The following is a 142,029-nucleotide window of genomic DNA, read 5'->3' as shown; positions in this document are numbered from 1 at the left end:
TAACCCCATCCATTTTTTAAAAAAAAAACTAAATCCAATATCATTTATAATCCGTTTTGATTAGTTCTATTCGTTTGGTTAGATTTAATTTGATGCAATCAATTTGAATTAGTTTTAAATACCTTCAACTGTAATGGTCCTTTTTCGAAAGTCATAGTTATTTTTTAAACGCTGTCCTCACAAAAGGGTTTTACTAGTCAAAATATGTGTATACTTAGCTTCCAAATTCTAAACTAACGAGTAAATATATTATGAATGCAAGTGTAAAGGAGAGTCCCATTTAAAATATTTAAGCTAACAACTAACATATTTTTCGTGTATTATCGAGATTGAAGTAATATTAATTACTATGCGTTAAAAAAAATCAAATTTTTTAGGAACCAAAAATTTAATAGCCCATTCTATATTATAAGACATTTTTAATTAAATTATAACTTTCAATAAGTTAATTAATTGTCTTTCAAAGTACACACTTTTTTTATTTACCTTTATTTTAATGTGGTGCCTCAATTAGAAAATCTTATTATGGACACTTAATTAAGAGTATTTTTAAAAAAACTTCATTAACTATATTTTTGAAAGATCTAAAATCATATCTTATATTTTTAACATCTTATTTGCAAAAAATGCCTTTAGTTTTGAGAGGGGAAAGTATTAATTTTGGAATAATGATACTTCCAATCAAATGCATAATGGCATCAGACAACTCTAAAATTTCCCTTTAACCACTATGCGAATCACTAAGGGAGAGGGGGGTGAAAAGTGTATGAGAAATTATAATTGACATTATTCGTGCGATTGACTAATTAATTAGTGTGCTTGGAAATTTGTGCAAATAAAGTTTTGAGGAGAATTAAAAATGAAATTCTGCGAAGCTAACATGAGCAAAACTTGGCATATCCATGTAGACAAGATCAGATATGGAAAAATAAACGGGAGTGGAAAAATAAACAAACGAGAGTGGAAAAATAAACACACACATAAAGCACATAGTCTTGCTTTGACGCGTAAATGAAAGGAAAATAGTGGGAAATGGGGATGCATTACTGTCTACTTTAATTAGGCACATATCACATCAATATCAAGGTCATAATCAGATGATTAAATGGATTCGTGAGATTCAAAGTTTCGCACTGTACGAGATTCCAGTCAATCGAATGTAAGCGCGCTGGAAATGTTGCTCCTCCTGGATGACCAATCAGCGATCTGGACACACTGTCATCCGTGAAGCTTGTATTAGTTCCGGCTTCACACTGCTTACTGTAGACAGATCAGATATGGAAAAATAAACGGGAGTGGAAAAATAAACAAACGAGAGTGGAAAAATAAACACACACATAAAGCACATAGTCTTGCTTTGACGCGTAAAATGAAAGGAAAAAATAAGTGGGAAATGGGGGATGCATTACTGTCTACTTTAATTTAGGCACATATCACATCAATATCAAGGTCATAATCAGATGATTAATGGATTCGTTGATTCAAAGTTTCGCACTGTACGAGATTCCAGTCAATCGAATGTAAGCGCGCTGGAAATGTTGCTCCTCCTGGATGACCAATCAGCGATCTGGACACACTGTCATCCGTGAAGCTTGTATTAGTTCCGGCTTCACACTGCTTACTTAAGACCAATGATATTAATGCACATGATCTGCATTTCCTAAATACATACGATTTTTCATTGACTTTTTTTTTTAACTGACTTTTCCAAATCTAAGCCGCGAAGTGTAAACTTCCGAAATTCACAATCAGCCCCTCCCACTTCAATACCCTCTTAATTCCTCTCTTCCCCTCTTTGGGGAAAACAAGAAAAAGAAACCGATAGTTCTGTTTGAGCCAGAAAAATGGAACAATGTTAGCTATCGTTCTTGCTTGTTATTAATTAATTACTATTAAATATTACAAATTATAAAGATTAAATTAAATAAATAAATAAGAAAGAACTTATTTACTTAACTTTATATATTTTAAAGTACTTATTTTTAATTAAATTATAACACGTGGATTTTTTTGTATATTACTTAGAAAAAACAAATATGTAGGTTTCACAGTTTACTCAATTTTAAATTAGGTCTTTGTAGTTTATTTTATTTTAATTGAGCCCTTATAATTTAATTAATTAATTTTTTTAATCCCTCAAAATTAAAATCCTTATATTTTTCCTTTAAAAAACAAAATTAAGAACTTTTATATTTTTATCAAATGATTATATGACTTTAAAGTTAATTACATAATTTTTATAACTCAAAATTTATATAATTAAACTGTCTTTTAAATATTTTTACATGTAGAATTTTCATAAAAAAATTATAATAAGAATATAAAAAGTGGATTAAATCAATTTTTCCTCTCAATTTTGCCTAAAAGTATTAAATTAATTTTTTTACAAACTCAAAAAATTTTTGTTTTGTAAAATTTAATAATTTATTATTAAGTTTAACCTTTAGGGCTCAATATATATAATAAATAAAAACTGTAAAGGCTTGAACAAAATAAAATAAACTACAAGGACGTACTTTAAAATTAAGTAAAACTGTAAGGACCTGCAAGTATATTTTTTCTATTACTTATTCTATAACAAACTCTTTTTATTAATATTATTAAAAAGTTAAAATTCTCTTGATTTGATTTGATTAGATAAAAATATATTAATTATAAGGTTAAATACAAAAGTCTTGTCCAATAATAGCAATTGATATTTGCATCACTTGAATAATATTAGAATTTTAAATGTAAATTTATGAATTGCTATTAAATTCTCATGAATTTTGAAAAAAATTTTGTTAATCTTAAAACAAAACTTGCAAATCAGGAAACAAATTATATGTTTTGAGGCTTTGGATTTTTATTTCAATCAAGGATAATTTAGTCTTTTATAGTAACTTCTTAATAATAGAACAAGGACTTCAGAAGAATTATCGCATTTTGATGATATTTACATAATTTAAAATAATTTTATTATAATTTTCCCTAAAACAAAATACTCCACATCATTTAAAAAAAAATAGCTCCAAGATACATACATACACGCATGCATTCTAGATTTGCTTCATGTTAAGTTGAGAGGATTTTAACGGGGACTTATTCGAGGCCATCACAGTAAGAGATCAAGACAACATTAAAGCAATAGTGACTTTGGCCAACAAAGCAATTCAACATTTTTCAGAAGTTTTGTATATGTTACATGTTAGTGGTTCAGCAGCATTATCAGAGCTTATTCTTTTGTTAGTACTTGAATATTGTATTTAAGGCAGATACAAGGTTGAGATCTTATTGTATATATGTTGATACTGTCAACATTAATATTAGAATTATGCAATTATTAGATCAAACTTCCATTCATTCGAACAATATTTTTATTTCATCTTTAGGAGAAATAATAAAATTCCGATTATTGTAAATCATATTACTTGTGCCAAATCCTTATGTAATATTGTTTTAATTAACAACAACAACAGTAATAATAAGCAATATGATAATATAGGCAACATGTACAAGCTGTAATTGAAAAGACAACACCTAGTGGATTGTCGCATGTAATATGTTAGGCAACAGGTGTAAATTGTTGCCAGTTTGTGGCAACAATTAGAAATCGTTACTTTAAATACTTTTATTTGATGTTGTCAAAAAGTGTTGCCACATAAGTTAAAGGCGAGATGAGAAAATTGATGCCATAGAATAGCAACAAGTAATATATGTTTCCTATTTCCAAACCCAAAGCCTGTTGCTTATAGACTAATATTAGGCAACAATTTTCCCGTTTATTGTCTAAAATTATAACAAAAACTACTGTTTTAGACTTTAGTTTACAATCACTTAGAGTGTGATCAAAAATTGGTACTTATATTTATAGGCAATGATTTTTCCACTATGGCAATAGTTTTTGCTTGTTGTCATAAGCTTAAAATGTTGTAGTATGGACAAATTGTAATAGAACTATAACAAAATTCTTTCGAGTAGAAGCTCTACTTTCAACATTGTTATATTTTCAAAGTTTAAATTCAAGACTTTTGATTAAAAAGGTATAACTTTCTTATCAATTGAATCATATATTTGGTAGTAAATACTTGACACTATTAATACTACACCCCTGGGTGGAGAGTACAGTAATAACCAACACTATATCATATGGTCAAGGAAATTCTATTTTTATTTTAAAAAGAGTGAAATTTTATATTGATCTTTTTGACTAAAAGGAGTAAAATCATAGTTTGAATTGTCTTAAAAAAATACTGTCTTTAAAAACTATTTTACTACATCAGGTTGATTAGCAATAATTTCACAAGGTTAAACAGACTATTCTTATAAAAATCAGTGACGCAAAACAACAAAAATTTTTAGAATAAATTTAGGTTATACCAATACTAATGAAAAAATGTGATAGAAGAAAAGGGAAAGCACATCTCAAAAGCTCATACTAAACATGTGACAAACGCTTCCTTTTATAGACATATATCTAAAAAATTAGACAATAAAAACACATTAAATATAATTAAAAAAACAGTTTCATATAATAATGGGGGTTTAATATAAAGGTTATAACGTAAACTGATTTAAATAGTAATTAATATTATTAATTTGCAATAATTTCTTTTAAAATACTCATAAATATTTTATAATATTCAACAGATTTGACGACGTTTATGTCATAATTCATTGTATTCAGCTAAACACACAAGTAACACAGACAAGTTACGCACGTCTCAACTTTTATTTGCGTGTGTCTATCATTCTTGGTCATAGTTTTATATATATATATATATATATATATATATATTCTCATGTCACTAGCCAGCTCGTTCAAGGAAGCCCCCCCACTTTTTTCCAGACATAGACACGGAGACGCCAGGCATTGACTACAGTATTATGCAATAAGATTTTATTGTATAACTTTTTTTGGATTGTGTTAATTAACATTTCTAAATTAATTGCCAAAACATGTATATGCTCGGCTGCTGATGATTGACTTGACAATTTTAATTATATATTTTCTTTAAGCCAATATTCCTTCTTTGTACATGCATGATTATTAATTAACTTTATGTGTACAAGACAATACAAATCTTTTATTTATTATTACATTATCAGCTTAGGCCTAATGCATTCATTTTCTATCCTTTTAATTCTGACTCTAGAATGGATTATTTATTTTCTTTTCTCAGATAAGAGGGGCCTTATAAAAGAATGCCGAAGCAATGGATAAACATTTAAATAAGATTTCGGATTGTTTAAACATGGTTTATATCATCTTCTTGTCAAGGACACTCAATATTGATTATTGAGCACACGCTTTTTATTCACGTGCATGGATATATATACTTGAATGATTTTTTTAATGCATCAATTGTACGCCGGCTTAAAAAAAATCAGTTGAAATTTTATTAGAAAATGAATAGGAGATATGTGGTGGGAATATATATATATATATATATAGGGAGAATTACACTTAAGTCTTACATAAAAAAAATAATTATTGTAAGGTTCATTGACAATTAAATTAAACTCAATTTAATTCATTTGTCAACAAATCTTATAACAATTAATTTCCTTATATAGGACTTCAATATAATTCTTCCTTATATATATACACATACTCAGCTTCTTTTGTATTTTTCTGGCAAAAATATAATCAGCTTTTGTATTTTCGTTCATTTTGTGATGGCTAAATATTTAATTTATTTAACTTGGCTTCACTCTACTGGGGGCTGAACTGAGAGGCGATCTATCACTAATTAAAGATAAAACTATTCAACTAAAACGGCGTTTCTGTTCAATTATTTGGGTCTTATTAATTAGCACAGCTAATAAATACTCCCTTTGCTCCAAATTATTAAACATTTTTTTTAACTCATCTTGGTTCAAAACATAAGACATTTGGTAGGTTTTAATTTTTTTTTATATTTTACCCTTGTATTTGTTAACTTGGTTTGTTATATAATATTTATTATATTTTTCTCACTCTTCGTGATAGTTAAAACTTTATTGGTCTGCAAGAAGGATCATGCTTTCTCATATTATAATATTTTATTAAAAAAATATTATCTGTCTCATTTAATTTATTATTAACAGATGGAGAAAAGGGTGAAAAGAAAAACTTCTGATATTTTTTAACTGAAAATAAAAATATAACTAAATTTTATTGGTATTCGAATTATAATTAAAAATGTTTTATATTTTAAATTGTAAGGAGTATTAAATAACTCTTCTTTAGAGGTTATGTTTAAAGTGTGAACCAGAACTGAAAATACATAATTTTTCATGCCAGAAGAAAATGAATGAACCAAGAGTTAAGTAGATGTGATTATTTTAAAGCTTTGAGATGTGATGCGATAATAAAAAATAATTTAAAATTATAGATTAATAAAAAAGATTTATATATTTTTGTTATTTATTAACAGGATTGTCCTTAAAATCATTAAAAGCCCTAAATATTTAAATAAACAATACTCTAAATATTTTAACAAGATAATTTTTTTACACGAAATTTGTTTTAAAAGGAGAACTTATTCATGTTAAAAGTTAAAATCGCAAATATTTCTTTTAATTTTAGAATCTCAGGTTTGATCATCGTCATAGGAGTGATTGAACAAATCATTTTCTACTTGTTACAAATATTAAAAATTAAATCTAGGTAGTTGAACTAGTAACTCAATTAAATTAATATATTGATCAGTTTAATAAAATATTTTATTTATGATTAATCTGATTATGATTCAACCACAATTGTGATCATTGCTGTTGAATCAATAACTTAATTGATTTAATGATGAGCCCACTTTTCCAGTACCTTGATCACAGATGTCGTGGAGTGTTTTCCATTCTAACTCCGATTCAGATTTCTTTTTATCTTTTTTGTTCTGACCAACGAAAGAGCAATGCCTACTTTGAATCATATTGAAATGATTTAATTTATTGGTTTGAGTTGAAGAAACGAAGTATCTCAATCGTTGTCAAACTAACTTCAGTAGTCCATGAAGATCCTCCTAAGGTGGCTTAACATAACAATGTGGCTGCAAGTTTGAAAATCTTTCTAACTGCTGTATTGAATGCATTAATCTTAGGAAGAACATTTGCTATTGTTTAAGACTTCAACCATCATTTTGGCCAAAAAAAAATAATAAAGACTATAATCATCAATAATTTAATTAATTCAAAGGTACTGATGAAAAAGGGCCAATTGAACAAAACTACTGCTCGCTCGTGTTCAAATCAGGACTGGCTTTAGCTGTCGCAACTTGACATCCAAGTTGATTAATTTGACTATCATCAATCTAGAAACATTTTTCTTTTAAATTGTCCAGAGAATATACATGACGATGCTCTTAATTTTTTTAGTCGAGCAACTTTAATCTCATTATTTATTGTTAACACAATTTAAAAGAAAGACTATACTTTTAGTATTATTTATCAATCAAAACAGTTTTGAATATTAAACAAATGAAAGGAACAATATTTCATTATTGATGAGAATTATATAAATAAAAATTATTCTTTAATACAGAAAAACTATGCACTATTGACAACAACAAAAATGGATAAAACTAATACAAAAAAAATATTTATTATTTGCTTACATAAAATGTCACGTAAGATTTTATATGGCTTTTCTTAATTTAATATAGTACTCTATCAATAACATAACAGCGTTAGTTAATAGTAGGCGGCTGTGAAAAACAAAAATTAAATGTTATGCAAATTAGTTTTAAATATTTAAAAGTGAGGAGTGTCCTATACAATTGTTTTAAATTTAAAAGAGTTTTATGCATTCTAACATTTAATCTAGAATCCTAAAAAATAATGTTGAGTTAAATATATATGTTGCAATATATAGATATATATATATATATATATATATACTCTCTCCATTCATTAAAGCATTTTTAATCAAATTTTACCCCCAATAAAGCAGTTACATATTTTTAAACTAATCCTATTTATTTATATTTACCTCTATTAAATATTTTATAATAAATATAAAGTCATTATTAATAGGAGCACTTTTGAAAAAAAAGGGCAATGATTACACCTCAAAAGACTAAAAATGTTTTACATTTTTTAACATCAAACTCTTCAAAAAATATCTTATATTTTTAAACGGAGGGAGTATATATTAGTGCGAACCGTATGTTAATTAATAAAAGATGAGTCATTGACACTAAATTAATAAGAAAAAGTATATCAATGTACAAGAAATTCTTAAATAGACAAAGAATATCATGTCATTTATAATCTATCTAACAAAAATATGACACTCAAATAACATTAAATATAAATTATTAATAATATTAACAAGAGAGAGAAAATTAAGAAATTAATAAGCATTCTATTATAAAAATAAGGACATTAAAAATAATAAAATGTTAAATTTTATTTGATTGAATTAATAATAAATATTATGTTTTTATGGAATGGATTATGAATAAGGTGTTTAACTGGATCCACACAAGAATTTTTCATCGCAACACACACACACACACATCAACTTAAATTGGCCTGAGTTTTAATCAAGTGGGTTAATGATTTTTGAATCAAAAGCTTATACATGTAATAGTTGGAAGGAATCTATTATTTATAGTCCTCAATTTTTAGAGACTTATTTGCTATTCACAAAGAATATATTAGAGCTATTAATTAGGGTCACGGCTTAAACAAATTGGCCCTGATAAGTTCAATTATATCTCAAGGTTTAATCTTATAAGGTTTGGTTGAAGGGCCAATCCACACTCCAGCCCTATTTTTGTTTCTTTTTTAATTTTAAAACATAAAAAATATATTTATAATTTTAAAAAAATGAGGAAAAATATAATTTTAAATTTCTATACTTTATTAACGTTTTGTTATTGATCCTTGTACTTTTATTTTTTATTATTTTAAGTTCATCCATAAACAAAGTATAGAAATTTTGGAGAGATCTAAGACAATAAAAAATAAAAGTAGAGAACCAAAAATATTTAAAAAAAGTATAAAGACTAATAGTAAAATACAAGTAAAGTACAGAACCTAAAGTTATATTTTTTTAAAAAATTATTATACATAAGATTAAATTTAAAAAATAAATTTAAGTCAATCTATAGCATAACAAATATGTAAAATTTAAATATCTAAGTCTAATATGAAATACTAATATCAAACTTAACACCAATAAACATTAAATTTTGCTAGAATTATTAACTAAATCTTGATGAAAGAATGAAGGAGGGATGAATGAGTTTAGGATTTTCATTTTTTTAATTAAATATTTATTCTTTTATTTTTTTTTCACGATGAATTTAAAAAAAAATAATAAAATAACTTAAAAAGACTAGATTTAGCCTTATAGGGTTAGATCTTTCATTTTCAAGCTTAAAAAGCTAACCTTTTTAAGGGCCAACTATAATTTTTTACTTTAAATTAGCACCTCAACTCTAATTATATACTCATTGCGCATCACGAGTCACCGATCAACAATGCAATGGTAACACAAAATTTTGACGCTGAACTTAATGTTTAATATATCCCCATTCATTTCGCATTTGTTATCAAATCATCGTTACTAAAGCGGTTTCAGATTAAATTCTTATTTTTTTTGACATTTTATTCCGAGAAATCTGTGTCTTTAATTAATTAATTCTTCTAATAACAGTTTTACAAGAAAAACTTGCCTGTCTACAGTGACTAGAGGGCTTAGATGGGCGGAACTGAGACAGTTCCATTCCATTTACTCCAAAAGGCAAAGGCCACGCAACCGGCGGCGAAGGTAATTGTTAAATGGACATTATTATCATTATTATTATTTTGGCCAAAGTTAAACGGACATTAATTAATGTGTGGAGTCTAACACAATTGACTAAGACGGTAGGAGACAGCTATCGACCATCCACAGTGTCCAGCTAATTAGGCACTGTTTGAAATTATTTTTATTTTATTATTTTAAAAATTATGTTTTGTAAAATATATTTTGAGAATAAAAAAATAATAAAAATAAATATTTTTTTCATTCTTCCTTATTTTTCAGAATAATAATCTCAGAACATTTGAAAGTTATTTTAATTTTTTTATTTTTTAAAATAATATTTTATTTTTTTATTCTCTGAAACACATTTTAAAAACACGTTATCAAATAAATTTTTTATTCTTTTATTTTAAAAAATAAAAAATTATTTTTAAAATAAATTGCGAAACATGTTCTTAATTTTTAAATCAATAGAGGCTCATTCTCTATGGCCCATCCACCATCATTATTTTCAGTTTTCGGCTTTTGAATGCTTCGGTGTTGGCCCTCAACTCTAACCAACAGCGAGTCAAAATCTGTGTACGTACTTCACTTTTATGCCCCGTTTCGAATAGGAAATTGTTTTTTTTTTTTATGAAAATAGAGGTGAATAAGAAAGTAAAAGCGGAGGTACACTGGTAAAGTTTAAAAGTATATTTAGTATAAAAATAAAAGTGAGATAAAAATTTTATTTTATATTATATTTATATTTTAAAAAGATCAAAATAGCCCTAAAATTTAACCAAAAAAAAAAAGCCCAAGGGAGAAAAAAAAAACCTATCATCCATTTCCAATTTCCCGAGTCACCGGAAAAGCACCATTTCCAGAGTAAAAAAGCAACTCTACCCAATTTGAGAAAAAGAGGAGTAAAAACTATGCAAGACATTTGGTTAAAATCTCCTGCAGAGTAGTGCAGCGGCAACTCTATGCACATTTGATTAAAAAAAAAAAAACTATGCACATTTGTTGAAGATTCTGTGCAGCAACTCTACCCATTTCCAGAGCAAATTAAAGTTGCGTTTAGCGACAACGGAAATGAGAAGAGGAGTAAAATCGGTCCAAACGCTGTTTGACTTTTTCCAAATGTGATAATGTTGAAGAAATAATTAGAACAAGAGGAAGGAGATGAAGCATTGAAGGTGGAGATAGCGACGATCCACAACAACAAACAGACTTCAAGCAAGAGCAGATGTGAAGACGATGGAGGTTGAGCGACAGGCAAAGTTCTAGATCTGATAATATTTTTTTGTTTAATGTGATGTTTTGTTTTTTATTTTTATAATTTAGTTTTTAATATAATAATATTGAGTTTTATTAATTTTCCTATGAATTACTCCCTTCGTTTTTATTTGTAGAAAAGACTATTATTTTTTACTTATTTTTTATATAAGCAAAGTCATTAATTTCAATAAGCATTTATTACATATTTTATAAATTACCTCTCATATTTTGCATTAATGAAAAATGATTAATGCATGTTTATGTTGGTTAACATAGAGCATTTTAGTTTATTTTTTTATTTTTAGACATGATTATTATGATTAACCAACTTTTTTAAATTGTGTTATACTCCCTCCAATAAAAAATGTAATGCATTTTTTGAGGAGATTAATGTTAAAAAATATAAGACATTTTTAATCTTTCAAGGTGTAATCATTGCTTTTTTTAAAAAAAAGTGCCCGTATTGATAATGACTTGATATTTATTATAGATTGTTTAATAAGGATAAATATAAAAAGATAGGGTTAGTTTAAAAGTAGGTAACTACTTTATTGAGGGATGAGATTCGGTTAAAAATACCTTACATTTTTTAACGAAATAAGTATAATTTTTTCTCTTATATATAGAAACAGAAAGAGTATGACATAAGATTGTTATTTTTTTGTTAGCCCTTCAACATCAAGAAAAAAATAAATATATAAAATATATAAATAATTAAATTTCATAAACACAAATCAAAACTCATAAATTGAATAGATCGATCGAATTAAACCCTTATAATTCAATTTAATTTTAATTTAATTTGATCAAGTATTTTAATTTGATTTAATTTAAATTTTATATGTAATTTGATTGATTGATTTTGAAAAAATTAAAAACGAATTGATTGGATGCTTACCCCCAACAAGAAACTCAATTCCATCGAGTTCCGCATAAAATTGAGTTCCGATGTGTCAAATATTTTAATTTTATAATTTTTCTATCACTTCTACCGTCCAAATTTCAATTCCTTTATACCAAACAAGCCATTAATTTCTTTTCTTGTTTTAAAAGAAATTTAATTAATATATGGGATGTTCTCTTTTACAATCTAATGTGGATTTTGATTCGTCCAGGTCCCATCAAAACGACCCTGTCGAGCTGAATGACTCCCCTCCAGCTTGGATCTTTAAGCTGAATATTGATAATTATACATCTCTTGTAACTATTATCTCAACATTGTCAGTAAACTTTTAAGTATTTTTAAAAGTTGAACAACAACAACAACAACAAGCCTTTATCCCACTAGGTGGGGTCGGCTACATGGATTGCAAGACGCCATTGTGCTCTATCATTTATCAAGCTTTTAGGAATATTATTAATTAAGAGATCACGTTCAACAACTTTCAAGAGTGTTCTCTTAGGCTTTCCTCTACTTCTGTTAATCGGACTCAAAGTTATATGTTCCACTCTTCTCACTGGTGCCTCCCTTGGTCTTCTTTGTACATGCCCAAACCATCTCAACTGATTTTCTACCATTTTTTCTCAATAGGTGCCACCCTTACTTTTCCGCGTACATGCTCATTTCGAATTTTATCTTTACGTGTATGTCCGCACATCCATCGTAACATTTTCATCTCTGCTACTCTAACTTTATGCTCTTGCTGTCCCATTAGAGCCCAGCATTCACTATTATATAACATTGCCGGTCTGATAGCAGTGCGATAAAACTTTCCTTTAAGTTTATTAGGCACCTTACGGTCACAAATAACTCCTTTAACTTTTCTCCAATTAAATCACCCAGCTTGAATTCTATGTGAAATATCTCCACTGATTTTACCATCATTTTGAATAATGGCTCCCAAATATCTAAACTTTTCCACTTGAGGTATAATTTGATCTCCCAATTTCACTTCCAAATTATTGTCGAATATTCCTTTACCAAATTTACAATATAAATATTCCGTCTTACTTCTACTCAAACGAAAACCTTTCGACTTCAATGTCCTCCTCCATAACTCAAGTTTACAATTAACCTCTTCTCTTGTCTCTGCTATAAGAACTATATCATCCGCGAAGAGCATACATTTTAGGATTTCCTCTTGAATATGCTCCGTCAAAACATTTAAAATCAAGTTGAACAAATAAGGACTCAGAGATGATCCCTGATGTAGTCCAATCTTTATAGGAAAATCCTTTGTTTGACCACTAGGTGTTCTTATACTAGTTTTTACCCCCTCATACATATCTTGTATGGCTTTAATATAAGTAATCCGTACTTCCTTTTTTCCAACGCTTTCCAAAGCACTTCTTTTAGTATACGGTCATAAGCTTTTTTCAAATCAATAAAAACCATGTGTAGATCTTTATCTTTACAATGATACTTTTCCATTAATCCCCTTAGTAGATAAATCGCCTCTGTAGTTGATCTACCTGGCATAAAACCAAATTGATTCTCAGAAATACTTATCTCCAATCTCAACCTGTGCTCAATTACTTTCTCCCACAATTTCATTGTGTGGCTCATGAGTTTAATCCCTCTATAGTTAGTACAATTCTGAATATCTCTTTTATTTTTATAAATAGGAATTAATGTACTTCTCCTCCACTCGTCAGGCATTTTCTTAGATCGTAAAATCATATTAAATAACTTAGTTAACCATCTCACCCCTTCTTCACCTAAACATTTCCACGCTTTGATAGATACACAATCAGTTCCGTTGGCTCTACCATTTGCCATTTTCTTAAGAGCTTCCTTTACCTCCTTATCACGTATTATTTGATAGAATGACAAATTTTGTTCTCCTTCACCAATTACTAAATCCTCCAAGTTACTAGATGAATCCTCTCCATCATTGAAAAGTTTAGAAAAGTAAGTCTCCCATCTATTTTTAATTTCATCATTTATAACTAAAATTCTTCCCTCTTCATCCTTAATACACCTTATCTGTTCTAGATCTCTTGATTTTCTTTCCCTACTCTTGGCAATCTTATAAATATTTTGCTCTTCTTCCTTCATCTCAAGATTCTTATAAAATTCTTCAAAAGTTTTAGAACGAGCTTCACCCACAGCTCTCTTAGTTTCCTTCTTAGCCATACGGTACCTCTCCCAATTTTCCTCATTGTTACACAAATGTATGGCTTTAAAACAGTTCTTCTTATACTTGATTTTGTCCTGTACACTATTATTCCACCACCAAGACTCCTTATCTCTAGGACCAGAACCTTTCGATTCTCCCAAAACTACTTTTGCAACCTCCCGTATCTTTTTAGCTATATCTTCCCATATGATGTTAGCACTTCCCTGAGATTCCCAAATTCCTTTATCCAAAAGATTTCGCTTGAAAATATCTTGCTTATCACTTTTTAATTGCCACCACCTAATCCTTGGTGTTACTACTTGTCGACGTTTTTGAATTTTACTCATAATACACACATCAAGGACTAGGACCCTATGTTGTGTCGTTACAGTTTACAAAGTCTTCTATCTGTGTTCCTAACCAAAAGAAAATCAATCTGTGACCTTGAGGCTCCACTTTTGTAAGTGATGAGATGCTCATCTCTCTTCTTGAAACAAGTGTTGGCAATCTTAAAATCATACGCCAATGAAAAATCAAGAAGAGTTTGTCCTTCATTGTTTAGCTCTCCAAAACCAAAACCACCATGCACCCTCGCATACTGACCAGCTTTCCTTCCAACATGCCCATTAAAGTCTCCTCCAATAAAAATCTTTTCACTCTGTGGTATATGTCGAATCAACCCCTCCAGATCCTCCTAAAATAATTCCTTAAGATTGGCTTCTGTCCCGACTTGCGGCGCATAAGTGCTAACAATATTAACAGTCTCATGTCCAATTATCATTTTTAAGGAAATAATTCTGTCTCCAATTCTACTAACTTCTACAACGTTCTTCTTCCACTCCTTATCTATAATGATGCCTACTCCATTACGTGCACTTATTTTTCCTGTATGCCAAAGTTTGAAACCTTGAATATCTTTAGCTTCTTCTCCATGCCATTTTGTTTCTTGCAGGCAAAGGATATTGATTTTTCTTTGAATCATAACCCCTACAACCTCGACAGATTTACAATTTAATGTCCCAACATTCCAAGTACCAAATCTAATTTTGCTCTTATGGACTAACTTCTTTAGCCGCGTGCGTCCAGAATGACGCGGTAGCCCTTGCTCATTTAACACTACATTCGGGTGCCGATGCATCGGCTCTAACTCACTTATCACTGTACTCGAGCCATGCAGCGCGTTACTTACGGGCAACGACCTAGCATTAACATTATAACGTCTATTGTCCATGTTCATGATAGATTCAATAAAGTTTTACATTGGCTATTGATGGCCTAACACAACCCTCCTCTTTTACCCGGGCTTGGGACCGGCTATGAATATAGGTGGAGTTTAAAAATAAAAGTTGAACCTTTATTGAAAAAATAAAAATATCCACTCTGATTTTTTTAAAACTTTTTCATTCCTTCATCGTAATTACTATCTCTTTCTTTAAAAATTATCATGAAAATTAAAAATTTTATTATAAAAGATTGAATAATTATTTTTTATCATATTTTAAAAAAACCCAATAATTACATGGATTGGATTGACTCGCATATCAAGTTCTTAATGATTTAAATATTAAAATTTTAGATTTAAAATACTGATATGACTTAATTGTTGTTATTCTTTTCTGGGGCCGAACGGAGCGACCACTTTTTGGGTAAACTTGGGATACATACAAGCAACGTATAAACGTGCATATTGATGAAGTAGTGCCTGACTACCCATATCACTCTCAAGTTTCAACGAGGGGATGTATTCATGATGGACCCACATATATTAAACTGGGCACCTTACCCGCAAACTTTTTCTTTTTAATATAAAAGATATATGTAGTAAATTTTTCATTATTTTTTTTAAATTAATCATTTAAATGTTATAATTTTGACTCAATTATAACTCAATTTTTTAATTCTGATTCATTATAACTCAATCCTTTAAATTTTAACTCAACTATAAATCAGTCTCTGAACTTTATCTCTTATAATTTAATTCAAGAAATTTCAATATCTTAAATATTAATATTTATATTTTTAAAAATAAAATTATAAAGATTAGAAATATTTTAAACTTTTTTATAAAGATCAAAAGGGTTTAATAATTTAAAATATTAGTAATAAATTTTAAAATATTTTTAATTTTTATAATTTTATTTTTAAAATATAAGGACTAAATTGTAAAAGGTAAAGTTCAATGATTGATTTATAACTAATTGAAAAATTCAATGATTTAGTTATAAAGAGTTAAAGTTGGGGAATTGAATTATAATTAAATCAAAACTATAAAAATTAAATAATTAATTTTTTGTTTTACCAATGTAGTAAATTTTTCATTGAATCGTCTTTTCCCCTCTCTTATTTTTTCAGCTTCTTACAATACAGTTTTGAGGCTAACGGTATCGTCATAATAAGTTAAACCTTTTATCTTATTTATAAGATAAAAAATATTTATTTGAATTCTATTTACAAAATATTTTAATAATTATTTATTCATATTTATTATTTTGTCTTTATTAAATGCAGGAAAATTTATTAAATATTAAAATATTTTATCTTAAAGTAAATATATTTAATAATCATAAAGTTAAAAATTTACCGTTTAAAAATTTCCTTAACTCCAGTAAAAATATTAAAAATAATTTATAAATAAAATAAAAAAATATATTTTAAAAGTTACGTTATTTCAAGTTAGAAACAGTATTTAATTGTTATATATAAATATATATATATAAAAGATGAAAGCACGTGATTGTACAAACATGGCTGGCAACACGCAAGTGGTCAGGCCAAGTCGCCTGTTCATTGGTCTTTGGTCCCCAAGCAACAGCACCGGCGATAATAAAAGTTAGACCACTATTTTAAAAGTGGGATCCAACATTCTTGATTTTACGCGAGACCAACAATAGTAATTAAATGAAAATAATATATATATATATATATATATATTTATATATATATATATAAATGTGTGAAACAATTTATAATATGTTTAGTTGTTAATAAAATGGCATAACATGTAAATTAATAGTATTATAAATTATAATTTTATAACTTATTAAATATATATAAATTTTGATTAAATTAAATAAAAGTAGCTGTATCTATACCTATAACTATCAACATCTTTATAAAAAATAATTTTAAATTATATTTTATATAAATAAATTATTCAAAAATAAAGTGCTAGCTTTTAGCAGAGATTTAATTTTTAAATTTTTCATAGCTTTTAAATTTTTTTAATATTATATTTTAAACCTTCAGTTTTTTAAAAATGTCTTCAATTCTTGATTCAACTTTAATTTTTAACTTAATTATGATTTACTGTCTAACTCCTTTCTAACCCAACACAATCATAAAAATAATTTTTTAACTTAAATTAAACCGTTAACAATTTCGGTCGATAGTTCAATGCAGATTGAGTATTAAAACAATGAGTTAGACCTGCATCAATATGATATGATTTCACAAATATCCAACTCAAATTATTCCACCCACTTGCCCTACTTTATTAAATTATTACTTCAAAAAGAAGAAAAAAAACTTGACTTTCATCCAACAGTCCCCGTGCAGATTCACTGTGCCTGTCACTTTACTTTCGTGTACGTGTATATATCAATCCACCTTTTTTTTTTTTTGGTGCTCCCTTGCCCGTCAATTAAAATTATTATTGGATTTGAATTCGCTTCTGTCGTTTTAACTCATCCAATCAACTGTAGTTCCACGCTTCAAAATATTTTTTCCTTCGTCATTATAAGAGAGAGAGATATATATATATATATATTGAATATTTTATGCTTTAATTTATAAGATATTTTACGAAATGTTATGAGTAATTGATGTGTTTATTCTAAGAATACCAACGAGACAAACTCGGATCACATTTTTTATTTTATCACAAATTGTTGTCAATGTGTTTTGTATAGTAATTAAATATACATCATTTTTTTAACCAGAATATTGTATATACACTCAATTAACAGAATTATTTTTAATGGAATAAAATGTAAACGAGATAGAATTTACATCATATTGACATAATAAGGAAATGAATTTAAAGTTTAAACGTCATTTCTCTTTCTGATGTGCTTCTACCAATGGTCTCAAGTGTTTGAGAACACTGAAATATTGGCTTTGAAATATGATGCTTTGTAATGCCTGTATGTTTGATTGAAGGGGTAACATATTATCACAGTAAACCGACATTTGCACAAATGGGTCAATATAATGCAGAATGTGTATATATATATATATATATATATATTAATGAATTAAAGAATGTGATTGAGAGATAAAATGATTCGATATATTAATTTTAATTTTTTTAAAAATAAAATTAACTCATTTAAAGTTGAACGGCTGTAGATGGGAAGAACCAAAGAAGTTTAATTCAAGACTTATTTCTATTTTCATATAAAAATTTATCCTCGAATATGTGTAGTAAACATGCTCATATAACTGTTCACAGATAAATCGCATTTAAATATTAAATACTGATAAATACCCTTTTATTTAAAATATCTCACACAACTACAAGTTGTGCCCATGATCGACTAATGGGATATATTATATGTATTCTTGTCCTCCTTTAATGTAGAACAATGACTGCTTCGATAGCACACCACTTCGTTTTTTTTTTTTAAATATTTATCGACGTGCCATGCACGCATTAGAGTTAAAAAATATTATTTGTTCGAATAAATCATTGAAAAATATTCATGGATCTGATCATGACTGGGGGCTTAAATAATAAGATCCCAATCTAATGACCAGCCCGATGTATGGTGGAATTATAAATATGTTCATATATGGACAATATTTTACGAACAGAAATGAACAATTTGTGATAAAATAATTGATTAAGCATAACTTCATAGTTCATGCCCACCAGGACTTGAATAATATGATGAGCAAAAGCACAAGTCGGTAGTTTATATGCTGTGGAAATAAATTTTCATCCACTTGCTAGAATTTTAGAGGAAAAAATATAATAAATATATGGCAAAAAATAAATAGCACAAATTTGATTAAAGACATCAGAAATTATTAATGTGAAAAACCTCTCAATGCAGGGGTAAAAATTATGGGTCATCCAAATTAATAAAGAAGAACTCTACTAAAATCAAAATAGGATACAAGAGAATCTCAATCAAATGCACAAACAAGTGCAAACAACTAGCCAAAACAATAAATCAATGGTCTTATAAAAGAGGATGAAGAAGATCATGAAAAACATCAACTTAGAAGCTGTAATGCGAACAGAATATTTCTCACACCAGGCAATGAATCAACAATCTCACTGTTGAAAATAATGCATTGGATGTTGTGAAGAAGCTCATTAAATTTTAGCTTAATCCAATGGTGAAATAATGCAACATCAATTCACTGTGCTTTATATTGAGATCGTTATGTGAATATGCAAAAATGACTTTTTCTCTTCTTTTCTTGCAAATGACTGCACATAAAATTGAATATGACCTCTCTCACATTACCTAATTGACCCCTCTCCACTTTACTTGGTGAGACTCACAATAAGTTTCATTATTGGGTCTTTCTCCTTATAGGAAAGGAGCCCAAACCCAACATATCTCCCCCTCATGACTATGTGGAGATGCCGCCAATCTGGCGATCTTACAACAACTTTCAAACTTATCATTGCCTTACTCAACATATCAGTAATATTTTCATCAATATGAATTTTCACCAAATCGAGCAACTTAGCATCCCAAACATCACATATCCAATGATACCTTACATTAATTTGTTTGGACTTAGAATGGAAAATTGAATTTTTAATAGGATGAATAACACTCTGACTATCACAAAACAATGAGTATTTTTCTTGAGTAAAATCAAGCTCTTTCAAGAATTGTTTCACCCTTAACAACTCCTTACATGCTTCAGTAATAGAAATATATTCAACCTCTATTGTATACAAAGCTATGCACTTTTGCAATTTACATTACAAGGTCACAGCTTCCCCTGTAAATTTAATCACAAAGCCCGAAGTAGACTTTCTAAAGTCAACATCACCAGCCATATCTAAGTGTGTGCACCTCTTAAGGATAGGCTTATCACCTCCCAAACAAAGTCTCATACTAGTAGTACTATGAAGATACCTCAAAATTCATTTTATAGCTTTCTAGTTCTCTCTACTTGGGTTAGACAGAAATCTACTAATTGTATCAACAACATGCGCTATATCTGGTTTAGTGCATACCATTACATACATCAAATTACCCACTGCAGACACAAAAGAAATCTTTTGCATATTTAACTTTTCTGCTTCATTTGAAGGACTTCATTCAACACTCAATTTAAAATGAGTAACAAAAGGAGTATTTGCCAACTTAGCATTGTTCATTTTGAACCTTGGCTACACATTTTCAATGTAGTGTTCTCGAGACAGCTAAAGGTTTTTCTCCTTTCTATCACACAAAATTCTTATACCAAGAATTTGCTTAGTAGCTCCCATGTCTTTCATGGCAAATGACTCATCCAATTGCTTTTTTAACCTGTCAATCCTAGAAACATCTTTCCCAACAATAAGCATGTCATCAATATATAATAACAGGATAATTAAATCATCATCAGAAAAATATTTAACAAATACACAATGATTAGAAGTAGTCTTCTTATAACCTTGCTCGCATATAATAGACTCAAACTTGTTATACCACTCCTTTGGAGCCTGCTTCAATCTATATAGCCTCTTTCTTAACCTACACACATAGTCTTCTTTGCCTTTAATAAGGAAACCTTCAAGTTGCTTCATGTAAATCTCTTCTTCTAAATTACCATAGAGAAAAGCAGTCTTCACATCCATTTGCTCTACCTTTAAATTAAGAATAGTAGCTAACCTTAACATGATTATAATAGATGACATCTTCATTACAGGCGAGAAAATTTCATTAAAATCAACATCCTTTCTTTGTTTGAAACCTTTAACCACCAATCTAGCTTTATACCTTAGAGACGTATGATTACTTTCATGTTTCTTCTTATAAATCCACCTTTAATACAGTGCCCTTTTTCTCTTAGGCAACTTTACCAAATCAAATGTGTAATTATCATGCAAGGATTTCATTTCATCTTGCATTGTATCCAACCACTTTTGTTTTTCTTTACTCTCCATTACCTCTTTAAAATACTCAAGTTCTCCCCCATTAGTCAACATCACATACTTATGAGGAGCGTATCTTTTAGATTGTTGTTTTTCTCAATTAGACCTCTTGAGTTGAATTTGAGGTGGTTCAGGTGCATTATTTGAAGAAACATCATGTGATTCATGTTGCTTATCAACATCATTTGTTGAATCATCAAACAAATCACTAAGATGCTAATCATTAACATTATCATGTTGCACACCATTCTCAGTGTTAGCAACTAGATTGTAATAGGCAAGCTCACTGGGTTAACATCAACTAGATTATCACCTTTTTTAGGTGTAGTCTTCCCTACCTTATCAATGTAATCAATGGTCTTCTCTTCCATAAACTCCACATCATAGCTTTTGACAAGCTTTTTCTCAATAGGATCATACAACTTGTAGCCAAATTCATCCTGATCATACACTATAAAGATACATTGCCTTGTCTTTACATCCAATTTGGATCTTTCATCCTTTGGAACATGCACAAATGCCCACCAAAAACTCATAGATGATCATAACTAACATTTTTATCAAACCAAACTTTGTCTAGCACTTCACTATTCAAAGCAACTGTGGGACTCAAATTGATAACATGCACAACTATGTGTAATGCCTCACTCCAAAATTGTTTAGGCAACTTTGCTTCAAAAAGCATACACCTAACTCTTTCCATGAATATCATATTCATCATCTATGCTAAACCATTAAGTTAAGGAGTCTTTGGAGGAGTCTTCTCATGTTTAATACCATGTTGCTTATAATAAGCATCAAATGATCCACAATACCCACCACCATTATTAGCAAGAATGCACTTAAGCTTCTTACTTAATCGCCTTTTAATCAAAGCCTAAAATTCTTTGAACTTTTCAAGCACTTGGTCTTTTATTTTCAAAGTATAGACCCAAAGCTTTCTAGAACAATTATCAATAAAGGTAACAAAATAGAAAGAACCATTTAAAGGTTTTTACCTTCAAAAGACCACAAATATCAAAATCCTCTAATTCAAACAACTTTGATGAAATATTCTCACTCCACTAAACATAATTAACTAATATAACACCTGACAGTCAGAGACTTCACTCAAAAAAATGATTACCAAGGATTAATTTAAAAGCAAGGGATCCCAAGTTCTCCAAATAAAAATAAGTTTAAATTAATCCAAACCCTTTATATCAGAGTAAAATAAGTTTTAGAAGCATGAGATACCTTAGAAGAGTGAAAGAAGTCGAAAATGATTGAAAAACAAAATATGTGCTATAATAAAGGGCAATGCGTCACGGCTTATGCGTGCTGCGCCGTGACATGTTGCTCTCTATGCCACGTGCCATGGCTCAAGCGGCGTACGCCGCAGCGTGTTGTATGAAATTTTAACTGATTTTACTGTTATTTGATAGCAAAATTGAGAAACTTCCGACTTGCCTTGATTCTCTGTCTGATCTTCAAATGACGTGATCTAGATGTCTATGAAAAGCTTTCTACATGAACTAGCTAATGGTATAGGTTTTACTTTCAAAATACCCAAAGACTCAACAAGTGCCAAAACACTACAAAGTTAGACACCCAAACACATTTCAACCATTTTTCACAACTTCCACACAAAATGGGTGTCTAAAACCCTTAACAAGTGCTAAAAGCTTTTCCTAATACTTGAACCATATCTAATAGACCTAGGACCACCAGTACAACACATCACAAGCACTAAAATAATAGTATAATAAAAATTTACTTCTTAACCCTATTTTACTAAAAACAGAGGGGGAGGTAAACCATCATTGCATTGTGCCCAAATTATTCAAAACATGTTCAAATCATTATTTCTACACTTACATTAGTATTTTAGCCCTATTAACAAATATATATTAACATACCTAAAGACTCAGGGCCTAAAATACAAATCTAACATTCTCGAAAACAAAATAGTGCAAGTGTGATAGCATGCATCCTAAAATTGGCAAATATATGCTATTACACAAAATAAACTAAGCTAGAGGTATATAGTAAGAGCCTAAAAAGTATTAAATGAAAGGGGTGAGTCTAGCCATTCAGTAATCAAGGTTAAACCTACTATAATAAGTTATATATCAATTATAAACCGAGTACATGCATAAGAAACCACGTATGCAAATAAGTTCACATATATCATAATTTATCATTTATCATTAAATAACTTCTTTATCTATCATAAACTAGGTATATTGTTACTATATTCTTATATATGTGACATGACCCATACTCATGTGACTTGCCATCACTTAACACGTGTGACATATCATATATTTACTTAGGCAATAATCAACCAACCTTATTTCTTCTTATTTTCTTAGACCAAAATCGTGGGCTATAATACTGATTAGGACTCCATTCGTATGACTGGATTACCCAAGCTTATTAATCGTAAGATGTGACCCGACTAGAGATCACAAGACTTACTCTCGAACCACAGCCTCCCTCATTCTCAAATCCTTGGAATGTCTCATATCCTAGGCTATTCTCCTCATTGAATCAGTGGAGATAGCTAGGTTCTAGTTCCTTGACAAATTATGAAACAGTCCCTCAGTAAACTGTGAGACAAGACTATACTCTCGTGTATTGGAAGGTCGCTTAAATACCATATGAATTTTCTCTACTCCCAATCCCTAGGCGAACTCCTACCACTAATCATGCCATAATCAATACTCACTTATTTTGACATTTTTATTTTTGTTTACTCATTATCACAACAATCATGTTGGGCTCACGACCATGCGCTACCTAAATTTGTATTCTCATCATTTTCTCCAAATTCATTTCTCATTAACACACATCTATCTCACATAATCATCACATTCATTTTTTTCTAAAGACATAGGCATATTTATATTCAAAAACATCCTAATTAGGCATTTGCATTTCAATTTAAAATAACTTTATGCACATTCAGTTTTTCATATGCTTATCAAAACTAGCACATGCTTTTCATATTGAAAATTAACCCATGAATGCCACACTCACAATTGAAATCAATTTACAATCAATTAATATATAACTACTCAAAGTAAAGTTTTCCTGGTTACCTCAAACCTTTGAGAGGTCAAAGGTTTACCCTTTAATCTACTACCTTCCAATCTTAAATTTCCAATTCAATGGGTGACCAAGAGTCAAAATTACAATCAACTAAGTTGAATTTCATCAACATTACCAACTCAAGCATTTAAATCCTCAATCTCTGCTTCTAAATTGCCCAACATTCACTCTACATGAGTTGGAACCTATCTATTGGGTTGAATAGTTACTTTTAATCTCCAATAATATTAATGAGCTATTAAATCTCCATTAATGGTATCACAATCTTCCAACTACCCATAATAAATGGGATTTTTGGATATTAATGGTGCCCAACAACCTAAGATACCAAAACTTATTATACCTAAGTTTAGATACTCTAACATACTCTCATTAACTCCATTTGAATCAATAAATCTAGACCCATAACTTATATGGACCAAAATTTTACTTTTATTATCAAACCCTAACCACAAACTCATAAATGTGAAAAAAATGGGGATAGTAATGAGTGTGATACTTACCTTAGATATTTGTAGCGTTTAAAATATTCTCTATGTCGTCCATAAGTAAACCCTAGCAGAGCTATGCCTCTCTATTTTCTCTTTTCTTTCTCTCTATTTCTGTCTCATTTCACATTTGATAAACTGCAGAAAATGGCTATGCGCCGCGATAGACGCACAATGTGCTGTAGCACATGGCACAGAGAGATCCTCCCTCATTCAGAAACGTTTGTGCACCACGGTGGATGATCTCCATGCCTTAATGTGTGGCACAACAACATCAACTCTTCCTTTTCTTCTCATTTTAATACCCGGATGGCCCGTCTTGATATCGGACCCACAACTAGGGCTGAAAAATTATTAAATATGATTATTAGATCTCCTTGACTACACACCATCTTAACTTACTTAATTAACCTAATTAGGTTTAGTTAATTAGGAAATTAAAACTTGGAATGTTACATTTAACTTTCTTGAAGGAGGATGCTTCTTAAACGACACTATAGTCTATTTACCTACCATGCAATAAGAACATCTCTCCAATTTTGCACTCTTCAACCCATAAAGTACATCCTTTTGGCTAAGCAGTTCAATCCTTTTTTGCTAATATGAATAAGCCTTCGGTGCCACAAATTCGATGCCTCTATATTAATAGCATTCACATTGTCTTTAGCAATATAAGGTTTTGTCTAATACAATTTAGAGAATTTTTCTCCTCTAGTCACAACCAAGTTACCTTATGTGAGTTTCCACTTTTCAGAGCCAAAATAGTTATCAAAACCATCATTATCAAGTGCATGAATAGAGATCAAATTAAAACGAACATCTAGAGCATGTTTGACTCTTCTAAGAAGTAGCTTCATACCCATATTAGTTTCTAAACAAACATCACCAATACCAATCACCTTAGACAGGCCATCCTTACCCATCTTTGACACCCCAAAGTTATCAGGAGTATAAGATGTAAAGAGCTCCTTCTTCGATGTAACATATAGTGTAGCACCACTATCTATTATGCATATACTCTCATTTGATACAAGATTAACTATGTCATAATCATATAGAAGAACAAGATCATCATTAGTAGTAGTAGTAATGTGCTCATCATCATCTTGGCCTTTGTCATTTTGCTTACTCTTTTTATCCTCATTCTCCTTTTTCCACTGAAAGCAATTCTTTTTAATATACCCTATCTTCTGATAGTAATGACGCTCTATATTCTTGTATCTAGATTTAGATTTACTCCTGCTTTTCTCTCTACCACCCTTCAGTTTTCTTTTCTGATTTCTCTCCTATTTTCTGTGACAAGCACCTCAGGTTGAGATGAAGAACCCTGTGCCTTCCTTCCTATCTCTTCATTAAGAGCATCGTTCTTTACAATTTGCAAGGAGATAACAAAATTAAGAGTTAAATTAGCTATAGAAACCTACAATGTCTCCCGAGACTCAAGCAAAGTATTTAGAAGCTATGGTCCTAAAATCTTATCTTCAAACTTGATAGCCATTCTTGACAATTGATCTAGGAGCCCTTGAAATTCATTCAAGTGATCAGAAATAGAAGTCCCTTCTTTATATCTCAAATTCATCAAACAATTTATCAAATACAATTTGTTATTTCTTGACTTAAAGGCATACGAGGACCCAATCTTATCCCACAAGGTTCTTGCATGTGCCTCATTAGCAATGTGGTCATACCTATTGATGCTCAAAATCCCATTCTTCACTAGATTTGAAATCTGGCTTTTAAGTAGCAAATATAGGAAGATGCATATTTAGCAAATACTTCATCTTGCCCTCCCATAAATGATAATTAGTGCCATTTAAAGAGATCATCTTATTTGTATTCGACTCCATCATTCGAGCAATTCAAACAAATATATGAAAAAAAAATAAATAGCACAAATTTGACTAGAGACAATAGAAATTATTAATATGAAAAACCCCTCAATATAAGGGTAAAAACCACGAGTTGTCTAGACCAATAAAGAACAGCTCCACTATGATTAAAATAGGATACAAGAGAGTCTCACTCATATGCACAAATAAGCACAAACAACTAGCCAAAATACTAAATCAACGGGCTTATAAAAGAGGATAAAGAAGATGAAAAAACACCAAACTAGAGGCTGTAGTGCGAATAGAATATCTCTCACATTAGGCAACGAATCAACGATCCCATCTTTGAAAATTATGCATTGGATGTTGTGAACTAGCTCACCGAATTTAGCTTGATCTAATGGTGAAATAATCCATAAAGACCAATTTACCGAGACTATTTTGTAAATATGTAAAAATGATTCTCTCTCTTGTTCTCTCTCAAACGACTGCACATAAGACTAAATATGACCTCTCTCACATTACCTAATTTGACCCCTCGCTATTTTACTTAGTAAAACTCACAATGGGTTTCAATATTAAGCATTTTTCTACATAGAAAGGGAACCCAAACCCAACATAATAGACTTGAAATGAAAAACAAATTAGACACACTTAGACACGCGCGCACGCACAACATGAGAGGGACTGAAGGAGGATATGCTTGCTAAATTGTGTTTTCATTACGCATTCAGCAGTAAGATTGGACATGTTCGAATCTCTCATTGCTAAGCCTCACTTAATAATCTAATAATTTAAATCCACAAGTTTTCTAAAGCACATAAATTAAATAAAGAGATGAGAGAGAGATAGGATGGTTTTTTTCAAAGGAAAATAGCAATGAAGGACGGTTAAAAAAATTTATATCAATCAAGAGTTAATTATTGTTAAAATTTAAATGAAAAGAAGCTTGAATGGATTGTTGTTAATTTATAACAAGTTGTTGTTAAAACTTAAATAGATAATTATTGATAAAAGATTAACTTAAATTAATAAATAATCATTCTTGTTTTGATAACTATTGACTCTTGATTGACATAAATTTTTTTCAATAATCCTTGATTGATATTTTTCATTTTTTTTTTTCAATTTCCAGGAAGCTGCTAAACAGTTTGAACGATGAAATAGGATATTCTTTGGTTTGACTAGTCAAGCCCCAATTGGCGTGCGGTGATTATCCGAGCATAAATAGCTACCATGGCCGTAAGAAACGAAGTTGAACTCGAACTGCTTCTTCCATATTCGCGCACAAAGCCTGTATATGCTAGCTTCTTCAGTGAGCCTTTTACACTAGGCCTCTAGCTGTATATATATTATCTGTACTCTGAAGTCTCTGCTTCGTTCTGTGAAAGCCGAGTAAAGGCAGAACAGAAACAATGGTGAGAGCTCCTTGCTGCGAGAAGATGGGACTGAAGAGGGGTCCTTGGACTCCTGAAGAAGACCATCTCTTGGTCTCCTACATCCAAAAACATGGCCATGGCAATTGGCGTGCCCTCCCAAAGCAAGCAGGTACTTCAATCATATGCTAGATTTTGCACTCAGAAGAGTGACGGAAACACAGGAAATGAAATACTCCCGAGTTTTACATGTCCTTCTTGAATATGTTCATGTTCTTTGTAATTTTATCACTGTTTTGCAAGTTTAGTTTCTCTGTGTGGTGATGGTTGTCCGGTGAATTCCTCAGGTCTTTTAAGATGTGGGAAGAGTTGCAGATTACGGTGGATCAACTATTTGAGGCCAGATATAAAGAGAGGAAACTTCACGGCTGAAGAAGAAGAAACTATTATTAAGCTGCACGAGATGCTTGGCAACAGGTATACATTATTCCCTACTGATCTATATGCCTTCTGATTGACCGATGACAACATAAACGTTGATATATTCATCCTACAACTCCACTTCTCCAAGATGAAAAAGGATATGCTGCTTAGTGATTCTTCTTCAATCTTTAGTTGAAGGAAATTGTCATTGGAGATTCAGTTTCAGAAACTTGATTTGTTTTTTTTTTTTTGTCTTAAATAACAATATATAGCAAAAGAAAGGATATAGTGGCGGGGACTACGTACTGGCCTCCATTAGTTGTCAACTTCCAGAAAAATATTAATTAAAAAGAAAGGGACCGTTCTCATAAAGTTTTTCTATAATGGCGACTAGACCCATTTTAACTGTGAGGAAAACTAGGCGAGCTCTCTGCTGCCACTTGATACTTCGATATAAACAAGTAACCAGGCTGCGAGATTCTCTGATTCATAGATCTGATTTTCACCACACTCAGCGAGGCATTGTGTGTGTATATATGTAGGTCACATGCAGCTAGCAGCTATATACCAATGTGCACAAGATAATATTAGTAAATTCCTAGAAATACGACAACCCTGTTTGTCTTTCACTGATATGTCTTAAAAACTCTTGTCCTTGTTATCTAGGTGGTCAGCCATTGCAGCGAAGCTACCAGGAAGAACAGACAACGAGATAAAAAATGTTTGGCATACCCACTTGAAGAAGAGGCTTCAAAAAACAAAGCAAGCTGATCAGCTCATTAACTCAGAAACCAAAACCAGAGGCTCCAAACCTCATTTAATTAAACGATCTGTTTCCAGTTCCAGCACTGTGACCACTCAATCAGTTTCATCATCGTCTACTTCTTCCAGTGATCTGTTATCCTCAGTATTCACACTAAGAGAAAGCAATGGCATGAATATGTGCATCAAGAGTGAAGACATGGACTCTCTGGAGCCTATATTGCCTCAAATTGAAGAAAGCTTTTGGTCAGAAGCTGCAATGGATGACAATAGCATCGCCATGAACAATGAATTACCAGCTCATCATCAATGCTCATTTGAGCCTGTGGAATCATTCCAGCAAGGCTGCGGGTATAACAGTATAAACTTTGACGATGGAATGGATTTCTGGTACGACGTATTCATCAGATCAGGGGATTCGACAGAGTTGACGTTCTGAACTTTTCATATATGCTCCTAGTGGGCCTTTGTGTCATCCATCTATTTCTACTTTCTAGTGAGAGAGGAGGCTATTTTTGTCCATCCAAGAGCTACAGTCATTCATTGACTTGTAAACCTTCACCACCTTTTCGTTAAAAGCTTAAAATATAGAGTGAGATTAAATAGTAAGACACTCACAAAGAAGTAATGGGCATGTAATTAACATTCTTGTTTCTTAGAAATAATATTTTTTTTTTTTGGACTTTGCTGAGGGTCATTCATTTATTGCAATTTGCAGTAATAACAAAGTAAAGATGCAGGATATGAAAGTATGGAATAAATTCAACTATTTGTGTCTGTTACATATTGTCTATTTTCCTTTGAGATATGTGGTAGTGGGTGAGAGATTAATGCGCTTCAGCGGAACAGATGATCAAATTTGAAAAGTCGACCATGAAAGATCTGAATGATTCTTCAAGTTGTGGCCGATTATTTGGAAGCTTGAAAAAGTAAACATTCATCAACCCAGTTATTAACGAACCCTGAGTCACTACAGCGGAAAAAAACAAGAAACGAGGAACGAAATTTTCTTTTTTTCATATGATAGTATAAAACTTTTTACAAGGAGCACACTTTTTGACACGAACGGCAAATTACTTTTTTACATTTATATATAGAGAGAGTAGCACTAAATATATTATTTAGTGTACCGGAACTCAATTTTATCTACAAATCATCCATTTTTATTTTTCCTGAAAATGCATACTACATGTCCATGTTTGCATGTACATACATACATGCACGAAATCTGGCGTTGACGAAACATATAAGGGTGTGTTTGGATTTTAATTGAAAAAAATTGATTAAAAAAATTGATTATTAGAATGTGATGGTATTTAAATAAAATTTCAAGAATTGATTATGATATTGATTTTTCAAAATGGAACAAATTTCAGCTTATTCCAAATGGAGTTTTGGAAACTAAATGGAGTTTGGAAAAAGTGAGGTGTTTGGATAAAATTTTTTAAAACTATAATTTTGAACCTAGAATTGATTCTAAAAAGGCATCCAAACAGGCCTTAAGAAGTTTTTTTAACCTTGGCGTGCCTGTGAGTTCTATTTTTGTATTTGTGCAAATTAAAACGTAATCATATTTGTTATTATATAATCCATCTGTTTTTATTTATAAAAATAAATTACCTACTTTATATAAAGTTATAAACTAATTTATACATCAATAAGAGTTCAGTTTAATGAAATAGCTAGTTACTCACAACGCAAAAAATAATATTCAGACATTTAGGGTTTGTTTGGTAGCAATTTTTTTTTTGTTTTTAAAAATTGTTTTATAATAAAATTTTTAAAATTATTTTTCAAAACAAAATAAAATAAAAATATGTTTGGTTATGTTAATTTAAAAATTATTTTTAAATTAAAAAATATACTGATGGTGATAGTTATAAGTGGTTAATGGTGATGATTTATTATAGAAATTGATCAAAGTAATTATAATTTTTAATAATTAAATGCATATTATTTTAAAAACAAGAAAAATAAAACAAAAACAACTTGAAGTTGTTTCTATTTTTTTAGTTTTTTTTAAAAAATGAAAAAAGTTTTAAAAATAATTAAATTAAAAACATTTAACCAAACAAATTTTTAAATTTTTCTGTTTTCAAAAATAAAAAAATAGTTTTAAAAACAGAAAACAAATAAGCCCTTAATATCCAATCATGCTTTGAATAAAATTTTCGGGGAGCATATTTCTTTCATTCAAAAACAAAAGAGAAGAACAAAACACATGGCTTTCAAGTTTGAAAATGCTGTTCAATATCTGAAGTTATCACGCTCTATTTGGCATGATTGATATGTTCACTGTAAGGACGGCAGTGCAATAATATGACTTGCTTTGCTCTAATTAAACGCTCCATGTTAGCTTTTAATTTTCTCCTCCGCCCAATAACTTTTGTCCTTAGACTATTCTCAGTCTAAGCTTAGTCTTAAAAACACTTTAGAAAATGAACAAAGCAGAAAAGCATTATGAATAAGCGAGAAGTTTCCCTCTGGAGTACGTGGTGATCAATAAGACAGCAAAATGTACTTGTATTAGCGAGTCAAGTAATATGATATTGTAATTCTAAGAGAATATGACTCTTGGCCGTGATGAAACGCCACAAGAAAGGCATTAGGCATGTTCCACACTTTTCTACCACAACCTCAAGTCGTTCGTGCTAATTTCTTCCAATTCATATATCTTGGGATCTTTCTGGCACAACAATGATACCTGAGGATAATGCACCATTTTTTCCAGCTTTGAAGTGGCACTAAAAGTACAAAGTTTTATGCCCCATTTGACAGGAATTGGAAAACCATCCTATGCGCGTGTGTTTATATATTGGTTGTTATGTGATAAAGCAGGACTCCAACCGGCTTCCACCAAAATATATAGGTGCGTGGAATCCAATTCCACATGGGGGCAATAGACTGCTAGTCGACTATGCATGGTCTTGAAGAATCAAAATTTCCTGACCATTTTGCCCTTGCCCTTCATCTCTCCCTCCTCTATCGCCTCTCATTTCTCTCCTCTGTACCTTTAAGTATCATTTTTCCCCCCAAGGATACTCTTTTTAATCATCATTAAGTTTAACTCGCATATTAATCAAACAGAGTATGTAATGATATTTCTTTACATGCCAAACATCTTGTTCGCTTGGGGCCAATTTGGCAATTTCTTGTTCACTTTCTCATTCGATTCCTTTTAAAAATATCTTGGCAACATGTCAAACGTGCGCATGGTGGAATCAAAGTCATATAAAATTCCAGGTTCCTATGTTTATTGCAGTTAGTGGAAGACCCAAGCTGTGTGTGGTCAATATGATACGATTGCAGAATAGATTGTAGGGTTTCATACCCAGTGAACACGTTGCGAAGAAGTCGTCTTTTAAAAAAGAGATGTCCCTGTAGTTGGATTAATGTGACCGATATGTGATAATGTAAAATATGAAGGGTCTTTTTCTTCGTTCTTTCCCTGCTATATCGTGCAATTCCCGGAAGCTTTCTGCACGTATATTGCTAAAGTAATCTTGGTCGCGTCATTTTTGTATCACTATTATTATTTATTATAACTAATTAAATGTGGAGTTCATGTGTATGCAGTTTAAATAAAGCTGAAATGTTCTTGACTTCAATATTATGCGACATTTTTTAATTATATATGTTGAATAATATATATATATATATATATATTAAATATACATTGAACTGATATCCATTTTTTTTTTAATTTCTTTTACATATGGTTGTATGTGAATTTGAATGGTTATTTACAGCCTCGCTGAATAGTCAATTCAGATTAAAGATATCATTTCAACGCAGCATTATCGCGTGAGCACACAATAAGATGCACACCCTACATTAATTATAACATTACAAATTGCAAGGTAAATTCTTCGTAGTCCTTCACCGGATACAATTAGTTTTAAATTAGACTTCTATAGTAAAACAATCTATCGCATGAGGTTTCACATTTAAATTCATGTGAATGAATGAGAAAAATCTCCCTTTAAAAATTATTTTCAATTGATCTCAATAATATTATAATCCAATAGTAAATATCAAATAACTAAATACTCCTTTCGTTTAAAAATGTAAGATATTTTTTGAGGAGTTAAATGTTCAAAAATGTAATACATTTTTAGTCTTTCGAGATGTAATCATTGTCTTTTTTTCAAAAATATTTTTATTAACAATGACTTTATATTTATTGTAGGGTATTTAATAGAAGTAAATATGAAAAGATAAGGTTAGTTGAAAAGCAAGTAACTACTTTATTGGAGGGTGAGATTCAATTAAAAATGCTTTATATTTTTAAACGGAGGGAGTATGTGTGTTTTTAATTTTCAGTTTGTCAAAAATTAATTTGGTGAAAGTTCAATTAACAAAAATTAATTTAGTTAAAGTCACTTATTATAATAAAATTTATATTGGATACATTTTTCAAAAGTTAATTTAATAAATTGAAAGTTGTTTGAATTATATACAATGAAATGTGTTTTTAAATGTACAATTATAAAAAAAAGCCATTGATTTTTATTATTTCTAATTCTTGTTATACAAATGCTTCATATTAGATTAAAATGTCTTATAAAAAAATAAAGATTATAAATTGTATTTAATAAACTTTGTTTATATGTGTAATTTTGCAGAAAAAGAATTTTTGTAAATTTAGATGGATAGAGTATTAATTAACATATTCCTCAGATGTTAGGTATAAATTATAAATGAGTAATATACATATATAATACAATAATTATTAATAACTTATTTAATTAATTTTAATAAAAATTTATCACTTAACTAGGAGAAATTAATGGAAAAAGAAATAAAGGATGAAAATGCCAAAAAAAAAAAACACTGAACCAGGAGATAAGAGAAAGAAAAATAAAAAAATAATTTGATATTAAAGTAAAGCGTAGGGACAAAATTGTTAGCATAGAAGTCATTTAGTATCTAATTGTTAGAGTGGAAGCACAGTAAAAGGAAATTGCAAAGAAACCAAGCTAGTCCAAAATAATTGTTGCTCGTGTAGTGCTGTATAATTGAACAAAACAAATCATCACATCACATGCCAATGGGTCACTTGGCAATTTGATCGAAGAAAATGTGAAATGTGAACGTGCTTTTAAAAAATTTTACTAAGTTATGTGGGCAAATCCACATTCTAATTGCTTTTGAATGTGTTTTTAAAAAGTCATTTTAAATAATTTTAAAATAATCAAATAACATTTAACTTTTATATTAATATAAAATGTATTTTTTAAAAAGTTAAATGTGATGAATCCAAATAGATTTTATATAAAGTTACTTTTTCATTTATACAGACAAGTAATTATTGGAGTCAGCTTTGCTCCTACGCAAAGTCGTTCCCCCTTTGCTCCTCTACACTACAGAGCAAATTTAAACTGTCCAAATTAATTTAGATGATCTAAATTTAATTTTATTATTTTTATTTTATATTTATTAAAATAAAAATTTATAAAAAAATATAAAAAATATATTATAATAAATCTGATCATCAATCTAAACAGTTTAACTTTATATTAAAAAATAAACATTTATAAAATAATTTAATAAGTCTTTTTATCATCAGTCTAAACAATATTGATTTAATTTAAATAGTTTAATTTAATATTATAATTTTTTTAAAATTTTTATAAAGCGATCTATTTTAGTTATACAAATCTAAACCATTATATTTTTTACAATTTTTTTATTTTAATAAATGTAAAATAAATATAAAAATAAAAAAAATTAAATTTGCGTCCAGAACTGCTCTGAAGTGCAGAGGAACAAAGGAGGAGTGACTTTGCAGAACAGCAAAGCCGACTCCAGTAATTATTACCGGTAAATTTTACAAAAGAATGGCCGCTCAGTTCACTACAGAATTAAATTACAAAACGCTACAAAGCCTTTTTAAAATAAAAGATCTCTTACTTATTTTAGCTCTTTTACTTGAATTTCATTATTTCCGGAACAACCTGACCGTGCCAACCTCAAGACTCAACAATTCATATGCCTTTCAGGATACATGACCAGGCTCACCACCCGTGCGTAGACTTACCAGCAGACAATTGCTAAGGCCTAATCCAGAATCTCTCATAATATGTTACAGCACGATGCGGAGCCTCAGATCGAGTTATACAAAGCAAACAATTTGCTTGCATGCATCAACATGCTTGTGCATTCCCAAGAACATGTAAGGTCTTGTACATTCATCAGTGCAGAGCACACCATCACAAAATGAAAAATTCCCAAAACATGGGTAACTAAGTTTAATAGACCAAAGTCCATTAAAAAACGAAGCTTCATGCCAGAAAAATAGAAAATCAAGGCAAGATACAAGCAATGAAAGCTGAATAACTGCAAGTCACATGGCATGGTGTGTATTTTGTAAGCCATGTGCGCTTTTGGAAATACTTTTGCGGAATGAATCCATTTTCCACTAAAAAGCCAAAAAAAAGCTGAATAACTGCAAAAGTTGCGATTGCCAACTGTTGAAGCGACAAGGAACTAAGTCATTCATGAAACCGTCATCTCTAATACTACTTAGATAGAGCTGTGCAAAAATTATTCAATTCAATCCAACCCAAGACAATTCAGTTTGGATAAAAATTAATCTTTTAAGATAAAAAAGACCGGACTCTTTCTTCAGGTTGAATTGGACAGGAGATCGAGCATTTGGATCATTTGATCCGATTCAGTCCTATAAATTTATTTAATATAATTAATTTATTAATTATTATAATAACTTAATTTATAATAATAATCAGTAATTTTGTGTTTTATATTTGTAAAGTCATGAATATTAAGCAAAATTCCAACATTAACCAACTTTAATCTTCTCCTTTTTATTGGTAAAATTTGTTATTAACTTAATATAATGGACCTTAGACATGTTGAAGGTTGTTTAATTTTAATTATTTATATTGTAACTGAAATACTTTTTGTTGTTGGGAATTGTTATGGATTTATATTGTTGTGGTGATAAATTTATGACTATAAGTAAATTTATCATCTGAATTGAATTTAGTAGGTAGAAATAAATTGCTACCTCTCATAAAAGAAAAAAGGAAAAAAAAACAAAATGCAATACTGGACAAGACCGAGACCAATAACCTAATCCTACTAGACCAACTCGGTCTTGTTCAGCTTTGGGTTATATACCAAGACAAGACTAGACCACAGGTTTTCTAACTCAATTCTTTTCATGAAAAGGACCAAACTTTGGGTTAGGCCGAAGTCCTGTTTAGTCCGTCCTTTGTGTAGCCTTACCACCAAAATACCAAATAGTCACAATTAACATTTGACAAAGGATTGGGAATTCTTGATTGACATTGACTATATCCCAAACTAATTTTACAGGGAAAAACTCCACTCATTGTGCCAAGTGGCTCACTAAGCAATGGATAGGACGGGCTAGCTTGAAGGCTTGCCCATATAAGGCAAAATGGGTACAGGCCAACCTGTTTTGGCACATTTAAAAATGGGTTAGGGCTAATTCGGGAAGGTTAAACCAAGTTTGGACTGACCCATTTTTACTTGCAAAATCACAACACAGTTATAAAAAATAGATAAAATCAGGTTGGAGAAGAAAAATTTAATTTGCAGACCAATAACCGAGCCAACAATTTTACACGATGCAAATCATAAGACAAAGAAAATGGGGCAGAGTAGTAAATCTTCTTAGAAATGATAGCCTCTACCTGAACGCTCTATTCTCTATCAAATCGTGTAAAGGGCCTCTGATCTGGGTCTCGACTCTAGATCTGGGGGTCAAATTTGTATATAGTCGAACAATACAACAACAAGCCTTTATCCCACTAGGTGGGGTCAGCTACATGGATTGCAAGACGTCATTGTGCTCTATCATTTATCAAGCTTTTCGGAATATTATTAATTAAGAGATTGCGCTCAATAACTTTTAAGAGTGTTCTCTTAGGCCTTCCTCTACCTCTCTTAATCGGACTCAAAGTTATATGTTCCACTCTTCTCACCGGTGCCTCCCTTGGTCTTCTTTGTACATGGCCAAACCATCTCAACCAATTTTCTATCATTTTTTCCTCAATAGGTGCCACCCTCACTTTTTCGCGTACGTGCTCATTTCGAATTTTATCTTTATGTGTATGTCCGCACATCCATCGTAACATTCTCATCTCTGCTACTCTAACTTTATGTTCTTGCTGTCCCGTTAGAGCCCAGCATGAACAAAACAATGATCAAACAATGATCATTACTAGTTTAATATGAACAATGATCAAATAGTCGAACAATGATCAAATAAAATATGAACAAAACATCTCATAAAACCAATCAAAGCAATAATAATTTATCAACTATTTACTAGTTTAATATGACCTGGATTTCAATATTATGTATATTACTAGTTTAGGATGAGATGATGATTGATGAGAGAGGTTGTGAGGGTTTTCTCTTTTGCTCCCTTGATAAATGCCTAAATGCAGCATTTAAACTTCAGCATTCTCCCTTGAAAAATGCCTAAATGCAGCATTCAGACTTTAGCATTCCATATTTTTTTACTTTTTAATGTTAACTTGTAAATGGGACGGGACGGGTAGCCCAAGGGGTAACCCATAGCCCGTCCAACTTGTTTACAATAAACACGGGCAGGCTCGTAAATTCAGCCTGCTCGTCCTTTCTCTTCAAAGCCAACCCATTTTGACCTAGTACAAACAAGTCTAACAGACCATGGGTTGTTTGCTCACCCCTAGCTGTAGTAGCAAGAGAATTGATAGCAACATTATCACATAGCCCACACAACAAACCATGAACTATGGTGAATTAATTAGGCATAATTCTAATCTGTATTGCCATTAATAAAACTTTAAATAAGGTGTCCATCAATTTAAAAAAACAAAAAACTTTAAATTAGGTAAGCATAAGTCTAGCAGTAACTAGGAATTAAAGCTAGCAATCATTAAAGACAAAATTTATTAACCTGAAAATCAACTGCAATCTTAAAGCAAGTGAACGACAAGACTCTTACCTTGAACTATCTTCCACTCCCCACTTAGGCAAGTGACAGGGAATGAATAAATTAGCCCAGCTGGCATGCTGTAAGAACCATCAGAAGATGCTCCCATCGACACCCAGGTGCCCTGAATTTAAATTGGATGAATAAAGCTAAGCATGAAACTTTTACAGATTTTCAAATAAAAATCATGCAAATTCTATCCAATCCAACCTCTGAAGTTCTAAGAACCCAATCATGAATGTGGTCACAAGCAGCACTAGCAGCAGATAGTGCACTTGAAAGCTTCCTAGCTTTAATAATAGTAGCACCACATTGTTGAACAGTAGTTATGAATTCCTCATTCAACCTTCAAAAAAGAAACTAACTTCAATTCTTCTGGCCTTCAACAAATTCAAAACTGGGAAACTGAAGCAGAAAAAAGATAGGAGTGATTCTAGTATAAAGCATTTAAGTAAAAGTATTAGTTCATTCTTGTACCATGCATCATCAAGAAGAAGTTCCCAGACAGGTTTTTCCTTAGTTAGGGTCTTAACCGTTGCATGGTTGACATCAGGATATTGAGTTGATGAATGATTACCCCAGATGATAGCATTTTTCACGTTAGAAACTTGAACACTCAGTCTCTCAATGCCGTGTTATGGTCAAGTCTAGTCAAACAAGTGATGTTTTTCTCAGGAATAGATGGCACAAATTCCTTCAAGATCAATGCATTTGTGTTAGCAGGGTTAGCAACAACAAGAACCTGCAAGATTAAAGCACAAAAATGCTTTCAATGTCGTATCAATTATGTAAAACGGAAATTATTTTCACTTTAATGTCCCCCTTTGTTTTTTTTGGTGGGGTGAAAATCTCATACTACAGCATCATGCATAAATCATATTGCTCTGACCACCACCACCCCTCCTATAGAAATCAATATATGGATAGTGGTTAACACACAAAAAAATCATGATTTTAAAGTCAATCAATTGCTAGATGAAACAATATAATTGAAGAATTACGGCAAAAATCTTCAATTCTTTTGGAAAAAAACATCAAAGAAATGAATGGATTTGGTTACACTGAAAAAGGCTTGTAAAATGGTGAATTCAAATGAAATAGATTACCTTGTAGTTTTGTAGCAGAGTGCTTTTCAAAGGCAAAAGCTTGGGACTTGTAGATAAACACATTTTTTGACATCACATCTTTTCTCTCCATGCCTTCCTTTCTTGGAAACCCACCAACCATGTCTGCAATGTTGACTCCAGTGCATGCCTCAACTGCACCAGTTGTAGCAACAACACCTAGCATAAGTAAATTGAAAATGATTCAAAATCTAGCAGATCATTTAAACAAGTAAAGGTTCATAACAAATCAACGTTAGCAGTCATATGGTTATTTATTAATTCACAAACATTTCACAAGGAAGAAAAATCAGACCTTTAAGAAGTGGGAATGCAGCATCCACCAACTCCATTTTAACCCCATTCTTAAAGACTGCTACTGGAGGAATATCAAGCACGTGGAGGATTAAGGCTGGTTTGGCCCCAGCATCACTCCCCTAGTAATCATAGGGACAAGTGCATATCCAATTTGTCCTAAATTCGCAAAATATAATATCAGTGCACAGTGCAAAAACCCAGAATAAATATCACTGTTGGACTGAGACATTTCGCTATGTTGTCTTACTTCAGTTCTTGTTTATGAATATAAGAAACTATTTCTTTATCAATCTATATGCAAGCTCAGTGCATCCTGAAGCAACCAATCATCTCATACAACAAAAATGAAATGGATGATTGAGCATATCATTTGGGAAAATTAATAATTGGAGATAGATATCATTCAAAACTGGCTTTAATATATGATTGCAAACGAATGTATCACCAATTTTTCTATGAACCAGATATACAATTTTTTTTTATGAACCAAATATAATGTTTCATAACAAATTATAACTACAAAACAAGAGAAATACCGCTACATAAAATTCAAAGTCTTTATATTCTGAGCACTAAATTACCCCCAAAGTATTACAAAACTCCAAGGAAAGAAAAGAATTTCCATAATAAAACATATATATATATATATAGACATATAGATAGACAGACAAAGAAACTCTCAAGTATGAGAAACATTCTAAGAAGTTTTTTTTTTGGTACAATTCTAGGAAGATATTTGGAAACAATATACAACAACAACAAGTCTTTATCCCACTAGGTGGGGTCGGCTACATGGATTGTAAGATGCCATTGTGCTCTATCGTTTATCAAGCTTTTAGGAATATTATTAATTAAGAGATCACGTTCAACAACTTTCAAGAGTGTTCTCTTAGGCCTTCCTCTACCTCTCTTAATCGGACTCAAAGTTATATGTTCCACTCTTCTCACTGGTGCCTCCCTTGGTCTTCTTTGTACATGGCCAAACCATCTCAACCGATTTTCTATCATTTTTTCCTCAATAGGTGCCACCCTCACTTTTTCGCGTACGTGCTCATTTCGAATTTTATCTTTACGTGTATGTCCGCACATCCATTGTAACATTCTCATCTTTGCTACTCCAATTTTATGCTCTTGCTGTCCCGTTAGAGCCCAACATTCACTACTATATAACATTGCCGGTCTGATAGCAGTGCGATAAAACTTTCCTTTAAGTTTATTAGGCACCTTACGGTCACAAATAACTCCTTTAGCTTTTCTCCAATTAAACCACCCAGCTTGAATTCTATGTGAAATATCTCCACTGATTTCGCCATCATTTTAAATAATGGCTCCCAAATATCTAAACTTTTCCACTTGAGGTATAACTTGATCTCCCAATTTCACTTTCAAATTATTGTCGAATAGTCCTTTACCAAATTTACACTATAAATATTTCGTCTTACTTTTACTCAGACGAAAACCTTTCGACTCTAATGTCCTCCTCCATAACTCAAGTTTGCAATTAACCTCTTCTCTTGTCCCTGCTATAAGAACTATATCATCCGCGAAGAGCATACATTTTGGGATTTTCTCTTGAATATGTTCCGTCAAAACATTTAAAATCAAGTTGAACAAATAAGGACTCAAAGATGATCCCTGATGTAGTCCAATCTTTATAGAAAAATCCTTTGTTTGACCACTAGGCGTTCTTATTCTAGTTTTTACCCCCTCATACATATCTTGTATGGCTTTAATATAAGCAATCCGTACTCCCTTTTTTCCAACGCTTTCCAAAGCACTTCTCTTGGTATACGGTCATAAGCTTTTTCCAAATCAATAAAAATTATGTGTAAATCTTTATCTTTACAACGATACTTTTCCATTAATCCCCTTAGTAGATAAATCGCTTCTGTAGTTGATCTACCTGGCATAAAATCAAATTGATTCTCAAAAATACTTGTCTCCAATCTCAACCTGTGCTCAATTACTTTCTCCCACAATTTCATTGTGTGACTCATGAGTTTAATCCCTCTATAGTTAGTACAATTCTGAATGTCTCCTTTATTTTTATAAATAGGAATTAATGTACTTCTCCTCTACTCATCAGGCATTTTCTTGGACCGTAAAATCACATTAAATAACTTAGTTAACCATCTCACCCCTTCTTCACCTAAACATTTCCACGCTTCGATAGATATACAATCAGGTTCGTTGGCTCTACCATTTGCCATTTTCTTAAGAGCTTCCTTTACCTCCTTATCACGTATTATTCGATAGAATGATAAATTTTGTTCTCCTTCACCAGTTACTAAATCCTCCAAGTTACTAGATGAATCCTCTCCATCATTGAAAAGTTTAGAAAAGTAAGTCTCCCATCTATTTTTAATTTCATCATCTGTAACTAAAATTCTTCCCTCTTCATCCTTAATACACCTTACCTGTTCTAGATCTCTTGATTTTTTTCCCTACTCTTGGCAATCTTATAAATATTTTGCTCTCCTTCCTTCGTCTCAAGGTTCTTATAAAATTTTTCAAAAGCTTTAGAACGAGCTTCACCCACAGCTCTCTTAGTTTCTTTCTTAGCCATACGGTACCTCTCCCAATTTTCCTCATTGTTACACAAATGTATGGCTTTAAAACAGTTCTTCTTATACTTGATTTTGTCCTGTACACTATTATTCCACCACCAAGACTCCTTATCTCTCGGACCAGAACCTTTCGATTCTCCCAAAACTACTTTTGCAACCTCCCGTATCTTTTTCGTCATATCCTCCCATATGATGTTAGCACTTCCCTAAGATTCCCAAATTCCTTTGTCCAAAAGATTTCGCTTGAAAATATCTTGCTTCTCACCTTTTAATTGCCACCACTTAATCCTTGGTGTTACTACTTGTCGACATTCTTGGATTTTACTCATAATACACACATCAAGGATTAGGACCTTATATTGTATCGTTACAGCATTTCCGGGGATCACCTTACAATTTTTACAAAGTCTTCTATCTGTGTTCCTAATCAAAAGAAAATCAATCTGTGACCTTGAGGCTCCACTTTTGTAAGTAATGAGATGCTCATCTCTCTTCTTGAAACAAGTGTTGGCAATCTTAAAATATTTGGAAACAATATAAAACTCCCAAAATCCTAGCAAACAATCAAAGCACAAACAAAGCAACTTAGAAAACATACTTTGGAAATTTTAACACAGATTATCAAAAATGCCCAAACCGTTCGATTTCAGTTTCCATTTCAAAGAGAAATATTGATCGGAAGTTTAAAAAATTCCAACTCCTTGCGGAATGCTTTTATAAGAGCCATTATTCAGATATCACAAAAGCAAGCAGCTATACTTCATTTACAAAGTGAAGTCATAAGTCGTACTTATAGCACGTCAACTTGCATGCTGTCTATTATATCAAGTTATCAGCATGTCTTTCTTGTTTGTTTAGAGACAAGATGGAAGGTATTAGCACAGTCCATTGCAAAGAGATAATAAATGATCTCAACAATATAACACCGAGAAGTGATGCGGTCATGCATTTTGCAGCATGAACCAGGAAACTCTCAGGCATAAATAAAATCAAATGACCCCGAATCCCGTAGAAAACATAGAAAAAACACGTGTACTTGTACATTAGTATCTTTTCCTCTCGTCAGAAACACCAATCAACTGCTCCAAAGTCCAAACAATCAAAAGCACATAAAGTCGCAAGCCTTACTACAATCCACAAGCAATTATAATAAGAGAATTAGATCTGAGGCCCATATCAGATCAAAATCGACCATAAAACATCATAGCACAAATATATCATAGAGACCCAGCAAATAAATCCAAAACTAGGATCAATCGAGCAGTAAAGTGGGGTAAATGATAGATCTGGAACATAGGAGTGCGGATAGGATATTCAGGACGAATATCGGACCTGTAGCGCCAGTGACCAGAACACGAACTGGTTCTTTCGCCATTGTGTTTTGATGGGAGAGAGAAAATGGATGCGGAAGAAGGATGGTTAATTTGCAGATTCTATTTCTCGTGAAGTGTTACTGTTAAGACAAATACGGACATCAGCAGAATAGTGGACTGCAAGCAGACCTTGGCACTTATTGGGGAAGAGGGTTTTTCACTTTTTTTCCCTTCATTTTTTTTTACTTTTTCCGTCTTCACCATTCATTAATTTTATAATTTAAAAAAATTATTTAATAAAATAATTTAAATGATAGGAATGGACAAAGTGAAGGAAAAAAGATGGAGAGACCCTCTTACACTTATTCAGGTCTGATGATATGCCACGTCATTCCTAGTTTTGAACGACGGGCATTTTAGTAAATACCACATAGTTCCCAAAGGGTAATCCCATTGAGATTTGATTTCAAACCTGTGGACGATTTTCTTTCTCGGGCTGGATTTCCGATTGACTACGATTGCCATTATCCAACCAAACGGGCCCAAAGCTTTTCTTTCTTTCTTTCATTGAGATGCATTTACTTTAAAATGTTCACCATTTTATGAAATTCTTACAAAATTTAAAAATATTACATAATTTGAATTATTGTTCAAGGTAATACATTTTTTTAATCAAAATATTCTTAAATATTTTTTCACTAGTTTAATGGAGTATGTCTTGAATATTGTTAAAGATTATTGTCAAGTTTTATGTAAATATTAGAAGATGATCTAGTTATTATTTTATTCAATCTTGTCTATTTTAATGAAATTGATATTCTTGTTTCTTTTTTATCAATATAAATTATTTGTAGAGCACATAAGCGATGTGCAGGGGCACCTTCTTTTTATCGAGATCTGCTATCTTGAATAGAGCAACGCACAATGTTATTGCTAAAATACACACGCCAGCAAGCATATGCTTTTGATCAAATATCATAGAGTATTTATTCATTTTAAAAAATAAAACGATTATGATTAATCAAGAAATAAAACGAATATGATATTTTTTAAGTTTTTTTTCCCCATAAACTTCAACATCGCAGGTCTTTGACCCAGATAATTAGAAAATACCCCCTTTCAAGAATTTAAGTTTTATTGTTTTAACACCAAGAATTTAAGTCTCAATCTATGCTGAAATGCTAAAATTTATAAAGTCAATATCTATTCTAACTCAATAAAAGTCTTATCACTCATCGGGCACAACAACACTCATTTACTGATATCATCAGTTATATTAAAGACTTTGTTGTGAAAGATTGAGTGACAACTTTCGATTATATTTTTAAAAAAGTTGACAGACATGCTGAACAGTTTGCCCAACAGCTATCTTGGGATAACTAAAACGCTATGATTCTTGTTAATCCCCCACCTAATTGTAGAAACTTTATAATTTTAAACATGATTTTTATCACTTCTGCACTGTTATGCCATAGCCTTCTATATTAAAAAAATAAAAAGAAGAAGAAGAAGAAATGGGCCCATGATAAATATTTTGAATTATTGGGCATGATGGCAGGCCACTGCTTCCCGTTTCGTTTCTATTTTCATTATCCTCTAAAAAAAAATCATATAAAAGTTGCAGATGGAAAATTTAATTATTAATAAATCCCATCGGCTTCAAAATACCACATAATGATATGCAATGCCATGTGTGAAAGGGACCTATCAGCAACTACATTTCTTATCAAGGATGCTTCAATTATCTTCCCATAATTCTTCTAGGGAAATAAGTGAAATTTTTTAAGGGACAAATGGTTTGTCTTCTTGAGAGGGAGGAAATGAAATATTTTAGGGAAGCAAGTGAAGACAAAGATTGAGACATTAAAAACAGTAGCATTTAAAAATAGGGTAAACATAATTTTAGATTCATACATTTTATTCATGTTTTATTACAAATCCCTGCACTTTTTTTCAGTGTTCCTACACTATTGTTTTTTAATATTTTAAGTTCTTAAATGAACAAAGCATAAAAACTTTAGATAAACCTAAAATATCCAAAAATAAAAATATAAAGACTTGAAACACTGAAAAAAAATTTAAAAGAACCTATAACAAAATGCAAACAAAGTATAGGAATCCAAAGTTGTTTTTCCTTAAAAAAATATATATAATCTTGTACGATCACCAGTGCAGCGCCCATTGGAATAACAAGTTAAAAAAAAAAAAAAAACCCGAGAAGATGGTTGTGTCCATTATCACAAGTACAGATCATGAACTCTGGCACTGCATGCTGCAAGTAAAGTGATTACCTTAGAAAGCAGCATAGCATCTCCACTAGCACTTTATCAGTTATTTTGTATTTAAAAAAGTTGTATTATTCAATATATAAACTACTTTTATGGATAGCACGAAGGGACCAGCAATGACGCCAAACAAGAAGAAAGCAGAGTCTAAGAGAGGCATGAGTAAGCTAATTCCTTTTCCTCCGACAGCTCTTGTGCTGTCAAATCCATTTTCTTCCTCGAGAACTCATCAATGGGAAGGCCTGGCAGGATATGAGAGAAACCAATGTTAGATACATCCAATAACATCAGTATAAGTGCAAAGAAAGTGATAACAAAATGGCTTAAATTGTAATACTTAAGTCATCCATGATTTTGAAACTGTCATATCCAAAGTCCTGCCAGTTGTCTCCGGGTTAAGGTTTGACAAAAAATAGGGCATACTTGTTTGATTCTATCTCAAACTAATGCCTGATGAAAGGAATTCCACCACTTATTGTGCCAAATGGACTGGTCTTTTGCTTCTCTCCTAATATTTCACTGAACCACTACATAAATTACGATAAAACAGCAATTCTCAATCTATCATTGCAACAGATTAGATCTTCTACGGTGAACAGGTGATTAGTGAGTTAACGTCCAATTCCAAGTTGCATTGCTAGTAAGAATAGTAAATCAGGTTAGTGAAAAACTAACAGTGACAAGGAATTAAAGCTTGCAATTATGAAATCATGGTCAAATCAATTTAAGATCCGCAATATTAAAGACAAAAATTTGTTCGAGAAATGATAGAAAGTTTCAGCTCCATTCTTCCCGTAGAGTAACCAAACTCTTACCTTGAACTATCTTCCACTCCCCATCGCGGCAAGTGACAGGGAATGAATAAATTAGCCCAGCTGGTACGTTGTAGGAGCCGTCAGAGTATACTCCCATTGATACCCAGGTGCCCTGAATTTAGATTAGAAGAATGAAGTTAGCAGATTTTTTTTTCCCCCTTTTTCTTGGGAGGTTGCTTTAAAAACAAAACCGAACCAACCTCTGGAGTTCCAAGTACCCAATTACGAATATGGTCACAGGCAGCACTTGCAGCAGATAGTGCACTTGAAAGCTTTCTAGCTTTAATAATTGCAGCACCTCGTTGTTGAACAGTCGTTATGAATTCCCCATTCAACCTTCGAAATAGAAACTTGCGTCAATCCTTCAAGACGTCAACAAATTCAAAAATGTATCGAGTAAAGGCGGAGAGGGAATGGAGGTGCAAATGTTAAGCTTATAAGTATTCATCTAACCGCATACCATGCATCATCAGCAACAAGCTCACGGACAGGCTTTTCCCCGGCTGGGGTTTTAACTGTTGCATGGTTGACGTCAGGATATTGAGTTGAAGAATGATTACCCCAGATTATAACATTTTTCACATCAGAAACTTGAACATTCAGTCTTTCAGAAATCTGACCCAATGCCCTGTTATGATCCAATCTAGTCAAACAAGTAATGTTTTTCTCAGGAATAGATGGTGCAAATTCCTTCAAGATCAATGCATTGGTGTTTGCAGGGTTAGCAACAACCAAAACCTACACAAGATGAAAGCCAAAAATAAAGATTATCAATATAATATTTTTAAAAGAAATGAAATTCAATCAATACAAGCACAGAGATAAATTAATCAAGATGAATCTCATGGACTTGGCTACATAGGATTAGATTCTCTTCCTCTAAATGCCAACTAATCCAAAAGGGAAAACCTGACGAAAAATAAGACGTATTTTACAAAATCCTAAGGCCACAGCCAAGTTCTTTATAGCAAACTTTTTTGTTTCTCCGTAGACTAATTACCTTGCAGTTTGCAGCTGCATGCTTTTCAAGTGCAGAAGCCTGGGACTTATAGATAGACACATTTTTTGACATCACGTCTTTTCTCTCCATACCTTCTTTTCTGGGAAACCCACCAACCATTACAGCAACATTGACTCCAGTGCATGCCTCAACTACGTCAGTTGTAGCTACAACACCTGGAACAAGTAATCTCATGAGACCTCAGAATCTACTCTAATGTATCAACAACAAAAAGCTTTATCCTATTAACTGAGGTCAACTAAATGGATCACCATTGGACCACAGAATCTGGTGTATCACTTCAACAAAATTCCAAGATGATTGCCTGCTAAATTCATAAACTTTTCACAGGGAAGAAAAGCCTAACCTTTAAGAAGTGGGAATGCAGCATCCACTAACTCCATTTTAACCCCATTCAGTGACTCTGCCGCTGGTGGAATGTCAAGCATGTGGAGAATCACAGGCTGGTCAGGACCCAGCATGACTCCCCTAGCAATCATAGGGACAAGAGCATATCCAATTTGTCCTGTAATGGTCAAAGCATCATGTCAGCCTAGCACAAAAGTATAGCGCATCGGAACCACTATTGGATTGAACGGCGTTATTGGCATTTCTTTCTCGGTGCTATGAGTTACATAACTTACATATAGGAATTTTATCACAAATTCTAAGAGAGAAACTATTGAGTCATAACTGTAAAAACTGCCAAACTTCATTCAGAGTGAAGTCTCACTGAGTGAGCAATAAGAATTCAACTGCCAAAGTCCAAACTGAGCATGGCAGTCCAACATGTTTCTTATTCATTCCAAAAAATAAATTAAAAAATAAACCTGCTGGTGCAGCCCGTGAAAAAGAGTTGCCAGAGGATCTCGACACTGTACTCCCTATAAGTGATGCGAATGCGACCATGTGCGGTATAAACCAAGACACAGGCTACTATGAAACAGAAAATACAACAAAATGTCCACACGAAAGAAATCTAAAAAAAAAATAAGAACTTGTACATTCGTATTCTTCCCCGTGATCAAGAATACCAATCACCTGGTCTAAAAAATCCACAGGCGCACGTCATCAGAGGCTCAGATCTAAACCATATCAGATCGAGATCGAATATGCAATAGAAACAGCATTTTAACACAAACCCATCATATGGAATCGGCAGATAAACCTAAAACTAGGAACGATCGTGCAGAAAACCAACAGTAAATGATGATCTGAAGCACAGGAGCACTGATGCGATAATCTGGATGGATATCGTACCTGCAGCACCGGTGACGAGAACACAAACTGGTTCTTTGGCCATTGATTTTGGCTGGGAGAAATGGAGCAGATCAACGAGAAAGAAGAGTGACTTCCTCTGCTTCTCGTGAAGGGTAATAAGAGAGTGAATAATGAATCAGCGAGAAATGGAGGATCTTGGAATCTATTCTGGTCGATGCCATGGGAAGAGAACCAATTGTCCGATTTGTAGGGGCAATTTGTGCAAATTCTAGCCTTCCACGTCGTTTCGAAATCGAGTAAACTATTTTTTTTTAACAAAGAATAAACTATATTTTAAAAAACAAATTAATAACAACATCAACTTTTTTCCGCATACAACTATTTGGATTTAAAAAAAGTATATTTTAAATGTATTTTTTTAGAATTATCCAAATATATCACAAATGTTTTTTTTTTAAAATCCCTTTTTTGGTCAACTGCACCAAATGATTTGAAGGCTTTTTCAGTGGAAAATTGATTTGGTTAGTTTGGACTTAGCCTCGCCAAACAAACATGATTTTGGTGGATTGTTAGAGTAAAAATGGCTTTGCATTAGTTTTAGTCCACATTGAGCAGGCCAAGATTTTTGAAGTGTAACGAAACTTGTAAATTCTTCACAACCTATTTTTTATAGTTTAACAAAAAGACATAATCTTTTACTTCATAATAAATTAATATTTAAATTTTTATTATGACATGTGTTCATACCAAATAGTATCACAAACAGAATTGACTCTCATGAAAGAACACATACACAAGAAAAATAGTTTGATGCAATTAATATTTGTTTGCATGTATTTTCTTAAAATTTATATACTTAAATGGAAAACAATTTGGATGAACATTCCCCCACCCACCCCCCAAACATAGGGATATATATAGAGATATATCCTAAACACAAGGTAGCAGCATTACACTCGCGTAACTGAACTGATTAAGCTTTGTGGTTGTAGCAAAAAAGTTCGGCCAACAAGACCTATGATGAAAAGGAAAAAGAATTACAAAGATGTAAAAAGGATGATTAGTAGGTTAGAAAAATGACTTAGAGAGTCCAAATAATACTCTTAAGTCTTAATGTCATGTTGTTTATGAAATAAAATCATGTGCCGAGTTTCTCAAACTTATTATCAATTCCATTTGAAACTATCAATAATTTATGTAAAAAGAAAAAAGAAAAAAGAAATTGTCAATAATTTTTTTTGGCAAAAATATCAATTAATTGAAACTTTGATAATGTGCAATGGCAATGTTTTCTTGAGGGGCGGGGGAATCCCCTTCCCTAGAGAAGGCTAAAACTTGCACTGCGCTCTTGGTGTGTAATGTCTTCTATTTTCTTACATGTTGATGAGAATTGTTGACGGAATTAAAAGCATAAAAAACCTTCCCCAATCCATTTAGAATTATCTGTCATCATGATCAAAATGTTATGGATATGATTTTCAAAAGCTTCCAAAAGGCATGTTTGGAAATATACATTTAATGCTTGTTTGAATGTATATCCAAAATGCCCTTATTTTGTTATATTATATTCCCTCCATCCAGAAATAAATCTCATTTTTAATAAAATAATTATTTATTTTTAAACTAATCCTATATTTTCATATTTATCTCTATTTAATAAAGTGTTTCATTCTAAAATAAATATAAAATAATTTATTTAAAAGGGACACTTTAAAAAAATGATAATAATTATACTTTAAAAAATAAAAATATAAATGCTTTATATTTTTTAACATCTAACTCCTTAAAAAATACCTTGCATTTTTTAATAAAGAGAGTATTGTTAATTTGTTTTATTTTAGCTAGCATATTTTATTTTACTGTCCAATTTGAATGCAATTCTTCGTCCATATTAAGTTTACTGCTAACCAAATGGAGTGTAATTTTGGGTTAGCATGTGAGCCTATACTTTTTGCCCCCAATTCCTATTGGCATAATCAAATTCATTCTTCGTTGGATCAATTTTGGTTTAGACGCGCACCAAACAGTGCCACTAGGAGAACACAAGTAAGACACCTACTACTACTTCATTGCATACACAATTTATTTATCAGATTAAAACAACGGAAACCACAGCGCAATTCTCCCTACTGTATGCCAACAAAGAATGACAACAAATGGAAGAAGCCCAAAAATGAAAAAGAAAGAAAGATCTCACAAAAACCTAGTAATTTTCCTGCACAATCTTCACACATCTTTCCAAAAGCCTTGCATTTGTACGGTTACTTTTTCTTTCAGAGACTGAACCCAAATTGAAGAAAACCAAAACTAAAACCAAACCTCCTGCGCATCAATATGTCGAATTATTGAAGGTAGAAGTTTTTCAGTATCTACTATCAAATTCTCAGGTAAACACTAAAAAAGTTATACCTAAATTTTGTCCAATAATTAATCAGTTCAGGTACTGCGAGCTAGCCTCTCTTGGAATTCAAGCAAAGACCTCTCCTTCTGAAGCTTCATGTCCTCGTGAAACTTCTTGATGAACTCCTCTGCCTTCTCATCCACCTGCAAATTCGGTGACTTAGCCACCACGACCTTCCATGCATCCTCCAAAGTATCTAACCCATTGCTGCTCTTTCCTTTTCCACCCAAATCCTTATTTCCCATTTCTGCTTTGCCTTTGCTTCTCATTTCCCCTTTAGCCACATACCCAGAAGCAGAGAAAGAAGAAGACGGAGATGAAGGCTCTGCAAAAAGGTCATCTATACGTATGGCGCTGAAGTTCTTGCTTTGAACATGGTGTTGAGAAGAGGAGGAGTTATAATAAGAATAAGGTGTAGTGGGAAGAGAACGATGACGACGACGAGCTTTGGCAGAGATGAAGTGACGCAGAGAATGGAAGGTGGAAACGAGGCGTTGAATTGTGGTTCTGATGGCTCTTGGAATGTTGAGCTCATTGACTTTGGATTGGACTCTGTTGGAGAAGCTCCTCCATGCCCTCTTTGCTGGTTGAAGCTTTTTTATTGGTCTTAGGCGAGACATCAACGTTTTAGGAAGATATGAAAGAGACGATTATGATGATTCTGTGAATGAAATAAGTTTTCTGAGGAGAAAAGAGAGATGGAAAGGGAAGAAGATGAAGAGAATGTTGAAGATGTTCCTTATGGAGCAAGTTTTGATGATGCCCCACTAGTTTTATAATTCCTTTCTTCCTACCACGATCTTTGTTTTTCACCATAAAAACATACCACACTATCCAAAATTTCCCAAGATAATCTGTAAAAGAAGTCATTTCCCCCCTAAATTACACATTTAATGTGATACGATAATGATATTCAATGTCACATGGCATCTGTGTCGTATGTGGAGAAAAACTTGTCTTGTAGAATATTTTGCTAGCGCCCTGTTATGCTGCAAAGCTACACTGACTTTTTATACCATGTTGGCACATTACATTTCCACAAAATCACAGAAATGCCACTGTTAGATTTGCATGGCAGCAAAAATTGAATCATAGAGCCAGTCATAGAGAGGAATGGCAAAACTTGCAATTCATTAAATCTAAAAGGTCGAAGTTTCCAAGTCAAAGCCAATCACTTTCGGCAAAATAGACAGCATAAAAAGCAACCTTGGGTGCTAAGTTTAGTGAGAATATAAGGGAAAGCTCAAAGCTCAGTCCTACAACGCCCACCAATATTGGCTTTTCCATGTGCATTGCCTGCACGCAACTTTTGGTTGGGTTCGTGTGGGCTCTAGTTCTATTTATTTTCTCCTGTAAAGGCAATTTTAAATACATTTACATAATTGTGAACAATTGTGAAATAAAAATTGCTTTTTTGTTGTCCTGTCTCGATCTAATTATAGTATAATGGGCACACCATGCTTTCAATGTTCAAAGTCTGGCGATGAGATTTTGAATGTTAGTTGTCAGACTTGAAGGTTGAGAATAGACCAACGCTAGCCGGCCCTTAAATACTCAGACCAATTTTCCGGTCATAGGAACAATAAGATCAGGCTTTGTTTGGCAGTCACTGTATTCCAATAAGGGAATTAGTCACCAACATGCGATCGCTTTGAAATTGACAACCAAACATGTGTAGTTTGGAATCTGGATAGTTCCTTTAACCCCCTGAGGTGATTATGTGTCTGTAATTAATAACATAAAGTTATCAGTTTCCTTTTCTGTTGGAAGATCTCGTACCTCAGTGGTAGAAAAGATAGCCTTTCAACTAAAGCACCTGTGATTCTCTCCAGAAGTTGATCCATGTGCAGTTTTCCAGGAAAACCCTGTCTTGCTATCCACTTTACTTTTTCATCAAAACTGAAAATGAAAATACAACAAATTTCCTGCCTTATTGAAATTATTATTTTAACTCCGCCTATGTTTATAGCCGGTCCCAAGCCCGGGTAAAGGAGGAGGGTTGTGTTAGGCCATCAACAGCCAATGTAAAAATTTGTTGAATCTATCATGAACATGGACAATAGACGTTATAATGTTAATGCTAGGTCGTTGCCCGTAAGTAACGCGCTGCATGGCTCGAGTACAGTGATAAGTGAGTTAGAGCCGCTGCATCGGCGCCCGGATGTAGTGTTAAATGAGCAAGGGCTACCGCGTCATTCTGGACGCACGCGGCTAAAGAAGTTAGTCCATAAGAGCAAAATTAGATTTGGTACTTGGAATGTTGGGACATTAAATTGTAAATCTGTAGAGGTTGTAGGGGTTATGATTCAAAGAGAAATCAATATCCTTTGCTTGCAAGAAACAAAATGGCGTGGAGAAGAAGCTAAGGATATTCAAGGTTTCAAACTTTGGTATACAGGAAAAGTAAGTGCACGCAATGGAGTAGGCATCATTATAGATAAGGAGTGGAAGAAGAACGTTGTAGAAGTTAGCAGAATTGGAGACAGAATTATTTCTTTAAAAATGATAATTGGACGTGAGACTGTTAATATTGTTAGCGCTTATGCGCCGCAAGTCGGGACAGAAGCCAGTCTTAAGGAATTATTTTGGGAGGATCTAGAGGGGTTGATTCGACACATACCACAGAGTGAAAAGATTTTTATTGGAGGAGACTTTAATGGGCATGTCGGGAGGGAAGCTGGTCAGTATGCGAGGGTGCATGGTGGTTTTGGTTTTGGAGAGCTAAACAATGAAGGGCAAACTCTTCTTGATTTCTCATTGGCGTATGATTTTAAGATTGCCAACACTTGTTTCAAGAAGAGAGATGAGCATCTCATCACCTACAAAAGTGGAGCCTCAAGGTCGCAGATTGATTTTCTTTTGGTTAGGAACACAGATAGAAAACTTTGTAAAAATTGTAAGGTGATCCCTGGAGATGCTGTAACGACACAACATAGGGTCCTAGTCCTTGATGTGTGTATTATGAGTAAAATCCAAAAACGTCGACAAGTAGTAACACCAAGGATTAGGTGGTGGCAATTAAAAGGTGAGAAGCAAGATATTTTCAAGCGAAATCTTTTGGATAAAGGAATTTGGGATTCTCAGGGAAGTGCTAACATCATATGGGAGGATATGGCTAAAAAGATACGGGAGGTTGCAAAAGTAGTTTTGGGAGAATCGAAAGGTTCTGGTCCGAGAGATAAGGAGTCTTGGTGGTGGAATAATAGTGTACAGGACAAAATCAAGTATAAGAAGAACTGTTTTAAAGCCATACATTTGTGTAACAATGAGGAAAATTGGGAGAGGTACCGTATGGCTAAGAAGGAAACTAAGAGAGCTGTGGGTGAAGCTCGTTCTAAAGCTTTTGAAGAATTTTATAAGAACCTTGAGACGAAGGAAGGAGAGCAAAATATTTATAAGATTGCCAAGAGTAGGGAAAGAAAATCAAGAGATCTAGAACAGGTAAGGTGTATTAAGGATGAAGAGGGAAGAATTTTAGTTACAGATGATGAAATTAAAAATAGATGGGAGACTTATTTTTTAAACTTTTCAATGATGGAGAGGATTCATCTAGTAACTTGGAGGATTTAGTAACTGGTGAAGGAGAACAAAATTTGTCATTCTATCGAAAAATACGTGATAAGGAGGTAAAGGAAGCTCTTAAGAAAATGGCAAATGGTAGAGCTAACGGACCTGATTGTATATCTATCGAAGCGTGGAAATGTTTAGGTGAAGAAGGGGTGAGATGGTTAACTAAGTTATTTAATGTGATTTTACGGTCCAAGAAAATGCCTGATGAGTGGAGGAGAAGTACATTAATTCCTATTTATAAAAATAAAGGAGATATTCAGAATTGTACTAACTATAGAGGGATTAAACTCATGAGCCACACAATGAAATTGTGGGAGAAAGTAATTGAGCACAGGTTGAGATTGGAGACAAGTATTTCTGAGAATCAATTTGGTTTTATGCCAGGTAGATCAACTACAGAGGCGATTTATCTACTAAGGGGATTAATGGAAAAGTATCGTTGTAAAGATAAAGATCTACACATGGTTTTTATTGATTTGGAAAAAGCTTATGACCGTATACCAAGAGAAGTGCTTTGGAAAGCGTTGGAAAAAAAGGGAGTACGGATTGCTTATATTAAAGCCATACAAGATATGTATGAGGGGGTAAAAACTAGTATAAGAACGCCTAGTGGTCAAACAAAGGATTTTCCTATAAAGATTGGGCTACATCAGGGATCATCTCTGAGTCCTTATTTGTTCAACTTGATTTTAAATGTTTTGACGGAACATATTCAAGAGGAAATCCCGAAATGTATGCTCTTCGCGGATGATATAGTTCTTATAGCAGAGACAAGAGAAGAGGTTAATTGCAAACTTGAGTTATGGAGGAGGACATTGGAGTCGAAAGGTTTTCGTCTGAGTAGAAGTAAGACGGAATATTTATATTGTAAATTTGATAAAGGACTATTCGAAAATAATTTGGAAGTGAAATTGGGAGATCAAATTATACCTCAAGTGGAAAAGTTTAGATATTTGGGAGCCATTATCCAAAATGATGGCGAAATCAGTGGAGATATTTCACATAGAATTCAAGCTGGGTGGTTTAATTGGAGAAAAGCTAAAGGAGTTATTTGTGACCGTAAGGTGCCTAATAAACTTAAAGGAAAGTTTTATCGTACTGCTATCAGACCGGCAATGTTATATAGTAGTGAATGCTGGGCTCTAACGGGACAGCAAGAGCATAAAGTTGGAGTAGCAGAGATGAGAATGTTACGATGGATGTGCGGACATACACGTAAAGATAAAATTCGAAATGAGCACATACGTGAAAAAGTGAGGGTGGCACCTATTGAGGAAAAAATGGTAGAAAATCGGTTGAGATGGTTTGGGCATGTACAAAGAAGACCAAGGGAGGCACCAGTGAGAAGAGTGGAACATATAACTTTGAGTCCGATTAAGAGAGGTAGAGGAAGGCCTAAGAGAACACTCTTGGAAGTTGTTGAACGTGATCTCTTAATTAATAATATTTCTAAAAGCTTAATAAATGATAGAGCACAATGGCGTCTTGCAATCCATGTAGCCGACCCCACCTAGTGGGATAAAGGCTTGTTGTTGTTGTTGTTGTATTGAAATTATTATTTTATCATTGGTTTGTTATCTTGCTGTGATGTTCTGACTTTAGATCCACCAAAAAAAAGTTCAAACTATATCAACCTTTTTTGTATTGATTTTCTGTTCTCCTACACCCGGCTAATTCTTTGGGAGAATTTTGAACTAAGGCATAGACAATACAATTATTGACCTTAGTTCAATTATTAATAGATAATATAATAATTATTTTTTTTCTATAGGCTTGAACGTAATTCTTCCTAATTTTTTTGGAAAATTACACTTAGGTCCAGTTGGAATTGGGGGTACAATAAAAAAAATTAAATTTTAAAGTTTTTAATTTCAATCACAGATCAAATGACGTCATTTAAATTAGAGTAGATATAACTTTATCTTTACACTTGCAACCTTAATGATCTTTTTTGTTTGGATCTAAGAAATTAAATCTCCATGACCAGCTCTCTCTATCAATATTCACATGAATTCAAACAACATGCTTGTGCTTCAAACTTTTAACGTTTGTTTGTTTGTCACCTAAAGAAGTCATGATTTCCTTCTTTTCTCGCATGGCATCTCACCACTTTTCCATTAGCGTTTTTGAAAAACCCTAGCCTCTATCTTATATAGAAGTTATTTATCAAATTTTTGAAGATATATTTGAATTTAATAAGGATTAATTTTGAAGATTTAATTTCTTCATTAACCCTTATCAATTTTAAAATCAAATTAAATAGGTTAGTTTAAATTTAGATCTATCCAATAGATTAATTTAAACTATTTTATTTAATCCATTTAAGAGCCAACCAAAATCAATTTAATTTATTTTCATGAATTAAATTTAAGATATCATATCTTATAAGATTTTTTCAACTTGACTTTATCTCATAAATTCAAATTTCAAAAATTATATGATATCTTTCTATGTCATATAAGTTATTAAATGTATCCTATCTTATAGAAATAAATTTAATGCTAACACAATATAATATAATATAATATACAAATATATGCATTGTATTATATAATATTGAATTTGAATTTTATATTATATACACATATAAATATTTATCACATAAATAAATATATATATATATATATATAAACACACACAAATATAAAATCTATTCATCCTAAATTAAAATGTTGTATTCCTTCCTTATCTATATATCAACTAGGACGCCTTATCTATAAAATGTTGTATTCGTTGAATCTGGATATTATAGCTCTAATTAGGTCATTATTGTGTGCAACTCTGTAGGCCTATATAAAGTTAGTTGGAGGCCAATAGTGTCATTAGTCCACAAGTAGCAAGCAAAACATTGCAATTATCTAAATCACATAGGGTTCAGTGATTTGATATAACCTGTAATACAACCATATTACATCCCTTTTATCATGTGATATTTTGATCAAGTATGAGGCATGAAAATATCATCCTCTTTTATGTGACTATTACTTTCTTAATTTCTAAGTAGACTGACTATAGAAATGAAAACTTTTTTTTCATTGTAGCATAGCCATGCATTTCTCAATCTCACTCATCAAGGGGTTTAGTGGCATCTCTCTACTAATGTGAGGGACAATTTTTACCTTGACTATTCACATTCCTCTACATGAAATCCACAAAACTCAATCATAGCCTTTATAATCACCCAATTCAAAGTTACTTTTGACCAAGTCAAAGCTTAACAATCATCATGGAGAAGTTCATGATGATCTCTGATCAAATGGCTTGGTAATACGTTTATATATGAGATAAATTTATGACTTGATTCATGCAGTTTTTTCATGGCGAGTCGGTCCAACATCTTATACTCTTATAAGTACCCATGATTTTGGTTCGTATCACCATACATCAATTAAAATTATACTAGTCTTCATTTTTATTCCCACAAAGGTGATCGATCAGGATAGTCATTACAATTTATCCTATGATATAATTACGAAAGTGAACATACAACTAGTATGATAATAAAGGACAAATTCATTATAAATTACAATGAATGAATGTCCTAGGGCACAATTTCCAATAAGTCCTACAGAAGAGAATTAATTATTATAAAATCTATTGACAATAGTCTTAGTTCAGTTGTTAATGAATCTTATAGTAATTAATTATTTTCTATGAGATTTTAATATAATTCTCCCTAAGTCTTTTCTTGTTATGGTGATGAATAGGAACCATCTTCTACGCCGAAGTATAAACTATCACTTTCACTTGTAAATTTATAATCAGAAAATACTTTAATACATTAAAAAAATAAAGCAATCCTAACCAACCATTTAAATATATTAATTATTAAATATAATCATCAGTAAGCCCACAATAAACCGGTCGTTCTATCACATTTTATGATATCACATGTGAGTTGTGACATGTGAGACCACTTATTTATCAAAAATTGCTTACTATATTAACAAGATTTAGTCTTTAAATTTTAATTTCAATTTACTTGTTATACCAAAAGCATATCATGCACAAACAAATACCATTGTTTGAGCTTTGAACCAATGAGCGCGCAGCTCAGGCAACCGTGCTAATTTAACTAGTCTCGGCTCAAGCCTTGTGTATACAGTCATATTAAATATTTGTTAGGAGAGTTTTTTTTTTTAATCTGTTATCCTTTCTGGCTCGACCTGCATTTAGCGGGTGTCTGATGTGGCTACCGGATTGTAAGAATTGTAGCCATCGTGGTGGCGTGCTTTGAAATTAGCTTCTTTCTAACGGATGTGTCAAGCAAGCCATGCACCAATTATTGGACAACACGATGGCCATATCCGACTTCATCCCGTCCTGTACTCCACTTATTGCTCTAGCATGCATGTGAAGAAATTAATAATTCTTGAAAAAATTATACTTCCATCTCCCAAAAAAGAATTTATTATCAAGAAATCTATCGAAATTTACAAAATATTCTCAATTCTCAAATATTGTACATTTACAATTTGACAAAAAGTATTTACAATTGATCAATGGACAATTACAACTTAGTATTACAAGTTTTTTTTTTCAAAGTGTAAATACTCATTAGCTTGTTATAAATATCGTTTGTCAAGTTATAAATAGTTAGAATTTAAAACTTAAAAGTATTTTATAAATTTTATAAGACTTGTCAATAATAAATTTTCTTTTGTGAGACTTAATTATAATTTTGCCATAATTTTTTGTTTGGCCATTTTCTTCAACAACAACAACAACAACAAGCCTTTATCCCACTAGGTGGGGTCGACTACATGGATTGCAAGACGCCATTGTGCTCTATCATTTATTAAGCTTTTAGAAATATTATTAATTAAGAGATCGCGTTCAACAACTTCCAAGAGTGTTCTCTTAGGCCTTCCTCTACCTCTTTTAATCGGACTCAAAGTTATATGTTCCACTCTTCTCACTGGTGCCTCCCTTGGTCTTCTTTGTACATGCCTAAACCATCTCAACTGATTTTCTACCATTTTTTCCTCAATAGGTGCCACTCTCATTTTTTCGTGTACGTGCTCATTTCGAATTTTATCTTTACGTGTATGTCCGCACATCCATCGTAACATTCTCATCTCTGCTACTCCAACTTTATGCTCTTGCTGTCCCGTTAGAGCCCAGCATTCACTACTATATAACATTGCCGGTCTGATAGCAGTGCGATAAAACTTTCCTTTAAGTTTATTAGGCACCTTACGGTCGCAAATAACTCCTTTAGCTTTTCTCCAATTAAACCACCCAGCTTGAATTCTATGTGAAATATCTCCACTGATTTCGCCATCATTTTGAATAATGGCTCCCAAATATCTAAACTTTTCCACTTGAGGTATAATTTGATCTCCCAATTTCACTTCCAAATTATTTTCGAATAGTCCTTTACCAAATTTACAATATAAATATTCCGTCTTACTTCTACTCAGACGAAAACCTTTCGACTCCAACGTCCTCCTCCATAACTCAAGTTTGCAATTAACCTCTTCTCTTGTCTCTGCTATAAGAACTATATCATCCGCGAAGAGCATACATTTCGGGATTTCCTCTTGAATATGTTCCGTCAAAACATTTAAAATCAAGTTGAACAAATAAGGACTCAGAGATGATCCCTGATGTAGTCCAATCTTTATAGGAAAATCCTTTGTTTGATCACTAGGTGTTCTTATACTAGTTTTTACCCCCTCATACATATCTTGTATGGCTTTAATATAAGCAATCCGTACTCCCTTTTTTTCCAACGCTTTCCAAAGCACTTCTCTTGGTATACGGTCATAAGCTTTTTCCAAATCAATAAAAACCATGTGTAGATCTTTATCTTTACAACGATACTTTTCCATTAATCCCCTTAGTAGATAAATCGCCTCTGTAGTTGATCTACCTGGCATAAAACCAAATTGATTCTCAGAAATACTTGTCTCCAATCTCAACCTGTGCTCAATTACTTTCTCCCACAATTTCATTGTGTGGCTCATGAGTTTAATCCCTCTATAGTTAGTGCAATTCTGAATATCTCCTTTATTTTTATAAATAGGAATTAATGTACTTCTCCTCCACTCATCAGGCATTTTCTTGGACCGTAAAATCACATTAAATAACTTAGTTAACCATCTCACCCCTTCTTCACCTAAACATTTCCACGCTTCGATAGATATACAATCAGGTCCGTTAGCTCTACCATTTGCCATTTTCTTAAGAGCTTCCTTTACCTCCTTATCACGTATTTTTCGATAGAATGACAAATTTTGTTCTCCTTCACCAGTTACTAAATCCTCCAAGTTACTAGATGAATCCTCTCCATCATTGAAAAGTTTAGAAAAATAAGTCTCCCATCTATTTTTAATTTCATCATCTGTAACTAAAATTCTTCCCTCTTCATCCTTAATACACCTTACCTGTTCTAGATCTCTTGATTTTCTTTCCCTACTCTTGGCAATCTTATAAATATTTTGCTCTCCTTCCTTCGTCTGTTTGGCCATTTTCTTCGTTTCAATGAAAATCTATTGGCGGGCTAATACTTGATTAAATATCAGTGTTGGCAAGTCCTCATGACATGTGCTTAAGTCACTCACATTTCTTCGGCACAGAAATTTTCGGCAGAAAAGTTTCAGCTTGGTTGTTCCTTTTTTTTTTTTTTTTTTGCTACAGAGCTTTGTTGTCTTTGAAGGAAGCTTTGGCAAATAAATTACTAGCACAACGTATGATTGGCGTATCAATAACTAAATATAATAGTATAAAATCTTCACAGCCAACTATGGTTACTGAGATGGAGTCCAAATTCGGGGCAAACGAGGAACGTACGTTCACAGGCTTTGCATTTGATGCCACATGTATCTAGAAGAGAGCCACATCAGATTTATCAATAGCCATGTCAGAAGACAACAACCAAGTCATCAAGACTAGCTTTCATTTATAATGGTCTGGCAGGGACAAAATTGCCGAATTTGAAAAGTATGAAAGCAAAATTGCACTAATAAAAAAATTAAAGAAATCAAAATAAAATATAACTAAAAGAACCAAAAGCACATGTAAGCTTAACATGCAAGCAAGGAAACAAACAAATGAATTATAAAAAAGGGAATACTTCTACAGGCAAAGACATTGAGGAAGGTACATCACCGATCTTGAGATGCAACTAAGCAGGAAGTACTCACTGAGGCCTTTTCAAAAGTAATAAGATCTTTTGACCCATAAAGCAGCCACCACTTCTGGCATAATTTTGGAGGGTGTAATGAACTCGTCATCTGGCGACGCCTTAAGCTCTTTAAACTGACGTTTACTCGTCCTCAACTTCTCGCGTCTCATACCACCATGAAACTGGGCCAAGACCATCATGATCCAATGAACCCTATAAAATAGACAACTTGATAAGGCATGCTTCCCATAATGAAAGACGTGATGAGTCACACTTCCAAGTTTCAATAACATGCATTGCCGGGGAGGGTCCTACCATGGGCGGCACTATATTGAAGCCAAGAGGGGCAAATGCAACCCTTGAGCTTGGAGAAAAGTACAAGAAAAGTTCATGTATTTCAATATTTCGCACCCCTTAATCCAAATATTTTGCACCTTTGACCAAACTTTAAAGATTTTAAGTTCAAAAAACTTTTAATTATTAATTTGAACAATGTTGCACCCAATAGCTCAGGATCCTAGTATCGCCACTGGATTCTACCCTATGGCTTTTATTGCTAGTAGAATTGAAGTCTTCTGCTAAGACACAGTTTTCTGCATCAAGGTGCCAGTATATAAAATAGTAATTATAAATTTTTCTTTCCCCAAGGTTGTCTCAAACTCATTTGGTTTGCGAAATGAAAAGGCATGAAAGAAAGGGAATAAAATTAAAAAGAAAAAGTAACCTTTTAAATATAAAATGTCATATGTGTTCTTAAATAAAAATTATTAGAACAAGAAATAGTTCTTATTAAGTAATAAAGAGATATAATATATATTTCACATCTAAATTGTCATGCAATGGAAAGGTATTCCTTTTCCTAAGTGCTAACCAAAGAGGGGGAAATATTTAAATATGCCAACAACTCAATGTATACAAAGATAACAAAATGTCTAAGCAAAGCCACTATATATCTTTCTCATCCCCCTTTTCTCCATCAATCAATCATTATCATTACTTACTATAAAGGTTAAAATAAATACAGTAAACACCATAGGGGCAAATAGCTTTGATTCTTTTGGCTGCTCTTCTGGAATTGAAGGGTAACTCACATTTTGAAAGCATTTGATCTGTGATATTGCAACTCGCAATTAGCATATTCTTACATTCCAAGCAGTTAGTTGAAATAATGCTAAAGTAGAAGGAAGTGAACCTCATCAGTATCATCAATAGGACATGATTGATCATTAAAATCCCAAAACCACGTGCCTTTATTGCTGTAGTTTGAATAGAAGCAGATAAGTATGGCGTTCAAAATTCAGATAAAAACGCCTATTAATCTCAACAAAGCAGAAGACTATTTGAAGGCACCGTATCACAGAAGGTTTAAAGGTCATCTCAAATTTTAGATGAACTGTGCAAGCAACATCACCTATTTTTTGCTTCGCCGTCAAAATGGGATGGATTGGGCATGTGATGCACTGGCACATAAATGTCACCAAAGAATCCAAGTGATACTGTCAAACAGAGGTTAACATTACAACTACGAAGGAATTATTAATAAATATCCCTACCACTGAACAACAAGAAATGATAACATGATGCAAACATGTGAAAAAAGGAGCTACATGATGTGAGAAACATTATGCAAAAAAGGAAATAAAGAAGCACAAATAGACATTAGATTTGATCAGATTCACAGTTTAACACGAAGGTTTATTTTAATTACTGCCTTTGACACTCTTCTGGAATTTCAACCACACAAAAACTCACTCTTTTTAAATTCAGAGTCTTTTCTCACTCTGACAAATAAAGAAAAAAGAAAGAAATAGCACAGATATCGGGCAAGAAGTTCAGGACAAAAACCTCATAATGCTAGAGTGGAGATTATGTAAAAGTCACTAACCACCAGAAACATGCGACATTTAGAAAGGGATTACTGAGGGAGTAAAAGAATGAAAACAAATACTCCCTCCATTCTAAATTATAAGAAACTTTTAAATAAAATTTCACATACCAATAAAACTCATTAAATATACTTTACAATATTACTTTTTCAAAACAAAAATATAAACTTTTAAGAATTCACTTTATTTAATACTTCATTGATGAAAGAATATTGAAGAGAAAAAATATATGAAAAGGGTAATATTGAAGAAATATCATTAATAAAACTTTATTTTTATTAAAGTGTCTTATATTTTGAGACGTTGACTCTTCTCTCAAAGTGTTTTATAACTTGGGATGGAGGAAGTATCATACTTTGCACCCGCTAGACAGGTTAGCAAAAACATCATCTGTATGTTGTACTTTGTTACTAACAGGAGTCAGCAAGTTAGAAGTGAAAAAGGCTCTGCAAAAAAATAAATGAGAGCAGCACATATCTAGAGAAAAAAAATTAAGAAATTAGACAGCAACTAAACGATGCAATTTAGGTGAAAATTGCAATCAAGAAGTAGAGGAAAATCATGGGCATACAGCGTAAACCATCAGCATCAGAACTTTAGCAATTCAGCAGTAATGATGTCCCCTATAAATGGACGGAACATGATTAAAGTAAACACAACAAAGTCAACACATCATTAAAAAAAACTAATTTTTTATCAACTAATTGCATATAAAAGTATTATTTATGTGTCTACCAATCACAATTTTGATTGTCTTTTGAACATCAGTTTTCTTTCTTTCCTCGTAATGCTTATGTAAGGCCAAAATAATCAGTACAGGCTATCGTTTATCAAATATTCAATCCCACAGCAAAATGCACCACCAAGACCTAAACCTATATCATATGATGAAAAGCCTCAAGGCCAAATGTAGAGTTCTCAAGTTAAGAACATATACCGTATAGGTCGCAGCACCATCGTCAGGGAAGATAAACCCGCCCTCAATGGATCTAATGTCATAGACATAAATGCACAGCCTAAAATTTGCAATAACCTTTATCATCACAGAAAACCATATCAGCATCAGCACTGAAAATTTAATAAATTAAACTGCACAAAAGAAGTTCATAAGTGAAAATCAAAATGACAGCCCATCAAATCTTATCCAAGAAAAGTTTCTCAAGCTCCTTATGTATAGACTCCTGAATTGGAAGGCTAAGAAGATGAGGAGGTATGCGCAATGTGTGCTCAATTCTACTGAGGTAGAACATGAATCTGACACCAGGCTGAACCCAATGGAGAGGAAGTCAATGTTAACAATCAGGTACACTATAGCGGTGGCAGTCAGATACAACTAAGCCTACTAGTGACAGCAAAAGCTCGAGAAGGGCATGGTCAATTGGTGTCAGACAAACATTAGGATAATCAAGTTGGATGATGAAACTGACACAAAGTAATACAAGCTAGAGTCACATAACGGATTAGATCAGGAGAAGAAAAATGAAACTAACTAGCGATTATCCAGATAGAATCAATGGCACTGGCAGCATGACATTCCTAAAAAATTAATGATAAATTGTTGTCAATTTCCAAACACACATTTGAAGGCAGATGGTTAGTGCAGAGACCTGAGGCTAAGGGCCGGGGGCTAAATATTAAGAAAATAATTAATAATTTCAAAAATAAAAGTAGTTCGATGCTAAAGCCGTCAAACAAAAGTTCTAATGTACTAATCTCTTGACAACTTAGTGGTTCATATCTCCTAACTTCAACTGATTATTAACTTGCATGGAAGTGCTAAATAATCTATTTCCACTGACTGTTATGAGCATAAATCCAGATAGAAAGCCCCATCCCAAAAGACTAGATGAGTCCCTTAAATTTATAAACCCTACTTTCTTGGGAGGCAGGCTTCCTCATGTGGAACTCATAACATAGTCCCGCGGAATAAATGCATCAAATTCAATCAGCATTTTGAAAATTTCAGTATACCATCTGGGGACTGTTGTCAAGGTCATATTGATCACCAAGTTTTCCAGGCCACAGCTTCTCTTATCAATCCATATCAAATTGCTTCATTAGGACAGGGGCAAATGAATTTTATCACATTTGAAACAATTCTTAAATGACAAAAGATACAAAGCAAGAAAAAAAAAGAGGAGAAATATTTGCCAACTACACTCGCAAGTCTCGAATGTAAAATTCAAGAAACGGACAGATATCCAGTTTCAAGGAAACCAATGAAAGATCAAGAAGAAAAGACTTGAACTGGAAATACATTCTCACCTCTCCAGTAAGAAGATTGGCAATAGCCATTCAGCCGTGAATTGGAAAAACGATACCTTTAGCTTTCGGAAAAAGACTGATTGCCGTTACCGCCGTTTTGCTGTGGGATTTCGACTTCAGGGAAGGGAGGGTAATCATGTGCAGGGAATCTAGCTGGCAGAAATCGGACCACGATAGTCAGATTGTTTCTAATGCGTTCTCCTCCACTGCCTCTCCACTGAAGCAACACGGCACCGTTTGCCGCGAAATTTGAGGAGCGGGAAAAAAATGATTGGATTGTTAAAAAGGGCAAAGTGTACTCTCAACTCTCGGGACAATTTTTAAGAGACTGAATTTTTAAAAATAGGATGGAGGTTGAAAATTAGCTATCAAATATTTTTAAAAAAATACTAAGTAACTTATATTATAAATGATATGAGATAAATTCTTAATTTTTAAAAATAAAATATCTAACATTTACTGTTAATTTCACTTGATAAATGTTAGCTTTCCAAGTGAGCCTACAAAATTTTGATTAAAAAATAACACATGACACCCCACCTCAACAAATAATTATTTTTTAGGGTAAAAATGCAAATTTAATTATGAATTATTTTTTAAGGATCACTAAGTAACTTTTATCGTAAGATGATACAAAAAAAATTATCAACTATTAAAAATGGATTGTATAGTACCTTCTTATTAATTTTCATCAAACGTCATTTATTTTTATACTTATGAAATTCACAACATATCAATCTTTTTAATTTTTTTACCTTCATTCTTGGTCTCAGCTTGAGAAAAGAGAAGCTCAAAGAATTCTTATTTGAAGACATGCACGAGGACGACACCAGTGAAGTAGAAGAGCAAAAGGAAGTAGAAAAAAGTTTCGTTTGAATCTTTGTGGCAATTCAAGCGAAGCAGCAATTTGTGTTGTGATGTTATTACACGTGGAAGAAGCTTGCTTCAAACTTAATTTAGCCACTAATTATTTATGCACCTATAGTAGCATCATAAATTCAGTCATGCATTATTTTTATATAAAATGAAGCAATTGAATCAAGTTTCTTCCACACGTAATAGTATTATAATTCAAACTGCTACTTCACTTGAATTGCGTATATTTAAATGAAACTTTGTATTCTTCCTCTTCTTCTTCTACTTCGTTGGCGCTATCCTCGTAAATATAATTAAATAATAACTTTTTAAACCTCTGCTTCTTAATATAAGATTAAGAATGAATGTAAGAGCATTAGAGGGCTTAACATGTTGTAGGTTTTTAAGAAAATAAATTATATTTGGCCAAAATTAATGGGAAGATGTTACATTGTTTATTTTTTTATAGTTAATAATTTCTTTTATACCACCCGATAGTAAAAGCTACCTAATGCTTCTCGAAAAAATAATTTATGATTAAATTTACACCTTTATCTTATGTTGAGGTAGAGTGCCATATATCAATTTTCAATCAAAGGTAGGCTCATATAGGGAGCTAATTGTCACGGGCTGAGAGTCTGGCGCAGCACACGGCGCCCATGCGGCGTCCTGGAGGACCCCATAATCCTCAAGACAAGCCTTACCACGTACGGATCACACTGGTTTCGCCCTGCCATAGGCTCATCAGGGAGGCGGCACTAGCCCCCGACCAGTTGTGCACACAGTCCGAAGACTGAGGCAGAACACCCCCAATGCTAATGTCGCCCCCTTTACCCATATTGTGCGAGGCTAACCAGCGGACCGTTCATTATCTTGGTCTTTACACGGTCACGGAAATATCATCCGTGACATTCTCCCACACCCAATCTAGCACGCCCTCGTGCTAGGGGAGAACGACTCCGCCCAAGGATCGTACGTACAGTACTGCCACAAACACATCAGCTTACTTGCTGAGTGGCCACCCGAGTCCTGCACTCTTCGGACCCACTCGCACCCGCGAGCCAACAGGAGTGGAGTCGACAACGGCCAACCTTCCCGCCCGAGTCCCCACTTTTGGACCCACCTGCTCGGAGGCCTTTCTGGAGCGGTGCCGAGGCCGACCAGTCCCAACGTGGGACCCCACGCGCACACGACAGTAAAGTACGTCTTGCTCTGATACCACTCTGTCACGGGCTGAGAGTCTGGCGCAGCACACGGCGCCCGTGCGGCGTCCTGGAGGACCCCATAATCCTCAGGACAAGCCTTACCACGTACGGATCACACTGGTTTCGCCCTGCCATGGGCTCATCAGGGAGGCGGCACTAGCCCCCGACCAGTTGTGCACACAGTCCGAAGACTGAGGCAGAACACCCCCAATGCTAATGTCGCCCCCTTTACCCATATTGTGCGAGGCTAACCAGCGGACCGTTCATTATCTTGGTCTTTACACGGTCACGGAAATATCATCCGTGACATAATGCCTATCAAGTGAAATTAAAGGTAGGTGCTAAATACTCTGTTTTTTAAAGTTAGTAATTTATTTTATACTATCTCATAATATAAACTACTCAGTGTTCTTAAAAAAATAGTTGATAACTAAATTTGCACCTTTATCATAAAATATAACATATTTGTAAAAAATATTTTTAATAAGTAAATAATTTTATATTTATTTCTAAATGAAATATCTTATTAAATAAAAATAAATATAAAATATAATTTTAGTTTGAATAAAGTTAGCTAATTAGTTAATTGGGGCAAAATTTAATTAAAATTATCTTATATTTTTTAATGAAAATATTTTTTTTTTTTGAGTAATTTTGTTATGATTTGTGAAGAAAAAAGTAAACATTTTTTTTTATCTACTCCCGTTTATCCTTTTTTTTTTACCAGCCCATGTATCCTTATATGAGACATAGACATTTTTAGAACAAGATATATTATTCTTAATATATGATATTTGATGAGGCGTGAATTATATTTTTTTAATATTATTTCTATTTAAATTTAGCAACTACGATTTTATGAGAGGCAATGCAGTGAAAATTAAAAAAAAATTCAAACGTGAATAAAATAAAAATTTATTATTTTTACTCTTTCCGTTCAAAAATATAAGGTATTCTTAATCAAATCTCACTCTCCAATAAAGTAGTTACTTACTTTTCAATTAACCCTATCTTTTTACATTCATCTTTATTAAACAATCTATAATAAATATAAAGTTACTATCAATAGGGGCAGTTTTAAAAAAAAATAATAATTATATCTCAAAAGATTAAAAATATCTCACATTTTTAAACATTTAATTTTTTAAAAAATGCATTGCATTTTTCAACAGAGGGAGTATATAAAATTAATAATTTAATAACATCCTTTTAATTTTGATGACATAATTACAGGTACTTTGTGATCAAAAGGAGTACATTTATTATTATCTTTATAGAATTTATCATTAACATTTTATAAAGCAATCATTTATTTCATATTTTTTTAATAAAAATATCTTATTAAAAAGGAAAAAATGAAAAGAAATATCTTCTCAACTTACTAACATAGTTTTCTTCCATCTAATTTTTTTTTTGGTAAATAAATAATCAAGCAAGCAGTGTTCACGTTCAGTGCTCATCAAATTAGGAGCAATCTTGATATTTTATTTTTAGCCTAAAATGATCTTTGCTGATCATTGAAAATAATTTTTTAAATATATTTAATGATATATTTATTAAAATAAAATTTATAAAAGATATAAAAGATTTTAATAAGTCTGTTAATTATCAATCTAGTTAGTATAAATTTAATTTAAACAGTTTAATTTAATACTGAGAAATTTTATAATTTTATAATTTAACTATCCAAATATACTCTAAGCAATTTAAATATAACTTAAATAATGTTATTTAATATTTATAAATTAATTATTTAAATATATTTTAAATAATTCAGATTTAATATTAAAAATTTTTATATTAATAATATAATATTAAAAATATTTAAAAATTAATTTAAACATGAGAAATCATTTTAAGCTGAAATGAAAATAAAATTAGTTGATTATTGAGAAGGAAATTTCCGAAAAGTAAAAAAAAAAAAAAAAAAAGACAACCCAACGGTCAATGGGTCATCTGCGCCGTTCATTAAATTATTAACATAATAATTATATAAACTGTGAATTACAGAGAGACTCAAAGGGATGCAGAGAAAGCGGTAATGGGAAGGGAAGAAGATGTGAAGGTAGTGAGCTTCTGGGCGAGCCTGTTTGGGAGGAGGGTAGAGTGGGCTCTGAAGCTGAAGGGCGTCGAGTACGAATACATAGAAGAAGATATCTTCAACAAAAGTAGCCTTCTTCTAAAGCTGAATCCGGTTCACAAGAAGGTCCCGGTTCTGCTTCATCACCACAAACCACTCATCGAATCATCCCTCATCCTTGAATACATCGACGAAACTTGGATTCACTGTCCGTTGCTCCCTCCTCAGCCTTACCAGAAAGCTCTCGCTCGCTTTTGGTCTCAGTTTGCTGAAGAAAAGGTGAAATTGAAAACTCAGTTCTTTGCCTCAACATCTTTAAGTAACAGTTTCTGCTGAAATTGTTTTGGTTTGAATCTGGAGTAGCTTCCTTCATGATTCTGAATTTTGCTAACAGATTCTGGAATCCGCGTGGATCGCTATGTGCTTCAGTGGGGACGAAAAGGAAAGTGCGTTGCAGGTAGGAAGGGAATCGATGCAGAAACTTGAGGATGAGATTGGAGGTAAGAAATTCTTTGGAGGGGACAACATAGGCTACTTGGACATCGCACTGGGTTGGATCTTCTACTGGCTCCCTGTTTGGGAACAAGTCGGGTCCTTTCAATTTTTAGGCCCTCTGAAATTTCCGGATATTGTTGCTTGGACTGCCAATTTTCTCAATCACCCCATTATTAAGGATTCCTTACCCCCGAGAGATGAGCTCCTCTTTTATTATCACCATCGCAGGTCTCAGCTATCATCTACTAGCTAGTCATGACTAGCTACTTCGAGCTTTATTCGCTCTGGCTATCTATAAAGTAAGGAAAATAAGAGAGACGTAAATCCATAATCCATATAATACGTTAGTGGGGTATAGGTGGGGTGTAATGTTATAATGTATCATATTTGCGAGCGCTCTGAGTTTGACACATGCTGGATACTGATGGAACTTATCTCAGTAATGGTTATTAGTGCTTTATGCATCGAAGTCTGTAGGCATATTGTCATTAAAACTCAAACTGACTGACCGAATTATATGTTCTATATATTTTAATGGTAATCTCAGCCGGTAAGACATTATGGTATTATTACATTCTCTTAATTATATATAACTACAATGGACAGCCCAACAATTAATACCGGAAAGACATTACTACGACAATATCTTTATATATTAGAGGAGGATAGGAAGTTAATCAAGCCCCTTTAAAAGATACACTTTTTATTCAAGCAGCTACATAAGCAGCTAACAAGTTAATTAGTGGGACAAACACGAAGTACACAGCAAACTATAGATTGGCTAGCCTCAGAAGTACGTACTCCATTGTAGCTTTATTCCTTACTGTACATAAACACACTAGGGAGTGGGCTGATGAAAGTGAGTTCTTTTCTAGTGTTCTTCAAACGCATCACTTCCTCCCTGCTCATCCGAAACGAGTTCATCAGAACAGCGTCCGGCGTGGCGTGGACCAAGGACAGCTCTCCGGCCAGCGGGTTGATCATTGGGTTATCGCTGGTTTTAATGGCCACCCAGTCAAATGCGTGGGCCCCGCCTTTCTTCACCACCACGTAGTGCTGTGGGACCACCAACACCTGACCCTCCCTCACCTCTCCGTCGAAAAACCTCCGTCCATTCTCCCCCACCACCTGGATCCACCCGCCCCCCCTCGTGCAGTATATCACCGCGTGACAGTTTACATTGTAGTGAGGCACCATGATAGCATCCTGCGTCGTCCAAAACATTCATAATTAATTAATTAATCAGTTTCTTGTTTGCGTTCACTACGCTTTGTTATATGTGAATAATTTTACCTTGTAGAGGACACCACGGTCCACGCCAAGTCGGAGGTACTCGAGGATAGGCATGTTGGGAGTGTTAAGGCTAGTGAGGTGGCCTCCACGTGGGTTATATTTATCAGCGTGCATTCTTGGCTCACCTAGTGGATGTACATATGCAAGAGAACACAATGTTTCGTCCACTCCGTTTGTGGTTTTTCCACCATGACCTCGTCTTTTTCTTCTCTCTTCCTCCTCCTTCTCTGCTTCGGGTTGTTGTTCTTCTTCTTGTTCTGGGGACAGCCACCTAATGCCATGCTCAACCAAGATGATCGGACCTCTTGAATCCTTAATGCCCTGAACCTTGTCTGCGAGCTCAGTGTCTATGTTGAAAGATTCGGCCACCGTCTCCTTCGCCAACCCGCTGAATAGGTTTCCGCCGCCTGACGTCTCCGCTTCCTTCTGCCACTTTTGGTGGTTCCTGCCCCAGCTCTTGCTCTGGTTACCGCTTTTTGGCTCTTCTTGTGGGTTCCCTCCAAGGAAGAAACTCTGTAATTTGTCGAATCATATATAAACACCCAAATTCAAAAAACCAAACCTTTCCTGCATAGCTATTAAACTCAAGCATGATAAGTAATCATTGTTAGTTTTTTGATGAACAGAAAGAGACCTGTCAATGGATCATAAAGATTCTTATCTTTTCAGGATCCATCAATAATGTTTATTCAATTTGATATTTCATATCAAATATAAAATTTCAACCCTGATTTTGACGCGCAAGAATTCGCAAGAATATATTTATTCAAAAAGCAAAATTAACTGGATTAAAAAGCACCAGAATCTACCAAATGAATCGATCTTTGAATACTTAGCAAGTTTTGTTATGCTGTCTGTGTTATCTAAGTTAATATGAAAATTAAAATATTCTATGGGGTACCCGAAAGGTGAGATCGAGCTGATTCATTTCGTTGTCAGTGTAGATGAGTGAGAACAAGACAAGGTCGTCGGAGTCGCCGGTGTTGTAAATCCACTGAGCCGAGCTGGACGGCACGGCTACGACGTCATCTTGCCGTATGGCATTGACCTTTTGGTGTTCGTCTGATCGGGACCCATACGATGCCCTACAACCAGCTACTATCGTTTCATAGGCACCCTTCCCTACATTACTCATTATTATTAAGTTTACCACAAAACAAAAAATCCAAGATCACAATGATTAATTACGAAATGGCTGTGAGAACTATGCTCAGCTGCAATGGTAATTGCAGAGAACACAAACACAGACAAAATGACAAAACAGCAGTAGCTCATGTAATCGTTATGTAATCACATTATGACCGTCTTTTGAAAAATCCACAAGAAGGAAGATCAGGCACGAGAGTGATGAGACCTTTGAGTACGTAGTGAATCCTGGGAACATTGGTGTAGAAAGGCAAAAGCAAGCCCATAGGTCTAATGGTGTATCGGACTAGGGTCACACCAGCACAACGAAGCTGCTCATTGTGGTCATCCCAGTACTCTATCTTCCCACCTTCCGATTCAACCACCGTGCTGGGTTCCAGAACGCTTAGCCTCTCCAGGCTGCACTTTCTGTATTGAACCTCCCCTGTTTCTTCACCGGCCAACCTTGAACAACTTTGAGTTATAACTAGCAAGGCAAGGCTCAGGAAAAGAAACGATGAGCAAGCCATGTCTGCCATGATGAGAGGAAATTAAAAACAGCGCAATAAGCTCATCAAACGGTAACAGTAGTGCATATATGCTCAAGAGAATGAGCGAGGACCGCTACCACCTGACCAGTATTTATTGATATGTGCATTATTGCAACTTTGCAATGATGAGAGTCTTTAATCCCGACACCCTCTAACTTTCAGAAATCAATGTTGAATCAGCAAGCAAAATTATCTACTTAAGTGATGACTTTCTATTTTGTGTTATAATTAACATGCTTTTGATTATATTTTGGAAGTCATCCATGAAAAAGATAAATATTTTCTTGTTTTTATAAAAGAAATTAACTAAGTGCCTCATGTGGATTGATTGTAATATTTTCTTAAGAAATTGTTTAAAATGATGGAAATTGAAGTAAGCATATATTCTACTCATTTATTAATTATGGACAAGTGGGGCATGACAACATTAAAACAAGAAAGATAAAGAAGACAAGAAAAAGGTAGTTCTAATTTCAAGAAACAAAGGTAGAAGTTCCTACACACTGTTAGATATTTCTTCAGAATTGTCCATTGGTGTCATGGCACCACAAAAGGAGTGCCATGGCACTAGACAAAAATGTAGTTTCTTTTTTTGTGTGAAATTACCTGATACAACTCATTTTTTTGGATTGGATAATGGATCTTTTAGCTATTGCAACTGGAGAAAACCCTAGAAGAGTAAGAGGAAGAGTCTTGAAGTTTGGGATCAAGAAGAAGTGGAGCAAGTATTCATTCTATCTCATTTTATCAGTGTTTTCTCTTCTTCTTTTTCTTTATGTTGATGGATTCAAACCTTTTCTTTGTTGTTACAGTTTTTATATCAGCTATGTGTAGCCAAATCTTCTTGTTCTAGAAGACTATGAACCTATTTGTTTAAATAATCTTTAATTTACTATTTAGTTGTTAAAAATAAAGTTTTGATTACTTGTTCTTGTTTAGTGTTTAGATATCACGAGGTGAGATTTGAACATTTGGATTAAACCTTGGAAGAGAAAACTCAAATTAAACCTTGAGAATTAGTTGCTTAGGATTTGTTTAGCTAATTTGCTATTAGAACAGGAATGTATCTAATGGACCCAGGTAATCCTCATGAGTTAGGGTCTCTAATCCAATTAATTAATTAATTAAGGTAATATTTTGCATTAATTGAATTAATTAGTGTCCTTAATAATTGAAAGATACTTTGGATTAAGTTAGATTTTTATATTATCAAAATTGAGTTTCAAGACAATTAGAGTGGTAATAAGAGGGTTAGGAAGCAAATAGATAATTAGGACTCTAGAACATTCTTCTCTTAATTGACTTTAGCTTGTTTGTGGATTAAAAATTATTTTAATTAATTATTTTTAATATTTTTATTTTAATTGTTAACGTAAATAAATTTAAAAATTTAATATCTAATTATCATTTTAATTAATTTTTTAAAAAATTAATTTTAATTTATTACTAGCTTCAATTGCCACCCACACATTTACAGTATCTCATAATTTTCGTGGGCATCGCTGAGCATCTGCCGGGTAGGTAAGAATTATTATGGTTTCGGGACTTGACTCTTGAGGCGTTATTCGAGTGTTGTGAGGTCTTTGTAGGGTGCTTATTAGCTGCATGGCTGCGATACTGCTAGGTCGCAAACACATGGTTTTATTCTGCTGTATATGTGGCATTTATCTGCCATGCATGCTATAATGATGGAGGTTGAAGTTTTAAGTTTGCGTTTTGGAAGCTTCTCCCTTCCAGAGTGTTGGAGAATCTGACGAATGTATTAATGGGAGAAGATGGTATGATGAGTTTGGACATTCATGGTTCAGGGGAATCGATACCAAAACTGCTGACCTGTTATTTTCATCTTTGAATTAGAACAAGTCTTTATGAACATATAAAATAAGTCATATATTCTAAACGGTTTTATAAACTAATATAATATTATTCAATTAAATATGATTACTTTTTCCAAAATCATACCATTCTTTTGTACATATTAATTAATTAGTATAATAATTAATTGAATAAAAGTTCTGTGCTTTTGCCAAAAACTGGAAAAAAAAAAGTTATGTGCTAATTAATTTCTATATAAAATAAGTTAGTTTTGGGACTTGATCCTTTAGCAGAATGGATAATTTTTACTCAGAATACTTATTATTTAATTTTAAAGTCCACATTCAAATAATATAATTGTTCTATATTCTAGAATATTTAATGACTAGAAATATTCCGATCGAGAGGCTTTGTTTTATTTCACATATATAATATACTGTCTGATGCTTTAACAAAGATAATCGTGCATTGAAGATAGTAATATCGTTCGCAATTCAGTCTAATTTTTCCCCGGATATTGAAACGTTGAATTTCATTCAGAATCTGGGCCCCCTCCCTCCCAAAAAAAAAAAGAAAAAAGAATTTCATTCAGAATAAATGAAAACTTAAAAAATGGTATTGAATTTTATTCCAATCCGAATCATTCCTTTTTAACTTTACAATTCACTCACTGGGGGAGAAATAAATATATCCCTTCAATCACGGATCCGTCTTCGGTGCTCAGCACCCAGGAGAAAATCCGAACCCAGTTTTTTCAATTTTAATTTTATAAAAATAAAAATTTATAATTTTTTTTATAACTATATTCATCATCAATCTAAAATAGTACTGATTTAATTTAATTTTATAATTTTTATGAATTTACTATCTTGATGTATTATGGACAATTCAGATTCAATATTAAATTTTTATTTGCAAGGTCTGGATTTAAAATTTTTATTTTTATTTTATATTTATTAAAATAAAAAATTTAAAATTGGATTTGTTTTGTCTAGAGTACATCTAGATAGTCAATTTATAAAAATTACTAGTAAATAACCTTCAAGTATGAGTTAATATATTTGACGGTTGTTTACGAATAACTGTCAATTATTCTCCATTTATTTATTGTTTTTGTCAAATAAACGTCAACTATGAGGCGTCAAGTATGTCCTTCTCCGTGGTAGTGATCAGGATGCACGGTTTCAATTTTTTTGTCTAATACAAGAGGGAAAGTAGGGTTTTTCAAGAGAGGCTTCATTTTTTACGTTCTTTGAAACTTCGAAGGCGATTTTAGAGAGCTTGGGCGATTCTGAAGCTTGGGAGCAAGATTACTTATCAGCATATTCATTTTCATTGAGTTTTCCTTCAGTCTTCTCTTTCATTCTCCTATGTATATGATTTTGACCCATTATGATCAGCTCTTTCCTTCACTTTGATACTTGAGAGTCCTATAAACTTATTTGCTCTAGTTGTATCTTGATTTACTGATTATTTTGTGATCATTATGTTTTATGTTTTAATTCTAGTTTAGTTTTGTGTTTCTTGATAATTGGCCACCATTAAGTGATTATTTGGAGGAATAGAATGTACTTGAGAAAGAAATTTCTATTTGGACCATTAGAATTGAATGCTTAGGGTTAATTATAATTAATTTGCCTCTAGGGTTGAAATGTACCTAAAGAATCTAAGTGATTAGAATGAATTTGTACTTAGTGCTCTTAATTTAATTTTGACATGGAATTGTTGGGTTGAAATTAAGGAGGATTTTAGTTATTCAAAAGATATTCAAAATTAATTTTAGTGTTCCAACCTTTAAAACTAAAATTAAAATCATTTAAATTAGTAAGATAAGTGCAATAGAGCAAATGAGGGGTTAAAAATCTATGGTGCTTTCCTAATTATTTTTTTGATTTTAGAATTCTTCAAATCTTAGTTTCTTATTATACATTTTTCTTGTTTTTATTGAACCATTTACCATTATAAGTTGCTTGCTTAACTTGAATGAAATTGAAAATCTAATGCCTATTTGTTGCTTTACTTAATTCTCAATGGGATTGATTTTGATTTGTCATTATCTACATTTATGACCTATACACTTGTGGTATCCATTGGTTTTTGCGTGCATCACTCTTGTTCTTTATACCAAAAGTTTCAACTTAAATCAAGTTCCCTTTCAAACTTAGCATCCATGACAGCACAAGAAAACCATCATCATCTTAGCATAATGAAAAGAGAGTTCAAAATTCCTCACCTCAAATCACAATAGCAGAAAGGAAGGAGAGGAAGCTTGTGGCATTAAACATGGGAAGAAACTCAGAATTGAACCTCCAAAAATAACAACTGAGCTCTTTTGTGCTTCACCACCCACGAACAGACGAAATGAGGGAGGAGGAAGGAGGTTCGATAGCTCTGACAATGAAGAAGGATCAGTAGGTAAAATCCACATAACACATTTTTGCAAAATTAAAAAATTAAAAAGCGAAAATAAAAAAAAATGCTTCGGCAAGCTAGGGCGCATGAATCACATGAGCACGAGGATTTGATTTCAGGTTTCAAGCTTCTCATTTCAATCGAGCTCAAAAACAAAGAATGGAGGAAGAAGATGAAGAACACGACGACGAGAACTAACTCTTGGTTCAAACACTAATAGAGAACAAGGAGAAGAACTAATTTCAAGTGGTAATGACTGATTAAAGGTGCTTGGGGGTGATTCTGGATTGTTTAGAGCAGGGGGGATGAATGAGGTATAGTTTCAACACCTTCAACAATGAGAACAAGAACTAATAGATATTTTAAAAAAAAAAACATATCTAAACCGGTCACAAAGAATAGTCAATTTAGATATATTAAAATAATTATTTTTAAAAATTATAAATTATTATTTAAACTGGTTATCCCTCTTAAGATACCTGTACAAAATAAAAAATATTAAAATATAAATATAAATATCTAAACAAGTTATAATTTATAATTGATTTACATATTAAATTCTAAACCGATTCCTTTTATAACCAGTCTATAAACAATCTCATCTTCATTGTTATTTATGAGAATGACATCACCCCTCATTTCCAAACCGTTGGAGTATTAATCGATTTAAATATGTGGGTTTAAAAACTATATTTTGCTACAGCGGTTGTCCAATGATGTTGTCACTTCAAATACAGGTGAACGAGAAATTGAGAAAATATTGAATAAACGCAAAGGTTCACAACTCTGAAGCTAAGCAGCAGATACCTTTATCGGGCTTAAAATCCAGCCTCTCTAGCAAGTAATCACTAGAACACTCATTAACTGAATCCAACTTCTGCGTACATTCTTACAATATATATACAATATGCAAAAAGCTGCTATCAGCAGCGACAAACTAAACAAGCAGCTTAGATTCCATTAGCGACATATCCAGCTAGCTAGCTAGGACTTTAATGCCTTATTCCTCACATGCAAACTTTAACACTAAATCAAACTTAAGGTTCAGTAATATAAACTCGCTTCTGGCTCCACCCTTGGGCTTAACAGAGTGAGTTCCCTTCTCTTCTTCAACTCTTTCACTTGCTCTCTGCTAAGAAGATAAGAGTGCATCAACACAGCTTCTGGCATGCTCCTGATCAGCGACAGCTCTCCTGCAAGAGCGTTCATCATTGGGTTGTCATTTGTTTTCACTGCTATCCAACCAAACCCTTCACCTCCTGCCTTCTTCACCACCACAAAGTGCTGTGGCACTATCAGAATCTGCCCCTTCCTCACCTCGCCGTCGAACACTTTCACGCCGTTCTCCGCCACCACCTGAATCCAGCTGCTACCCTCTGTCCCGTATATCACCGAGTGACAGTTCAAGTTGTGGTGTGGCACCATCATCGCGTTCTGCGAGTCATTAGCCAAAAGATCGTGCGGGTGCACCTCCAGTCAGCAAGCTATAAATGTCTTGTACATATCAGATATGGTTGTTGGAGGATGTTACCTTATAGAGGACGCCTCGATCAACGCCAAGTCGGACGTATTTAAGTACAGGAAGGTTGGGAGTGTTAAGGCCAGTCAAGTAACCAGCTCGTGGATTGTATTTATCTGCATCTGTGGCTTCAGCTAGTTGGTGAACGAGTCTCAGAGTACATATATTTTCCTCTAACCCATTCGCTCTCTCAACACCTCGAAGTTTCTGTCTCCCTTCTCCTCGTTCTCGCTGTTGTTGTTCTTCTTCTTGAACTGGGCTTAATATGTCAAGCCCCACTTTAACTGTGACGATGGAGCCTCTTGGATCATCCAGACCCTGCACCTTCGTCGCTATTTCATCATTAACGTCGAGTGACTCTTCCACCATCTCGTGTGCCATCCCACTGAACACATTGGTTCCATGGCCTTCTCCCATACCTTTGGGTTCCTCTTTTGGGTTTCCGGCGAGGAAGAATTTCTGTGGATGGATGAAGAATATCAGCTACAAAGGGACTTGTGGAAATGAACTTTCCGGATTTTGCTAGTGTTTTTGGTTAGTGCGTAGATACAATATAAGAGCTTACCCTGACTTTGAGGTCCAACTGGTTGTCCCCGTTGGCGGAGTCTATGAGTGAAAAGAGAACCAGATCAGTTTCTCCAGTGTTGTAAATCCACTGAGCAGCACCAGCTGGTACGACGATAACATCACCCTCTCTTGTAACATGGATCTTCTGGTGCATGTCTCCTTCAGATGATTCTTCTCGAAACGTTTGACGACAACCTGATATCACTGTTTCCAAGATACCCGTTCCTGCAATATTCCATAGGACACATGGTCACGCAAAAATAGGGTTCATCATCTTTTTCTGTAATAAGTTACAGAATTTTGATCGTAAAATTCTTAAAAAGTGAAAAGGAAATGGAGAATACATGCCTTGGAGTACGTACTGGACCCTTGGGGCGTTGATGTAGAGAGGCAACAATAAGCCTTTGGGTTTGATGGTATAGCGAAGGGCAGCCACGCCAACACATTGAAACTGCCTATTGTTGGAGTCCCAATACTCAGTCACACCCCCTTCGGACTCGACTTGCTTGGTGGGTTCGAGTGTGGTCAGGTTCTCAAAGTCACACTCGGTAGGGTAAGCGAGGCCGCCATGGAAAAGAACAACATAAGCAAGGATTAGCGAAACCAGCGAAGTATAGGCCATACCAGAAGGGAGGGAAGAAGGAGGCAAGGTCGAATGTTGCTGAAGTGGAGGTGGACCAACAATAACTGTAAGGATGAATTTATACGTGTGCAAAAGTGGGATTGTGTCTTGGAATGTGATAGAATGACGAGAATTGCTGGTTGCTGAGGTTTGTGTTGCTTATTCGTCGCATGGCTGCAAATTCTTAGTGAGCTCACACACGCACACATATACGTGCTGCTTCTGATTGCAGACGTGGCAGTTTCTTTAAAAAGTGCGTAAATTTGGCACAAGAGAATGATTGAGGACCGCTGCCACCTGACCAGTATTTATTGATACGTGTACTATAGCAAATTTGCAATGATGAGAGTCTTTAATCCCGACACCCTCTAAATTTCAGAAATCAATGTTGAATCTGCAAGCAAAATTATCTACCTGAGCATCTGTTGGGTAGGTAAGAATTGTTATGGTTTCGGGACTTGACCCTTGAGGCATTATTCGAGTGTTGTGAGGTCTTTGTAGGGTTCTTATTAGCTGCATGGCTGCGATACTGCTAGTTCGCAAACACATGGTTTTATTCTGCTGTATATGTGGCATTTATCTGCCATGCATGCTATAATGATGGAGGTTGAAGTTTTAAGTTTGCGTTTTGGAAGCTTCTCCCTTCCAGGGTGTTAGAGAATCTGACGAATGTATTAATGGGAGAAGATGGTATGATGAGTTTGGACATTCATGGTCAGGGGAATCGACACCAAAACTGCTGACCTGTTATTTTCATCTTTGAATTAGAACAAGTCTTTATGAACATGTGAAATAAGTCATATATTCTAAATGGTTTTATAAACTAATACTCTCCCGATTCAAAATTATAAAGTATTTTTTAAGGAGTTAGATGATTAAAAATATAAAATATTTTTAGTTTTTCAAAAAATAATCATTTTTTAAAATACCTTATTGATAGTGACTTTATATTTATTATAAAATATTTAATAAAAATAAATATGAAAAGATATGGTTAGTTTAAAAGTAGTTAACTACTTTATTGGGGTGAGATTTGGTTAACAATACTTTATATTTTTTAATGAAAAAAGTATAATATTATTCAATTAAATATGATTACTTTTTCCAAAATCATACCATTCTTTGGTACATATTAATTAATTAGTATAATAATTAATTGAATAAAAGTTCTGTGCTTTGGCCAAAAACTAAAAAAAAAGAAGTTCTGTACTAATTAATTTCTATATAAAATAAGTTAGTTTTGGGACTTGATCCTTTAGCAGAATGGATAATTTTTACTCAGAATACTTATTAGTATTTAATTTTAAAGTCCACATTCAAATAATATAATTGTCCTATATTCTAGAATTATTTAATAATTAGAAATACTTGGATCGAGAGGGTCTGTTTTATTTCACATATATAATATATTGTCTTATGCTTTAACTATGATAATCTTGCTTTTTTTTTTTTGCACAAGATAATCATGCATTGAAGATAGTAATATCGTTCCCAGTTCAGTCTATTTTTCCCACGGACATTGAAAAGTTGAATTTCATTCAGAATTCCCCCCCCCCAAATAAAAAATAATAATTTCATTCAGAATTAATGAAAACTTATAAAATGGTATTGGATTTTATTCCAATCCGAATAATTCTTTCTTAACTTTACAATTCATTTACTGGGAGAGAAATAAATATATCCCTTCGATCACTGGAATCAAGTTTATCTATTTCTTTTTAACTGCAATGCCAACTTATCAAAGGAAGATATGGGCAATATTAATGGAAGAAATTCAAACAATAAGCATATCTGCATTGGTGAGATAGGCCAATTAAATGATGATACAAAATTTTTTTTGTTTTATTTTACAAATCTTTGTGAAAATCCAAAGAACATTTATTAACATTTTTCCTGTTTTACCCTTATTTATTAATTTTAATTTTTTTAATACAATGATGGTTTCAAAGATGGGCAAAAATTCGGTATGTATTATTGTACGTATACTTGTGTATGTATATGTGTGCATGTATATTACATTTTCTTATAATTTGCATTACTGTAAAAAGTGAAAATTAACATGGCCTTTTAACATCGATTATACAAAAAACCGATGTTCCTTTATAACGGAGCGAAGGCGACATGGAAAAGAACAACATAAGCAAGGATTAGCGAAGGGGCCAACGAAGGATAGGCTATACCAGAAGGGAAGAAGGAGACAAGGTCGAATGTTGCTAAAGTGGAGGTGGACCAACAATAACTGTAAGGATGAATTTATACGAGTGGAGAAGTGGGTTTGTGTCTTGGAATGTGATAGAATGACGAGAATAGCTGGTTGCTGAGGTTTGTGTTGCTTATTCGTCAAATGCTTAATGAGCTCATACACACATATGTTCATGCTGCCTTTGTTTGCAGACGTGGCAGTTTCTCTGAAAAGTGAGTAAGTTAGCTGAAAGAATGTTTTGGAATGTTTGCAATTGTTCTGTTTCGCTGTGATGTGATTCCCTATAAAACATCACAGTTTATCGCTGATGGCCATTCTTCATTTTAATGTATAAGGGACACCATTCCACGGGAGAACTGATGAGTCTTTGCCGCTTATAACGTTAGGAGTAGAAGTATATATTCAAGTATTCAACTAAACTTGGAGTTGTGAGAAATAAGAGTTGAGACAAAAAAAATAATAAAATAATATTTTCACCACTAAAACCCCCTTTTAAAATGGAGGAAGTCATCTTCACTTTTTTAAGGATGTATTTAATTTAAAAAAGGGGACAGAATGGGAGGGATTTTACTGCCTTCCTTATGTTTTGGATTGTAAAATTGAAAGGGAGGGCTCCGTTCCCCTCCGAACCCTCTCCTGCAAAATGGGAGGACGAGAGGATGAGGTGGGGAAGAGTATGATTTTATTATGTTGGGATTAATATATTTACATTATAACAAAAATATTTGTTTGTCTTTGCTGTTATGTGTCCTTCTATTCAAATTATGTCTTTCCTCCTAGCTTGCATCGCCATTGTTGCTCCCTCTGTTTAGGTCATCATTTGTGTTGGAGATTAGATTTTTCCATTCAAGCCATTGTTCGAAGCTGCTAAGGCTTTTCCCTTTCCTGGTGCAAATGAGGCTACCACTGTTAAGACCATTTGAGAGTCATAGACTTGAGCTGAGGAATATCATACTTTTTTGGGGGTTTCCCCTCCTTTCATTTTATTTTCACTATTCTTCCATTATATGTTAATAAACTTACTGCTTACTTGTACCTTTATTTTATAAACTTTGAATAAATTATTATTGAATATATTATTGACAATATGTATAAATATATATGTGTGTGTGAACTATGGATAACTATATATTTATAATTTTATATCAAAAACATTCATAACTATATTTTATTAGAAAAAAGCAATTTTAATAAGATAACAATAAAGTTATATATATATATATATATATATATTATCTTCCCTTCCCTCCCCTCCTAAACCAAATAAGATGTCACCCCTCTCCATTAAAATTTCTTATCTCCCTTTCTCGTTATTAAAATCCCTTTCTTCCTCTCTCCCCTCTTCAAACCGAAAAACCTTAAGGGTGAGTTTGGTTTGCAGGGAGGGTCGGGGTTTTAATGTAGAAGACGGAAGATGTTTGATATTACCTTGTCTAATTTTAGAGGAGAGAAGAGGAAAAATGATTATATATAAATAATTGTATTTTTATTTTATTAGTGTTGAGATATTGAAAAAGTACATATGCATTTTTTAAATTTATCATAGAGGGCATATTAATTAGGATATGAAAAATTTTACCCCCTTCCAATCCTCTCAATTTGGAGGGAAGGAGAGGAAAAATTTCTTCAAACCAAATAAGGGAATGGAGGCAAAATTCCTCTCCTTCTCTCCCCTTCAACCAAATAACCTTTAAGGGTGTTGGACAATATATTACTTCATGTGTTATGGTCTTATTGATAAACCATGCGACATTTGTTTAGAGTTAAGGCCCAATACAGAATATAAATAGGTTTGCATTGGCTCTAGTTTTTTTTAATTTAACTATTTAAGTATGATATTCTCAATGCAGATCTATATGGAGGGAAAAATCATAATACTTGGCCAGACTATTAATGAAATTGTATACAAAAGGTTTGGCCTTAATCCTAAAAAGTCCTGTGCAGAAATGACAATAAAATTATTTTAAAATGTATAAAAAATAATTCAATCCCTCAAATATAATAATTTTTTTGAAGCCCCTGGAAATTTTTTTATCATTAATGAATTTATATAAATTATCAAATTGTCCTTGTTGAAAATAAATAATTCACAAGTTTTATTTAAATATTTACAACTTTCTTTCTTATATTCACAACAATGCAATAGCAAATCACAACTTCACATCTTAATTCTTTATTTGCTTTTGCATTGTTGTGAATATAAGAAGGCAAGTTGTGAATGTTTAAATAAAACCTGTAAATCATTTATTTTTAACAAGGGTAATTTGATAATTTATATAAATTCATTAATGATAGAAAAGTCTCTAGGGGTTTCAAGGAAATTATGTTATTTTGAGAGACCAAATTGTATACAAAAGTTTTGGCCTTAAACCAAAAAAGTCGTATGTGAAAATAACAATAAAATCTCTCTAAAATGTATAAATGATAATTTAATTTCTCAAAATGCAATAATTCCCTTGAAGTCTCTAAGAATTTTTCTATCATTAATGAATTTATAAAAATTATCAAATTGTCCATATTGAAAATAAATGATTCAAAAATTTTGTTCAAATATTCATAACTTTTCTTCTTATATTCATAACAATACAATAGCAAATCACAACTTTGCATGTTAATTCCTTATTTATTGTTGCTTTGTTGCAAATATAAGAAAGAAAGTTATGAATGTTTAAGTAAAACTTGTAAATTATTTATTTTTAACAAGAATAATTTGATAATTTATACAAATTTATTAATGACAGAAAAGTCTCTAAAGACTTCAGAAAAATTATAATATTTTGAGGTACCAAATTGCCATTTACATGTTTCAGAATAATTTTATTATCATTTTTCCAAATCCTATCTACAAAAGAATACTCCTTTTTGTTGCAAGAGAATTCTATTTAGCATTAATAGTTATTAATTTTAGTGAAAGAGACTATGACATTTTTTAAAATTCTATTTTTAATTGAGCCCATAATAATTAAATATAATCCAATTAAATAATCACGTATAAAATTTCTAGTTAGCTTTCACATTTATAGTTTTTTTAAAGAAGAAAAGGCCACATGTATTTATAGTTTGTATGGTGTTGTACTTGGAAGTAGTTTCAATGCTCATTTATAACTTATTATTATATAAATGAGCACTAAAAGCTCATAATTTTTAGACTATCTAAATTTAATTTTTATAGTCCAAATTTATATTGAGATTTTTACACATATAGCCCATATCATAAGATCAAATAAAAAAAATAGTTCATTCTTTTTAAAATTTTTAAAATGACTTTTTTAATATTTAGTTGATATATAATTTACAAAACTGTCCTTTTAAAATTATAACACTCTGCATTTTGCAAATACTAGAACAAACTCAAAATTTGAGAAATCAGGCGAACGAGAGAGATAAACGTGAGTTATAGTCACGACGAAAGAAACAAGTAGATCAAACTCAAAGACAGAAGAAAGAAGAGCAATGTGAGTGAGCTACAGTCATGACAAAGAGACAAATGCGAGATGAGATATCAATGGTACTCGATGGAATGGAGAATTTTGGCGAGGAAACAAAGTTATAGAATTTGTTGTAGACTGTGTTTGATTCGTTTTGAAAAAATAATTATACATTTTTTGTGTTACTGATGTGTGATAGTATTACATCATTTATATACGATTGTATATCAATAATAAATAAGTTTATATTTGATTATCTGATTATATCGATTTGCAAAAATATATCATTAATATACTGTCATGAAAAAAAAATGAAAACAATATAATTATTTGCCTAAGATAGATCAAACTAGATTCGTAAAAAATTTTAAACACCTTAACTTATCATAAAAAATTAAATACCTAAAATATTAAAATAAAAAATCATGAATAATGAGAGACTAATATGTTTTCTATTAGTAATTCAAACAAACTTCATGATCAATGACAACAAATAACAGATTATGAACAAATGATTTATTGATTCAGTAAAACTATTTCCTAGATAAATGAAAAAATAAAAATTCGATGATAGATAATATTCTTCAACTTTCAAAAAACAAAATAGAAGACAACTTCAATTCGGATCTTGAATTACACAATGTAAAATGTAGAATATAACGACGAAGTTTAGTCTTCAATGTCAAACCTCAGCTTCATAATATATTGGAAAAAATAGAGAGAAAAAGAGAAAAAAAGCATTGACACATGAGACTTTCCTCCTTTACAATGAAATAATGATTGTGAAGCACAATTCATTCGATTAAATATTAGTTACAAGAGATACATTGTATTTTAGTAATATATTTATTTTGAGGATAAAAAAGAAAAATCATATTTAATTGATTTTATAAATGGGTCATATTTTAAAATATTCAAAAAGTTTATTTATAATTTATGATGATTGTATTTTTTGATGTTATTGAGCTAATTTACTCATTTATATTTTTCTAATATAAGTTCTTTTTAAATAAAAAATTATTTTTTAAAAAAACTGACTATTAAAAAATTGTCACACATTTTAAATTCTATATTTATTAAAATAATTTTTTAAAAAACAAAAAATTACTTCCTTCATTAAAAAATGTAAGATATTTTTAATTAAATTTTACTATTTAATAAAGTAGTTGCTTATCTTCAAACTAACATTATCTTTCTATATTTACCTCTATTTAATTTAGTATTTTAATTTAAAATAAATATAAAGTGATTTATTCATAGATGTACCTTTTTTAAAAAATAATGATTACATCTAAAAATATTAAAAATATACTCTCTTTGTTTAAAAATGTAAAGCATTTTTTGATGAGTTAAATGTTAAAAAATATAACGCATTTTTAGTTCGTTAAGATGTAATTATTATCTTTTTTTCAAAAATATCCTTATTGATGATGACTTTATATTTATTATAGAATATTTAATAAGGATAAATATAAAAAGAAAGAGTTAATTGAAAAGTAAGTAATTACTTTATTAAATAATTAAATTTGATTAAATATATCTTTAAACGAAAAAAATATATTTAATCTTTTAAAAAATATTTTATATTTTGAAATTGAAGGAATAAAAATTTGAACATTTTAAATTAAATCTAAACCATCAGTAGCTCTTAGCTCTCATATCAGCCTTTGACACTTTTGTAAAGCGCATTAACGCGCATGTTCCAGAGACGAGGGAGTAAGCCTGGCACGTATTGTGTTCAGAGTTCATCGCTGGGGGACGGACGATAAGGCCGAGCTAGGATAACCTCTTCCATGGCTGCGTCGTCGCCCTTCTCTGTAATTCCTACTTCTTCTTGCCAGAAAGTTCCTGCCCCTTGTCACCGTGTGAAATTACCGTGGCCCCTAAAGGCTAGAATTTCGAGGTTTCGAAAGTCCACTTCAAACACCGTTGTCCGTGCCACGCTCGGCCAGAAGAATGCACTGCAGTACAGGAAGCTTGGCGACTCTGACCTTAACATCAGTGAAATCACTCTCGGTACTGTAAGTATTGTTGATTTTTTTCCCCAAGTGGGTATGACTACTTTTCATAGAACAGAATTAGTAGAATAGCGACGGGAAAGCTTCATTTTGCTCTTTACCATGAAATTCCACAGTTCCTTCTGGGTAATAGCGACTTAACGGGCTGCACTGCCGAGGTGTCTTAAATTCATGTTTCATTTTCTGCTTGACTTGACTTTTGGAGCAAAATCTGTGTGTAATAGAATGCTTTCCTGCGTTACTGTCCTATGAAAAAGAAAAGGCTGAATATTCTTTTGGTTCAAGAAATGTCAAATGCTATAGCTCGGAAACTTTCAGTCTTTCATGATATATCTTTTGCCATTGAGTATGCTTCTCTTATTTGGTTGAGAACATACACAGATACATGGGTCTGCATCACTCCTTGATGGTTATGTCGACAAAAGAAACTCTAAAAAATGGTTAAGCTTGTTAGAATTCGAATACCCAATTTCTTTTTTAAAGGATGTGAAGTTGTCAGCCCTGAACAAGTCTCTTAATTTAATTTCTACGTCTTGGTGAGGCTCGCATACCAAGACAACCCTCTTAATTTTCTCCTGCTACTCCCATGCTTCTGACTGCTTTCACGTAATATATGAGTACCTTTTGCATTTCAACTTGCATATCCCCTGTTTTCCTGCAATCAGTTTGATGTCAGTATAGTTTGTGGTATCTTGTCTATTTGTTGATGGTTGACTCATGTAACATTTCAGATGACATTTGGGGAACAGAATACAGAGAAAGAAGCTCATGATATGCTTAGTTATGCATTTGAACATGGAATTAATGCTCTAGATACTGCTGAAATTGTATGTTCTTCGAATCTTGATATCCATTTACTCCATCTGTTCTTGCACCGGCACAAAAAAACACGTCTGTATTCAATTGGAGTCCAAGATTGTGCTCAAGTCGTTGTACTTTTTAAAGATATTTTCTCATCTTTTAGTTGTTTTCTACATATTATATTTAGATATTTTAATTGAATCAAACATGGAAGATTCGCCTATGTTATATAGCAGGTCCCAAGCCGGATAAAAGAGGAGGGTTGTGTCAGGCATTCAACAGTTAACATAAAACTTTGTTAAATCTCACATTGCTCATAATTAATTGTACTTTTTTGGGATATGGACAGTAGAGATTTTTGTGCCAATGCTATGTCATTGCTCATAAGTAATGTGTTGCATGGCTTGAATGCAGTGACAAGTGAGTTAGAGCCACCGTAGTGGAACTTGGATGTAGTGTTAAACAAGCAAAGGCTACCACGTCACTCTAGACCAGTGCGGTTAAAGAAGTTAGTCTATATGAGAAAAATTAGATTTGTTATTTGGAATGTTGGGATGTTGATTGTAAATCTATGGAGGTGGTAGGAGTTATGATTCAAAGAAAAATTAATATCTTGTGCCTGCAAGAAACTAAATGGCCTAGTGAACAAGCTAAGGATATTCAAAGTTTTAAATTTTGGTATATTGAAAAAGTAAGCACACGTAATCATTGTTGATAAGGAGTGAAAGAAGAACGTGATAGAAATTATCAGAATTGAAAACAAAATTATTTCTTTAAAAATGATTGTTGGACGTGAGATTGTCAATATTGTTAGCACTTATACACTTCAAGCTAGGGTAAAAATCAGTCTTAAGGAATTATTTTGGGAAGATTTAGAGGGGTTCATTCAACATATATCACAGAATGAAAAGATCTTTATTGGAGGAGACTTTAATGGTCATGTCAGGAGGGAGGGAGGTCATTATGCTAGAGTACATGATGGTTTTAGTTTTGGGAAGCTAAACAATGAAGGACAATCTATTCTTGATTTCTCTTTGGTGTATGATTTTGAAGATTGTCAACACTTGTTTCAAGAAGAAGGATAAGCATCTTATTGGTTATAAAAACGGAGCCTCAAGGTTATAGATTGATTTCTTTTTTGCAAGGAACATGGATAGAAAACTTTGTAAAAATTGTATGGTGATTCTTGAAAATGTTGTAACGACACAACATAAGGTCCTTATCCTTGATATACGTATTATGAGTAAATACCAAAAGCATTGACAAATGGTAACTTCAAGGATTAGGTGATGGCAAATAAAAGATGAGAAGTGAGAAATTTTCAAGCGGAATCTTTCGGTCGAAGGAATTTGGGAGTTTCGAAGAAGTGTTAGCATCTTGGAGGAGGATATGGCTAGGAAGGTAAGGAAGGTTATAAAAAAAGTTTTGGGAGAATAAAAAAGTTTTGGTCTAAGAGATAAGCAGTCGTGGTGGTGGAATAATAGTGTACGGGAAAAAATCAAATACAAGAAAGAGTGTTTTAAAACTATTCATTTGTGAAATAATAATGAAAATTGAGAAAGGTATTATATAGCTAAAAAGGAAATTAAGAAGGCAGTGCAGGAAGCTCATTCTAAAGCATTTAAAGGGTTTTATAATGATCTTGGGACAAAGAATAGATAATGAAAAATTTATAAGATTGTCAAGAGTAAGGAAAGAAAATTGAAAAATTTGGAACAAGTAAGGTGTATAAAAGACGATGAAGGAAATATTTTGGTCACAGGTGGTAATATTAAAGACAGATGTGGGACCTACTTTTTAAAATTTTTCAATGATGGAGAGGGTTTATAAAACAACTTGGAGGATTTACTAACGCTTGATGGAGAATAAAATTTGTCATTCTATTGAAAGACACGCGATTGTGAGGTAAAGGAAAATTTTAAGAAAATGGCAAATGGTAGAGTCAATGGACCTGATTGCATCCTTATTGAAGTGTGAAAATGTTTAGGTGAAGAAGGGAGTACGATGGTTAGCAAAGTTATTTAATAGGATTTTACAATCGAAGAAAATGCCTGACGATTGAAGGAGAAGCAACTTAATTCCTATTTACAAATATAAAAAGGATATTCAAAATTGTGCTAACTACAGAGGGATTAAATTTATGAGTCATATCATGAAATTGTGAGAAAGAGTGATTAAGCATGAGTTAAGATTGAAAATTAAAATTTCTAAGAATTAATTTGGCTTCATGCCAAGTAGAGCAACTACAAAAGCAATTTATCTATTAAGAAAATTAATAGAAAAATGTCAATGCAAAGGTAAAAATTTACATGTGATTTTCATTGATTTGAAAAAAACTTTATGATCACACACTGAGAGAAGTGCTTTGGAAAGCATTGGAAAAGAAGGGTGTCCAGGTTGCCTATATTTGAGTTATATAAAATATGTATAAGGAGGCAACAACTAGTATAAGAATATTTGGCAGCGAAACAAAAGACTTTCCTATAAGGATTGTAATGTATGAGGGATCATCTTTGATTTCTTATTTGTTTAACTTATCTTAAATATTTTGATAAGCATATTCAATGGAAAAACTCCAAATGCATGCTTTGTGTAGATGATATGATTTTTATTGCAGAGACAAGAGAGGAGATTAACTATAAACTTGAGTTATGGAGTAGAACATTGGAGCTAAAAGATTTCCGCTTGAGTAGGGTACGGCGAAATATTTATATTGTAATTTTGATAAGAGGTCAGAAAGTAGTAATTTGAAAGTGAAATTAGGTTATTAGATTATACCTCAAGTGAAAACGTTTAGATAATTGAAAGCTATTATTTAACATAATGAGAAAATTGATGGAGATATTGCACATACGATACAAGTTGGTGGTTAAATTGGAGGAAGGCTAAAGGAGTTATTTGCAATCCTAAGGTACTTAATAAAATTAAAGAGAAGTTTTATCGAGCTGCTATAAGATTAGTAATATTATATGGTAATGAATGTTGGGTTATAACGAGATAGCAAGAATATAAAGTTGGAGTAGCAAAGATGAGAATATTGATATGGATGTGCAGACATATACATAAAGATAAAATTCAAAATGAGTGTATATTGAAAAAAGTGGCCATCATACCTATTAAAGGAAAAATAGTAGAAAATCATTTAAGATGGTTTGAACATGTACAAAGAAGACTATGGGAGGTACCTATGAAAAGAGTGGAATAGATATTTAAGCCCTATCAAGAGGGGTAGATGAAGGTAAAATAGAAACTTTTGGAAGTTATTGATTGAAACTTCTTAATTAATAATATTTTTAAAAACTTGATAAATTATAGAACACAATAGTCTTTTACAATCTATATAACTGACTTCACCTAGTGGGATAAGACTTGATGTTGTCGTTGTTGTTGTTGAAACATGGAAGATATACTAACCAAACCCTTGAGAACATATGATCAAACTTTACCAACATTTTTATAGAAAATTTATCATGAGATCAATGACACTGTCAAGGTCCACAACACATATTCCTTAGGGGATTAGGAATTCAGATGCACAAACCCATCAGCTTCATTCTCAGCCTCTTGCTGTTTTACATTTTTCTATAATTTGCATTGGCATAACCTATCTGGAAAGGATTCATCTTAGATACTTTGACCTGCATTTGGATCTTTTCCCTGCCTTTAGGTCTATTCTAATTCATGGTTTTGATAAAGTATGATCATTCGTTGTTGTCTTATATACTCCTTCTGACCGACAGACTTTTATGCTGTCTTGTTCTCAAAGTTAGAACTTTGACTGTGGATAAAAAAATAATAATAATAATAATTGAAAACCCATGCATCCTCTATTTTCACCATTGCAACTGAATTGTTTGCTTTACACAACCATGTTGGATTATCTGGTGACAGTTACAGTTATGGTTAAAAAACTTGTTTCTGTTGTAGTTTTTCCACTTGTAAACGTCTTGCAATCCACCATTTTTGGCCAAACTAACAAATAGACATTGTTTTGTAGTATCCAGTTCCAGCAAAGCAAGAGACTCAAGGAAGTACGGATCTCTATATTGGTAGTTGGCTGAAGTCTCAATCTCGTGACAAGGTATTGAGCACAAAGCTAACAACTGTCTTATTAATTTTTTTATGTGCCTTTCTGAGATGGGCTGGCCTTTTACAAACATTATAACTTGATAACTTCCTGTGTGAGACAACTCGTTTTCAGGTTAGACAGTAACTCTTAACAGTAATTATTATTTTTCCAGCATATATTTCACTTTAACAGGTTCTGCAAATTATTAGATAATAGAATGATTTATTGAAAATATGAATCACGTGTTACAATCCTTTACAAAAAGCCGTCACAAATTCAATATTGAGATCTGGATTTGGGTTTTCTTTCGGAAGATTTTTTACTCGTCTTAATAATTTAGAGTTTAAGACTATTGCAATCCTTGCTTGTGGATAGATTATTTTAGCAACAAAAGTAAGTGGTTATTCCGAGCGGTCGAGCTATCTTCGTGACAGTGCAAAAGTTTTGCGGGTTGATGCTTCAAACATTAAAGAGAGTGTTGAGAAAAGCCTCAAGCGACTTGGCACTGATTATATTGATTTGTTGCAAATTCACTGGTAAGTACACAGAAAGCAAGTGCTTAAGTCATGCTTGTTTTTTCTTTATCAGTATTTCTATATTATGTATTTTTGACCATGAATTTTTTGTGTTGGCTGCTATTTTCTTTCAATTTTTATGCATTAGTTTCTTTATTTTCCGTCCAATAAGATCAGTTGATTAGAACATGCAGCATTAGGATAGTGCATTTGTTGCTTATTTAAATTTACATCATAATGAATGGCAACGTGATTGATAGACGACATCACAGCATTAGTAGTTAATGACTACAATACATACGACAAACATTTTCTTAAATAAGTGTTTGATGGCACCAGAGAAATTGCCTTATAATTTGGAAGGCTAAATTAGAATTTTTTAGCTAATGGCCTTATGAAAGTATGCTGATCTTTGTTCTGTTTCATTATAGGCCAGATCGCTATGTGGGATTGTTCGGATCTTACTATGACCCTTCAAAATGGAGGCCCAGTATTCCATTTGTGGAACAATTGCAAGCTTTTCAAGAGCTTATTAGTGAAGGAAAGGTGATTGATTTCTATTTCTATTTTCTTTTAACAGCATCTTGATGAAAAAAGTTAACTTTCATTTGGAAGAGCAGGGTAATTTTTCTTTTAAAATATGTTATTACTGAAATAATGAACTATAGTGAATCTTAGTTTCAGTTGGTTTGTTTTAATGCCAAATGTATGTATATGTGTTTGTGTTTGTGTGTATGCATACAGATGTGTATATGTGTGTGTGCAACCGCAGGCACATTGCGTGTGTTTTAGTCTACTTTTTTATGTTATTTGTCTCAGATTTGTAAAATAAGACAAATTGTGCATTAAACTATTTTGTTAGCCTTACTACTAGCATCACTTGTACTGTGATGAAATACTTATGTTAGGCTGAAGAGATATGTAGAAGGAAGTTGATTTGTTAATGGCAGTTAGTAGTTGGTTAGTTCTAACTGCCCTAGTTACAAATAAGTTGCGTAAACAATTGGGAGGTGTTTATTTTCTATATGGGCTTGTGCTTGGTTGTATTCATTTTACCAAAATGACTAAAGTTATTTGGTTAGTATTGTCACAAGCTTATACACCACTTCTATCAAGGCTTACCTAAAACACTCCCCCTAAAATTTAATTGGGTTTTTTTTTAGGGAAAACATAATCATTGATCCCTATAATTTCATCAGTTTTTGCTTTTAGTCATTGTAGTTTTTTCGGTATTTTCAATCCTTATGGTTTTAGCAAGATTGGGTGACATTTGTTACTCAAGTCTCTATAGTTTTAGTGTTTTTAGTCCCTATAAGAATTGAAAATTTGTTACTCAAGTCTCTATAGTTTTAGTGTTTTTAGTCTCTATAAGAATTGAAAAAAACTATAAAGACTGAAAGCAAAATCTAATAAAACTATAGGAATCAATGATTGTATTTTTCCTTTTTTTAATTATAGTTATCATTTGGGCCCAATTCTATTGTTTGGTCATGTGTTCTATGAGTCTCCAAGGCCTCAAGCCACGGCCTTCATCTTTTGCCAAGACTTGTACTTTTGAACCTCAGAACTCTCTTTTTCTTTAGGGTCTCTAATCTTGCGGCAGTTAGGGTTTTTCTTAATGCACTGATTCCATGTTAGCTTTTTGCATAAGCTTGTTAAACTATTTGGTTAAGATAGTCGCATGCTCATATGCCAGGAATTTTATGAAATATCTAGGCTTATCTCTAACAGAAGCCTGTGGCTGATGATCAAAGGTTTTTGTTTTTGGGATAAAACTGATGATCTAAGTTAATTTTCTCAAATTCTCTCTTTCCCATACTCTCTTCTATTCCCTTTTCCCTATCATGTTTTGATCACATTATGATGTGCATTCTGTCATGCATGTTTTTTGGCAGTTATTTGTAATAGCAATTATTTTTATATGTATTAGGTACGGTACATTGGTGTGTCAAACGAGACCTCTTATGGAGTGATGGAGTTTGTCCATGCAGCTAATGTAGGAGGGCTTCCAAAGATTGTCAGTATCCAAAATAGCTACAGTTTGCTTGTCAGATGTCATTTTGAAAGTAAGTCCTGATCTGACATGAATCCTATGTCATTCATATGACATATCATTTTCGTTGCCATCACCTGTCAGACTGGCTCGAGTGGGTAACTACTATATCTTTCAACAAAAAACACATAATTTGCCACAAAAAAACAGAGCACAACCTTAGGAAGCAATATAAAGTTGTTCCTGAACAGGCCCCAAAAAAGGGTTGGTTTGGTTTCTGCATCATTAAATATGCTAATCGCTCTACTTACATGATTCTTATGGAGGCTGCTAAACGTAATGGTTAAAAATAGGCAAGGGGCTTGGTTCTATTTAACTACCAACACAATATGTTTCTCCAGGAAATATGCTACCTGTCATGCAAAATTGAAGAGGCAACAATGAAGAATAATTAAACAAAAGAGGATGTGGCCATGAGAGTCTAGTTCATTATCTATTCTCTTCCAAATAGTGTTGTCCTTCAATCTTTATGAATCTGAATCTTTAGAACAAAAGCAGAAAGTGACAAGACTTGATAATGTGCTCTTCAAAGGGTTTATTTCACCACCTCATGTACATGTAAAGTCACATTTACTCTATTGACCTCTTTCCTGCTCTCTGTATGATCACATTTTTTGACACCTCTGGCTTCAACAAAAATAAAGTACAAATATTTCGTTGAAAGATTGTTGTATTGGCCCCAGAGCTGGTGTAAATCCAAGTATCTTATAATGCAATGGTCAATTATAAAATGTACTGTATCATCTGGCCTACCAGTACAATTCCCAAGATGGAACCGAAAATAACATGGAGCTTTTCAATTTAGAACGCATGCCTGGGAATTAAAGAAAAAAAATTATGAGGAATTCCAGTTGAGTAGCCTTACCATGAAACAGATAAACGAGCCTTGTAAACCACTGGTTCAAAATTGACATTCTGACAGCGTGACAAGATTTTCCAATTTCAGGCTAAAAAAGGAAAAGATTTTGCTAGTCAAAATACTTAAATCTCATTCTTGACCACGCCTGTCTCTTGCTTTTACGATTTTTTTTTTAATTATACCTTTCTCTTTGTCTGATTTAATTGCAGTTGATCTTGTTGAAGTTTGCCACCCAAAGAATAACAATATAGGCTTACTAGCCTATTCCCCTTTAGGAGGTGGATCACTGACAGGAAAATATATTGATATAAATTCCGAAGGTGCAAGAAAGGGTAGATTTAACCTCTTCCCTGGTTATATGGAAAGATATAACAAATCTGTGGCGCGGGTATGTTCAAATTTTAGGTCATGATAAATATCCTGAAGTTTATGGTATTCTGGTAGTGGTAATAATGATTTTTATCCCAAAATGGTAATGAAAGTTTATAACAGCTTGATTCCCCAGAAAAAAGAACTCCTATATCAGTCATTTCTTTGATTATATTTTTGGCATTGTGTAAGAAATTGATACTTGTTTGGATGGTATACACCAAAAAAGGATTGAATTGCAATTTTTAACATGCTCAGTAATCAGCAACAGATTAGTTCTTGGACTTATTGGTCATGAGAACTTGTGTAGTAATTATGTCATACCCCTCAAGCTTTGAGTAATTTAATTAGAGGGTGGAATACTCAGCTAGATTTAAGTCTAATCAAGACAGGAACAGTTTGCTTGTTCATGGGTTGACAATGATATTCTTGGATATGAGTAGTTTCTACTTCATTTGCTATCATAAGATGGATACTTCCTTTGTCACTAGGGCGAGCAGCTTCGAAAGCAATAGGTTGCCTTACCTTCCAATAACCAATTTAATGGAATTCAATGCAAGCCTTATCTAGCTTTTTAATAAGACTGCAATCTATGGAGATTTCTAACCACCCAGCATTTCGCTGTTGATTATTTCAAAAAGGGTTCATTAGTCATACTCTTGCAAAGATCTTGATGGCAAGCATCTAAAGTATTTGACTTTCATTTTTTTTTTTTTTTGGCTTCTGATTTATGCTGCTAATGGCCATGCCTATGAATTATAGGAAGCAACATTGCAATATTTGGAGCTGGCTAAGAAGCATGGCCTAACTCCAGTTGAGCTTGCACTTGGGTTTGTAAGAGATCGTGTATTCGTGACCAGTTCAATTATTGGTGCTACCTCAGTCAAACAACTCAAAGAAGACATTGATGCTTTCACGGGAACTCAGCGCCCCCTACCCGCGGAAGTTATGGCAGATATTGAACAAGTTTTTAAGAGATACAAAGATCCTACTGCTAACCTTTTTTAACTGTTCCCCACATTTTTTTTATTTATTTTTTCCCCCTTATATTGTTTTCCCATTGGATTTTCTTTGTAAAATTTGTCTGTGCCTCGACCTGACATTTCACTGGGGCATAATATTCAATAGAAATTTATAAATTGAGTCTTCCAAACAAAATCTATTCTGTCAATTAGTAAAAAAGAAACTTCCTAATTTAATTTTATATGACTACTTAATTCAAGCATTTTTTTATTTAAAAAAAACCTATTAAATCTAATATGAATCACGAAGAATAATTAAAATTAATATACTTTTTCAATTCAAAGCAAGAAAAAGAACGAAATAATATAGCTAATCTGAGGGGAGTTTAGTGTAATTTCCGTAGCTCCCATTGCCACGTGGCAGTGACGTTTAGTTAGTTGGGGGTCGTGAATGTGGTATGAGGAGCGCGCCAATATCTGAGTCCCCTTTCTTTTGAGCTGCAAGCTTCCCTCTCATTTCGCCTTCTCTCTCTGATGGATCTGCAACATTCCGCATAGCTCACTTTTGCTTAGAAATCCCAGACATTCATGCTAATTATTTTCAAAATATAATTTTTCCAAACTTAGTTTTTAAATCCAATTCATCAGTAAGTGAACCCAGACTTTGTTCTTCTCGGAGGATTGGAATTTCATATCTCAGATGCTTCATCTTTTCCTTTCTCTGGGTTTTGGAAAATTTTGTGGAGGCCGAAGGAGAAAAGCGTAAACATCTATGAAGACTGGGGCGCGAAAGTCGCCGCCGTACCACCTGATGCAGTTGTTGACACTTGAGCTTAGTCTTTGGCGGTTTCATTGCGAATTTCTCAGATGGAATGGCAGATCTCGCTGGCAATGTAAATATTGAGCAAGTCAGTTTTGCCGAACTTTCTTCTTCATTTTTTTTCCCCTAAGTTGTTTCTGCTTAATTTATCTGTTTGGTAACCGAATCTATTTTTCTTTATACATACACACATATATATATATGTACGTATGTGATCATTGGATTTTCAGGTTTTCTGAGAAAATACTGAGCTCAGTTAATGCCATTAGCTTTATAAAGTTTCGGTGGATATATATATTTTTTGGCATCGTTGGCCATGTACAGATAAATGTCAGCTGTATACGACACCGATAGGCTTATGACCGTTGGTCGCTCTCCTCTAGAATTTTAGAAGAATCAATATTATGAGATGTAAAAATTACTGTAAACCATCCGATTTATAAATCATAAATAAACAATGGTTCATTTTTTCAAATTTTATACGATGCATAACGCCCACGTCTCGATTAATATATGAACTATTGATTACGCGGGAAAGTTTCTCAAGCCAAATAAGTGAATACTTAAACCAGAAATTAAAGGAAGTAGAAAACGGGAAGCTGGTATTCCAACTCTTACAGTACATAGATATTATGATATGGAAATTGGAATATTTTATTCGACTTGGCGTCAATAGCTGGTGTTCTAGCCGGAGCAGGATCAATATCTGCTTAAGCGATCCAAGGGGCATGAGATTGTGCCTCTCTTAGTAATTTCGATTGACTGATAATAAATCACTTTATTTGATGAGGACGTATAAAGAAAAATAATATCTAAACCCGCGTTTAGAAACTTGACAAATAATGTGGGTGTAACTTGTCCTTTCTTCTTGAACATGTTCTCATTTTTTCCAATAATTATTTGTTGTGATTATTGATATTCCAAGAAAGATTGTGTTGATTATATCCTTTATCTACTAATATTTGACTTTTGTTTCAATCCTTTTTCAAGGCACTCATTGCTTTGAAAAAAGGCACTCAATTAATTAAGTATAGTCGGAAAGGAAAGCCAAAACTTTGTCCATTCAGACTCTCACCGGTGAGTTTAACTAAAAATTTAATTTCAGATCTATATGTAATGACATATCTTCATGAGAATGATTTAAAATTTAGTGACACCAACAGGATGAAACAATATTGATTTGGATAACTCACAGAGGGGAAAGAAATCTGAATTTGTCTGGTGTTTCACATATTATCTCTGGACAGAGAACGGTAAGTTAAATATCAGGTCCAAGTTTGTGTCAACTTAGAATTCTCTTACCGCTCAAAAAATATTTTTTCTAAAAATAAAATGTTTCTTTGCAGGCTGTCTTTAGAAGATACTTGTGTCCTGAAAAGGATTCTTTATCATTTTCTCTTCTTCACAAAAACAGTGAACGGTCACTTAATCTGGTCAGAAAAGTTGGCAACTCTTACTATAGATTTAAATGGTCATTTCAATAGTAATTAAGAGATTAATGCTTCTCACTTTTATGTTTATAGATTTGTAAGGATAAAGCTGAAGCAGATGTATGGTTTACAGGCCTTAAGGCATTAATATCTCCTGGACAACGTAGCAGGCATAGGCATACCAGAAGCGACTTTTCTAGTGTGAGTTCTAATGTAAATCCTTTAAATGATGATTTTTACCTGAAGGGATCTCTCATTGTCTTTGCAATGGAAGACAAACTTCCCAAAATTAGCAAATATGAGGAGCATGAATACTCTGCACTATTTTCTACCACAATTGCCGTACCAACTTCAATTTTAGCTCTACTTTTTCTTCTCTTTTATTTTCCCCCTATTTACACCATCTACATAGCTTTCATATACTTTCGAAAAATTTTGCATGGAATGTATTGTCAAGTAGCATATTCTAAAACTTTAATCCCCAGTTTTAACCCTCTTTTGTTATTTATGAAAATGTGGTCTGGAACTTTGGATTTTTATAAATTTTATATGACTAATCTAGTAATTATTCACCTACATAAATTGTATATAAGTAGGTATGACATCACATCTTAACAAAAAAACATTAAGGCATTGAGTTTTTAATTTTTTTTTCATTTATATACCTCTTCTTTGGCTCAATTTCATCTGATATGAAATTTCTCCCACATCAAGTGAAGTCCACCTTCACATACATTCCATACACCTTTATCATCTACTAATTTTATTGTACTTTGAGATGTTGTATAAGAAGTTGCTGTTTCTCTTAACTAAAGAAATTGCAAGTCACAAATGTTTCTTTTCAAGCAGTGACCATTTTTTGCAGGTTTATATCTTGCAACATTTCACTGAGGTACCTTTTTTTTTCCTTTTTCTTTTCTTTTTTCTTTTCAATTTCAGCTGCAAGGGAGCATTGACTTTACTCATGATGGTCGTCCTTTCAGTGCAACGGTAGAGTATCCTTCAAGCAGTCTTCATGGTCGAGTTTCCATTGATTCAGCTTCTCGTGACACTTTATTGAATTGGGCAAACTCAGATGTGGGATTAGAACGTGCAAACATGCAACTGAGGGTAGGTGCTGGAGACAATTTCCGTCTTAGTGTGTCAAGTGCAGGATCTGGACTAGATGACATAGAATCGCTTGGAGATGTTTATGTATGGGGAGAGGTTTGGTCAGATGGGATTTCGTCTGATGGATTGGGGAATCAGGTCCCTATGAAGACAGATTTCTTGATTCCTAAGCCATTAGAATCAAATGTTGTTCTTGATGTTCAACAGATTGCATCTGGGGTCCACCATACTGCTCTAGTTACAAGGCAAGGAGAGCTTTTTACTTGGGGAGAAGAGTGTGGGGGAAGACTTGGTCATGGGATTGATAAAAGCTTCAGCCGCCCTCGTCTAGTTGAATTCCTAGCAGTTACTAATGTGGAATTTGTTGCATGTGGAGAGTATCACACGTGTGTTGTATCTACATCCGGTGATTTATTTTCTTGGGGTGATGGCACACACCACGCTGGACTTCTTGGTCATGGAACTGACATTAGCCACTGGATACCAAAGAGAATCGTAGGCCCTTTAGAAGGACTTCAAGTTTTATCTGTTGCATGTGGCACATGGCATTCAGCATTGGCAACCTCCAATGGAAAATTGTTTACCTTCGGTGATGGAGCATTTGGTGTCTTGGGCCATGGAGATCAAGAGAGTGTGTCATATCCAAAGGAGGTGCAATCATTGAGCGGACTAAAGACCATTAAGGTTGCATGTGGAGTTTGGCACACTGCAGCTATTGTAGAGGTTATGGGCCAAATTGGCTCAAATGTCTCCTCAAGGAAGCTCTTCACTTGGGGTGATGGTGATAAATATCGTTTAGGTCACGGTAACAAGGAAACTTACCTCCAACCCACCTGTGTCTCTACACTTATTGAATTCAATTTCCAGCAAGTAGCATGTGGGCGCACTCTGACGGTCGCCCTCACTACAACTGGTCAAGTCTTCACAATGGGAGGCACTGCAAATGGCCAACTAGGGAATCCTCTATCTGATGGAAAAGCACCTGTCATGGTACAAGATAAGTTGGTTGGTGAATTTGTTGAGGAAATAGCATGTGGAGAACATCACGTTGCTGCCTTAACGTCGAGAAGTGAACTATATACCTGGGGGAAAGGTGCCAATGGAAGACTGGGACATGGAGACATAGACGATCGGAAGTCTCCAACAATGGTTGAAGGCTTAAGAGATAGGCATGTAAAAAGCATTTCATGTGGCTCAAACTTCATGTCTTGTATTTGCATCCATAAATGGGTCTCTGGAGTTGACCAGTCTATTTGCTCTGGTTGCCGGCAAGCATTTGGTTTTACTAGAAAAAGGCACAATTGTTATCATTGTGGATTGGTACATTGTCACTCTTGTAGCTCTAAGAAGGCATTGAAAGCAGCACTAGCTCCAACGCCAGGAAAACCACATCGTGTTTGTGATGCATGTTATGCGAAACTTAAAACAGTTGATGTTGGCCACGCTTCCACTTTTAGCAGAAGAACTACCCTCCGCGTAGATCAATAGATAATAGAGAGAGAATAGAATGGGTAGATACAAGGTCTTCAAGAGTTCTCTTATCTCCCATCACAGAACCTGTAAAATACCTTGAGATAAGGACTAATAAGCCAGGAAGGAGGTCAGATTCCTCTTCCATAGTTCGAGCTTCTCAAGTTCCATCACGTTTACAGTTGAAAGATATTGCATTTCCAAGTTCACTGAGCACCATTCAGAATGCTTTCAAGCCTGCTGTTATACATCCTAGTCCACCACGAACCCCACCTGCCAATTCTAGATCTTCATCACCATATGCAAGAAGACCCAGCCCACCCCCTTCACCCGCTCCTGGATTTTCTAAAAGTATTATAGATAGTTTGAGGAAGACCAATGAGATCTTGAATCAAGAAGTCTCAAAATTGCATAAACAAGTAAGTTTGTCACTGTTATAACTCTAGCAATCATTCAGTTTATTCTTTAAGGGTCAGGAACATATGTCTGCCTTAGAAGTTAATGCATGGATATTCCTTTACCTAAATACAGATTCAAAGTTTAAGGCAGAAGAACGAGACACAAGACAAGGAGATACAGAAGCTTCAGAAAAATGTTGAGGAAGCCACGTCATTGGCTGGGAAGAAATCTTCCAAGCATCAAGTAGCAAATGATTTTATTAAGTCCATAAAAGATCAGGTATCGTTATTCTATATTCCAACATCTGAGATGAACTATTTCATTGGTTTAATAAAAATTCAATACTTCTTTGAAGACGAAAATAGAAATATGATGTATCTTGAAGAAATGGATGAAAAATTCTTTCTTGACTAATCTACGCACAAGCTACTTTGCAATCTTCCTGTGAAATATTACATGTACTAAGTCTTCAAATGAGTAATAATTTAGAAGGAAAGTTGACAGGCAAGAAGAGGACAAAAGTAGCATGAATTGGAGAATAGAGAAAAACCAAGAATTCTAAACTTGGCTTGAAACCATCTATTAACAATACTTCGAATAGTAAGAACTCTAACTCCTTTAGCAACTATTCTTTTACTAATAAAGTTAAGTACTTAACTACTTCTCTCTACTTAAAAGTTGCACCTAAGAAAAGCAAACTATAGCCATTCTTCCAATTTGCTAGCTTTAATTGTTTAACTAGCTGGAGTGAACAATTGATATGCAACCTAAGAAAGCTTTTAATCAGCACTTCAAGCTTGTCATCCTAAGTAGCTATAGTTGATGTTGTTTGTGTTTGGATTCAGTTGAAGGAAATGACCGACAAGTTGCCAACAGATGTTCCTGACGGTAAAAGTTTGAAAATCATGCACGACCAAGCGGAAGATCTTCTAAGAAAAATTGCAGAATCTGAAACTTCTTCCTCCTTACCATCAAACCTAGAGTCTGATCAGCTAAATGCAACTACTGCTATAACTGCTTCAGATGGGGACACTGCTAAACCAAGAGAACAAAAACTGGAGGACAACGAAGATGCTGCAGGAATCGAGTCATCTCAAGATGGCGGGAAAGTTCATCAAGAAAGCAATGCATCGTCTAATTCTACTGGAGCAGCAGCAGTGCCTCCACAAAGCTCAGAATATGGTTCAGGCTCACCAAACTCTTCAAGACCTAGGAAAGAAGGAGAAACAGAAACCATTGAACAATTTGCACCCGGTGTGTACGTGACACTTATTGTGCGGCCCGGTGGTCATAAAATTTTCAAACGAGTTAGATTCAGGTACAACTGTTACTTCCAGACTGAACAGATTCAACATAGTTCTAGTTTCTGTGTTCCATTTGTGTCTGTACCCATCACCTCTTTTAAAATAGCATATTAGTTGACTTCATATATAATGTCGTTGTGTATGTACGTCACTGATTTTATGCATGAGAACGAATGATTAAAAAATAACAGTTTTTTGGTTCTGCTGTGATATTTATTTGCAGGCAAGCAATTTAACCATAGACTTCCATTAATAGCTATAGATGAAGTGCAAATGTTTAAACATAGATTCTCTTACATTTGTATGATTAACTTCTGTTCATATATTTTTCTGTACAATTAGATATGGGCAATGCAGGCGTTGTCCAAGGCTTGAAATAAGTTGCACTGTTAATAATTTATAAAAAGAAAATACTATTTTTGGTTCCTACACTTTATTTAGATTTTGTTATAGATTTCTATATTTTGTTTTTAGTGTTTCAGGTCCTTATACTTTTCTCCGTCTGCAACATTGGTCCTTATATTTTCACAAGCACGTTGACATGGCACAAATAGTGTTAATAATGCTGACATACCTGTTAACACTATTAATTTTTTACTTACATGTCAAAATGATATTGATATGGAATTATTTAATAAATAAAAATTACTAAAAGCCTAGATCAAATGAAATAAAAAAGGCTGCCCCTGAATTTTTTAAATGATCAGCAAAACGCACAAATTCTATATATGTAGGTTTTTTAAAAAAATACTTTTTAAAAATTTCATGTCTGCATTTGTTTAATACGTGAGCACAAAATTAATAATATTAATTGATATATTAACACTATTAATATTATTTGTGCTATGTCAACATCTCTCAAAAAATGTAGGAACTTGGAAATATTGAAAAAAAAAAAGTGCAAGAATATATACTAAAACTTGAACCAAATGTAGGGATTAAAAGTAATATTTTACTTATTTATAAATGATGCAGCTTTTCACGTATATCTATACTATCCTATTCTTTCCGACTATGATTAGTAATGGCTCACTCGACAGCACAACCATATGAGGAATTGATTTTCTTACTTTCAGCCTTCCAACAAGTCTAATTCTCTAATATTTTTACCTTTATTTTCTGGTCACAGTAAGCGAAGGTTCGATGAACAACAGGCAGAAGAATGGTGGAGCAAAAACAAAGATAAGGTGCTTAGGAAATACAGTCCATTATTAGCAACGCATTTTACAGCTACGGGCACACCACCATCACCTCTTTGTAGAGAACGTTGAGTCTTCACCTTCCTAAACTTAGCTTCCTATTCTGTTCATCTAGGCATCAGGTTAGTTTGATGGAATCATGAACTTACTTTCTTAGTCTTCTACCTAGGCCCGGTCTCAATATTATGATTATGCAGAATAACAGCACAAATAATCTTCCAGGTGTAAAGAAAAGCTTACATTAGGCAAATTAGTTCAAGTACTTTGCCGGCAGAAAATTTTGTTCCAGAGCGTAATTCAAACAATGAAATATAAATACAGCCCTGTTTGATTTTGACATAGGACTGACGATCAGTTTTGATTTTCACGTGCTTCGTGCCTTTGGTTTAAAAAAAAAAAAAATGCTTCTTGTCTTCCTGATTCACTGACACTGTTCTGCGACGTCTTTTCTTCTTCTGCGGGATCCAATGATCTCTGGTTTGATTGTACAAAAGGCAAGGGAACACTGCATAGTGAATCTATATGTGCAATATACCGTTCATTTTCGGCACACTTTTTTTTTTTTTTAAATCATGACTTCAACTTGAATTTAACACGGCAGCCACAAATTAAAAGGGCTAGCATTAGTTCACCCGAGAAGCAGGGCTAGCAATGTACCCTGTAAGGGTGGATTTTCTAGAACCATGTATTAAGTAACACACGGACCGTTAATTAGAAAAAATTATTTTTCATTAATATATCAATGTCAATATAAAATATAAAATATCTAGTAAGTAATACTATTTACAAACCTATATAATGTTGCTCATTTATCATTTTGTGCAAGCGAAACACTGTTGCATGAGGAGTCCACTTTAGGGGCTTCTACATGCATTTAACATTTTATTTTACGAGCTGTTAATAAAAAAAAAAAAAGCGGGATAGAGCTAATTTTAGATAATTATTCATTATTAATTTCCTTTGACTTCAAATTGAGGTCTTATTCGTGTCATGCACGATATTTAATGAATGAAGCTAAATAATAGGGATATATGTGTGTGAAAAAACAGAAGGGACAGGTAAAGAAGAGGCTACACCTGTGTGCTAACAAGAAAATAAACAAGGAAAATTGTAGCGTTTTTTTTTTAACTCAATCATTAATTTAATATTAAATCTTACTCCCTATGTTCAAAAATATAAATATTTTTAATTAAATTTTACTCTCCAATAAAATAATTACCTACTTTCAAACTAACTCTATCTTTTTATATTTATCTCTATTAAATACTCTATAATAAATATAAAATCACTATCAAAAGGGGCATTTTTAAATTTCAAAAAACTAAAAATGCCTTATATTTTTTAACATTCTATTTCTCAAAAAAATATCTTATATTTTTTAACAGAAGGAGTTACTTAAAATAATTCGGTCCTTGTAATTTCATAAATTCAAGAATTAATAATTATATTTTTTTCAATGAAAAATAACAATATCATTGAATTAATCTCATAAACTTATTCAAAATAAAAAAATTAATTATACCACTCAAAATATAAAATTATAACTTGTTATAAATTTTATACTAGCACATATGAATAATAATATTGATTATTAGGACTCTACCCTCGTAAGAGTACGCAAGCATATAAAATTTGAAAATCAATCACACAAAAAAAAAAAAAAAGTGACTATCAGTAGTCAATATTCATCTTTATATATAGTATGATATATTAACTACATATCAAATAACTAGCAATATAATGTGTGATTTCTTAATATTTTTTTATGATACACATAGTATATTGATTATTGATGATTATGTGTATATTTTTTATTTAAAAATATAAATAATTTTTAAAAAGTTAAATGTTTAAAAATATAAGTAATATTTTTTAATATTTTATTAAGAGTGACTTTATATTTATTTAAAGTATTTAATAAAAATAAATAAAAAAAATAAAATTAATTTAAAATAAATAATTATTTTATTAATAAAAAAATTAATTAAAATATTTTATATTTTTAAATAAAGTAAAAAAATGGTTCCATTTAATTGACGACAAGTGGAGTGGAATTAGTTGATGATTGAAATCATTATAGGGTGGACAAAAATCTCTGGGGATTTGCACTTACTGAAGGGGACCCATTTGATGATGGTGGCTAACTCCTCATGAGTGAGAATCCATCTCATCCTTTGAAGCAAAGCTGTGACTATGAGACAGGAAAGGGTAACGAGGTCATTTCAATAAAGGTCAATCCATCTCATCCTTTGAAGCAAAGCTGAGACTGTGAGACAGGAAAGGGCAACGAGGTCATTTCAATAAAGGTGTTGTCAATCAAACCAAAAGGCTAAAGAAACAAAATCATGTTATTCCCTTTTATTATTATTATTATTATTTATTTTAAACCCATCGTCTTTACATCCTGTCTGCATCAATCACCCTTCAGTGTCAGCCTCTTTCCAATCCAGCAATAAAAAGCTAGTAAAGGACCAAACCCACCTTCCTTCCCACTCAATTCATCAATTATGCCCCCCACTTTCCTTCCTTGGATCTCCCATCTCACATGTTCTCCGTTTAATTTTATTTATAAATTATTTTTATTAACTTCATCGATATTAATATAATAAAAATATAAAAAATAAAAATAAATAAAATTTTAAATATAATTTTTAAATAAAAATAAAAAAAAATCAATGATATAATATTATTTTTCTGTCTTTCTCTCTTCTACTTTTTAAAATAATTTAAAAATTTTAATTTAAAATAAAATAATTTCATCAACAAATAACTTATAAAGTGAATCAGATTATATTTTTAAAAGTAATTTATATATTAAATTAGAGGAATATTTGTCAGTGTCTTTGAAATTTTGTTACTTTCCATTTCTATAGAACAATGCGAAAATGATAATAATAATAACATTTGGTCTTTATAATTTTAATTCAGTTATAATTTAACATGTTATAACTTAATTTTTATATTTTTAATTTAATTGTAATTCAATTTCTAAACTATACATCTTATAATTTAATCTTTATAGTTTTAACTATTTAAATATTAGTCACTATATTTTAAAAAATAAAATTATAAAGATTAAAAATATTTTAAAATTTTAATGTTCATAATATTTGTAAGCAATAAAATGGTTTAGTAATTTAAAAATATTAGTAATAAATTTTAGTATAGTTTTAATCTTCATAATTTTATTTTTAAAAAATATAGATATTAATATTTAAGTTATTGAAACTATAGGTATTAAATTGTAAGCGGTAAAGTTCACGAATTGAGTTATAATCAAGTTAAAACTTCAGAGGTTGAATTATAATGAGTTAAAATTTAAAAGATTAAGTCAAAACTATAAAAGTTAAATGATTAATTTAAAAAAAAAACAATACGTGATTATCATGTGTAAATAATTATACTTGTATGTAAAGTTTATTAATATAGGGTAGCAGAGCTCCTTGAATCTTATTCGACAAACTCTCCCTGGACCAGCAAGATTATTTGCGAATGTGCGTGACTATCATATCAATCTCGCTAATGGAAATCAAAATCAGTAATAAATATGAAAACAATTATATCCTCAAGTGCTAATGGAAGAAACATAACTCAATCAGTGGACTCTTCGCTTTTAAAAATAAATTAGATGGTGTATTAAATGGAGTTTAAAAATTAACTATATTTTTAATATTTTTTATAAATGCTCAGAATTTTTAAAAAGTGAGATTTATTATAAATTTTATATTATGTATTAGTATTTATATATCAATATAAATTCATTAGTCATATACAATTCCTATAAACTAAATAATCCAAAATCTTCTTAAAAATTGAATTACGTGTTTTTAATATTTATAAGCCGAAAAAATATGAAAATACTTCCTCTCATCTTATAATTATAAGGCAAAGTCAAAAAAGCCCTACTCAGTATTCAACATATGGTTCAAAGATGTAATATTTATATTTTTAAAATCTTATCATCCTTTATTGCACCAAAAAGTTGGCATCCTTAAAATTATAAGACATACAGAAAATAAAAAAAATATAAATATAAAGATAACAACCACTGCTCCTTGGAAATTAAAATTATAAAGTAGTTAAGTCTTCTCTGTAATTAAGACGGAGGCAGTGAATATGCATTGCTGAAAATATATGTCAATAACTAGGTAAAATAATTAGAGTTGAGACGTTTTATGAGAGTACCTGTTATTCTATGGAGAATGTAAAGAAAATAAAGACTCAATAAAGATCTTGATTACCTCGAGAGCGAGATGTTTACAACTTATCAGATCCCCTTGTTTTTAAAGAATGTAGAGAAATATGAGAAAGAATGGAGGGTGAGATATCTTAACTTGTGAAGATGAGGATTATATTCACTTATATATATAATTAATTATTTATCTTTAACTTTCCCAGATCCTTTTAATTTAATAAGCTTAAAATTAAAATAATAATTGATAGCTAAAAAGTTAAAAATTATAGGTTAGATTTCCATTCAATAAATTCACCACCTACCTATTATAACCTATACAATATCATAAGGCCAATTGTTTTGCGTTCAAATAATTAATTAATGCAAATTCACATTATTTCAACGTACATGTAAAGCCGAAAGATATTGTTATACCATGAATAGTTTGAATGCAAGGAAATCACTCGCGTTACGGTCTCGCAGTCATAATGAGGAGTCTAATTATAGATAACATGGTAGGTCGTGAATTATTCAAATTTAGGCGCATAGGTGATATAGAAACAACCTACAAGACCTCCTCCTAAAAGAATTCACAGGGTTACCAAAAGCAACCACCACATCACAACCTTTCAAGTAATCTAGGATTTATCAAAACCCAAACAAACCACTTGAAGTAAACCAATACAGTGTTCCTCTATCTACTGTTCTTTTACCCTTCTTCCAATTAACTACTATAACTTCGTCCCCCTCATCAGTGATCAGCCCACCCTTCCGATCTCTCTCTCTCTCTCTCTCACTCATGAATTAAGCAGAGTTGAACACTGTGCTGAAAGCAGATCAGAGTCATTTTCTTGGCTTTCTTCTTCAAAACCGACCGAGCTTCCTCAACTTGATCTCTTCCACATCCTCGTTTCACTGATAAAAAAAAGTGAGTCGGTGTACCAAAACACAAATCATGAACCCTCTTCAAGAATTTGACTTCCCAACCTCAAACGTCACATCTTCATCCTCATCGTCACCCCCATCCGCCACTCTCAGCCGCTACGAGAACCAGAAGCGCCGCGACTGGAACACCTTTGGCCAGTACCTCCGGAACCACCGACCGCCGCTGTCGCTGTCCCGATGCAGTGGCGCCCATGTCCTAGAATTCCTCCGATACCTCGACCAGTTCGGGAAGACCAAGGTTCACAACCAGCTCTGTCCCTTCTTTGGCCACCCAAACCCTCCTGCACCCTGCCCTTGTCCTCTGCGTCAAGCATGGGGCAGCCTCGATGCACTTGTCGGCCGCCTCAGGGCCGCCTTCGAGGAGAACGGAGGGAAGCCGGAGACGAACCCTTTCGGTGCTCGAGCCGTGAGGTTGTATCTTCGCGAAGTGCGTGATTCTCAAGCCAAAGCTAGAGGTATCAGCTACCAGAAGAAGAAACGGAAGCGTCCTCAAGAGCCTCCACCACCATTGCCACCATCTTCGTCAGCAAGTTAGTAAGCAATATTGACCGATTTTAAACAATTTCAGTACTCTAGTCGATCGCAATTCACAAGCCTTTTACTCGTTATACTCCACGAATTTTTGCGCCCCTCGACACTTTGAAAACGGGATACGATTGTGACATTCGTACAATATGCGAGATATTAGGGCTTCAAAATATTGCGCCTAAATACATATTGTATTGTGTTGTAATGTGATGTTTATGTATCATGTGGTATCCTATGCATGTATCTGTGTGTTCCAGTGGCTCTGCTCATGAGGTTGCTTCTGAGGTTATTGTGGCTAGCTAATGGCTATATACGTAAGTTTTTGCTTACATCATTGCTTATCCTTTATTAGCTTGCTTTCAAGTGTTTCTTTACTTTCCATTCTCTCTGCTTTTCATCCATATATGTGGGTGGGTGTTGGGGTGGGTGTGTTTGCTTGTGCAATAGTTCTGGATGCTTTTGTAGCTTCCTGAGAATCCACATCACCTATACTATTAAGGAACACATATATAGTTTGCTTAGTTCATTGTGCACTGAAATACAATGAAGCTACAGAAAGATATAATTATGCAATTTAAGTGGTAGATGAGTAATCTATTATCTATTATTATTTAAGAGGATGTAACTTATCTCACATTTAATTTCTAAATGGGGCCAGGCGCCCTGAAATTTGACATGTTAATAATCAGGTTCTTGTGTAAAAGCATGAATAGTGAAATTTTATTTAAAAAAAACTCAAATATATCACATGAAGTTTCAAAAAAGAAAAATATACATTTGAGGAATGATGATGGCTTGATTCATGACGTCGAAAATATGTGTCCGTATTAACTATTGTATATTGAGCAGCTCCTTCTATTGTTTATTTGGTTACATAATTGCAATCTGTGTCGATATATAATTTGGGTTGGCTTCGCTTGATTCCCCGTTGAGGCAATTGATTTCATCAGATTCCATGCATGGATTGCTTTACATGTGTGCTTGCTTATCATTCTTCCGATTAGGGAAAAAACAACTCATCAAAATGAACACCAGGCAGAGACTAGCTTCATGATTCACGGACATGTATAGTTTGTTTCCAAAAGAAAAGAAAGAGAAAAAGAGAGAATGGGAGTGACGATCCTGGAGAATGTAAATTTACAGAAGAAAAGAAAGACTAGACAATGCAGTTCAAAGGGTGATGTGATTGTGGTCAGGTTCTTGAAGTTTGTGTTGCCAATGTGTGTGTGTGTAGCATATAGATAAAGCCTTTCTGTCTGGGATTCTGACATCTACTTCAGCGGGAGTTTAGAGTCAGCACGCAAGCACCTTAATAATCCCATAGATACGGTGCTTCCTTTCATCAATGCTTATTAGCACGGAATTATGACCGCTCTCATAACCCTTGTTGTATCATACTCTTAAATAGAAATATGCATGACAAGGGACATGACATTAGAGGTTCCAAGTACTAAAATGTATTATGCATGGTTTTTTTAAAGTATATTAAAAATATGCCCAACATAGTTTGAAATAAATATATGATAATAGAATCCTTGACCATGCTCTTTATTTCTGCAAGTTATGTATGGTTTAGTTTTACTAGCTAATAAGAGTTTGACTAACTTGTTTATGAGAGTCGATCACGACTGTTTTTTTTTTATCGTACCATTTTGATCACTCAATATTTCTTATTCATAGTATTCAAAGAGAAAGACTCTTAAGTATTTAGTTTTATATACTAAATATATTATTATTATCGGATCAAATTAAGATAAATGGATTTTAACTTGTTCATAATATTAAGAGATTGTTATAGAATAGATAAGATATAAAAGATCTACATGTTTTAATTTAATTAAAAATTAAAAATAAACACGTTGTTACGCATGCTTTTGAAAATAATTGAGACTTATTTCCCACATGAGCAGATCGATTTTCACTGTCTATATCTCAGTCAACTTTTCTAGTTCTGTAGATTGAGCAAGCAAGCAATCGGTTTTTGTTGGACATCAATTAATTGGCCGACTTACGGCGCCCTAACTCGTACGTGTAGCTATAGAAAGGTGTGACCGTCCTTCCCTATATGTATATCTCTTATCCAAATTAAATTAAATGCTTCCTCTGACTCCAAACACAGCAAACCAAACCAACCTATGTGTGCCAATTTAAAACTCAGTACTACTCTATCCTCTCGAAACAAGGTCACAAGCTATAACTTGTAATAGTTGCAACATCATAGAATTTCAAAGCCGTTTGACGATAAGTCGCTTGATTTGCAGATTAAGGACATTGTTTATGGATTTGCGTTCGAGGTTGAAGGATGACTTCGGACGTTAATCAAGCCTCCCCCCCCCCTTTTAAAGCCAAAGAAAGACCTAAATCAAAAACTAAAAATATCATGCCCATGGCATGGTAATTCACAAATAAAACCTGATTATCGATAAGATTTATATATATATATATATAGCTGTCAGCTGATATTCAGAGGAGGTTCAGTCATGTTCCTAAACTGTGTTTAATTATATTATGAGCAAATTGCGCGAGTTGATCAATTAGCATAAATATTAACTTTTTTTTTTAAGTGTGTGGTTATATATGATATGATCTACCAATCATTCATAAGAAGTTTCCTCATGTACTGTTCACTAGTAATATCAAAAGTAGAGTGCCCTCTACCATGGAGAGCCAAAAATGAGACTCAAGGCCGCTATAGAGTCAATAAACATTATAATTTCCCTGCTTCTTAGAAGTCGATCGACAAGAGATGACTTGCCCCACATTTTTTGCATGCAGGTTTATTTAATCCAACAATGTAAAACACGAGACTAGCTAAAAAGGAAATTACATGATAGATTCATATTTAAATTTACTGCGCATAAATATATATGGAAAAATTTCAGTGAGACCCTTGACCCAACCTAATTGCAATTAAACTCTCCAAAGTTTTAAAATTTTAATATACATGGGGAGGATTGAAATGAAATTAAAAAACTAATTAAAATAACCTTATTGTTCCTAGTAAAATAAATGATTGATATATGTGAAAAATAAACAAGTGACATATGAAAAATGAACAATTAACTTGGGTAGAATTTACAATTATTATTAATAGTATAACACCACTATGAATATAAATAAGTAAAGTTAGGCGCAAAAATAATTCTTATAAGGAAAAAAAATAATTAACTTAGGTGAAATAAAAGTTATAAATTTATAACAATATTATGCTATTAATGAGAGCTACAAATTTTACTAACGTCAATTGTTTCATTTATTTTCATGCATGAGTTATGCATTCGCATAGTTTTATCAAGGACAATAAAATTATTTTACTAAGCTCTTTAATTTTATTTCAATCCTCCATTTGTGCAGTAAAATTTTATAATTTTAAGAGTTTTGATTAAAATTAAATTACTCCAAGGGATCTTCGCTAAAAATTTTCTCAATACACACACACATCAGAGGACCCAATGCTAGCCATTATAAATGGGAGCTACAAGTGCTGAGACGTTTACTGCATTCCTTAGACAAAGAAATAATTTGTTAAAGTATACTCCCTCGAATCTTACTCTTTAATAAAACAGTTATTTTTTAATTAACCCTATTTTTTTATATTTATTTCTATTAAACACACTATAATAAATATAAATTTATTATCAATAGGGACACTCCTAAAAAAAATAATGATTATAATTTAAAAAATTAAAAATACCTTATATTTTTTAATATTTAATTTTTTAAAAATATATTATATTTTTAAATAAAAGGAATATATGCTACTACTTTTTTAGTGGGTTTGCTGGAGAAAATTTTCTTTTATTTTAGGAACTTATGAATTAAGATGTCGTCATCGTATATAGTTCTATCTGTCTCAGGTAATTGCCATGTGGGGTCGTATCAAGGCTTTCATTTTGTAACTGCTTTTATACTTGCATCTTATTTTAGCTAGTTACTCTCTCCTCTGTATTATAATATAAATTATTTTTTAAAAGTTTTACTTAATTTAAAATATAAAGTATTTCATATAATTTATATATTTTTTAATTAAATTCTTACTTTATTGAGTAATTAATAAAAATATTTTAAATAAATTAAATGTTATATTTATTACATTCAAAAGCGCAAAAAGACGCAGAAATTTTTAGAAAAGCAATATCTCAACTAGCTTTTTTAAAAAATATAAATTAGTTAACAATGACTTATATTATGATTTAGATAGAGTAATTAATAACTTTTTATTATTAAATCAAAATATAGCAAAAATTTTCAATGTAACTATGATGAAGTTTGAAAGAAAGAGAATATTTTATATTTCATAAAAAAACATAAAACAAGCAAAAATATTAAAAGGAAAAATTTTAATAAATTTATAAATCTTTACCTTAGAGGATTTAAATCTTTATTTTAAAATAAATAATAGATATAAACAATTTACTTGTGTCAATTTGATGGGAAAAAAATCTCAGTGTTTGTATTTAAAAAGCAAGAATATTTTATTTTTGCCAATCAATCAAGGTAGTTGAGCGTTTTGACAAACAACTCTGGTGAAGAAATCTTTGTTAGCCAAGCAGGTTTAGAGAATTATGAATGCTGATGGGGGCTTCGTGATGTCTACTACTCTGAAGGTCAAATATATAAATCTTAATTCGTCATCCATCATCAAAAATCCTTACAATTTTTCTTGGTTGTGGAAAGGAGTATGCTCTTATGCTAACCTGAAAACATCTATCTTGCAATGAAGAGTGGGCTTTGCGCAAATATATCTCTACAAGGTCCCCTTTTGGTTTCAACTAACTTCTTCCTCCACTTCTCCTCCTCTTCCCGCTCTAATCCTACTTCATTTCATGTACATGATCTCATTCTATACCATTTTGGTGGCTAGTCTATTAGAGAATAGAAATCACAACTTATTCACTCTCTTTATGACCAAAGGAAATTAGATTTAATCCTTAATACTCCCCTCTCCTTTAGCCAACAAAAGGATTGACTATGCTAGACTGAATTAAGCTCAAGGTGAGTATTTTGTTAAAAAAGGCTTCAAATTGCTAAATGTTCGGCAAAGAAAGAAATTTTAGCTTATGGATGAATTTCCCTTGCAAGAAATCCCTTCAACAACTATACTTTCCTCTATAACACATTTTATTTGTGTGGAAATTACTTTAATAGAACTCTCCAAACCAGTGACATTCTTAGAGACCATCATCTTGATAATACCAATTTGTGTCCTTTTGGTTTTCAATGTGATGAAACTATCGATCCTGTTTTTGCTCACCATGCTTTGGCCCATTCCCTTTGGTTTTGGAGGTTTGGATATCCAAACTTCTGCTTTCCCGAATCCTAGTTTAATCAATTGGTTAATGTCTACTTTCAAGCAACTTTATAAGGATTTACATTTTGACTCAATTTGTCATATCATCATCTTATCAAATCGAATGTGGTTGTTGAGGAACTCTATCATCCATCAAAGTTCAGTTCCAATCTCTTATCTTTTATTGAAAGATTTCAAGAGTTAGTGCTACTTTCTTTGTCATATTTTCCCCTAGTCTTCTTCTGCGACATCAAGGTCTTTGTCTTCGTCAAGTTCATGTCTAGGTTAATCTCAATCCAATTTTCTACCTACTTGTGAGTTGTGGACAATTTGGTTCAAGAAACTCAACAAGGATAGAAAGTCTCTCTGCTTCATTGCAATATGTTTCAACTCTCAATTCATCAATGGTAAGCTACTAATGAAACAGTCCCAAGATGCATCCCAGTTTCTGTTCATCTGTTTAAGGGCAATCTTTGGTGAATTAAATCATTCAGCAGTCAACATGATCTTCTCGATATTACGGTGCAAGTTAAGAGTATCATAAGCAATTTTTTACTCCAATATCATTCTAAGACGCAGTTCCAACATTATCACCTTGGACATGAATAATTTGTTTCATTAGTTTCAACACCATCAATTGCAAGTAATTCAAGAGGATTTCTTTTACTCTGTATTTGATTTTTCTTTCTGGTTGTTTTGCAATGCTTTGGTCTAATATCATTTTCATGTACATTACGTTTCTTAATGTTTGTCTTAATATTACAAAAAGATTTTGATCACAAATAAATATATTGAATACGTAGGATCAAATATATAAATATTTTTAATATATTGCATTGTATAAAAAAATTGCACATTATAAATTAATGTCTTTTTAATAATTGTACATTCAAAAATATTTTTCAAATTTATTATATATAATACAAACAACTTTTAATTTCTTAAATTCACTTTTTTTAAAAAATATATTTAAATATAAATTTTATTACAACAATTGAATTTTATTAAATTAAATTTTGTCAAATAAATTTTTTTAATCAAATTATCAATGAATTTTTAATAAACTATAGCCAACTAAAAACTAAACGTACAATTAACGGAGAGGATATTGCCAAAAAGAATCTATGATCCAAATAATTTCATTGTTTAGTCCTTCTTAGAGATTTTCCCCTTAAACTATCGTATTAAGCTATTTTATTTTTTAAGAGTAGTATTAGAGATTTTCCAAAGTATTTCCTCTTGTCATCTATATTAGTCATGTTTTAGAAAAAAATCGGTAATCTTTTATATTTTGAATATTAATTAAGTTTTTTAATACATTCTCTCTTCCAATATTTTAGAAATACATTTAATTATGAGAATTTTTTGTCAATATTCATAATTTTTTTAAAAAAATATCTTCAAACAAAATTCAATCCTTAATTATCTCTCATTGTTGGGATAAGATAGAGGCAAAAATAATTAAACACGGCCTCGTTCTGGTACTTAAGTGCAATTTTGCCTCTTTCTTTTTTAATATCAGCGTGCCGACAGCCGTACCATGAAATTGCGAAGGTGATCACTGTTAGAGATGGAGATTTCCCCAATTGTTGAGTAGCATCCCACTAATTGAATGGAATCACAATGGCAATGCCAGCTTAATCAATGGTCAATTTGCTTCGTCCTTTATTGACAATCAACGCGTAGAGACGGACCACCTTAAAGCTTAAATTAACGACCTCGACGAGCCTCAGTGTGCCACGCAAGCGGGAGTACCTAGTTTGAGTTCCTAGTCCCCTCTTTCTGTGTCACTACCCGAAATAGTATATTTTTATAGCACACTCTGTCTCTCAGATCTGATCTTCATCTGCCTTCATTCCTTCTCATTCCATATCACTCACGGCTTTCATAAAACTTTGGATTCGTTTCTGTCATCACACCTACTTAGATTTCGATCTGAATCCAGTATGCTTTCCTCTTGAACTATGTTTTATTTGCTCTCGCCTTGCTCTTTGTATGTTGGTTTTATGCATTTTTTTTTGCCGGATCTGGATGAGTTCGCAATGCGGGTTTGTTTGATTCAATTGTTTTAGTGCCCTTGGAAATGGTTGCAATTGAAATTCATCGCACCCAATATTATAGTTTGGCCCATCTTGTTGCATCTCTCAATTGGGAATCATCATTGAGTTTATTCCGTTTTAATGCAAATTTTGTTTTCCATTGCACCAGATCTGGCAGCCCCATGTAATTTATATGATTTGTAGTTGACACAAAGTTCATTATTACTAGATATAAATCAACTGCGCTGTTCAGAATCGAATGAGTTCTTATGGGCTTTTATCTCGCAATAACTTCTTGCTTCTTTTCACCTTCATGGATTTTTTTATCAATTATTTTCATTGGTTTGGTCTTAATTGCAGTTGCGGATGGCTTTGTGATTTGTTAACATTACTGTTATCGTTATGTTCTTTAATTATCTTTATTATTTTCCCTCCTGGAAAATGGAATTTTTAAGTTCATGGAGTTTCACTGGAAACTAGGAATTCAACCTTTTGAATGGAGTTGTAAGTGTAACGCGCTGTTCGGAATTGCAATAGCTTTAATCACACTCCCTTCTGGTCACTTTTCCTGGCCAATTAGAATACAAGCAGGAAATGAAATTCTGGCCAGATGGGAACCAGAGGCTTTCATTCTTTCCTTCTCTTTTATTTCCCCCTTAAATCCCTAAATCTTCTAATGATGCTTGCCTTGGTTACTGATTACACTATTAACATGGTACTAACAGAGTAGCACTAGTCTTAATTTTCCATGTTGAAAAAGCATATCAATGTCTGAATTCACGGTGGCAAACCTTTTTCTTTTAAAATCTGTAATTCATGCAGATCCACAGCAGAGGAATGAATTTCTGAATTTTTTGTGCTGAAATCTTCTCCCTTCTTTCTTTTTTTTGCAGGTTGTTCTTTAATTCTGCTTGTCATATTTGCAAGATCTTGTCTGAAGCTGAACTATGATATTCAATAAAAAAAAATTTGGTTGATAATTCTGGAGGGAAATTCCTATGGTAAATTTGACATTGAATCTGTTGAGACACAAGGTCTTGGCTGCCATCATATATAGCATATAACTAAACAGCAAAAAGTTAAATTTTGATTTGCACCACACTTAATAAATAAATGTCGAGGGGGAGATCTGATGGATCGCAAAAGAAGCATTTAGTTGCTTCCATTTGTGCTGTAGCAATATTTCTTGGCTTCCTGTATGTGTATTATGGATCCAAAAGTACAGGAACATCTGCTCTTGAATATGGGAGTAAATCGTTAAAACGACTTGGGTCATCATATTTAAGTGCTGATGACGATGCCATCAGCAAGCAAGATGATTCTTCATCAAGTTTTGGGCAGGGAGAGTCAGAGGTTGATATCGTGCCTAAGAGTTTCCCTGTAAGTTCCTCTGTCATGGTGATAATTAGGCACCTAAACTGTATGGTTCTCAAAATAACCTTATGTCCATTATAATCTTTGTATTTAATATAAACAGTCTTTAGCAAAAAAAAAAAGAAAGAAAGAAAGAAAGAAATGAATAAAAGCAATTGGTAAAGAATTCTCATGATTTGTTTTTCATTCCAATGCTTCTGGTTGTGAAGGTTTGTGATGATCGTCATTCGGAGTTGATTCCCTGTTTAGACAGAAACCTTATCTATCAAATGAGATTGAAGCTGGACCTCTCTGTGATGGAACACTATGAGAGACATTGCCCTCCTTCAGAAAGGCGGTTCAACTGCTTGATTCCTCCTCCACCAGGATATAAGGTTAATCTTATTTCAGAGTTGAAGCAATGTTCTGTGTATATATATATATATATTATCCTCATCAATAGTTGTCTTATTTTTTGCCAGTGTTATATCTGTTGCTGTTATTTTTTTGATGTCGCAGGTCCCTATCAAGTGGCCACAAAGCAGAGATGAGGTGTGGAAAGCAAATATACCTCATACTCACCTTGCACATGAGAAGTCTGACCAAAACTGGATGGTTGTAAAAGGTGAAAAGATAGTGTTTCCTGGTGGAGGGACCCATTTTCACTATGGAGCCGATAAGTACATTGCAGCAATTGCTAATGTAAGGTTGCATGTGGCTTTAATGGCCACGCCTGTAGGAAAAAGTGAAAACATGAATGTTCTTTTTTGGGTTCACAAGCTTCTGTGTTTATGTATTATACAAGTTTGTGCGCGCGCATGTGACTGTGACTGTGTGTGTTATATGTACATCTATTTATAGATGTAAATGTGTCAACGGGCATATAACTTACAACTTACATAAGACTGCATAGTCTTTGGTGCCCTATTTGACTGTGCTGAATTTCATTTATGCATTCCATAGAGGAGTATCTTACATTGAGTTTGCACTTTCCAGATGCTCAACTTTTCAAACAACATACTTAATAATGATGGAAATTTGCGGACAGTGCTTGATGTTGGCTGTGGTGTTGCAAGCTTTGGAGGATATCTTCTTTCATCTGATATCATTGCAATGTCCTTGGCACCCAATGATGTGCATCAAAATCAAATTCAATTTGCCTTAGAAAGAGGAATCCCTGCATATCTTGGTGTCTTGGGAACAAAGAGACTCCCTTACCCAAGTAGATCTTTTGAACTTGCTCATTGTTCTCGATGTAGGATTGATTGGCTTCAAAGAGATGGCATACTACTACTTGAACTTGACCGGTTGCTTAGGCCGGGAGGTTATTTTGCATACTCATCTCCAGAAGCCTATGCACAAGATGAAGAGGATCTAAGGATATGGAGAGAAATGAGTGACCTTGTGGGACGCATGTGTTGGAGAATAGCTGCGAAAAGGAACCAAACTGTCATTTGGCAAAAGCCTTTGTCAAATGATTGCTATATGGAAAGAGAACCTGGTACTCGCCCTCCACTCTGCCAGTCTGATGATGATCCAGATGCAGTGTGGAATGTGAATATGGAAGCGTGCATTACACCTTACTCTGATCGTGAGTACCTTTTTCTTTTGCTATCTGATGCCTTTTTCAGTTTTTGGTGACTATTTATATCTTGGTAACTAAAACTTAATTAATAGTTGTTTATTTAGTAGTTTGCCATTATTTTTCACTGGGGTAGAAATGTACAACAGAAACTAAGAACAAAAAGGAAGTTAAAAATATCCAAGAATTAGTATGTCATAATTATCAAGGGGTAATCTCCTAAAGTCACTGCAAGCCTATCCTTCAGAATATGAATGAAATAAATGTGGGTTGCCTGGAGACTTAGATTCTGCATCTACTGCCACCTGGCAGAGAAACCTTAGATTATTAGTTCTTTTTAAACAGCTGATGATCATTTTGGTAAAATTTGATTATCATTCCCTCCTTGAATCAGGTTCGAGATCAACATGTTCAGCACTCACCAGATGAGTTGACAGTTAATTGATAATTATGATAAGAGAGGGAGATGCTATGGAAAATCATAATTGGTTGTACAGAGAATGACCAAAGAATAAAATGTTTAGTTTTATGCCTTGCTTGATTAATTGGGGGACGTTTTACGTTCAGGCCAAAAAAAAAAAAAAGATCAACTTCTTTCAGGCGCACATGGCAAAGTAGTGGGTAGTTCTTTTATCTTAGCCTAAGGAAAAATAGGGATACATGTTAGTAAAACGAAGCATGCTGTGCATTTTCACTGCTTAAGTCTGCTATTACAGTGCTCATTAAATGATCTTCTTGTACTATATCCTCCATTCATGACCTGATTTGGTTTGTCAATAATGACTTCACCTGAAAGTCATTATTAAGTGCATCTGGCCTGGATATAAGCTGCTAAAATCATCGTATATACTTTTAAGTCTATATAAAACAATTATTTTTAGAAGATCTAGCCTTGGGTTGTTGACTTTAAAGTGGGCTTGAAATCTTTATCTACTGAAACTTTTGTTGGCTTTATCAGATGACCACAAAGTCCAGGGCAGTGGATTGGCTCCATGGCCTGAAAGACTGACTAGTCCTCCTCCTAGACTAGCTGACTTTGGCTATGCAAGTGAAATGTTTCTAAAGGACACGGTAATTTAGAGTTATATGCTTTTTACTTGTGAGATATTGGAAGTTACTCTCTTAAATGATCAGATTGATAATAACACTGAGTTTTCATTTTGCCATGTAATAGGAACTATGGCGAAGGAGAGTTGAAAAGTATTGGAGTATCCTGAGCCCAAAACTCACGTCAAACACAATAAGGAATGTGATGGACATGAAGGCAAACATGGGGTCATTTGCAGCTGCTCTTAAAGGCAAGGACGTTTGGGTGATGAATGTTGTGCCTCCAAATGGACCAAACACACTGAAGATTATATATGACAGAGGCCTGATAGGCTCTCTCCATGACTGGTACGGAGATCAGTTTGCCTGAATTTTGTATTTTTATTTTTATTTTCGTAACACCGTAGCATGCCTTTTTAGTCATATATTTTGTTTTACCCCTTGAAGCATCTGATCTTAACGTCAATGCCTGATTATTGCAAGACAACTCGTATTCATTAATCATTATAAAATGCGGGAGATAGCCAAGAAAGATATTTTTACTTGCTGGAATCTGTAGGCTATTCATGATTCTATTCCTGTTCACTAGCAATTTCTAGTTTGTCTAGATTCAGATTGAAGTATATTTCATTGACTTGATCCACGTTTACTGAATATATCTTGGCAGGTGTGAAGCATATTCAACTTACCCCCGGACTTATGATTTACTTCATGCATGGACTGTCTTTTCTGACCTCGAAAAGAGGGATTGCAGTCCAGAAGATCTATTACTTGAGATGGACCGCATGCTTAGGCCGACCGGTTTTGTAATCATCCACGATAAACAACCTGTGATTGACTTTATAAAGAAATACCTACCAGCATTGCACTGGGAAGCAGTTGAAACTGCTGATTCCAGTTCTGAGTCTGACCAGGACGGAGATGAAGTTATTTTTGTCATCCAAAAGAAATTGTGGCTGACAAGCGAAAGCTTTAGGGATACGGAATAGGATAGGACCGCGGATTCCTCATTTAATCTGTCTTATATATTCTCCGCTGCTAAAAGGGACCAATAAGTATACCTCTAGTGGTAAAGCAGTGAACAGTTTTATTCCGTAGTATTTTACTTAACGTTCACATTATTTCCTTGTATGCCATTTGTTTGCTTATATTTTTCGTTGCTCATTTTTGTGATAATGATTCAAGTTACTTCACCATCAAGGCGAGATAGATTTGGTGATAGAATGCGAGAATTTGTGGCATCTAAGTTACATTTATTTATGCACTTTCCCTGCCTTCATGTTTATTCTTCTTACAAGTATTCTCTAATTTTATTCAAAACACTGTTAGGTGCCTCTTCCATAGAATTTAAATTTCAGGTCATGTTTGGTATATCAGAATTGTGAAAAGGGAAATGAAATTGGACATGAAATTCTTCGGTTGGCTTGTTTGGTATACCAGAATTGTTTTCTTGAAGGAATCTTATTCCATCAAAATTGATGGAATCCAATTCCATTGTAGGGACTATAGAATCCACCAACTCAACATGGAATTGGCTTATGTGTCATTAAAAAAATAAAATAAAAGGTATTTTGAGCTTTAAAAGTATATTCTTTATTTTTTTATTGTTAAGTTTTTCATTAAAAAAATAAAATAAAGGGTATTTTGATTTTTTATATTTTAAATATATATATTATTAAAATTATATAATGATTCCATCTTCACACCAAACACACTTTTAAAATCAATTCAACTTTGATTTCGATTTCGATTCTAATTTCAATTTCAATTTCGATTCTATCAAAAACTCTTCTATCATACCAAATGAGGTTTTAGTTCATTACATTGTATTTGGTTATCTTCATGTTTCTGTTGTAACTTTTTCTTCACCAGCTTTAGCTCAAAGTCTTAAAACCTAACTGGGGAATATAGGCCCACTGATGACCAAATCTACTAATAAAAAGTCTGGATTTGGATTGGGCTAAGTTTGCTGACTCAAATGTCAAGTCCAAGTTAACCCATGGCTTGGTCCAATCATTGAACAGTTCTGGCTTAGAGCCTACAAGAATATGAGAAAGTTCAGACCCAAAAAAAGAAACTTAATTGTGAATTAAAAAATATATATTTTTCATATGAGAGAGAGAGAGAGAGAGAGAGAGAGAGAGAGAGAGAGGAAAATTTGCGTAACTTAAAGATGGAGCTTAAAACAAATGGTGTCCTGTTGGATCTTACCTCCGAACAGATATTTTAGGATTTTAAAGGGCTTGCGAAGGTGACTGTCCTTTTGAGACATTTGGCTTCAGTTTGATCCTCACAATTTTGGTGACTTCCGTTTGGTGTTCCGGCCGCCGGGCCAAGGGGGGGTTGTTGAGTCTGAGATTTTGTTTTCTCTGTCTTTCTTGTTTCTTCATATCATCATCTTCAACTTAACAAAGTCTGTTTTTTTTCTTTTTCTTTTTTTTTTTTCCTTTTAGGTAAAGAACAGCGTGGTCCCAAATTCTTATTGGAGGTACAACTTTGGGCCAGGTTCTATGTTTTGTGTGCTTCCTTTTGAAGCTTGACCAGATGTTTCACCATAACGATATCAATCGGCTGCGTTTGAATCATAGTTATAAAGTCGAATTATTTTGCCTCTTGTTCTTGATGTTTTTTTCAACCGAATCTAGGTGAGATAAAAAAAAAAATTGCCCCTCAACTATGAGACAGAGAGAACTGACCATGGGACCTGATGATTTAACAACATCATTCCGTTGGTGATGTTGGAGACCTAGAACTAAGTCTCTATCCACTACTTAAATTACTCGAATTTAGGATCAGAACTACAAAATAACAAATAATATCTTCATATTCAAAGGAGAAAAAAAAGAAATCTCAGTTTCATAATTGGTTTCCTGATGTGTGCGGGAAGCTTGTCTTCGGTGGAATAATATGTTTGTCATCTTCTTTTACTCTTCATTCCGTTGGAGGTTTTTGGATTTCCAGTGCGACGAATTTTTTATTCTGATTGCAGACCTTATAGATTACCCACTCAATTAATAATATACGGAGATTTGGCATTAGAACTTGTCTCTTTCTTCTTTTTTCTGGGTTTATGTGAGAATTGAGAAGCATGGTAAGCATCGATCGGTTTACTTTTGTATATGAAATTTATTTCAATTTTAAATTGAGCTGATGTCATGTTAACTGTTCGTTAATTGACTTGACGCGGAGCTCCTCTTTTTCGCGGGGACAGAGTGGTTATCCACTAAAATTCATACTCATTAGTCATAAGCAAAGAAAATTATTTTGCGCGCTCGTTGAGAAGTGTATCACACTATTTATTAATTAATAGAAAGATAAAAGAGCGTGAATTTGGCGTCAGTACCTTTTTCTAACAGCAAAGTATACTCGTTGGCCAAAAAAAAAAACAGAAAATTATACTCATTTTTTAAGTTGCTTGAAATAAATTTAATTCTTCTTAAACAACGTCAGAGACGGAACCTTAGAAGTGAATATTGCGAGAGAGGTATTTTTTATATAATTTTCTAACTACATCATATTCAAACATTGTTAGACTCAATTGAAAAGTCATTCTCTCAAAAATATTTTTTTACATTTATACATGAATTCAAACCTAATACTTTATGTTTAAACGATCATAACTCATTCTGCTAGGACATTAGTATAGGTGTCCTAATTAAACCTAAAAATATTTAAATCTAATAGTGCATAATACAAATTATTATATAAAAATAGGTTAATCGAGTTTAAAATTTAACATGAATATCTTGTGTAAATTCCTTGTAGATCAGCACTTCAAGATTATGTATAAACGACCGGATATCGGTAATCGTATATACACACAAATGCACAAAGACACATTTGACTTCCAAAGCTTAGAGAGCAAGTGTGTATGTGTGGATATTGGTTAAGTGGGTGGAAGGATGAAGTCCCAATCAAAGGCGAAAGCAACTGCCTTATCAATGCTTTTTAAAAAGGAAAGGCTTTCATTCCCTTTAACTTAAAGATGAGAGTACTTTCTTTCAAGGATGGTTATTTTATAGCCATCCTTGTCCCATGCCCCTCAATATATATTCCCTTTAAACGCTACCCTTTCACATTACTGACTTGACTTTAATTAAATTACTTTCTCAAAAGAATGGTGAACGTTACTTTCAATTTGACATTAGCCTATGTCTTGTTCCACCTCAAATTTTCTAATTCATTGTAGTTGTTGTGAATTCAATATATGGTGAAAGTAATGAATGCTTGTAATTGATCAGATCTATCACACCGTTCACTTTCTTGTAGGTTTTAATTGATCTTGATATCAAGATGTGTCATTTTAATTGACATGGATTGAGTAATGAAAATACCAGTAAAACATTAGAATTATTATATGATATTTCAACAATATTAAATGAGCCTTTCGGAAGACATACATTGTGAAGGTTGTACCTATGATCAGATGACAAGGGAAAAGGTATGATACAAGTGCTTGAAAAAATTAGCTGTGACACACATTCCTAAATATGTGTGCTTGAAACTGTGAGTATATCTTTATACGGACATCCCAGCTCTTATCATGATTGTTTTCTTGATTTTGTGCATTTTCTAAATAATATTTCAACATTCTTTAACATTTATGAGATATCAATAATATGAGTAAAAAAATAAGACATATGAAGTGATTAAAGTGAAAGAAATGAGCAAATGAATGCTTAAATAACGCAGTACATGGATGCTTATGACGATTGTCAGTTGCCACCTTTTAATTTGTCTAATAAACCACGGCAATTGATGTGAACAGTCAAAGTTTTCAAGATTGGAGCAATTTTTTTTTTTTTTTGGGATACATAGATTAGAGCAATTTTATTATAGTTATACCTGTTATGAATATTAAAGAAGAGTGAATGTACTTCTTTCTCATTTCTTCATCTTCATGTTCTCCTATAAAACTCTTATCATTATAAGAGTTGATTACTCTTTATTTACCTTATCATGTGTGTAATCTTTGATGTGTAAAATTATGCTTCTAAATAGGGCATGTTATTTAAATTGAAAAGTACAATAATATATAAGAAATTCTTTCATTTTCTTGTCTCTTTTATTTTCAATATCGTTATTTTTCTAGTTGCTTAATTTCATAACATGTTATTAACATAAAAGCTTTGGTAATCTAAAGGTTCGATGGTAAGGTTTCTCGTTGCAAGAATGAGCATTCTTCTAATTGGTACCAATGACAATAATGAAGACACATGTCTCATTAATAGTGCAATAACTCATACAATACTCAAAAATAAAAAATATTTTTCTTCTTTGGTAATTAAAAAAATCAATGTTCAAACTATATTCAAAAGTATAAAGATGATTGATGACTGTAGAAGAGCTAATGTATTGTTGCTTAGAGGAACAAACTTATGCATTGATGGTCCATTTTATTTTACTAAATCTAGTAGAAATTTATTGAGTTCTAAAAATATTCGCAAAAATGGATACCACATTGAGATAACAAATGAAAAAAATAAAGAATATTTTATTATCGTAAATTTAATTTCTAATAAAAAATGCATACTAGAAGAGTTACATGATTTCTTCCTTGGCTTATATTACACATTTATTAACACAATTGAAATACATGCTATTATAAACTATAAGTTTATAAATGATAATAAATTCAATGTTTGGTATGATTAGTTAGGCTATCTTGGATCAATTATGATGCAAAAAATAATTAAGAAATCATGTGGATATTCATTGAAAAGTTAACAAATTCCAAAATTCCATAATTTTTTATACGCTACATATTCTAAAGGAAAGTTAATTATTCAACTATCATCAACAAAAATAGGCCTCTCACATTTCTAGAACACATATAAGGTGATATTTATGGACCTATGCACCTATCATGCAGACCATGTAAGTAGTTTATGATTTTAATTGATGCATCAACAAAATGGTTGCATGTTTGCTTATTATCTTCTTGTGACCTAGTATTTGTGAGATTGCTTGCTCAACTTATTACATTAAGACCACACTTTCCTGATTAACCTATTAAGAAAATATGTCTAGATAATGTTGATGAATTTATTTCACAAGTTTTTAATGAATATTGCATGTCTATTAAAATTGATGTTTAAGATCCTATGGCACATGTTCATACGCAAAATGAGCTTATAGAATCATTGATTAAATGTTTACAATTGATTACACAACTATTATTTATATGGTTAAATTTTCCAGTCTCTACTTAGGAACATGCAATTTTACATGTAGCATCATTAACTTGTATCCATCTAACAAGTTATCTTAAGATCTTCTCTTTGGAATTGGTTTTTGGTTAGGGACCTAATATTTCCCGTTTAAGTATTTTTGGATGTGCAGTATATGTTTCAATTGCTCTACCACAATATAATAAGATGGATCCTCAAAGAATGATAGAAATATATGTTGGGTATGAATCTTCATCTATAATTAAATATTTGGAATCATCAATAAGAGATTTATTTATAGCTTGATTTGTTGATTGTCATTTTGATGAATCAATTATCCCAACATTAGGGGGAGAAAATAAGCAATTGAAAAAAAATAGTTGGAATAAATTATCATTATCTTATCTTGATCCTTATGCAAAGCAATGTGAATTAGAAGTTCAAAAGATAATTCATTTATAAAATTTAGCAAATCAATTGTCAAATGCATTTACTGATTAAAAGAAAGTAACTAAATCACATATTTCAATTGCTAATGCTCTAATTAGAATTGATGTCTTTGTTGGATAACAAGTTATTGCAAATGATTCTGAGGCAAGCATAAAGCATGGTAGGCCCCATGGTTCCAAAAATAGAAATCCTAAAAAAAAAGAGCTAAAAATATAGATGGTCAAATCGAAGATAATCAAAAAAAGTTAGTCACTCATCAAGAGTCACTTAACACTATTAATATTTTAATTCCAAAAGAAACTTAGGTATCTAAAATGTATGAAAATAATGATATGTCAATAAATTATGTCATGAATGGAATATAATGGGATTGAAATGAGGTCAACGTTGACAATAATTTCACATATAATGTAGCACTTGATGTAATAAATGATAATGAGGATCATGAACCAAAGTACATTAAGGAATGCATACAAAGAAAGGATTGCCAAAATGAAAAGATACAGTTGAGGCATAATCAAAGTCACTTGGAAAGTGAAAAGTTTTTAGACCTATGGTCCATACCCCTAAAAGTGTCAAGCCCGTTGGATATAAATGGATTTTTATGCCAAAAAGAAATGAAAATAGTAAAATTGTAAGATATGAGACATGACTTGTGGCTTAGGGATTTACACAAGGGTTTGGATTGATTTTGTTGAAACATGCTCACTAATGGTGGATGCAACTACTTTTTGATATTCAATTAGTATGACAATAAGTGAAGGACTCAATTTGCATCTAATGGATATTATTACAATCTATTTGCATGGCTCATTCGATAGTGACATTTATATGAAACTCCCTGAAGGATTCAATTACTAGAAGCATACAATTCAAGTTCTGAAAAAATTATTCGATGAAGTTAAATAAATCCTTATATGGATTGAAACAATTAAGGCATATGTGGTGTAATCAACTTAGTAAATATATATTGAAAGAATGATATAAAAATGATCCAATTTGCTCTTTAATTTGTTATGAAAATATTTAGAAAAGAGTTTGCTATAATTGCTGTTCATGTTGACGACATATATATTATTAGAACCCCTAAAGAGCATTCAAAGTTATAAATTGCTTAAAAAAGAATTTGAAATGAAAGACTTGGGAAAAATATAATTTTACCTTGAATTACAAATAGAATATGTGAATAATGAGATTTTTCCATATGAAGAAACTTATACAAGAAAGGTCTTAAAATGATTTTATATGTATAAATTACATCCATTGTGTATCCCAATGGTTATAAGATCATTAAAGATAGATAAAGATCCTTTTAAACCTCGAAAAGGTGATGAAAAACTACTTCGTCTAAAAGTACCATATGTGAATGCAATTGAAGTACTTATGTATCTTGCTAGTCACGCGCAAGTTGTTAACTTATTAGCATTCTTCACCAACGCAAAGGCATTGGAATGGAGTTAGGCACATTTTTTATTATCTTAAAGGTATAATGGTTGTGAGAATATTTTATTTCTAAGCACCTAAAGCTAACCTTATTGATTATGTAGATGCTGAATTTTTGTCTGATCCTCATGTTAATAGATCACAGACATGTAGAAATCATAGTTGTACATGAAGTAAGTCAAGAATGTGTATAGTTAAAATCATTAATCCATCACATACGAACTACTTATGGTTTGTCTTTTAACAAAATGATCCCAACAATCATATACGAAGATAATACTTTTTGTATTGCCCAATTGAAAGAATGGTACATTAATGAAGATAAAACAAAACATATTTCATCAAATTTTGTTCACTCATGATCTTTAAAAGAATGGTGAAATTAATATCCAACAAATTGATTTCAAAGAAAATCCAGATGATATGTTCACCAAATCACTTCCCACAAGAATATTTGAAAAGCTTCTTCATGATTGGACTTTGCAAACTCAAAGACATCAGTTGATGCTATTAATAAAAAGAGTTAATATGCATTGTACTCTTTTTTCCTTGTCTAAGGTTTTTCCCATTAGGTTTTCCTATCAAAGTTTTTAATAAGTAGCATTGAATAATTTATAATGAATAATGTACTATTTTCTTTTACTATGTCTTTTTCCCACATGATTTTTCCTAATTGAAGTTTTTAATAAAGCATATTCTTATATAATAGACATCCAAGAGAAAGTGTTATCAATATTAAAAGGAGGGTGGATGTCTATCTTCCTCACCTCTTTATCTTCGTCTTCTCATGTGAAATTCCTACCATCATGAGAGTTAGTTATCTTTTCTTTGCTTTTGCAATTTGTGTAACATTTGATTTGTAAGACCATCCCTATAAATAGGGCATGTTATTTGCATTGAAATGTACTATAATTTATAAAAAAGTTATCTCATTCTCTTTTCTCTATTTTTTTTCCATTATTTTTATTTTTAGTTGCTTAATTTCATATGAGTGCCAACTTTTTTTTAGTAATATTTAATTATTAAATTAGATTATACCTAAATATTCTTTTGGACATTCTATTTGCTGCCTTAAGAGATATTGCTCAAATAGTGCTAAAATTCTTATAGTCTTGTTGCTATTTTTTTTTCTTGTTACCTACAACTATTATTGGAAGCAATTATATTTAAGATACTATCATGCATTAAATATGGACATTCTTTTAACAAGAGATTCAAATATTAGTTCATCACATTGTGAAGGACTGTTATTAATAATATATGTAACAAATTTATCATAATTATAAAATTAGAAATGAAATTAACTGTAGTCCTTGTAATAGAAAAATACTTAAATAAACTAGGTGCGTCACATCATTTGTGATCTGTCCAATAAAAAATATAACATTTAAATAGTATTAAATATAAATTAATTTTAATATTAATGATAGTGGAAATAAAATAAACAAGAAATCAAATGTGCATTATGTTATAAAAATAAAATCAATTTAAAAAATGACATATAAAATTTTATTTAAATTACTTATAGAATTTAAATTAAATAAATTACAGATAATATTGTACACTCAATTTACTTAAACATTTCTCCTAATAATAATGGAAATGGATCATCTTGACGGTTGTCGCCATTACAGATATAGCTATCATTCTGTCAAAGGCGTGCCCTTCTTTATTGTATGTTTATAAGCTGCAGTTCCTTTTCTTCGCTTTAATTGAAGCGTACGAGTTACAGTTTGGTGATACGATCATTGTTGCAATTTTATTCGATGTCCCTTTGCATGTGGTACGAGGAACTTTTGCTTCTGAATTTTGTTTTCCTTTGAGCGCAAAGAATGCAGGAGACGACTTAATTTAATAACTAAAATAAATAGCTGTTAACTGAAAAGTGAAAAAATTAGCAAGCATTAAAACTTTAAGTTCAAGCGATTTACATTTATTTTAAGCATATTTCAATGAACTATAACGAAGCTAAAGAAACTCCAATTCTAAAAAAATTATAAATAGATATCCTTCAAATTATCATAAGACCACATTATACCTTGGAAGAAAGATAAAGTCCTTGGTCCTTGCATAAGTTCATATAATTTTTTAAAACAATATAAAATAATAAATAATATTAATCTACACAACTATGCTTTATGAGATATATTATATATTAACCACTCCTTAAATATAAAGATAGGCGAAATGATATATAAAACATTATCAAAAATACTCTCTCCATTCAAAAATATAAAACATTCTTTAAGAATTATATGTTAAAAAGTGTAAAGTATTTGTAGTATTTTAAATGTAATCATTATCTTTTTTTTAAAAATACCCATATTGATAATAATTTTATATTTATTATAGGATATTTAATAACAGTAAATATAAAAAAATATGGTTGGTTGAAAAGTATGTAACTACTTTATTGGGGTGCGATTCAGTTAAAAATACCTTATATTTTTAACAGAGAGAGTAAATTAGTGATTGATTTGTAAGAAATATAAATAAGTTCAGACGATTCACATTTATTTTAAGCATATTTCAATGAACTATAATCAAGCTTAAGAAACTCCAATTCTAAAAAAATTATAAATATATATCCTTCAAATTATCACAAGACCACACTTTACCTTGAAAGAAAGATAAAGTCCTTGATCCTTGCCTAAGTTCATATAATTTTTAAAACAATATAAAACAATAAATAATATTAATCTATACAATTATTCTTTATGCGATAATATTATATATTAACCACTTCTTAAATATAAAGATAGGCTATATGATAGAAAACATCATCAAAGATGGATTAGTGGTTGATTTGCAAGAAATAAAAATAAAAAATAAAACTTTTCAGGAATTATTTAAAGTTGAACATAACTATTACAATCATAAGTAAAGAAATCAAGCCTTATTTTTTGTAAAGGAAACACTCTCCATATCCTCGCTACAAGACCATTTATCAGAGGAAAAATATTTAGTTTATACCCCTTGTTAAAAAATATAAAGTATTTTTATAGAGGTTGGATATTTCAAAATGTAATGTTTTTTAATTAAAGTGTAATTATTTCTTTTCAAAAATTCTATTGAATACATGATCACTTTATATCTTTTAAGGTGAAACATCCTATTAAATAGGAATAAATATAAAAATAAATTAATTTAAGGACAAATAATTACTTTATTGAAGGTAAAATTTGATTAAAAATATCTTATATTTTGAACGGAGGGAGTATGTTCATTAATGATAACGTTTAACTAATTAATGTTTTGAGAATATTTTGAAAATTTAAAAATTTTAACTAGATTCAACTGAATTCTCACTTTATATGAAATTGTTAATAGACCAAGTTGTAAAGAATATCACATGCATGATGTCAATTAATTTCATCTGATAAAACAGAACACTCAGATACAGTGTTAGAATGTCATCCAATATCGAATAATTATAGTTTGAAAAAAAAATAAATCACACCAGCACATGCACAGATGCACAGGGCAACGAGGGGAGACAGAAATTAATGGCTCGCATGATATCATCTTAATACACATTTTGGCTGTTGAGATGTTTTTCACATGGTAAACGTGCTTAAAATGCTAATCATATTAATCATGTGAATATAATTACTCATCGATTAATTAAAGTCTGTCTGTTTTGCTATTATTTAGATGGGTAATTTATAATACTTTTTCGTCTCAAATTATAAGATATTTTTAAATAAAGTTTCACATATCAATAAATATTATTAAATATATTTAACAATTTTATCTTTTAAAAATAAAAATATAAACTTTTAAAAATACTCATAATTTAATATATTGAAAAAAGAAGGCACGACAATTAATTATAGACATAGAAAGGATAATATTAAAATTGATATATTTAATAAAATTTTAATTTATTTAAAGTATTTTATATTTTGAGATAAATAATTTTTTTAAAAAATATTTTATAATTTAACACGGCGTAAGTAATTTCTTCCTCTAAATAAATTACTGACTCCGCATACTCATCAAATCCAGTCCCACACTGTGATGAAGACATGTTATGTTTTATTTTGTTGCCCAACTCTTCAGTCCACCTTAAAGCAGGTGAATTTCTTAATTTTACTTTTTTTAAAAATTCATTATAAATAAAATAGTATGAACGATGCTTGCATCATGAACTCCGAAATTCATTGGAAAATGTGAACAAGTATCATTAATTTTTTATTCATTTAATTGGGGTTAAAATTTTGAATTTAGACAGAGATATTTGAACCCTTCCACCCACACTTCTGTTTGGAATGAGAAGAAAATAAAGATAAAAACAAAATAAAAAAAATTACTCCCTTTGATCTTTAATATAAGGCAGCAAAGTTTTTTTTTTTTAACTCCTCGATACAAGATAAAGTTAGAATAATTAATATTTTTTTAACTTTATTTCCTACTTATTTATTATCGTTTGAATTTTTACATAACAATTTATCATAATTATTAATTGCAAAGAAATGAAAAATGAAAAAATCACATATTTTTTAACAATTTTAAATATATAATTATTTTTTAATAAACACTAAGTTAATTGACTTTTATCTTATATCAAGGATCGGAAGAGGTAGACATTTTTATCTTCCTAATATAAATTTTTTCCTTAAAAATTAAGGGAAAACAAGAATAAAAATGTTTTTTTTTTCCTAATTCTCTCATCAATTCTCTCTCTCTCTCTCTATTTCGCCTCAACCCATGCAAAGCATATGGGAGGAGAAAAAAGTAGCGAGGATAGGATGGCCCATGGTTTTCAACCCAAGGGCACATGTAAGTTGACCACTTGATGCTTGCCACCACACAAGGTAATTGCAGACCAAACAAGCCAATCAAAATGCATCTTCGTCAACAGATTCAATGAAAACGACAGCTCATACGCGCCTAAAACCATTGTTTTCTCCACTGCCTCATTGCAGATTTGACCTCTCATTTACGTAATTTTCTTCCCACACGTTTCTATCTCAACTCTCAATCGTGAGCATTCCACGTAACTTTCTTCATAATTTGTAAACAATGTGATTTATTATACAAATTCATAATATATTGGTATATATATTTTAGGGGGCTAAATGTTATATCTTAATGTATTGATATTACTTTTTCTTAAAAAATAGTGGTAGGATAAGGAAATGACTAGTTGAATTTTCGATATGTTTATAAAAAAAAAAAGACGCAGCAAAGAATGAAAGAACTTACCTATGCTCTTAATATTAGTAACATTAGTTATCGCTTCATGGTAAGCTGACTTTGGAGTCAATGGCACTATTACTCCAAGCTTTAAAGCTTGGCCTAACAAAATTTGAAATTTAGAGATTGAGGGGGCTTCTTAATATAATATTTGGAAGACTTGCATTTAGAGATGAAACAAATTTAAATTTGAGACTTTTATTTAGAAATAACGAGAGTGTATAAGAATGTAAGGTTAAAGTAGCAGACATGATAGTTTGGTAAAACACTGGGGTTTTGTGGGAAGAATGTTGTTGGGTGTGTTTAGATGGGAGGTTACTAAAGGGAGGTTGTTGAGATTTTGGAATGACAAATGATTATTGAAGAATGAGTGTCTGGCTTAAAAAAGCTTGAAGCCTCTTAAAGAAGTACCGAGGAGAGTGTTGTAGCATATTATGTAGACAATGGTGAGAGATGGGAGTCTGAAATGTTGAAGTGTTGGTGAGTCTATAGGCTATGCTTCCTCTTAAGTTTGGGATACCTAATTGTTTGTGTTGGATGGGTACATCTCATGGTGAGTATTTTGTTGCTATTGTGTATGAGTTTCTAAAAGGAGGATAATGTTTAATATCTAATTGTGTTTGGAGAGTAATATGGGATTGGAAGGGTCCTAGAAGTATTTTTATGGTTGACTATGAGTGAGTGTATCTTAACTTTTATTAAAAGGTGCACAATCCTAAGGACATCTTTGTGTCGCCAAAGGTGTTCTGGGGTAGATGAAGATGTGTTACATGTGCTTTGGGATTGTAGGAAAGCTAGGCCTATATGGATGCAATTTGGTAAATCTTTAAGTGGCAATATTGATGCTCCATCCAATCATGAGAGGATTATACTTTCTCCCCTTTCTTTCATGTCAACCATACGCATTTGCAAATTCAAAATCAACTCTTATACTAAGCCCTATTAAATATTGACAACACAATGTCTATAAATAATATGACAAGGTTTATATATTAATAACACAAAGCCCGTCCATATATATTGTCCTCATAGTTTAATACCCAGGTGGAATTTACAATAGAACAAATGTACATAACATTAAAAAGTTCATATATTAATGACACAATGTTCATAATTTATACATTGTTCGTGTAGTGTAGAGCTATAATGTACAAATTATCTTGGTAGAATTTACAACAAAACATCCATAAATAACGTCAAAAGATCCATGTATTAACAACACATTGTCCATCTATATACATTGTTCATGTTATTTAATACCCATATGGAATTTATAATAGAACATTTGTGAATACCATCAAAAAGTTTATATATTAACAACGTAAGGTCTGTTCTTTATACATGGTTCATGTGGTGCATAATTAGAATGTACAAATTACCTTGTTGGAATTTACAACATAACACCCATAAACAATATCAAAAGGTTCATATGTTAATAATATAAGGCCCATCCATATGCATTGTTCGTGTGGTTTAGTACCTCGATGGAATTTAAAACAAAATAGATGTAACATTAAAAAGTTCATATATTAACATTACAAGATTTATACTTCATACATTATTCATGTGGTGTAGAATTATAATGCACAAGTTGCTGCAATAAAATTTATGATAGAACATCTAAAAATAACATCAAAAGATTTATATATTAACAACACAAGATCCATACTTTATACAATGTTCGTGTGGTTTAGTAGAATTAGAATGTTATTTTGGTAAAATTTAGATTCATAAATGACATAACAAGGTCCATATTAACAACATATGGTTCGTATATATGGCATACTTAAACATCTACATAAGTTAATTTTGAAATTTGCACAACATAAACTCCATAAATAACAACATACTTCAATTGAATTAATAAGAACATATACATCAGATGTGGAGAATTTTATATTGGTATTAACCCTTCTACTAAAACAAATATCGACATGAAATTTCAAACTTTGCCAACTACAAGTTCATATGTTAACACCAAAAAGTTCACATATTTACAAGTAAAAGTTATATATTCACAAGTAAAGGTTCTATATTAAGTCCTCCATCATGGCATGATCATAAAAGAAAGAATGGAAATCAGTGTATGTGTCTTAAAAAGTGATTAATGCCTGTACAATCTTTGCCTTTATAAAAGATTAAGCCTGTAACATCATGAATTTTTAACCCTATAACTAATTAAAGAATAATCAAGTTTAACTAGAATTGAATTAAAGGATGATTAGAAAGAACTATTAGGCTACTCGGGCTTAGGTATAGCCCTCGTAGGCCTAAAAGAGGGAGAAAAACAATGAAAGATGTCTCTGTGCCATGCATTGCGACATGTGTGTCATCCATCGCAGTGTAAAAGTGTCAAATAGGAGAGAGGGATCTTACTGTGCTGTAACACTTGCCCCGAGTGTTATCCAAAAATCACACAATTCAAATAAACTAAGTGTGGTTAAGGAGTTAATCCTAAAACCAACTTAAGAAACAAACCATTTAAATTACTAAGCAAATATACGATTGCAAAGTAAACATGTAAAACCTTAAAAAAATTATAGGTTCTAACTATAGCACACGGAAGCAAGTTAGATGAAAGAGAAATAAAAAGATACTGTCATGACAGCATTTAAATTGCTGTCATGACAACCCTCCCGAGTCAACTTCTGGGAGGCGTTGTTCCGCCATCCGACCTCCGATCAAAGTGATTTTAAAGCTCACACATCACATTCAAAGGGTACTATAAGTATACCAAATTTCAAAAATATCCAACGGTCGGATTTAAAATTAGACATGTTAAAAATTTGATTATTTTTGCTGTCATGACAGCACTTCCGGACCAACTTCCGGAGTGCACCATTTCATCATCTAACCTCCGATCGGAGTGATTCCAAAGCCCACATATCACTTTTAAAGAATACTATTAGCATACTAAATTTTGAAAAGATCCAACGGACGGATTAAATTTTGTGCAGGTTATAAAATCAATACTGTAGCTGTCATGACAGCAATTTAATGCTGTCATGACAGCACCTCCAGACCAAATTCCGGAGTACGTCGTTTCTCCGTCCGATATCCGATCGACGTGATTACAAAGCCCACACGAAGCTTATAAAAGGTTTTACTTGTGACCCAAATTTTAGAGAAATCCAACGGTCGGATTAAGATTTGGACACCCGGATGTAAAAGTGCAGCTTTTTGGTAAAAACCATTTTCAAAATTGTCCAAATCCCATCCTAATGGTCACAAACCTGTGGAAACACTTTGGACACGTCAAATAAGATTAAAAACACTTGATAGAACATTCAAATGATGGAAAACCCCCATACATTAAAATTTGACCACCCGGGTGCCATTTCCCAAAATGGACCCTAAACCCCCAAAATGCACAAATCATACAAGAGTGGTCACAAATCAATCCAAATACCATGTATTTATATAAATACATATGCTAAACATTTTCACTTAGCTCAGAGCTCCTTAGGGCCCACGCACCCACTCTCTCTATCCAAGCTGTATGTTTTCCTATAGCACACCATTTGCAATGCAACCACTTTGCATTTGCTTATAAAATCACATATATATCAAAATAAAGATATGCTTGTAATAGAAACTTGGTCTACTAAGTAAATCCATCAAAACCACACACCATAACCAAGTTTCCTAGCCACAAGTCTGCAAACAGACAAAAATTCATACACAAGCACACAATCCACACATATTCACACACACACACATAATCATATCCTACTGGCACCCTAATCTTAAATACATTACAATATATTTGTTCAAAAGAAAGGGGTTGAAGTTCTTTACAAATTACAAGCAAACCCCTAGCTTTGCTCCTTTCCCGTCCACCACTGGATCCTTCGCCTGGACCTAGAATATTGAAAAGAAAGGGGTGAGACAACCACAGTCTCAGTAACAGCGAAATTTACATTGATTATTACAAAGTAAGCCATAATCAAATAAACGAATAATAAATTCAACATAGTATATAATTTAGCCATTTAAAATGCATGAATGCATGACCTAGGCCTGTATGGCCTTTCATGACCAACAGAATGCCCCCTGGCACTCTTTAACTCGCAGATAAACCTTATACCTACTTGTACCTCTACAGGCACAAAACATAATCTAAGGCATGATCTAATCCACCGAATCGCCTATGCCCTTCGACGTGAATCCTGAGCAGTCAAAGCTAACTCCCTCCCAGAGCCAGCCCGACTTACTCTCCATGTGAGGGCTACCTTGGCCTAGGCACTCAACCTCACACTTCATATGTTGGATTCCCTCCCCTACTGAGAGGTGTCGAACACTCAATACACTAACCACTTTAGTGCACTGAGCCCACAATACGTAAGACAACACTGAGTACTGACAGTGTGCCATAGAATATCAAAAATCCACACCTTCTCATTGGTGAACTCCCACCGAGATCATGCCTTTTACTCTTGTCTACCTTTCCTGAGTATTGACCATTCAACACTCTAAAGTAGTATAATATTTATAAATCTCATTTCCATAAAAACATTGTTATTAAACAATTAAAAAACATATTTGCACTATAATCAAAGTAGTACCCCATAACCCCTTATAAAGCACATTTAATCTTTTAAAACATGTAATGTATGATAACTAGTAATATTTATTCAAAAATAGCTAAAACAAAGTAATAAGAAATATAAATTCCCCTGTTACCTCAACCCTTTGGTACTAAAAGGGTTCCCCTTGTACAAAATAGGGCTCGGCTTGTTCCTTACTTCTCAATAAGTTCCACCAACAATTTTCTACAACATATAAGTGATCCACATCACTTATCATGACAAATAGCATTAATGAAGACTATAACTTATACCACACAACTTAGGTCAATGAGTCATACTCCACCCTAATGGTCCATATATTAAACCAACCATTCACATAGTATCACTTAACCACCAAAACCATTTATTAGCCATCACTAGGCTAATTTTCAATTTATATAATTTTTTAATCAATTAAAAACCTTTACTTAGTGCCACCAACTTTCACCATTAGCCCTTATAATGAAAACCAAACCTTAATTTAAATTTTATTGGGCTCAAATAGCAAAATTATAACTAAATCAATAGGCTTAAACCATTGAGGAGCAAAAACCCAATTTCTCAAGGTTTATTTTGTGCCCAAAACACCTCTTTTCATCCAATTATTCACTCAAAACATTAGATCACTATATAGAAACTCAAAATATGCTCCCTAGAATCCAAAAAAACAAAAGCTTACAAGAATAAAGCCTTTGGGATCAAAATCCAAAAATTTTCTCTTCCAAAAATTGAAGAAAATCAAGAGAAAGAGAAGAGGATTGAAGTAGGGAGTTTACCTATCGTGTAGCCGAGCTCGTAACGGTCACAAAGACTCCTAGATCTAAGCCTAACTCCCTCCCTTTCTCTTCTCTTCTTTCTCTCTCCCTCTCATACGTTTCCTTTCCTTTCCTTTCCAACTCAATTTCTGCGTTTCTGCATCAATTTTGGTCTTTAAATTACTGGTCAAAAAGTTTGGGGAAAATTACAAGAAAGGGCCCAACATTTTTTATTATTGCACAAAAGCCCGGGTCAACTTTGGTAATTTTTCCCATAGTTAAAAATCAAATAAAACCAAACTTTTTCTTAGTAAAATTCAAACTCTGGGCCTCTATTAAATTATTCTAAATTTTAATTTAATTATAGATATTTTATTTTATTTTTATTTATTTTTTTAAATAAATTTGAGTATTAAAATTTTTAGGATGTTACATGTGCCATCTACTGTGGTACATATAACATCTACCGCATAGACCTTTGAGGAGAGAGAGTGTGGCTTCTTGTGCCTCATTATAGTGCATGGCTTGAATTTTGCAATAATAAGGCAGTTAATCAAACATAAAAATAGAGAGAGAAAGAGGGAGATAGAGAGAGGGCAATGAAGAACACCTCAAGGCTCTGTTAATTGATTTTGTGAAGATTTGAGAGCTTACAATCACCTAGGGTAAGATTTCAAAGCTCTATTCTTCCTTTCTCTTCTATTTTGAAAGACTTTTAAGTTAGGGTTTGTTTTAAAGAGGTGATTTTCAAGCTTTTAAGGCTATGGGTCTAAACTCATTAACTTAAATGGAGTTAATGATAGTTATTTGAGTTATCTAAATTTAGTATTAATTATTTTAAGCATCCTTGAGCTTAGGTTCCTCATTATGGATGAAAATGATATTTATTTTACTTGTGAGGAAGGTTTAATGCCATTAATGGTGTTTAATGAATTTATTAATGATAGTTGAAACTAAAGGGAGTTATTTAAGCTTTCCATATTTAGT

At 32.5% G+C, this 142,029-nt stretch overlaps 11 protein-coding genes and 2 pseudogenes across 18 annotated transcripts; 6 read left to right on the top strand and 7 right to left on the bottom strand.

Annotated features, from left to right (window-relative positions):
* The first annotated feature begins 27,809 nt into the window (after positions 1-27,809).
* Positions 27,810-29,789, top strand: LOC129309238 (transcription factor MYB4-like). Its single transcript, XM_054950704.1, has 3 exons — positions 27,810-28,094; positions 28,270-28,399; positions 29,012-29,789. Exons 1-3 carry the CDS (start codon positions 27,962-27,964, stop codon positions 29,544-29,546), a joined length of 798 nt encoding a protein of 265 aa, XP_054806679.1. The 5' UTR covers positions 27,810-27,961; the 3' UTR covers positions 29,547-29,789.
* An 8,139-nt stretch (positions 29,790-37,928) lies between these two features.
* Positions 37,929-43,600, bottom strand: LOC129309404 (malate dehydrogenase, cytoplasmic-like; annotated as a pseudogene).
* A 1,889-nt stretch (positions 43,601-45,489) lies between these two features.
* LOC129309852 (malate dehydrogenase, cytoplasmic-like) lies at positions 45,490-48,920 on the bottom strand. 2 transcript variants are annotated; one of them, XR_008592963.1, is made up of 8 exons: positions 48,740-48,920; positions 47,847-48,005; positions 47,480-47,655; positions 46,940-47,217; positions 46,680-46,815; positions 46,480-46,591; positions 45,756-45,906; positions 45,490-45,651 (listed from the first exon to the last, which is right to left on the bottom strand). XR_008592963.1 is itself a non-coding variant. In XM_054951601.1 (7 exons), the coding sequence occupies exons 1-7, from the start codon at positions 48,780-48,782 to the stop codon at positions 45,812-45,814; spliced, it is 999 nt and encodes a 332-aa protein (XP_054807576.1). In that variant the 5' UTR covers positions 48,783-48,919; the 3' UTR covers positions 45,490-45,811. The 2 variants fall into 2 exon arrangements, 1 of the variants encoding a protein (XP_054807576.1); XM_054951601.1 differs by having other exon boundaries at positions 45,490-45,906; positions 48,740-48,919.
* A 1,854-nt stretch (positions 48,921-50,774) lies between these two features.
* LOC129310001 (uncharacterized) lies at positions 50,775-52,028 on the bottom strand. The gene is made up of 2 exons (XM_054951808.1): positions 51,110-52,028; positions 50,775-51,022 (listed from the first exon to the last, which is right to left on the bottom strand). Exon 1 carries the CDS (start codon positions 51,719-51,721, stop codon positions 51,137-51,139), a length of 585 nt encoding a protein of 194 aa, XP_054807783.1. The 5' UTR covers positions 51,722-52,028; the 3' UTR covers positions 50,775-51,022; positions 51,110-51,136.
* Positions 52,029-61,313: 9,285 nt separating this feature from the next.
* On the bottom strand, positions 61,314-66,173 carry LOC129308399 (uncharacterized). 7 transcript variants are annotated; one of them, XM_054949508.1, is made up of 7 exons: positions 65,952-66,173; positions 64,624-64,719; positions 63,212-63,296; positions 62,993-63,056; positions 62,892-62,909; positions 61,820-62,013; positions 61,314-61,499 (listed from the first exon to the last, which is right to left on the bottom strand). In XM_054949508.1, exons 1-6 carry the CDS (start codon positions 65,979-65,981, stop codon positions 61,830-61,832), a joined length of 477 nt encoding a protein of 158 aa, XP_054805483.1. In that variant the 5' UTR covers positions 65,982-66,173; the 3' UTR covers positions 61,314-61,499; positions 61,820-61,829. The 7 variants fall into 7 exon arrangements, 5 of the variants coding, with proteins under 5 accessions (XP_054805483.1, XP_054805486.1, XP_054805482.1 ...); XR_008592603.1 differs by lacking the exon at positions 61,314-61,499 and having other exon boundaries at positions 61,515-62,013; positions 62,802-62,909; positions 65,952-66,171; XR_008592604.1 differs by lacking the exon at positions 61,314-61,499 and having other exon boundaries at positions 61,515-62,013; positions 62,832-62,909; positions 65,952-66,171.
* A 3,850-nt stretch (positions 66,174-70,023) lies between these two features.
* On the top strand, positions 70,024-71,155 carry LOC129309584 (probable glutathione S-transferase). The gene is made up of 2 exons (XM_054951208.1): positions 70,024-70,370; positions 70,486-71,155. The coding sequence occupies exons 1-2, from the start codon at positions 70,053-70,055 to the stop codon at positions 70,837-70,839; spliced, it is 672 nt and encodes a 223-aa protein (XP_054807183.1). The 5' UTR covers positions 70,024-70,052; the 3' UTR covers positions 70,840-71,155.
* Positions 71,156-71,218: 63 nt separating this feature from the next.
* On the bottom strand, positions 71,219-73,626 carry LOC129309583 (legumin B-like). Its single transcript, XM_054951207.1, has 4 exons — positions 73,234-73,626; positions 72,781-73,001; positions 71,880-72,392; positions 71,219-71,792 (listed from the first exon to the last, which is right to left on the bottom strand). Exons 1-4 carry the CDS (start codon positions 73,541-73,543, stop codon positions 71,400-71,402), a joined length of 1,437 nt encoding a protein of 478 aa, XP_054807182.1. The 5' UTR covers positions 73,544-73,626; the 3' UTR covers positions 71,219-71,399.
* Positions 73,627-78,826: 5,200 nt separating this feature from the next.
* LOC129308388 (13S globulin basic chain-like) lies at positions 78,827-79,207 on the bottom strand. The gene has a single exon (XM_054949499.1). It carries the CDS (start codon positions 79,205-79,207, stop codon positions 78,827-78,829), a length of 381 nt encoding a protein of 126 aa, XP_054805474.1.
* Positions 79,208-79,309: 102 nt separating this feature from the next.
* LOC129308387 (glycinin G4-like) lies at positions 79,310-80,490 on the bottom strand (annotated as a pseudogene).
* A 7,300-nt stretch (positions 80,491-87,790) lies between these two features.
* Positions 87,791-97,963, top strand: LOC129310182 (uncharacterized). The gene is made up of 8 exons (XM_054952066.1): positions 87,791-88,142; positions 88,871-88,966; positions 92,938-93,021; positions 93,385-93,545; positions 93,956-94,070; positions 95,455-95,590; positions 96,646-96,824; positions 97,568-97,963. Exons 1-8 carry the CDS (start codon positions 87,915-87,917, stop codon positions 97,811-97,813), a joined length of 1,245 nt encoding a protein of 414 aa, XP_054808041.1. The 5' UTR covers positions 87,791-87,914; the 3' UTR covers positions 97,814-97,963.
* Positions 97,964-98,373: 410 nt separating this feature from the next.
* Positions 98,374-105,758, top strand: LOC129309779 (PH, RCC1 and FYVE domains-containing protein 1-like). Its single transcript, XM_054951493.1, is given in 10 exon segments — positions 98,374-98,675; positions 99,578-99,664; positions 99,751-99,840; positions 99,934-100,020; positions 100,111-100,218; positions 100,957-102,595; positions 102,598-103,016; positions 103,129-103,275; positions 103,842-104,314; positions 105,430-105,758. Coding segments are annotated over 10 exon segments (3,228 nt in total). The 5' UTR covers positions 98,374-98,639; the 3' UTR covers positions 105,572-105,758.
* Positions 105,759-110,432: 4,674 nt separating this feature from the next.
* Positions 110,433-111,475, top strand: LOC129309778 (protein LIGHT-DEPENDENT SHORT HYPOCOTYLS 4). Its single transcript, XM_054951492.1, has one exon. The coding sequence runs from the start codon at positions 110,629-110,631 to the stop codon at positions 111,151-111,153; it is 525 nt and encodes a 174-aa protein (XP_054807467.1). The 5' UTR covers positions 110,433-110,628; the 3' UTR covers positions 111,154-111,475.
* A 6,699-nt stretch (positions 111,476-118,174) lies between these two features.
* Positions 118,175-123,742, top strand: LOC129309066 (probable methyltransferase PMT3). The gene is made up of 8 exons (XM_054950412.1): positions 118,175-118,380; positions 119,369-119,855; positions 120,059-120,223; positions 120,348-120,530; positions 120,825-121,419; positions 122,369-122,481; positions 122,585-122,805; positions 123,125-123,742. The coding sequence occupies exons 2-8, from the start codon at positions 119,589-119,591 to the stop codon at positions 123,444-123,446; spliced, it is 1,866 nt and encodes a 621-aa protein (XP_054806387.1). The 5' UTR covers positions 118,175-118,380; positions 119,369-119,588; the 3' UTR covers positions 123,447-123,742.
* Positions 123,743-142,029: the final 18,287 nt, after the last annotated feature.

This window comes from Prosopis cineraria, unplaced genomic scaffold (assembly GCF_029017545.1).
Source record: "Prosopis cineraria cultivar Desert tree isolate PC_DT_omini unplaced genomic scaffold, ASM2901754v1 PC4, whole genome shotgun sequence".
NCBI lineage: Eukaryota > Viridiplantae > Streptophyta > Magnoliopsida > Fabales > Fabaceae > Prosopis > Prosopis cineraria.
This window is presented reverse-complemented; position numbering and strand designations above follow the sequence as displayed.

Excerpts from the sequence above, each read along its gene's own strand:
- LOC129309778 (XM_054951492.1), top strand. The coding sequence starts at position 110,629 with ATGAACCCTCTTCAAGAATTTGACTTCCCAACCTCAAACGTCACATCT.
- LOC129309583 (XM_054951207.1), bottom strand. The coding sequence starts at position 73,543 with ATGGCAGACATGGCTTGCTCATCGTTTCTTTTCCTGAGCCTTGCCTTG. Across the intron at positions 72,393-72,780 it reads AGCTCGATCTCACCTTTCGG|AGTTTCTTCCTTGGAGGGAA; the intron begins GTACCCCATAGA and ends GACAAATTACAG. Across the intron at positions 71,793-71,879 it reads ACCGTGGTGTCCTCTACAAG|GATGCTATCATGGTGCCTCA; the intron begins GTAAAATTATTC and ends TGGACGACGCAG.
- LOC129309584 (XM_054951208.1), top strand. The coding sequence starts at position 70,053 with ATGGGAAGGGAAGAAGATGTGAAGGTAGTGAGCTTCTGGGCGAGCCTG. Across the intron at positions 70,371-70,485 it reads CTCAGTTTGCTGAAGAAAAG|ATTCTGGAATCCGCGTGGAT; the intron begins GTGAAATTGAAA and ends TTTTGCTAACAG.
- LOC129310001 (XM_054951808.1), bottom strand. The coding sequence starts at position 51,721 with ATGTCTCGCCTAAGACCAATAAAAAAGCTTCAACCAGCAAAGAGGGCA.
- LOC129309066 (XM_054950412.1), top strand. The coding sequence starts at position 119,589 with ATGTCGAGGGGGAGATCTGATGGATCGCAAAAGAAGCATTTAGTTGCT. Across the intron at positions 119,856-120,058 it reads TCGTGCCTAAGAGTTTCCCT|GTTTGTGATGATCGTCATTC; the intron begins GTAAGTTCCTCT and ends CTGGTTGTGAAG. Across the intron at positions 120,531-120,824 it reads ACATTGCAGCAATTGCTAAT|ATGCTCAACTTTTCAAACAA; the intron begins GTAAGGTTGCAT and ends TGCACTTTCCAG.
- LOC129310182 (XM_054952066.1), top strand. The coding sequence starts at position 87,915 with ATGGCTGCGTCGTCGCCCTTCTCTGTAATTCCTACTTCTTCTTGCCAG. Across the intron at positions 88,143-88,870 it reads GTGAAATCACTCTCGGTACT|ATGACATTTGGGGAACAGAA; the intron begins GTAAGTATTGTT and ends GTAACATTTCAG. Across the intron at positions 96,825-97,567 it reads ATAACAAATCTGTGGCGCGG|GAAGCAACATTGCAATATTT; the intron begins GTATGTTCAAAT and ends TATGAATTATAG.
- LOC129309852 (XM_054951601.1), bottom strand. The coding sequence starts at position 48,782 with ATGGCCAAAGAACCAGTTTGTGTTCTCGTCACCGGTGCTGCAG. Across the intron at positions 47,218-47,479 it reads ATGCAGCTGCAAACTGCAAG|GTTTTGGTTGTTGCTAACCC; the intron begins GTAATTAGTCTA and ends CATCTTGTGTAG. Across the intron at positions 46,816-46,939 it reads CTTGTTGCTGATGATGCATG|GTTGAATGGGGAATTCATAA; the intron begins GTATGCGGTTAG and ends TCTATTTCGAAG.
- LOC129309238 (XM_054950704.1), top strand. The coding sequence starts at position 27,962 with ATGGTGAGAGCTCCTTGCTGCGAGAAGATGGGACTGAAGAGGGGTCCT. Across the intron at positions 28,095-28,269 it reads TGCCCTCCCAAAGCAAGCAG|GTCTTTTAAGATGTGGGAAG; the intron begins GTACTTCAATCA and ends TGAATTCCTCAG. Across the intron at positions 28,400-29,011 it reads CACGAGATGCTTGGCAACAG|GTGGTCAGCCATTGCAGCGA; the intron begins GTATACATTATT and ends CTTGTTATCTAG.
- LOC129308388 (XM_054949499.1), bottom strand. The coding sequence starts at position 79,207 with ATGGTGCCACACCACAACTTGAACTGTCACTCGGTGATATACGGGACA.
- LOC129308399 (XM_054949508.1), bottom strand. The coding sequence starts at position 65,981 with ATGGCTATTGCCAATCTTCTTACTGGAGAG. Across the intron at positions 63,297-64,623 it reads ATGGTGCTGCGACCTATACG|TATCACTTGGATTCTTTGGT; the intron begins GTATATGTTCTT and ends TCTGTTTGACAG. Across the intron at positions 63,057-63,211 it reads GACGGCGAAGCAAAAAATAG|CAATAAAGGCACGTGGTTTT; the intron begins GTGATGTTGCTT and ends TTCAAACTACAG.